Here is a 103,341-nt window from a genome sequence, read left to right as displayed (position 1 = left end):
GAACAAGAGGTTTTTCACGTGAATACATGTGAAAATGTTAAAGTTAATCAAATTGCATTTCTCAGTATTGACTCTTTTGAGGTACTTGTGGATGGTTAGGAGACATTTGGTCCACACCAAAAGGTCCTTGATATTTGGTCCTGTCCGAAACCATTTGGCGTGGACCAAATATGCTTATGGATGTTTTAGATGGGGCCAGATTTCAAGGACCTTTTGGTCCTTGTGGATTCATGAGAAGGGCTTCCCTTTTAGAGGACCTTCTGGTGTGCTGACCACTAAGAGATGACTGAAAAAAGCCAATATTATCAGTCTGTGTCTTTACTCCGATAGCGTTTAATTGAAAGTAGTGTATAACTTAAAACAGTGACTGTTCCTAAGAGTTTGGATTATTTTCCCTGCTGAAAAGTTTAATCTATGCTATAAATAATACATAATCCAATATAAAATTGAAGTGGTACCCAGCATTGCAAAATGTTACTACATTTTTAAGGTAATTTCAAAGACTGTAGAGTGGAAACAGGTGGGAAAAGTGATCACACCACAAAACTGAAGCAACAAAATTATTTTAGGTAGTTTTTCAATCAGATGTCGCTCTCTGGAGAAATGGATTAAAGGAAACAGGTAAAAGAGACAATAGCAAGGTGGAAATTTCTTTCATCAACATATGAGGTACTTGCTGATGAGGCTGATAAAAAGGGAAGACAGTGACGTAGATGGGAAGGCTTGTCTGAATGAGGACCAAAACCATCTCCAGTATGACCCTTCGTGAAGAAATAGGAAATACATTTCAGGTGTTTTAACTTTCATCAAACTTGATTAATAAACGTTAATCATCAAACTTTATTAAAAAAATAACTAAGAAGAATGGATCATCGGTTGTATCTAATCCCTTTTTCTCCTCTTCACCCTGACGTGATCTACTTAGAGGACACGTCCACCTTCAAGTAGCCATATACCTTCAGTGCTTTGCGGAGAAGGGTGGGCAACCCTGGACAGCAATGAAAACAAATGTGTACTGAGCATCTCCTGTGCGCTAGGCCCTGGGCTCGACATCCTGATAGGGCAGTGAAGGAGAGACAAGGACTGTGAAATTTGTCTTCCAGTTACAGACAGTAAACAAATTTAGAATGTAATTTCAGGTGCTGAGAAGGGCTTTAAAGAAGTATCAAGGGGGGGCTTCCCTGGTGGCGCAGTGGTTGAGAATCTGCCTGCCAATGCAGGGGACACGGGTTCGAGCCCTGGTCTGGGAGAATCCCACATGCCACGGAGCAACTGGGCCCGTGAGCCACAATTGCTGAGCCTGCGCGTCTGGAGCCTGTGCTCCGCAGCAAGAGAGGCCGCGATGGTGAGAGGCCCGCGCACTGCGATGAAGAGTGGCCCCCGCTTGCCACAATTAGAGAAAGCCCTCACACAGAAACGAAGAGTCAACACAGTCATAAATAAATAAATAAATAAATAAATAAATAAAAGAACGTGAATTTCTTAAAAAAAAAAAAACCTCAAAAATGTTTAAAAAAAAAAAAAAAGAAGTCTCAAGGAAGGTGTATAGATTAATAATAAAATCCCTGTAAAGTGCTTAGCTTAGTGCCTAGCACATAAACCTGCGATAAAGGGGAGCCAGTGATTGTTACTAAGGTCAGGGCCTGGAAATTGCACAGGGAGAGAGCTTGGTGGTCCTGTGTAAGAAAAAGCTTTGTTCGATTAGGAGATTTCCTCAGTGTAGCCTAGACTGTGGAACGTAGTCAAGTAGAGAAAAGAGCAAGGAGATCAAATAACCTCAAAGTCGTTTTGAAAAAAAAATAACAGCTTTGTTCCTGAAATCTCCCTGAGTTGACTTTGGTGACATCATGATTCTGTAGCAAAGGATTTCACCTGTGGCTTTCCCAAATCACCTGGATGAGCAGTTTTGAGGTAGCTTTTCCGTTCAGTTTGGTTTTAGAACCAGAGTTCCATGCCTGGCTCGGCTGGGGGTTTGTACTGGAGCATGGGAGAGGCCTGGGCAGGCTCACCCCAGCGGAGGAGGCATGTGGTCCCAGCTCCCCGGTTTGGGGGGAGAACTGTTATTACCATCACCTCCAGTTTATATTGTCTCTTCCTATTTACCCTTTAAAGGTGAAAGAAAAATAAGATATTCAGCCAAAATCCAGAAATTAAACAGCATTAGTAAACAACAAAATCCTAATGAGACAACCATCAATAATCAGAAAAAAGTTTTTAGCCGCATTAAGAACACTAATTTTGGGCATACATATGGGAAGAAATGAAGCTTGACCTCAAACCATATATAAACATCAATTCCAAATGGATGGATTCCAGTGGATTCCAGTGGTCCTAAATAAGAAAAGTAAAATAATAAGGCTTCTGCAGAAAACACAGTCTTCTTGGCCTTGGCAAAGATTTATTAGGACATGAAAAGCACTAGCCATGAAGATAAAAATCTGATAAATTGTATCATTACAATTAAGAACTCTATCAAGTCAAGCTATGAAGTGGAGGAAATTTTTAATACTTCCAACAAAGGCTTCGGAATATATTTAAAAATGTTAAGAAGGAGAAAAGAAAATGATGTTAAGAAAGAGGTGATATATTCAGAAATGAGCTAGAGATTTGAATGGGCTCTTCACAAATACCCAGATGGTAAATGGGCATTTTGATAGCCAAATTTGTTCAGTATCCATCATCGGAGAAATACAAATTAAAACCAGTGACATAGATGCCCACCAGGATGACTAAAATAAAAAAAGACTGACAGCTAATACTGTAGTACCCTATGACAGAGTCCCACCCCAAGGCACGCGCTTAACAGAAATGCATGCCGTAGTACAAGTATTTTAATACTCGCTTCATTCATAATAGCCTCAAACTAGAAACCATCCAGATGTCCCTCAACATAGAATGGACAAATCATGGCCTATTCACATGATGGAATACTCGGCAATGAAATGGAGGAACTACTACTACACAAAACTACACAGATGATTCTCACGAACAGTACTGAGCCAAAGTAACGAAACAAAATAGAATTCCCTTTATGTGAGTTTTGAGAACTGGAAACTGGTAGGAGAGGTCAGCATCCTTAGCTGTGAGGTGATGCTGCAGACAGGGAAAGGGCATTGGAAATGGTCTGCAATCTTCAGCTGAGCAGTGCTGACCGGAGTCATTGAGAAAATTCATGGAGCTGTACGTGAAAAATGCGTGCACTTTTCTGTTGTTGTTTTCAGTAAAACTGAACAGCAAGTGTAAAAAGCAAGACAAAGCTGATACAGCTGGGCCGCAGAGGCATAGTGAGTATGTGGTCCCTGGCGAAGCTCATGGGAAAGCTGGTCCTGCTCCTGTGTGCATGGCCCTCACAGCTGTTAGATTACATTCCCACCAGAGGCCTGGAGTGACCTGAACGCCCCACCGTGGAACAGGTGCCCCCTCCTTGGGTTGCCGGCTCCTGCAGCCTCCCAGCAGGGACCTCAGCCCGCCAGCGGGCCTTCGGGAAGTTGCTCTGTCGGGTGGTGAGGAAGTGAGCCTGATGCCAAATTCGTCATTGCTGCTGAGTTGAGAGGAAGAAAGCCAGACCACACCTTGCTAGGCAAGTGGTGCCAGTCATCTTGCAGTTGCCTGGTGCTAGCATGGAGGACCGTCCCCTTTGCAAGAACCGGTGCTGGCATCCTTGGCGTGGGTGAGGTCTGGGGTGCTGGAGTCTTCTCAAACTGGCCCCAGTAACAAGAGCCAGTTGTTAGGTTTTCAGGACTTTTGTGAACTGGCTGTTAAACTACTCTTAAGAGTTGAATTACGTAAACTTAAAATTAATTATATAGAAAACAAAAGCAATTACTTCCTAATTACTACAGTTTATTATTCATGCTTTTGCTGGTTACTGATGTATATAGTGTCTGTAGGGTGGAAATACTACGTAATGGGATTCTATGCATCTCTTCCCAACTCTGTTCAATGGTGTCACATAGATACCTTAGAAATTACATAGGTGTCACATAGATGGCTTGAAATTAGCTATGGTGGGAGTATTTACACCACAGAAATTGGCAAATGCTACATATAAGGGCCCCACCCACCGCAAAGAATCTGTGAAAGCAGGAGTCTTGTCTGTACGAGAAAAAGCCCGTCTGATGGCACTGAAGTTGCCCTTTGTGTCTTTCTCATTTCACACTTGACCTGGTGATTAGGGGACTTTAACACGTAAGCCCTCTGAGGCGATTCAGGCTGAATGCGTCCCTCCCCACGACTCCGTTTGGTGGAGGCCTTCACTCTTACTGCCGTGGCTGCTTCCTGCCGCCCCCCGCCCTGGCCCCATCCTGGGGAGAAGACGCTGCTCACCGCAGTGCCCAGGACGTGCTGGACCAGAGTCAGAGGCCCAGAGTCCGTCACCGCGTCAGCCTCGCCCACAGCAGCTTTGCTCCCCCATCTCGCCTGGCCCTGCTGCAGGCCCTCCGCTGCTGAAAACCAAGGAAGGCCCCCTTCTCGCCTCTGGCGACGCCCTGCCTCGAGAGCTTGCAGGTAGATCCGGAGCAGGTGTGCTTCAGGAGGGTCAAACAAGAAACAACCACGAGGACAACTCGAAGCCAGAGGCAACTGACGCATCTGCCCGCCCCTTGAAATTGGGCCAGCCCTCGGCGTGCCACAAGAGCCTGCACAGCAGAGCAGTTAGTATTGAGTGCCCGGGCCTCTGTGGCAGGACACTTCAAAGAGAAGGCCTTGCTCTTTCTCACATGTATTTTTGTGTCAAACAGAGGTGTCATTGTTTTCAGCAAATACCTTGGGATTCGAGTGAATAAATACCATTCTGTTTTCGTAACTTTTTCTCTCCACTTTTCAGAAGTTATGTATAAAGGCATTTTGCCTACTTCCTTGAGCGCTCTATTTCAGCTACTATTTATTTGGTGTGATAGAAAGGTCTTAATTTAGATCTCCCTGCTGCCAGTTCCAAGAAACCTGTCACCAGCTCCAAGCTTCGTGTCCTGAAGTGCCACCCCGTTCTAGCGGGGTGAGCCAACAGCCTCCCAAAAAAGAAAGCAATTGAACAGATAAGACATTATGCTTCCTGACGCTCTCTGCTGTCCCAGTGCCAGCGGGACTCAGGCTTTTATTGGGGCCTCATTGGAGGTCACATTGGTTTTGCTTCCAGTTTCAAAACTACCACAACCTTTAAATTGGCCAGACCTTTGACAGCTGAGGCCTAGCACTTGCTACACCCCTTCCCTGTGAGGGACGTGGCCATCAAACATGTTTCCTGGGCCCGTATGAGACGACTGAGCCTATGTCTCCTTGTCCCCACTGTGGACCTCTCCTGGGGGACAGGGGCCTTGTCGCCCCTTCCCGTCTCCCAGGGAGCCTCCGTCCATCCCTGCTGTGCTCTCTGGGGGTGAGTCACGTGGCCCTGACATTTCAGTGGGCTGTCCATTCATTCATGCATCAAATCTCTATCTAGCTCGTGCAGGCACTGTTCTAGGTGCTGGAGATGCGACAGGGAACGGAAGCGATGAGAGGCCCAGCCTCAGGCCCTCGACGTTCCAGTAGGGGAGGCCGGCGCCAACTGTGATGGTAGGTAGGTATTTGGTATGTCTCTGGTAATCTGGAGAAAAATGCGGCCAGAAAGCAGCGTGTATGGGAGGGGAGGGTCACGATTCTAGACAATGGCCAGGGGTAACATCAGCCCTGAAGGAGACGGCGAGGAGCTCGGAGGAAAGAGAAGGGAGGGCGTCCAGGCAGACAGACAGCAGGAACAGAGCCTGCCGGGAGGGACCCGCTGGCGTCTGAGGAGAGCAGGAAGCCAGTGTGGCCCCTTGCTCTGGCGGACTGTGCAGAGGTGGGAGGCTCCCAGGGCAGGGACAGGGCACCGGGGCAGGGGTTGGGTCTTGGGCCGTAGACCAGCCGACGTGGCTGTGTGTCAGCATCTGGCGGGCAGAGCGGCCTGCAGGTGACCCCTTGTTCGGTTCTGCGTGTGGACGTAGAGTCACAGAGGACCGCCTCCAGGCCAGGCAGGGGGCGTTTCTGATACCATTTCAACTGCATTCTATCAGCCTCCTGACTGAACCTTTGCTTCCAACCTGGGCGCCCCGGCCCCATTCCCATCCCCCTCCAGTCACTGGAAATTCTGGGCCCAGTCAGGCCCCAAGGAGCTGCCTTCAGCGGATCTGCCTTAGAGGGCTCTGGGGACACCGGTGGGTCCACGTATCCAGGCCTGACCCCTTCATTCACTGCCACCCTCCACCGCCCGGTCGTCAGCCTCGTCCCCGCTTCACTTCCCACACCGGGGCCTAACATAGCCCCTGGCCCGCGGCAGCCGGCCCCGTTCCAGTGCTCGCACCGCGGGCTGGCACTGGAACCTCCCCTCTCTTCCTGCCACACTGCCTGCATCCCTTCAGTGGTGTGACTGGCAAATTATTTCACCTCTCGGAGCTTCAGTTTCCACATGCGTATAATGAGGATTAATGAGTGTACTTGTACAGAGTTAGCTGCTCAATAAACACTTAGAAAAACACCCCAGTTCAGGGTCAGAGCCACCACTGCAAACTGGCCTTGGCGGCCTCCGAATCTGGTACCTCCAGCCCCCATCCAACCTTCCTCACCTCCCCCAGACACAGCCTCTGCCCCTCACTGTCGCCCAACATGCTTTTCATGAATGACTGTTTCTCAGGTGTAGTAGAATGTTCTGGCTACTGCATGGAGTGATTACACACATCGCAGCACTTAATTTCTCCCAAGTACCCTGCAGAGCAGAGCTAACTCTTACCCCCATTTTACAGGTGAGGAAACAAACCCCAAAGGTTACCTAACTTCCCCAAGGTCACGTAGCTGGAAAATGTCCGAGTCAGGATTTGCCCCTGCTGGGCTGACTTGGATCTCTAGCTATTTATCTGCTGGACACTTCTTCCCCTGCAGCCAAAAGAGCTCAGGTTCCCAGGCCGCAACAGAAACTTCTGCCACCACGTATTCTGAAAGCCCTCAATATTTTACCACTAAGAATGTAGGTTTTCCATAGATGCCCTTGATAGATTGAGCAAGTTCTTTTATATTCCTAATTGGCTGAGAGTTTTTTTTAAGTCAGAAATTAATGTTGGATTTGCCAAATGCCTCTTCTGTGTCCATTTGGATGGTCATACAGTTTTCCTTTTTCAGTCTGTTAATATGGTAAATTATACGGATTGACTTTAAAATATTCAGGCAGTCTTACTTTCCTGGGATAAATCCCATTTAACCATCCTTTTTCGTATTGTTGAATTTGATTTTCTAATTTGTTTTAGAATTTTTGCGTCTATGTGCATGAGGAATATTAGTCTATATTATCTTTTCTGGTAATGTCTTTCCTCTGGTTTTGATAACAGGGTTATTTTTGGCCTCATACGATGAGTTTAGAAGTATTCCTCCTTTCTGATTTTCTAAAAGTTTGTGTAGAATTGGTACTGTGTCTTTCATAAATGTTTGGTAGAATTTGTCATTAAACCCATCTGGACCTGGATTGTTGTGTTTTCATTTTGATTAAGTTCAGAATACTTTTTAATTTTGATTTTGATTTTCTCTTTGACCCATTGGGTTGTTTTAAAAATATGTTATTTAGTTTCCAAATATTTGGGGTTTTTCATATATCTTTTTGTTATTTCTAATTTATTAATTTTGTTATTTCCATGAGTCAGAGAGCATACTTCGTATGATTTGAATCCTTTTAAAATTATTGAGTTGGTTTATGGCCCACGATATAGGGCCAGAACTTGGCAAACATTCCATGTGCACTTAAAAAGAATGTGTATTCTGCTGTTGGTAGGTCAAGTGTTCTATAAATGTCAATCAAGCAGTGAAATTAGTTGATAGTGTTGTTCAAGCCTTCTATATACTTTCTGATTTTCTGTCAATTTGTTCTCCCAATTAGAGTGTGAAACTTCTGACTGTAATTGCGGATTTCTCTCTTCTTGGAGTTCTAACAGATTTTACTTTGTGTGTTTTGAAGCTGTGTTATTAGGTACGTAAATATTTAGTATATGTCCTCTTGATGAATTGACTCCTTATCATTATGAAATGGCCGTTTTTTTATTTCCAGTAATATTCTTTGGTCTCATATCTACTTTGTCTTATATTAACATAGTTACTCCAGTTTTCTTTTGGTTAGTGTTGGAACAGTATATCTTTTCCGATTCCTTTACTTTTAACCGAATTGTCTTTATATTTAAACTAGGTATTTTGTAAGCAGCATATGGTTAGGTATTACATTTTTAGCCAACCTGACAATTTATGCCTTTTAATTAGGGTGTCTGGACATTTACATTTGATGTAACTGTTGGTATTGTTGGGTTTAAATCCACCATCTTGCTATTTGTTTCCTATTTGTAGTATCTTTTCATTCCCACTTTCCTCTTTTTGCCATATTTTTGAATAATTGTGTATTAAATATTTTGGTTTATTATCTATTTGATTTTAGTTGTTGATTTATGATTTATAATATGCATTTTTAACTTCCTTCAAATATGGATAATACCGTGCCAGTTTTCTTATGAGTACCTTACTACAGTATTCTTCCATTTCCCCCTCCTGGCCTTTGTGTTATTGTTGCTGTACATTTTAAACCCTATAAATTATAAACTCTAATTATAATACATTGCAATTGTTTTTGTTATAAACAGTCAACTGCCTCTTTTCTAACAACTTTATTAAGATATAATTCACATACTATACAATTCACCCATTTAAACTATATAATTACATCGTTTTCAGTATACGCAGAGTTGTGCAACAATCGCCACAATCAATTTTAGAATATCTTCATCACCCCAGAGTGAAACTTTATATCTTTTAACAGTCGCTCCCATTTCCTCCATCCTCCTAAATTCTAGGTGACTGCTAATTTACTTTCGTCCCTATAGATTTGTCTATTCTGGACATTTGATATAAATGGAATCATAGAATATACGGCCTTTTGTGATTGCCTTCTTTCACTTAGCATAATGTTTTCAGAGTTCATCTGTTTTATAGCATGTATCAGTACTTTGTTTCTTTTTAATTGCTGAATACTATTCCATTGTGTGAATACACCACATTTTATTTATCCGTTCTTCAGTTGATGGACATTTTGTCTGCTTCCACTTTTTGACTTTTATGAATAATGCTGGAATGAACATTCATGTTCAAGTCTTTATATGGACATATGTTTTTATTTCTCTTGGGTATGTACCGAGCAGTGGAAATGCTGGGTCACATGGGAACTCTACATGTAACTTTTTGAGAAACCGCCAGACTGTTTTCCAGAGTGGCTGGCTGCACCATTCTACATCCCCACCAGCAATGTATGAGTGTTCCAACTTCGCCACATTCTCATTGGCACTTGCTATTTCTCACTTTTTGATTATAGCCATCCTAGTGGGTTTGAAATGCCATCTCATGTAGTTTTGATTTGTACTTTTTTAATAGCTAAGGCTATGCATCTCAATGACTTCTTCCCCCCTCCCAGCTTTATACTGCAAAGTGATTACCATAATAAGGTTAGTCAGCACATCCATCACCTTACATAGTTACATGTGTGTGTTGGGAGGGGGTAAGAACTTCGAAGTTTTGGCAACGATCTCTTAAGGAGATTTTTTAAATAGGGGGAAAACTCTCTTTTATATTTACGTATGTAGTATTTCTAGTATTCTTTCTTCCTTTATGTAGATACAGATTTCATTCTGGTATTACTTCTGCCCGGAGGACTTCCTTTAACATTTTTTGTGAATCAGGTCCTCTAGTGATGAATTCATTCAGCTTTTAAATATCCGAAAAACTCTTTATTTCACCTTTTTGTGAAATATATCTTTGGTGAATATACAAGCCTGTGTTGATAGCTTTTTGTTTTCAGTTCTCTAAATATATTTGCTTCATTGTCTTTGGGGTCACTTTGTTCCCAGTGTGACGTCTCATGTCATTCTTATCTTTGCTTCCCCATATGTAACGTACCTTTTTTCTCTGGCTGCTTTTTAAGATTTTCTCTTTATCAATGGTGTTAAGCATTTTGATTATGATGTGCCTTTGATTTAGTTTTCTTCATGATTCTTATGTTTATGGTTCATTGAATTTCTTGGATTTGTGGGTTTATGATTTTCATCAAATTTAGAAAATTCTCAGCCATTATTATTTTTAAAATTTAGAAATATTTATTTATTTTGGCTGCGCTGGGTCTTTGTTGCAGCATGCAGACTTCTTAGTTGTGGCATGCATGCAGGATCTAGTTCCCCAACCAGGGATCAAACCCGGGCCCACTGCATTGGCAGTGTGGAGTCTTATCCCCTGGACCACAACGGAAGTCCCTCTCAGCCATTATTTAGTCAAATCTTTTTCTTGTTCTTCTCCCTTTTTTTCCTGTGGTGTCCAATTACAGGAATATTAGGCTACTTGAAGTTATCTTACAGCTCAATGATATTATGTTCATTTTTTTCAGTCTTTTTTTTTCTCTCTGTTTCATTTTGGGTAGTATTCGTATGTCTTTAAGCTTACTAATATTTTTTTTACTACAGTGTTTGATCTGTTTGTAATCCCACCAAAAGTATTTTTCATCTCAGACATTGTAATTTTCAAGTCTAGAAGTTCACTTTAGGTCTTTTCAGTATTTCTGTGTCTCTACTTAACATGCTTAGCGTTTCCTCTACCTTCTTGAATATGGTTATAATAACTATTTTTTTTTTTGGTTAAATGATTAACTATTTTAATCACTTGAAAAAAAGCTATTTTACATTTGGTAGTGTATAGGTTATAATAACTTTTAATGTCCTTGTCTAATTCTTATCATCTATACTCTTTTTTGGTCTGTTTCTATTGATTAATTTTCTCATCATTATGGGTCATGTTTCCCTGCTTCTTTGCATGTCTGGTAATTTTTTATTGAATGCTTGACAGTATAGCTTTTATCTTATTGTATGGCAGATATTTTTCTATACCTGTAAATATTCTTGAGCTTTGTTCTGCAGTGTAGTTAGGTTACTTGGAAGTAGTTTGATAGTTTGTCATTTGCTTTAAACTTTGTTAGTTCAGACTAGAGTAGATTTTAGCTGGGGCTATTTTTTTCTTTACTACTGTAGCAGTACCTTCTGAGTATTCTATCTGATGCCCTGTAAATTACAAACCTTTGTATTCTGGCTGTTTGGGACAATTCCTGGTCCTGAGTGAAGCATAGGGGTTATTCCCTCCAGTCCTTTTGAGTGATTCTTTCTCCACTCTGTTAGTTTCTTTATTTGCATGTGTTGATCAGTACTCAGCTGAAGACTCAAGGGGGACCCTCTGCAAATCTCTGGGACTCTCTGTATGATTTCCTTTTCTCTGGGTACTCTGCCTTCTCAACTCTGGCTGCCTTGGCCTCTTGCGACTCTCAGCTCCATTTCCTCAATTCAGGGAGCCCACGGGCCTCCATTGGGGTTTCCACTCCCTATGCTGTAGTCTGGAAACTCTGTCCATACAGTAAGTTGGGGACATTATATGGCTCACCTCATTTTTTCCCCTTTCTGGAGGATTAGTCTTGTGCTGCCTGATGCCCAGTGTCTGCGTATCATTGTTGTTTTTTTTTTTTTTCTGGTGTTTCAGTGTTTTGAGCAGGAGAGCACCTCTTATCCTTGTTATTCCTGGAAGCAGTAGTCTTAGAAGGCATATTTTAAAATTGTGGTAAAATGTACATAACATAAACTTTACCATTTTAACTGTTTTTTTTTTTTTTTTGGCTGCATTGGGTCTTTGTTGCTGCAGGCGGCTTTCTCTACTTGCGGCAAGCGGGGGCTACTCTGTTGCGGTGCACTGGCTTCTCATTGCAGTGGCTTCGCTTGTTGCAGAGCACGGGCTCTAGGTGCACGGGCTTCAGTAGTTGCGGCACATGGGCTCAGTAGTTGTGGCACGTGGGCTGTAGAGTGTGTGGGCTTCAGTAGTTGTGGCTCGCAGGCTCTAGAGCACAGGCTCCGTAGTTGTGGTGCACGGGCTTAGTTGATCCGCGGCATGTGGGATCTTCCCTGACCAGGGATCAAACCCATGTCCCCTGTGTTGGCAGGTGGATTCTTAACCACTGCGCCACCAGGGAAGTCCCTTTACTATTTTTAAGTGTACAGTTCAGTGGCATTGAGTACGGTTGACCCGTGAATAACTGATATCATCATCCCCCTCAGCTGAAAATCCATGTGTGATTTTACAGTTGCCCTCTGTATGTGAGGGTCCACATCCATGGATTCAGCCAATCGTGGATTGTGTAGTGCTATAGTATTTATTGAAAAAAATCCACATCTAACTGGACCCATGCAGTTCAAACCCATTTTGTTCAAGGGTCAACTGTACATTCATATTTTTGTACAACCATCACCACCATCCATTTCTAGAACTTTTGGTCTTCTCAAACTGAAACTGTGTCCCCATTAAACACTAACTCCCTTGGATTATGTACTTGATACTGTGGATACTCCACTGTTGAGAGTCTGTAGTTCATTGTCTTCCCTTAAATGTGTAGTTTTATGCTGAAAGGCAGTTAATTTGCTGATAGAGCTTAACCTTCCCAGTCTTGTTAGTAGGCTTTGTGAGGGACAGATGGCCCTTGCCCTGGGGCTGGAGGAGTCTCAACTAAATGGCCGGGTTGTTAGGCTAGGTGTCTCCGCTCTGGCTGGTCGGAACTCCAGCACTGTGTGATTTCCCAAAGCTCCCCTCATCGCGCGGCCCCCCAGGAGCTGTTCTCTGCCAGGCCTGTGGGGTCTTGTCCCGCACACACACAGCTTAGCATTTGGCTGAGGTACAAGGGAACTTCGATGGCAGTTTCTGAAGCCCCTTCTCTGTGCAGGTTTTCTCCTCTCTTGTACCCTGCCCTGCGGGTTCCAGCCACCTCAGCGGCCTGAACTCCAGTCTCTCTTACTTGTCCCCAGTGGAGAGCCCAGCTGCTGTCGGGCCCCTTCCCTGTGCCCCGGGTTGGAAAGTGTCCCCAGGCAGAAAGCCATGGTGAGTCTGCACTCACCTCAGGTTTCACTTTCCTCCAGGGTCATCATGGTCCTACGATGGTTTTTATCCAAAGTCCAAAAGCAATTGCTTCCTATTTGTCCAGCTTTATATTCTTTTATTGTGAGGGAATAGGTCCTATACCTGTTTTTCAGTTCTGACGGGACCTGAAAGTCCTGGAGGGCATTTAAAAAACAAGATGTCTAACTCACCATTTGAAGTCGTTTGCATTTCTGTAATACAGACTCCTACTTCCCAACCCTCCCACTTCTTCATGACATATATCGCAATTACATATCTGTGTAGGGCAAGGTTTTGTGGAAGGAACAGATTGAAGAAGAGTTTCATGACTCAGTTGAGGTGTCAGAGCAGCAGAAACCCGGAGCAAGAGCCGCTCTGAGGACAGAAATCCCCGTGGAACTTGCCAGTATATTGAGGGGAAATTTGGATTTTGACGAGGCCGGGCAAAAAAAGGAATGGATTCAACTTAACCTTGCCTGACTCAGAAATCCAAGAAATCCTGCTGACACCTTAGTTACCTTTATATTCCCCATAGCACCTAACAGGGGTTTCCGCTTAGAAAACGGAAAGAAGTTATAGAAACACAATAAATAAATGAATGAGTTTATGATCTCACTTCAAAGGCAAAAGAGAATTGTTTCCTATATATTTCTGTAATTTTTTTTCTCGAGTGGTCAAAGGATTTTAGACTTAAGTTCCGATAGCAAACTCTCTTATATCCTAACGCTTTTCCCCTGTGCCACACTTTAAAAGAGGTTGGCTTTTTCTGTCTCAAGAAGCTTCTGCGTGGGCTTCCCTGGTGGCACAGTGGTTAAGAATCCGCCTGCCAATGCAGGGAACACGAGTTCGATCCCTGGTCCGGGAAGATCCCGCATGCCACGGAGCAACTAAGCCCGTGCACCGCAACTACTGAGCCTGCGCTCTACAGCCCACGAGCCACAACTGCTGAGCCCTCACACCACAACTACTGAAGCCCATGCGCCAGAGCCCATGCTCTGCAACAAGAGAAGCCACCGCAATGACAAGCCCACACACCGCAACCAAGAGTAGCCCCTGCTCGCCACAGCTAGAGAAAGCCCGCGTGCAGCAACGAAGACCCAACGCAGCCAAAAATAAATAAATAAATTTATTTAAAAAAAAAAAAAAAAGCTTCTGCATGTCAGGGCAGCCTGACCGCCGCAGAGGCAGGTCATTAGGCGTCTGGAGCGGCGCCCCTGACAGGGCCTGTGCTCCCTTGACACGGCAGCTGGCGGACAAGGGCCTCGGGGGACAGGGAGGAGAAGAAAGGAAAATGATCGTGCAGAATGGACTCTACAGCTTGTCTCCACATGCCTGCTGCTCTGACCAAAGCCCTGAGGCTCTGCCAGCCTGGGGACCAAGCCTGTGAATGTGGAGCCCAAAGAGCCCTAATATGGCCTTCCCGTCTCGGGGAGGCGGGGGCCTGGGGCGCTGGCTTTGGGGCTCTGTGGCGGCCCTGGTTTCCTGTCTTCTTGCTGACCCTCCCACTGCTGTCTCAGCCTCCCGTGCTGGCCCGGCAGGCCGGGAGCTGTTCTGTGGGCAGCGGTAGGGCCTGCGGAGCCGCCCTAAGTTGTCAGTCTGAGGAGGCAGAGCCGCTTTCTGCTGGGAAGGGAGTGGGGGGAGGGGCGGGAGGAACCTGCAGACCCCTGTCGCCACCGAGAGAAAATATAAAGAGTGGCCTGGATGTGTGTGCGCTACCAAATGTAAAATAGAGAGCTAGCGGGAAGCAGCTGCACAGCACAGGGAGAGCAGCTCAGTGCTCTGTGACCACCTAGAGGGGTGGGATAGGGACGGTGGGAGGGAGACACAAGAGGGAGGAGATATGGGGATATATGTATATGTATAGCTGATTCACTTTCTTATACAGCAGAAACTAACACACCATTGTAAAGCAATTATACTCCAATAAAGATGTTAAAAAAAAAGGGGGGGGGGACAGTACAAGGGGTGAGATGAGCCCGGAGCTCAGACAAAGGAGATGCGAATACTGGAAACTCCTTCCACAAGTCTTGCCAGTTGTCACCACATCAATCCTAAAAATAGTCTCTTTAATCCTGAGGAAGCAACTAGAGGAGAAATTGGCTGGTTGGTTTTTAACCCTTCCGTGTCTGTTACGTGGGCTGGCTGTCAAAGCCCCTGACCAGGGGGTGTCCTTGTGGAGGAGGAAGCAAGAGGTGGCCAGGCCGACACTGAACGGCTTTCGGCCGGTGCCCCCCAAAATGAATAAGCCCCACTAACATCCAAACACTGGGGCTAAGTAATACAGGCGGCTCCCTCCTCCTCTTTTACTGCTGTGCTTCCTCACAGCCTGAAGATCACTAGGGTTTAGTGGAAAGAGTCAGAATCTTGGAGTGGAGCAGATGGGCATTTAATGCCTGGCTAGTGGCTTCTATTTAGTGGGCCTCGCTCTGGGCTGTGAGTACATTACACAGCTGAGCCCAGGACCATGCAAGGTGGAGGAAGTGTCTGAAATAGAACCCTTTCCTGTCACAGACTTGTTCACAGAGTATCCTTCAGGGTGGGTCCAGCTGCTCTCGTCACTCAGCTGGAGTTTGCAGGGCCCAGGGGAGCCTGCGGGCTCAGCTCATCCACAGGTTGAGACCTTAGTCTTCACCCAGTGCTTCTCCACTGTGTTCTACTCATTAGAATCCCTGGAAGCCTTGAAGCATCTCAGGACCAGGGTTCCCAGACCAACTAAATCTGACTCTTTAGGGGTCATAGCCACGTGATAGACTGATTTGTGTCCCCCTAAGTTCTGAAGCCATAACCCCCCATGTGACTGTATTTGGGAGCAGAGCCTTTAAGGAGGTAAATAAGGTTAAAAGAGACCATCAGGTCAGAACCCTAATCCAGTAGGATGGTGTCCTTTTACCAAAAGGAAGAGACACCAGAGATGCACGTGCCCAAAGAAAGGATCCTGTGAGGGCACAGTGAGAAGGCTGTTTGCAAGCCAAAGAGAGAGGCCTCAGGAGTAACCAACCCACAGCGGCCTTGATCCAGGATCTGGGACTTCCAGCTCCCAGCACTGTGAGTGAGACAATAAACTTCTTGTTTAACTCAGCCCATTGGTGATATTTCGCTATGGCAGCCCTTGCAGATGAACACAATCCAGCATCAGCATTTTTCCTTTTTCATAATAAATTTGGCTCTTCTAGGTTTTTTGCATTGCCGAATACAGTTTAGAAGCAGACTGTCTAAAGCCTGCTGGGGGTTTTGGGATTGCATTGAATCTATGGATCAATTTTGAAAGACTAAACACTTGAACAATATGGATTCTTCCAATTTCTAAACACGATATATCTCTCCATTAATTTATATCGTTTTTAATTTTTCTCATCAATTTTTCTCTCTATATCATTTAAAATTTTTCTCATTGATGAGACACCAGTTTTCAGTCTGGTGTTTCATATCTTTCATTAAATGTATCCCTAAGTATTCTATGTACTTTGATACTACTGGAAATGCTATTTTTAAACTTTATTTTCTAAAAAAGTTTTTGCTGGCACACATATAATTTTTGTATATTGACTTTGTATCCTGCAACTTTGATAAATGTTATTAATTCTAGTAGTATTTTTTATTCCTTAGAATCTTCTATGTAGACAACCATGTCTGCAAATAGAGACAATTTTACTTTTTCCCTTCTAATCTTATGCCTTTTACTTTTTTCTTAATACACTGGCTAGGACCTCTGGTACAAGACGTTCTCACCTCGTTCCCAGTTTTAGGGGAAGAGAATTTAGTCTTTCACCATTAGTATGATGTTAGCTCTAGGTTTTCCATTAGATGCCCTTTATCCAGTTAAGGAAGTTTCCTTCATATTCCTAGTTTGTTGAGAGGGTTTTGTTGGGTTTTTTTAATCATTAATAGATGTTGAATTTTGTCAGTTTTTTTTTAGTGATCATATGATTTTTCTTTTTTATTCTGTTAATGTGGTAAATCACATTGATTTTCAAGTGTTGAATCTCCAAGAAACCCTATTTGTTCAAGATGTATAGCTGGATTATATTTGATAAAATTCTGTTGAAGACTTTTGCATCTGTGTTCATGAGGGAGTTCAGTCTGTAAATTTCTTTGTTGGAATGTCTTTGTCAGGATGTGGTATTAGGGTTTTGTTGACCTCGTAAAATGAATTGTAGTGTTCCCTTTTCTGAAAGAGTTTGCATAATGTTAGTATTATTCTTTGTTAAATGTTTGATAATTTGGATTTTTCTCTGTGGAAAAGTTTTATATAGTGATTATATTTTAAAAATGCAGGGCCATTCCCATTTTCCATTTCTTTTTGAATCAGTTATGGTAATTTGTGTCTTTCAAGGAATTTTTTGTTAATCTGAATTGTCAAACTTGTTGGGATAAAGTTGTTTAAATATTTCCTTACTATCGTTTTAATATGTAAAGGACCAGTAGATATTTCTTCATTCTTACTATTGGTTATTTGTATTTTCTTTTTTTTTTTTTCATTAGTTTTGCCAGTTTATCAATTTTACTCATCTTTTCAGAGAACCAACTTTTGGCTTTGTTAAATTTTTCTCTTGTTTATAGCTCTTCTTTTTCTAGCTTCTTAGATCATTTGTTTTAAACTTATTGTCTTATTATATGCATTTAAATGGTAAATTTCCCTCTAAATCATGCTCTAGCTGCATCTTACAAATTTTGATGTGTTGTGTTTTCCTTTTTATTCAGTTCAAAATATGTTCTAAATTCCCTTATGATATCTTCTTTGATCCATGGGTTATTTAGAAGTATATTTAGTGTCCAATATTTAAAGGTTTTCTAAATATCTTATTGTGATATTCAATTATATTGAACTACTGTGATCTAATATAATTCAATTGTGATCTGAGAGCATACTTTGAATCCTTTTAAATGTATTGAGATTTGTTTTATGGCCCAGCTTTTGAACCATGTTGGTAAATATACTAAGTGACCTGAGTCTGTGCTGCCAGAGGGAGATTTGAAACATCATCAAAGATGAATCCAGGGGCAAAATTGGGGTGTGAGTGGTGTCCAAGGAGTTCAGGGACGTGGAAGCATGGACCGTGCAGCTGAGAGTGGGAGGCGGCTGGGCAGGGGGCGGGCCCTGGGAGCTTCATCCTGTGGGGCAGGGTAGGTGTTTTGGAGATACGTGAGGATGTTTATGGTTGTTAACAGCGATTGGGAGTCAGGTGGGGAAGACCAGGGATGTGGGATATTGTGCAATGAGTTGGGTAATCCCATAGAGTGAGGCTTGGCCCATTGCCCAGCAACTTTCCAAAGTCCCACCAAGCTCAGTCTACACATCAGTGCTGCTGTCTGATAATGCAAGTCACATATCACATTTTAAATTTTCTAGTAGCTACATTAAAAAAGTAAAAAGAAACAATTAAAATTAATTTTGGCAAGTATATCCAAAATAATATATATATCAGTATATCCCAGTATATCCAAAATAATATTTCAACCAATATAAACATTATATATGTTACTATTGAGATATATTATGTCATTTTTTTAAAAATTCTAAATCTAGCTTACAACATTCAGAGTAGCCACACTTCAACTGCTCAACAGTCACATGTGGCTAGTGGCTTATGAACTGGACAGTACAGGTTGAGACACTAAAACTTCATTTTATGTATATAAATATCGAGTACCTTTTGAATTTTAATGTCCTTGAATTTTCCAGGAACATGTTACCATGCAAATAGAGGTTTGAGGGTTTTTGGTTTTTTGGGGTTTTTTTGGCCGTACCTTGCAACTTGCATGATCTCAGTTCCCTGACCAGGGATTGGACTGGGTCCACAGCAGTGAAAGCCTGGAATCCTAACCACTAGGCCACCAGGGAGCTCCCAAGGTTTGAGGTTTGACTCTACTTTTTTCTCTGAACGTTACCAAGAGTTGTTCACCATTTTGGAAAGTGGTATCATCCATCAGCACAACACACCTGAATCAGCTACATTTGTAGCTGTCGCATTCATGGTGATCCTGTGCATATAGGCACTGAGTATTTCAATATTCTGTCTTGATGTCTTCTAGTTTATCTATGTCTAAGCATCTACTTGTTGAAATATATAATTTTATAACATTACTTTTTTTCTATTAAATTAATTAATTAATTTGGCTGCATTGGGTCTTCGTTGCTGTGCACAGACTTTCTCTAGTTGTGGCGAGCGGGGGCTACTCTTCGTTGCAGTGAGTGGGCTTCTCATTGTGGTGGCTTCTCTTGTTGCGGAGCACGGGCTCTAGGTGCGCGGGCTTCAGTAGTTGTGGCACGCGGGCTCATTAGTTGTGGCTCGCGGGCTCCAGAGCACAGGCTCAGTAGTTGTGGCGCACGGGCTTAGTTGCTCCACGGCATGTGGGATCTTCCTGGGCCAGGGATCGAACCTGTGTCCCCCACATTGGCAGGTGGATTCTTAACCACTGCGCCACCAGGGAAGTCCCTATACCACATTACTTTTATTTCTTCTCTGTATTATAGTTGAACATTATATTGATTTTTAAAAATTATGTGCGTAGGTGGCTTATACTATGTGTTCATTTCTTATCAGGTTACTATAGGAGATATTTAAATATATTCAACTAATATTAAACTATTGCAAATCATGTAGATATTGGTTATAAGTAAAAATATAAAAAGTACTAGTTATTAAAAGGAATATGCTTTCCCCTGTGCTGGAGGCGGGGAGAGGCCCTGGAGGCCGTGCAGCAGAGGAAGGGCCCTGGTTTAGGTTTCAAGGCCCTCTCTGTCTGGAAGCAGCATAGAAACCAGAGCTGCTCTCGAATGTTGGGACAGATAATTTGCTTTATTCACTTTTTTATGTGAAAGCCACACCAAAAGTTCCATGATTGTAGAAAACTCGGTGATGCCTTCAGATTGTTTTCCAAGGTAAAGGCCTTCCCAGAAAATATCTCCTACCATGTAAAATAACTTTTTAAATGCCATTTTTTCTTACTAAGCCAAATATTTACTTTAAAATATCAGGACCACCTTTCATCCTCTCATCTTGGAATCAATTTCCTGGTCTTAATCTGATTACATCCACCAGCATCTTATGAGTTTCCTTCTCTGAGAATTTCCCTCTTAAAGTTGGGTGGAGCAGTTAATGGTTCATCTGAAGATCCAGAGTAGCATACTATGAAATCACTCAGTCTCGTTATGCCGCAGAAGAAAATAAATTTTATGCTTTTACATTTTTCTCAATGGCAATAAAAAGAAAAGAACATGACTCCTTAGTATAGACGTAGTAACTAATAGGAGAAAACGAAAATTTATTTTTAGGATATTACAAATCTAAATTCAGAATTTCTCAGACCCTGTAACTCTATTTTCTAGTCTGTCTTACCCTAAAGTGAGAGGCCAGTGAAAACAGGGATCATCTGCTTGACCACAGGGCCCGTCCCCAGCATAATGCCTGCCCCGCGGTGAGTGGCCAAGAGATATTTGCTGGTTAGGTTGCTCCGTTTGTCCCTGCCTCTTCGTTGCACACTTTGAGGGGATGACAATGGCCACGTTTACCCAGCACGTGTTAGGGGCCGGCTCTTGTGCCAGCTGTTTGAATCCTTCAAGGCGGAAGGTATTTCATAGATGAGGGAAGATCTGATTTATCTGTCTACGTGCTCCAGAGGCAGGCCTGGGGACTATATGCAGTCACTAACTAAATATGGTTGAGCTAATTTAGGTTTTAAGCTCATCTGTTCTTCAAAACAATGGCCAATTCAGCAGTACTAACCACAGGTTGGTGATCTCATCAGCTCTTCTCCAGGCCCTTATTCAACAAACTTTTGTTGAGCACCTGCCCCATGCAGGGCCCGGGAGACTTATTGAAGTCTCTCATGCTGTGTGATGTGAGCTGGGCCCAGGGGTGGGGTTGCAAAACCTTGTCCCCCCAAATTACTGCTCCATATCCGAGGGCGAAGTTTTAGAACTGCCAGAAATCAAAGTCTTCAATGAGCGAATCCCCAGCACAGGCTGTGGTCCTCTGGCTTTGAATGAGAATCAACAGCTGCCAGCCTGGGCTCTCTCCTCAGTGCTTAATCAGTCCAACTGTGGCCTGTAGGCTTTTAAAAGCCCTGCCCTGGATACTTCCAACATGCAACCAAGGTTGAGGACCAGGGTACCTGCAGATGTTGGCCACTTGGACAACTGAATCAATCACATGCATATCAGGCCTGGAAGGGCTTTCTTGAGAAGTGGCCTGGTCACCTCCCTCCCCATAGTCAGGGGCGTATTTGGGACTAGCAGCGACTGGGAGTGCCAGCTCCAGCACTCACCGCTAGGTGACCTTGGGCAAGTTACACTGGCCTCTCAATGCCTCAGTTTCCTCATCTGTAAGATGGGGACATAAGAATACTCTCTTTACGGGCTTGTTGTGAGAATTAGCAGTTGATACACATAAGGCATCTAGAACACTGCCTGGTGCATGGTAAGCACTAGATAAGTGTTAGCTGTTGTTACTAGCTACATGTCAGACATGAGAGACTCTGCTTCTCCTACCTTTAGAGACTCAAGCAAAACAAAGAAGGAAACAGCAGCCTTCCTTACTCCTCTCTTCTCGCCTGAGAGGCTTTATCTGGACACAGATATTACTGCCCAGGGTGGGTGGGACCCATGGTCATGGACTTAGGTGTGCTGGCCAACGCCTAGGTGAGGACCATCCTTGAGTCCTGAGGATGCTCTGAGTTACACAATCTCTTCTTCCCAGGTCTCACGCCTTTTTCTAGCTCTCTGTTTTTTAAGCACTCTCTAAGCCTTTACTCCGTTTTGTTGGCTTGTTTGTTTCAGGTTTATATAAATCCCAGGATGAACTGTATACGTTGACAAAGGTTTAACGTCACATGTAATATGAAAATTATCATAGCATACTTTACCTTTAAAAAATATTTTTGTAGATATTTTTTATTTTTCCCTTAATCTGAACCATAAATGTATTTGTATATGTGTGTGTACATACATCCAGATATATGCCAACTTACAGTCCCATCAGCAATGCATTAGAACCCATACATTTTTTTTTTTTTTTGCCACACCACGTGGCTTGCAGGATCTCAGTTCCCCAACCAGAGATTCAACCCAGGCCACGGCAGTGAAAGCCCCAAATCCTAACCACTAGGCTACCAGGGAACTTCCAAAATTTTTTTAAATTGTTTTTTTTAATTCTTTCTTTTTTGAAGTATAGTTGATTTACAATATTGTGTTAGTTTCAAGTATACAGCATAGTGAGTGGTACAGTTTTTTTTTTCTTTTCTGGTTACACCACGGAGCTTGTGGGATCTTAGTTCCCCAACCAGGGATCAAGCCCAGGCCCTGGTAGTGAAAGCACTAAGTCCTAACTGCTGGACTGCCAGGGAATTCCCATGATTCAGTATTTTTGCAGATTATTTTCCATTATAGGTTATTACAATATAATGGGTATAATTCCCTGTGCCCTATGGTATATCCTTGTAGCTTATCTATTTTACATATAGTAGTTTGTATCTGTTAATACCGTACCCCTAATTTGTCCCTCCCTCTTCTCTCTCCCATTTGGTAAACACAAGGCTATTTTCTGTATCTGTGAGTCTGTTTCTGTTTTGTACATACATTCATTTGTATTATTTTTTAGATTCCACATATAAGTGATATGTAGTATTTGTCTTTCTCTGTCTTATTTGACTAAGCATAATATTCTCTAGGCCCATCTATGTTGCTGCAAATGGCAGTATTTCATTCTTTTTTTATGGCTGAGTAATATTCCATTGTGTGTGTGTGTGTGTGTGTGTGTGTGTGTGTGTGTGTGTGTGTGTGTATTACACATCTTCTTAATCCAGTCATCTGTTGATGGGCATTTGGCTATTGTAAATAGTGCTCCTATGAACACTGGGGTGCATGTATCTTTTTGAATTAATGGTTTCATTTTTTCCAGATACATATCCAGGAGTGGGATTGCTGGGTCATATGGTCAAATAGAGCTGGGTCATTGCTCTATTTTTAGTTTTTTAAGGAACCTCCATAGTGGCTGTACCCATTTACATTCCCAGCAACAGTGCACAAGGAGCCTCTTTGCACCACACCCTCTCCAGCATTTGTTATTTGTATACCTTATGATGATGGCCATTCTGATAGGTATGAGGTGATACCTCATTGTGCTTTTCATTTGCATTTCTCTAATAATTAGCAATGTTAAGCACCAGTTATGTGCCTGTTAACCACCTGTATGTCTTCTTTGGGAAAATGTCAATCCAGGTCTTCTGCCCATTCTTTAAATATTAATTAATTAATTAATTTTTGGCTGCATTGGGTCTTCGTTGCTGCGCGCGGGCTTTCTCTAGTTGCTGCCGGGGGGGCTACTCTTCGTTGTGGTATGCAGGCTTCTCACTGCGGTGGCTTCTCTTGTTGCGGAGCACAGGCTCTAGGCGTGCGGGCTTCCGTAGTTGTGGCACACGGGCTCAGTAGTTGTGGCTCGCAGGCTCTAGAACGCAGGCTCAGTAGTTGTGGCGCACGGGCTTAGTTGCTCCGTGGCACGTGGGATCTTCCCGGACCAGGGCTCGAACCTGTGTCCCCTGCATTGGCAGGCGGATTCTTAACCACTGTGCCACCAGGGAAGTCCCTGCCCTTTTTTTTTTTTTATTTTTTTACATATACATGTATCTATTCATTTTTCAAATTCTTTTCCCATTTAGGTTATTACAGAGTACTGAGCGGTGCTCCCTGTGCTATACAGTAGATCCTTGTTGGTGCTGCCCATTTTTTGATTGGAGTGTTTAGTTTTGATATTGGATTGTATGAGCTGTTTGTATATTTTGGATATTAATTCCTCGTCAGTAGCACCGTTTGCAAATATTTTCTCCCATTCCGTAGGCTGTCTTTTTGTTTTCTTGATCGTTTCCTTTGCTGTGCAAAAGCTTTTAAGTTTAATTAGGTCCCATTTGTTTATTTTTGCTTTTATTTCTTTTGCCTTGGGAGACTGATCCAAGAAAATGTTACTACAATTTATGTCAAAGAGTGTTTCACCTATGTTCTCTTCTAGGGATTTTATGGTTTCATGTCTTACATTTAGATCTTTAAACCATTTTGAATTTATTTTTGTATATGGTGTGAGGGAATGTTCTAATCTCACTGTTTTACATGTAACTCTGCAGTTTTCCAAGCACCCTTGTTTAAGAGACTGTCTTTTCTCCATCATATATTCTTGCCTCCTTTATCATAGATTAATTGACCATAGGTGAATGGGTTTATTTCTGGGCTCTCTATTCTGTTCCATTGATCCATGTGTCTGTTTTTGTGTCAATACCATGCTGTTTTGATTACTATATAGTCTGAAGTCTGGGAGGATTATACCTCCAGCTTTGTTCTTTTTCCTCAGGATTGCTTTTGTAATTTGGGGTCTTTTGTGGTTCCATATAAATTTTAGGATTATTTGTTCTAGTTCTGTGAAAAATGTCCTGGGTATTTTGATAGGGATTGCATGAAATCTATAGATTGCTTTGGGCAGTATGGCCATTTTAATATTAATTCTTCCAATCCAAGAGCCTGGGATATCTTTCCATTTCTTTGAATCATCTTCAGTTTTCTTCATTAGTATTTTATAGTTTTCAGAGTATAGGTGTTTCACCTCCTTGGTTAAGTTTATTCCTAGGTATTTTTTAAATGTGATTTTAAATGGGATTTTTGTTTTGTTTTTACTTTTTCTTTCTGATATTTCAATATTAGTGTATAGAAATGAAACAGATTTCTGTATATTAATCTTGTATCCTGCAAACTTGCTGAATTAATTTATTAGTACTAATAGTTTTGGGCTGGAAACTATAAGGTTCTCTATATAAAGTGTCATGTCATCTGCAAGTAGTGATAGTTTTACCTCTTCCCTTCCAATTTGGATACCTTTTCTTTTTCTTGTCTGATTGCTGTGGCTAGGACTTCCAATACTATCTTAAATAGAAGTGGTGAGAGTGGGCATCCTTGTCTTATTCCTGAATTTAGCAGGAAGTCTTTCAGCTTTTCACCATTGTGTATTATATTGGCTCAGTGGGTTTGTCATAAATGTTCTTTATTATGTTGAGACATGTTCCCTCTATACTCACTTTGGTGAGAGTTTTTATAATGAATGGGTATTGAATTTTGTCAAATGCTTTTTCCACATCTATTGAGAAGATCATGTGGCTTTTGTCTTTTGTTAATGTGGTGTGTCACACTGACTGACTTGTGTATTTTGAACCATCCTTGTGATCCTGGAATACATCCAACTTGATCATGGTGTATGATCCTTTTTATGTATTGTTGGATTCAGCTTGCTAATATTTTGTTGATTTTGCATCTATATTCATTAAACATATTGACCTGTAATTTTTTTTTTTTGGTAGTGTCTTTGTCTGGTTTTGGTATCAAGGTAATGGTGGCCTTGTAGAATGAATATGGGAGTATTCCCTCCTCTTCAATTTTTAAAAATAGTTTGAGAAGTATACAGTCTTATTTATATGTTTGGTAGAATTCCCCCGTGAAGCCATCCAGTCCTGGATTTTTGTTTGCCGGGAGTTTTTAAATTACAGATTCTATTTCACTTCTAGTTATCGATCTGTTCAAATTGTCTGTTTCTTCTTGACTCAGTCTTGCCAGGCTGTATGTTTCTAGAAATGTGTCCATTTCTTCTAGGTTGTCAAATTAGTTGGCATATAACTGTTCATAGTATTCTCTGAGGATATTTTTGTATCTCTGTGGTATCGGCTGTTATTTTCTCCCCTTTCATTTCTTTTTTTTAATTTTTTTATCGAAGTATAATTGATTTAAAATGTTATGCCAATTGCTGTACAGCAAAGTGACTCAGTTATACACATATATTCTTTTTTAAAATATTCTTTTCCATTATGGTTTATCACAGGATATTGAATATAGTTCCCTGTGCTATACAGTAGGACCTTGTTGTTTATCCATCCTATATATAATAGTTTACATCTGCTGATCCCAAACTCCCAGTCCTTCCTTCCCTGACCCCCTCCCCCTTGGCAACCACAAGTCTGTTCTCTATGTCTGTGAGTCTGTTTCTGTTTTGTAGATAGGTTCATTTGTGCCATATAAGTGATACGATATGGTATTTGTCTTTCTCTTTCTGACTTGCTTCACTTAGTATGATAATCTCTAGTTGCATCCATGTTCCTGCAAATGGCATTATTTTGTTCTTTTTTTACGGTTGAGTAGTATTCCATTGTATATATGTACCACATCTTCTTTATCCATTCATCTGTCAATGGACATTTAGGTTGTTTCCATGTTTTGGCTATTGTGAATATTGTTGCTATGAACATAGGGGTGCATGTATCTTTTTGAATTATAGTTTTGTCTGGGTATATATCCAGGAGTGGGATTGCTGGATCATATGGTAGCTCTATTTTTAGTTTTCTGAGGAACCTCCACACTGTTTTCCATAGTGGCTGCACCAACTTACATCCTCACCAACAGGGTAGGAGGGTTCCCTTTTCTCCACACCCTCTCCAGCATTTGTTTGTAGACTTTTTAATAATGGCCATTCTGACTGGTGTGAGTTGGTATCTCATTGTAGTTTGATTTTCATTTCTCTAATAATTAGTGATGTTGAGCATCTTTTCATGTACCTACTGGCCATCTGTATGTCTTCTTTGGAGAAATGTCTATTAAGGTCTTCTGTCCATTTTTCGATTAGGTTGTTTGGTTTTTTGTTGTTGAGTTGTATAAGCTGTTTGTATATTTGGGAGATTAAGCCCTTGTCTGCAGCATCATTTGCAAATATTGTCTCCCATTCTGTAGGTTGTCTTTTCATTTTTCTTATGGTTTCCTTTGCTGTGCAAAAGCTTGTAAATTTGTTTATTTTTATTTCTATTGCCTTGGGAGATTGACCTAAGAAAACATTGGCATGATTTATGTCAGAGAATGTTGTGCCTATGCTCTCTTCTAGGAGTTTTATGGTGTCACGTCTTATGTTTAAGTCTTTAAGCCATTTTGAGTTTATTTTTGTGCATGGTATGAGGGTGTGTTCTAATTTCATTGATTTACATGCAGGTGTCCAACTTTCCCCGCACCACTTGCTGAAGAGACTTCTTCCCATTTTATATTCTTGCCTCCTTTGTCTAAGATTAATTGACCATATGCATATGGGTTAATTTCTGGGCTCTCTGTTGTGTTCCATTGATCCATATGTCTGTTTTTTTTTTTTTTAACCAGTACCACACTGTTTTGACTACTGTAGCTTTGCAGTATTGTCTGAAGTCTGGGAGAGTTATGCCTCCTGCTTTTTTTCCCTCAGGATTGCTTTGGCAATTCTGGGTCTTTGATGGTTCTATATAAATTTTTGGATTATTTGTTCTAGTTCTGTGAAAAATATCCTGAGTATTTTCATAGGGATAGTATTTAATCTGTAGATTGCTTTGGGTAGTATTGCCATTTTAACAAGAAAGCAAGCAAGAGAAAAGATGTGGTTTTATTTATAATTTAGGTAAAAATAAAAAGCACATAGTTAATAAACACTATTTTATTTAATTTTTTTAATTTAAAATTTGAAAAAGACAGCATATCTCATTTTATCAAGCAATTTGTTTAAACCTAGAAGTTAAAGAATATGTTGGAAGGTCTTTAAAGATTGTTCAGGTTAAGTTTGGCAGGAAGACAGTACTTATCTTTTGTCTAATTAATTAATCTATAAATTAATTGACTGATGTGTAATAGTTATTAGCAAAGAGTAACACCACAGAAAATTTGATTATCATGGAGCAGAACCATGTTTTAAGTTTTACTTAGTGTTCCTTGCTTGTTTCAATGTGATTCATTGGGAATAGGTTCTTTATTTCCCTGAGTTATAAATACTTTGTATTCTTAGTTTCTATTGTGAGGAAAGCACAGAAATGTGTAACATAGAGCTTGAATGGGAAAAGAATTATAGGTCATGTGACTGGAATTACAGTTTTTTTTAAAAAAAGAGTCCCACATTTCTGATTTCATACATTTCTGAATCAAAGAAAGAACTTACATAATTTTATTCCCACAGAAATCATGCTTTTTACCCCTATCATTAGGTGTTCCAGAACAGTGGCTGATATAGTATTGCTTAATAAATGTTTGCATACATGAAGAAATTAATGAGGCTGACCTTTTTTTCATGAGTTCATTGGCCACGTGATTTTTTCTTTCTTTCTTTTAATAAATTTATTTTGGCTGCATTGGATCTTCGTTGCTGCACGTGATCTTTCTCTAGTTGCAGCAAGTGGCGGCTACTCTCTGTTGCGGTGCGTGGGCTTCTCATTGCGTTGGCTTCTCTTGTTGTGGAGCACGGGCTCTAGCTGTGCGGGCTTCAGTAGTTGTGGCACACGGGCTCAGTAGTTGTGGCTTGTGGGCTCTAGAGCGCAGGCTCAGTAGTTGTGGTGCACAGGCTTAGTTGCTCTGCGGCATGTGGGATTTTCCCAGACCAGGGATTGAACCCATGTCCTCTGCATTGGCAGGCGGATTCTTAACCACTGTGTCACCAGGGAAGTCCCTGATTTTTTCTTTCTTTTCTGAATTGTCTATTCATATTTTGACCTATTTTTCTTCTGACGTGTTCTTCTTACTGACCTGTGTGAGTGCTCTTATATGTACACTTCATGTCATTATGTGATATTTTTCCTAATTGGTCTCTTTTCTCTTTTAACTTATAGAAAAATGTAATGTATTGAAGGTTTTTACTTTTTCCATCAATATTTTTCTTCATGGTTTTTGTCAGTGTCATGTTTTAAAAGTTTCACCATCCAAGTTACATATTATCTATATCTTCTTGTATTATGATGTCATTATTTATTTTCATATCTTTATACCTTTGGTATTTACTTCCTTTGGAGGTGCTTATTGGTAATATAATTTTTTTTAATTAATTAATTAATCTTTGGCTGTGTTGGGTCTTTGTTGCTACGTGCAGGATTCCTCTAGTTGCAGCGAGCAGGGGCTACTCTTTGTTGCAGTGTGAGGGCTTCTCATTGCCGTGGCTTCTCTTGTTGCAGAGCACGGGCTCTACAGCGCAGGCTCAGTCGTTTTGGCGCATGGGCTTAGTTGCTCCGCAGCATGTGGGATCTTCCTGGACCAGGGCTCGAACCCGTGTCCCCTGCATTGGCAGGTGGATTCTTAACCACTGCACCACCAGGGAAGTCCCTGGTAATATAATTTTTTAACACAATTTATAATATTATCAATTCTCCTGCCATGGGTTTGAAATGCCAATTTTACTTAGAAAATTGCTTGTTTCATATACTGAATTCTTACATATACACATGGGTCCAATTATGGATTTTATATTTATTTAATTGACCTGTCTCTTTTGGCACTACTACCACACTTTTAATTTTCATATAATACTATCTCACATCTGGTTTGTATTACTTTTTTTTTTTCAAAATGTTATTGAATATCGTAACATATTTATTCTTCCATATGAACCTTAGATCTAAAGAAAATATTACATTAAGCTGTGCGTGGAACAAAGTTAAATGTTAAAATTTAAAAATTTATCTGAGAACTGATATCTTTACACTTGAGTCTATATATAATAACATGGCATTTTCCTCAACTTTAAAAAGTATTTCTAAATGTTTTATAGATTTAAGTCTTGCACATGTTTTATTAACAAGTTTAATTAAAATTATTCATTGTATTTTATAGTTTTATTTCTATTGTGAATGGAAACATTGATAAAATTAAATCTTCTATTGTTTAGAAAGCTGTTTTTACAGATCTATATATGTAACGGGCTATTTTATTGAAGTGCCTTTATAGTTATAATAGTTTTTTTATTCAGTTGATTTTCTTGGGTTTCAAGGTTTTCAATCATATTATCTGCTAATAATGATAATTTTATGTCTCCTTTTGCAGTGTTTATACCTAATATAGGGAACAGAAACGCACTCAGCTTAGTTTCAGTGGAAAACTTGTTAGGATGCATCTAGACAAGAAGACAAAAGCTGTTTGGGATCCAAGGGAAGTCTAGGGATTTTTATTTTCCTAACCTACTCTCACAGTCCCCATGATCTCTGCAAGCTGTGCAAACAGATCTGTATCCTTTTCCCTTAGCATGAACCCATGGAAGGGGTCCTGGATTGGATTATCACTATGTCAGATGGAACTACCCTCCTGGGTTATCATAGTTGAAGTACCTGATCTAATCAGTTAAATCCAGATTAGAAGGGTTTGTTTCTTTTTTTTTTTAATTTTTAAATTTAATTTTTTTATACAGCAGGTTCTTATTAGTTATCCACTTTATACATATTAGTGTGTATATGTCAATCCCAATCTCCCAATTCATCACACCACCACCACCAGCCCCCCTGCCGCTTTCCCCCCTTGGTGTCCATACGCTTTCCCCCCTTGGTGTCCATACGTTTATTCTCTACATCTGTGTCTCAATATCTGTCCTGCAAACTGGTTCATCTGTACCATTTTTCTAGGTTCCACATATATGTGTTAATATACGATATTTGTTTTTCTCTTTCTGACTGACTTCACTCTGTATGACAGTCTCTAGATTCATCCACGTCTCTACAAATGACCCAATTTCGTTCCTTTTTATGGCTGAGTAATATTCCATTGTATATATGTACCACATCTTCTTTATCCATTCGTCTATTGATGGTCATTTAGGTTGCTTCCATGACCTGGCTATTGTAAATAGTGCTGCAGTGAACATTGTTTCGTTATAAGCACAAATAACCATCACTATGAGGCTTCATAATGCATCTAGTAAATCCCTCTCTTTTCTGATCTTACTGCACTGGCCAAACAGCAAATTTGAATACTTACTAGGAGAGCAGATACCCTCTTGCTCTCAAAATTAACAAGATATCTCTAACACTTTATTATATAGCTTATTTCCTACTAATTTTTATAAATCCATTTTCTTATATATTTTAAATTCTGTATTTCTCTAGTTTAATAAGAGTTTTTGAAAATCAAGAATAGATGCCATGACCAATTGCTTCTTTGAATATGTAAATATAGATGCAAAAAATCCTGAACAAAATTCTAGCGAAGCAAAACCAGCAACATATAAAAAGAAAGAATTATACAGTTGTTTCTCAGTATCTGTAGGACATTGGTTCCAGGACAATGCCCACACCCCACCAGCCCCGTGGATACCCAAATCCACAGATGCTCAAATCCCTTATATAAAATGGCAAATTGACCTGCAGTTGGTTGAATGCATGGGATGTAGAACACGTGGATACAGAGGGCCAAGTGTACACATTGCCAGTTTATCCCAGGAATGCAGTGTTAATATCTGAAAATCAATTAATGTAATATACCATATTAACAGGATAAACGTCAAAACAACCACATGATTACCTCAATAGATACAGAAAAAGCAATTGACAAAATATAACACTCTTTCCTGGTAAAGACACTCAGCAAACTGGGGATAGCAGGAGACTTCCTCAGCCTGATAAGAGCATTTATGAAAAACCCACGTCTAACATCATACTTAACGGTTAAGGACTGAAAGGTTTCCTCCACGATCAGGAACAAGACAAGGATGTCTGCCCTTGGCACTTCTACTCAAAACCAGAGGATCTAACCTGGGCACTTGGGTAAAAAAAGAAACGAGACATCCAGATTGGAAAGGGAAACGTAAAACTATCTATATTTGTAGATAACATGATCTTGTATGTAGAAAATCCTGAGAAATCTACCAAAACAAAAAACCCTCAAAACCACCAAAACCTTTTAGAGGTAATAAATGTCAGCAAGACTGCTAGATACAAAACAATACGTAAAAATCAACTGTATTTCTATACACTAGCAATGAAGAACCTGAAATTAGGTTAAGAAAACAATTCCATTTACAACAGCATCAAAAAGAATAAGATACTTATATATTTAACAAAACAAGTATTAGAATTGTACACTGAAAACAATAAAACATTGCTGAAAGAAGCTAAACAGGGTCTAAATAAATCAAAAGACTTCTCATGTTCATGAACTGGAAGACATAATATTGTAAAGACGATAATACTACCAAAATTGATCCACAGATTCTTTGTAATCCCTATCAAAATACAAGCTACCTTTTTTGGCAGAAATTGACAAGCTGGTCCTAAAATTCATATGGAAATGCAAAGGACCTAGAGTAGCCAAAAGAATTTTGAAAGTAAAGATAAAATTATAGGACTCAAACTTGACAATTTCAAAACTTACTATAAAGCTACAGTAGAACAGTCAGCTCTACCCACCACCAGAGCCTCCCATCAAGCCTCTTAGATAGCCTCAACCACCAGAGGGCAGACAGCAGAAGAAAAACTACAATCCTGCAGCCTGTGGAACAAAAACCGCATTCACAGAAAGATAGACAAGATGAAAAGGCAGAGGGCTATATACCAGATGAAGGAACAAGAAAAAACCCCAGAAAAACACCTAAATGAAGTGGAGATAGGCACCTTCCAGAAAAAGAATTCAGAATAATGATAGTGAAGATGATCCAGGACCTCGGAATAAGAATGGAGGCAAGGATCGAGAAGATGCAAGAAATGATTAACAAAGACCTAGAAGAATTAAAGAACAAACAAACAGAGTTGACCAATACAATAACTGAAATGAAAACTACACTAGAAGGAATCAATAGCAGAATAACTGAGGCAGAAGAACGGATAAGTGACCTGGAAGACAATGGTGGAATTCACTGCTGTGGAACAGACTAAAGAAAAAAGAATGAAAAGAAATGAAGACAGCCTAAGAGACATCTGGGACAACATTAAATGCAACAACATTTACATTATAGGGGTCCCAGAAGGAGAAGAGAGAGAAAGGACCAGAGAAAATATTTGAAGAGATTATAGTCGAAAACTTCCCTAACATGGGAAAGGAAATAGCCACCCAAGTCCAGGAATCACAGCGAGTCCCATACAGGATAAACCCAAGGAGAAACACGCCGAGACACATAGTACTCAAATTGGCAAAAATTAAAGACAAAGACAAATTATTGAAAGCAGCAAGGGAAAAATGACAACATACAAGGGAACTCCCAGAAGGTTAACAGCTGATTTCTCAGCAGAAACTCTACAAGCCAGAAGGGAATGGCATGATATACTTAAAGTGATGAAAGGGAAGAACCTACAACCAAGATTACTGTACCTGGCAAGGATGTCATTTAGATTTGATGGAGAAATCAAAAGCTTTACAGACAAGCAAAAGCTAAGAGAATTCAGCACCACCAAACCAGCTCTACTACAAATGCTAAAGGAACTTCTCTAAGTGGGAAACACAAGAGAAGAAAAGGACCTACAAAAACAAACCCAAAACAATTAAGAAAATGGTCATAGGAACATACACACTGATAATTACCTTAAACGTGAATGGATTAAATGCTCCAGCCAAAAGACACAGGCTTGCTGAATGGATACAAAAACAAGACCCACATATATGCTGTCTACAAGAGACTCACTTTAGACCTAGGGACACATACAGACAAAGTGAGGGGATGGAAAAAGATATTCCATGCAAATGGAAATCAAAAGAAAGCTGGAGTAGCTATACTCATATCAGATAAAATAGACTTTAAAATAAAGAATGTTACAAGAGACAAGGAAGGACACTACATAATGATCAAGGGATCAATCCAAGAAGAAGATATAACAATTATAAATATATACGCACCCAACACAGGAGCACTTCAATACATAAGGCAACTGCTAACAGCTATAAAAGAGGAAATTGACAGTAACACAATAATAGTGGGGGACTTTAACACCTCACTTACACCAATGGACAGATCATCCAAACAGAAAATTAATAAGGAAACACAAGCTTTAAATGACACAATCGACCAGATAGATTTAACTGATATTTATAGGACATTCCATCCAAAAACAGCAGATTACACTTTCTTCTCAAGTGTGCATGGAACATTCTCCAGGATAGATCACGTCTTGGGTCACAAATCAAGCCTCATTAAATTTAAGGAAATTGAAATCATATCAAGCATCTTTTCTGACCACAATGCTATGAGATTAGAAATCAATTACAGGGAAAAAAACGTAAAAAACACAAACACATGGAGGCTAAACAATACGTTACTAAATAACCAAGAGATCACTGAAGAAATCAAAGAGGAAATCAAAAAATACCTAGAGACAAATGACAATGAAAACACGATGATCCAAAACCTATGGGATGCAGCAAAAGCAGTTCTAAGAGGGAAGTTTATAGCTATACAAGCCTACCTAAAGAAACAAGAAAAATCTCAAGTAAACAATCTAACTTTACACCTAAAGCAACTAGAGAAAGAAGAACAAACAAAACCCAAAGTTAGCAGAAGGAAAGAAATCATAAAGATCAGAGCAGAAACAAATGAAACAGAAACAAAGAAAACAATAGCAAAGATCAATAAAACTAAAAGCTGGTTCTTTGAGAAGATAAAATTGATAAGCCATTAGCCAGACTCATCAAGAAAAAGAGGGAGAGGACTCAAATCAATAAAATTAGAAATGAAAAAGGAGAAGTTACAACAGACACCGCAGAAATACAAAGCATCCTAAGAGACTACTACTAGCAACTCTATGCCAATAAAATGGAAAACCTGGAAGAAATGGACCAATTCTTAGAAAGGTATAATCTTCCAAGAATGAACCAGGAAGAAGCAGAAAATATGAACAGACCAATCACAAGTAATGAAATTGAAGCTGTGATTAAAAATCTTCCAACAAACAAAAGTCCAGGAGCAGATGGCTTCACAGGTGAATTATATCAAACATTTAGAGAAGAGCTAACACCCATCCTTCTCAAACTCTTCCAAAAAATTGCAGAGGAAGGAACACTCCCAAACTCATTCTACGAGGCCACCATCACCCTGATAACAAAACCAGACAAAGATACTACAAAAAAAGAAAATTACAGACCAATATCACTGATGAATATAGATGCAAATATCCTCAACAAAATACTAGCAAACAGAATCCAACAGCACATTAAAAGGATCATACACCATGATCAAGTGGGATTTATCCCAGGGATGCAAGGATTCTTCAATATACGCAAATCAATCAATGTGATACACCATATTAACAAATTGAAGAATAAAAACCATATGATCATCTCAATAGATGCAGAAAAAGCTTTTGACAAAATTCAACACCATTTATGATAAAAACTCTCCAGAAAGTGGGCATAGAGGGAACCTACCTCAACATAATAAAGGCCATATATGACAAACCCACAGCAAACATCATTCTCAACGGTGAAAAATTGAAAGCATTTCCTCTAAGATCAGAAACGAGACAAGGATGTCCACTCTCACCACTATTATTCAACATAGTTTTGGAAGTCCTAGCCACGGCAATCAGAGAAGAAAAAGAAATAAAAGGAATACAAATTGGAAAAGAAGAAGTAAAGCTGTCACTGTTTGCAGATGACATGATACTATACACAGAGAATCCTAAAGATGCCACCAGAAAACTACTAGAGCTAATTATAATGAATTTGGTCAAGTTGCAGGATACAAAATTAATGCACAGAAATCTCTTGCATTCCTATACACTAATGATGAAAAATCTGAAAGAGAAATTAAGGAAACACTCCCATTTACCACTGCAACAAAAAGAATAAAATACCTAGGAATAAACCTACCTAGGGAGACAAAAGACCTGTATGCAGAAAACTATAAGACACTGATGAAAGAAATTAAAGATGATACCAACAGATGGAGAGATACACCATGTTCTTGGATTGGAAGAATCAATATTGTGAAAATGACTATACTACCCAAAGCAATCTACAGATTCAATGCAATCCCTATCAAATTACCAATGGCATTTTTTACGGAACTAGAACAAATCATCTTAAAATTTGTATGGAGACACAAAAGACCCCGAATAGTCAAAGCAGTCTTGAGGGAAAAAAACGGAGCTGGAGGAATCAGACTCCCTGACTTCAGACTATACTACAAAGCTACAGTAATCAAGACAATATGGTACTGGCACAAAAACAGAAACATAGATCAATGGAACAAGATAGAAAGCCCAGGGATAAACCCATACACCTACGGTCAACTAATCTATGACAAAGGAGGCAAAGATATACAATGCAGAAAAGACAGTCTCTTCAATAAGTGGTGCTGGGAAAACTGGACAGCTACATGTAAAAGAATGAAATTAGAATACTCCCTAACACCATACACAAAAATAAACTCATAATGGATTAGAGACCTAAATGTAAGACCAGACACTATAAAACTCTTTAGGGAAAAACACTCTTTGACATAAATCACAGCACAATCTTTTTTGACCCACCTCCTAGAGTAATGGAAATAAAAACAAAAATAAACACATGGGACCTAATGAAACTTCAAAGCTTTTGCACAGCAAAGGAAACCATAAACAAGATGAAAAGACAACCCTCAGAATGGGAGAAAATATTTGCAAATGAATCAACGGACAAAGGATTAATCTTCAAAATATATAAACAGCTCATTCAGATCAATATTAAAGAAACAAACAACCCAATCCAAAAATGGGCAGAAGACCTAAACAGACATTTCTCCAAAGAAGACATATAGACGGCCACAAAGCACATGAAAAGATGCTCAACATCACTAATTATTAGAGAAATGCAAATCAAAACTACAATGAGGTATCACCTCACACCAGTTAGAATGGGCATCATCAGAAAATCTACAAACAACAAATGCTGGAGAGGGTGTGGAGAAAAGGGAACCCTCTTGCACTGTTGGTGGGAATGTAATTGATACAGCCACTATGGAGAACAATATGGAGGTTCCTTAAAAAACTAAAAATAGAATTACCATATGACCCAGCAATCCCACTACTGGGCAAATACCCAGAGAAAACCATAATTCAAAAAGACACATGCACCCCAATGTTCATCGCAGCACTATTTACAATAGCCAGGTCATGGAAGCAACCTAAATGCCCATCGACAGACGAATGGATAAAGAAGATGTGGTACATATATACAATGGAATATTACTCAGCCATAAAAAGGAACGAAATTGGGTCATTTGTTGAGACGTGGTTGGACCTAGAGACTGTCATACAGAGTGAAGTCAGTCAGAAAGAGAAAAACAAATACCGTATATTAACGCATGTACGTGGAACCTAGAAAAATGGTACAGATGAACCGGGTTGCAGGGCAGAAGTTGAGACACAGACGTAGAGAACAAACGTATGGACACCAAGGGGGGAAAGCTGCGGTGGGGTGGGGATGGTGGTGTGCTGAATTGGGCGATTGGGATTGACATGTATACAGTGATGTGTATAAAACTGATGACTGATTAAAAAAAAAACAACTCATTACCTTTTCTTAACAAAACTAGCAAAAAAAAAAAAAAGTACAGTAATCTAAAGTGAGGTACTGACATAAGAATAGACTTGAGAGTCCAGAAACCCACACATCTATGGTCAATTTTTTTTTTTTTTTTAAAGGAAAGAGGTGGCTGTGTTGGGTCTTCACTGCTGTGCGCGGGGCTTTCTCTAGTTGCGGCGAGCGGGGGCTACTCTTCGTTGCAGTGCGTGGGCTTCTCATTGCAGTGGCTTCTCTTGTAGCGGAGTACAGGCTGTAGGTGCGTGGGCTTCAGCAGTTGTGGCACATGGGCTCAGTAGTTGTGGTGCATGGGCTTAGCTGCTTTGCAGCATGTAGGATCTTCCTGGACCAGGGATCGAACCTGGGTCCCCTGCACTGACAGGTGGATTCATAACCACTGCGCCACCAGGGAAGTCCCTATGGTCAATTAATTTTTGACAAGGGCGCCAAGACAATTCAGTGGGGAAAAAAATAGATTTTTTGACAAATGGTGCTGGGACAACTGGATATCTACACATAACAGAATGAAGTTAGATTCCCTATTTCACACCATATAAAAAACTAACTCAAAATTGATTATAGACATAAATCTAATAGCTATAACTCTTTAAAAAAAAACCATAGGAGCAAATATTCATGACCTTTGGATTAGGCAGTGGTTCCTTAGATAGGACACCAAATGCTCAAGCAACAGGGATTTCCCTAGCTGTCCAGTGGTTAAGACTCCATGCTCCCAATGCAGGGGGCACAGGTTCGATCCCTGGTCTGGGAACTAAGATCCCGCATGCTGCATGGTGTGGCCAAAAACAAACTAACAAACAAAGCTCAAGCGACAGAAGAAAAAAATAGATAAACTGGTCTACATCAAAACTTAAAACTTTTTATACTGCAAATTATACCATCAAGATGGTGAAAAGACAACTCACACAGAATGGGGGAAAATACTTGCAAATCATATACCTGAAAAGAGACTTATATGCCAAATATACAAAGAACTCTCACAGCTCAATAGTAAAAAGACAAATAATCAAATTAATAATTGGCAAAAGATCAGCATAGATATTTCTCCAAAGATGATATATCAATACAAATGGCCAATAAACACATGAAAAGATGCTCAATACCATTAGTAATTAGGAAAATTAGAATCAAAATCACAAGATACCACTTCACACCCACTAGGATGACTATAATAAAAAAGGTGGACAATTACAGGCGGTGACCACGATGTGGAGAAGTTGGAACCTTGTGCATTACTGGTGGGAATGTAAAATGGTGCAGATGCTTTAGAAAACATTTTGCAGTTCCCCTAAAGGTTAACCACAGAGCCATCATATCCTGTAATTCTATTCCTAGATGTATATCTAAGAGAAATAAAAACATATGTCCATACAAAACCTTGTACATGAATGTTCACAGCAGAATTTTTTCTTAATAGCGAAAAAGTGAAAACAGTTCAAATGTCTGTTAACTAATGAATGAATAAACCCAATGTGGTATGTCTATACAATGGAATATTATTTTGCAATAAACAGTAATAAGGTACTAGGGAGATCAACCAAGATGGTACAGTAGAAAGACCCTGAGCTCACCTCCTCTCATGGGCACACCAAAATTACAACTATTTACAGAACAGTCATTGACGAAAAAGACCTGAACCTACCAGAGAAGATCTTCTATAGCTAAAGATATTAAGAAGGAACCACAACAAGATGGGTGGGAGGGGCAGAGTTGCAATACAGTCAGGTCCCATACCCTGGGGGTGGGTGACCCACAAACGTGAGAATAATTACAATTGCAGAGGTCCTCCTAAGGGAGTGAGGGGTCTGAGCCCCACAGTGGGCTCCGCAGCTCCTATGCTGGGAAAATGAGCCCCCAGAACGTTTGACTTTGAAGGCCAGCAGGGCTTAGTTTCAGGAGTCCCAGAGGGCTGGGGGAAATGGAGACTCCTCTCTTAAAGGGCACACACAAAAGCTCACACTCCAGACCAGGGCAGAAGCAGTATTCTGAAAGGAGCCTGGGTCAGACCCACCTGCTGATCTCAGAGAACCTCCCAAAGAGGCGGGAGGCAACTGGAGCTCACCCTGTGGACACCGACACACGCAGCAGCAGTTTGCGGAGCTCTTTCTGCCACACGGATACTGCTGCTGCCAAGCATCATTTCGGAATCCTCCCTCTAGTTTCAGGACCCAGCCCTGCCCCCACCCAATAGCCTTAAGGCACCAGTACTGGGATGCCTCAGGCCAAGCAACTGGGTGGGGACATAGCCCCACCCACCAGCAGACAGGCTGCCTTAAGTTCCCCTGACCCCACAGCCACCCCTGGACATATAGCCCTGCTCACCAGGGGGTGCAGAACCTGGCCCCATAAACCAGTGTGCAGGCACTAGACTTGGGACCCCCCAGGACACAGCTCCACCTACCAAGGCACCAGCCCCAGAATCTCTGGCCTCTCTGCCAGCGATCCTGCTCTAGCCTTGGGATGAGCCTTACCCACCAGCAGGTGGACAACAGCCCAGGACAAACACAGCCCCACAGACTGCAGACCCAGCCTGCCCACCAGCAGGCTGGCACCAGCCCTGGGGCTGGCTGGGCCCTGGACCCACCACTGGCAGGCTAACACGAGCTTCAGGACACACCAGATCCTGCAGCCAGCTGATTTATTACACTGCCCTGCCAACCAGTGGCCAGCAGCCTCTGCACAAGACAGGGCCTGCAGCCAACCAGACCGGGGGCCAAGCAAGCCTACCAGATGACCCACAGTCATCAATCTGCCACAACAGGCCCCACACAGCCCACAGAGGGGGCACCCCTAGAGCATACAGCTCAGGTGACCAGAGGGGAGTGCCCTGCTGGGACGCACAGGACATAGCCTACAAAAGGCCACTTCTACAAGGCTGGGAAACATAACCAACTCACCAGATACATAAAAATAAAAACAGCAAGTTAGGCAAAATTAGGAGACAGAGGAACATATTCCAAGCAAAGAAGCAAGATAAAATCCCAGAAGCACTAAGTGAAGCGGAGACAGGTAATCTACCCAAGAAAGAGGTCAGGGTAATGATCAGAAAGATGAGTAAAGAACTTTGGAGAAGAATGGATACACAAGGTGAGAAGTTAGAAGTTTTTAACAGAGTTGGAAAATACAAAGAACAAACAAACAGAGATGAACAATAATGGAAATCAATAATATAGTAGAAGGCATCAACAGTAGGTTAAATTATAGAGGAACAGATCAGTGAACTGGAACACAAAGTAGTGCAAATCAATGCTGCTGAACAGAAAAACAATAAAAGAATGAAAAGAAATGAGGACAGTTTAAGAGACCGTTGGGACAACATCAACATACTACTACTTGCATTATAGGGTTCCCAGAAGAAGAGACAGAGAAAGGGACTGAGTACATATTTAAAGACATAATAGCTGAAAACTTCCCTAATCTGGAAAAGGAAATAGTCATCCAATCAAGGAAGTGCAGAGCATCCCCAAAAAGATTAATCCAAAGAGGAACACACTGTAACATATTGTAATTAAAATGGCAAAAATGAAAGACAGAGAATATTAAAAGCAGCAAGGGAAAAGCAACAAGTTACATAGAAGGGAGCTCCCATAAGGCTATCAATCAGCAGACTTTTCAAAGGAAACAACCTACAACCAAGAATACTCTACCCAGCAAGACTTTCATTCAGATTTGATGGAGATATCAAAAGTTTTACAGACAAGCAAAAGCTAAAAGAGTTCACCACCACCAAACCAGCTTTACAAAAATGTTAGAGCGACTTCTCTAAGCAAAAAAGAAAAGGTCACAACTAGAAATGTGAACATTACAAAAGGAAAAATCTCATTGGTAAAGGCAAATATGCAGTAAAGGTAGTAAATCATCCATGCACAAAGCTAGTAGGGAAGGTTAAAAGACAAATGTAATAAAATCATCTAAATCCACAATAGGTAGTTAAGGGATACACAAAATAATTATATGTAAAATATGATGTCAAAAACAGTAATTGTGAGGGGAGGAGAGTACAAATGCAGGGTTGTTAAAATGCATTGCAATTCAGAGATCAGCAAATTAAAACACATACATACATAGATTGCTATATATAAACATCATGGTAACCACAAACCAAAAATAATAGATATGCACACAAAAAAGAGAAAAGAATCCAAACATAACACTAGAGATAGTCATCAAATCACGAGAAGAAAACAAAAGAAGAAGGAACAGAAAAGGCTTACAAAACAACTCCAAGACAATTTAAAAAAACTGCAATAAGAACATACATATCAATAATTACTTTAAATGTAAATGGACTAAATTCTCCAATCAAAAGACATATAGTGGCTGAATGGATACAAAAATAAGACCCATATATATGCTGCCTACAAGAGACTCATTTCAGATCTAAAGACACACACAGACTGAAAGTAAGGGGATGGAAAAAGGTATTCCATGCAAATGGAAATCAAAAGAAAGTTGGGGTAGCAATACTTTTTTTTTAGTACATTCATTCATTCATTCATTCATTTATTTATTTATTTATTTATGGCTTCTCTTGTCATGGAGCACAGGCTCTAGGCACACGGGCTCAGTAGTTGTGGCTCGTGGGCTCTAGAACACAGGCTCAGTAATTGTGGCGCATGGACTTAGTTGCTTTGTGGCATGTGGGATCTTCCTGGACCGGGGATCAAACCCATGTCCCCTGCATTGGCAGGCGGATTCTTAACCACTGTGCCACCAGGGAAGTCCCAATACTTATATCAGTCAAAACAGACTGATAGAGACAAAGAAGGACATTACATAAGGATCAAGGGATCAATCCAAGAAGAAGATATAACTATTGTTAACAATTGTTTATTAACAATTGTTAATAAATACACACAAACACACACCCACCCACCCAACATAGGCCACAGCAGTGGTCAGAAAAGAAAAAGCAATAAAAGGAATCCAAATTGGAAAGGAAGAAATAAAACTGTCACTGTTTGCTGGTAACATGATATTATACCCAGAAAATCCTAAAGATGCCTCCGAAAAACTACTAGAGCTCATCAATGAATTCAGTAAAGTTGCAGGATATAAAATTAACATAAAGAAATCTGTTGCATTTCTATACACTAACAACAAACTATCTGAAAGAGAAATTAAAGAAACAATCCCATTTACAATCACATTAAAAAGAATAAAATACCTAGGAAAGAGCCTACCTAAGGAAGTAAAAGACCTGTACTCAGAAAACTATAAGACATTGATGAAAGAAACTGAAGATGAAACAGATAAAAAGATATACGATGCTCATTGATTCGAAGAATTAATATTGTTAAAATGATCATTCTACCCCAGGCAATCTACAGATTCAGTGTAATCTCTATCAAAATACCAATGGCATGTTTCGCAGAACTAGAACAAATAAATTTAAAAATTTTATGGAAACACAAAAGATCCTGAACAACCAAAACAATCTTGAGAAAGAACAGAAGAATCATGCTTCCTGACTTAAGACTATACTACAAAGCTACAGTATTCAAAAACAGTATGGTACTGACACAAAAACAGACACATAGCTCAATGGAATGGAATAGAAAGCCCAGAAATAAACCTACCCACTTATGGTCAATTAATCTACAACAAAAGAGGCAAGAATATACAATGGAGAAAAGACAATCTCTTCAATAAGTGGTGCTGGGAAAACTGGACAGCTACATGTGAAAGAATAAAATGAGGACATTTTCTAATACTACATACAAAAATAAACTCAAAATGGATTAAAGACCTAAATGTAAGATCTGAAACCATAAAACTCCTAGAAGACATAGGCAAACACTCTTTGACATAAGTCATAGCAATATTTTTTTGGATCTGTCCCCTAAGGCAAAGAAAAAAAAGCAAAAATAAACAAATGGGGCCTAATTAAACTTAAAAGCTTTTGCACAGCCAAGGAAACCAATAAAATGAAAATACAATGTACTGAATGGGAGAATATATTTGCAAATGATATGACTAATAAGGGGATAATATCCAACACACATAAATGGCTCACACAACTCAACATGAAAAAAACAAACAACCTGATTTAAAAAATGGACATAAGACCCGAATAGACATTTTTTCCAAATAAGACATACAGACAACCAACAGGCACATGAAAAGATGCTCAATGTCATTAATCATAAGAGAAATGCAAATCAAAACTACAATGAGATATTACCTCACACCTGTCAGAATGGTTGTTATCAAAAAGACAATAAATAACAAGTATTGGTGAGGGTGTGGAGAAAACAACAAGGTATCACCTCACATCTATCAGAATGGCTATCATCAAGAAGTCTACAAATAACAAAAGTTGTAGAGGATGTGAAGAAAAGGGAACCCTCGTACACTGTTGATGGGAATGTAAATTGGTGCAGCCACTATGGAAAACAGAATGGAGGTTCCTCAAAAAATTAAAAATAGAACTGCCATACAATCCAGCAATTTCCCTCCTGGGTGTTTATCCGAAGTAAACAAAAACACTAATTCAAAAAGATATATATGCCCCTATATTCATTGCCGCATTTACAAAAGCCAAGATATGGACGCAAATAAGTACCCATCTATACATGAATGGATAAAGAAGATGTGGTGTGTGTATATACATACACACACACACACACACACACACACACACATATATACGAACAATGGAATATTATTCAGCCATAAAAAAGAATGAATTGTTACCATCTGCAACAACATGGATGGACTTAGAGGGTATTATGCTTAGTGAAATAAGTCAGAGAAACACAAATACTGTATGTTAATCACTTATATATACAATCTAAAAAGTAAAACTAGTGAATATAACACAAAAGAAAAAAGACTCACAGATATAGAGAACAAACTAGTAGTTACCAGTGGGGACAGGGAAATGGGGAGCGGCAAAAGAGGGGCAGGGGATTAAGAGGTACAAACTACTATGCATAAAATAAATAAGCTAGAATATAAAGCTTGACATATTATATGGCACAGGGAACATAGCCAATATTTTATAATACCTATAAATGGAGTATAACCTTTAAAAATTGTGAATCAATGTGTTGTCTGTATACCTTAAACCTACATAATATTGTAAATCAACTATACCTCAATAAAATCAGCCAACTTATAAAATTAAAATGACTAATGAAAAAATAATATCTACTTTACAAGCTTCTGATAATGACAACATGAAATAAGCTATGTAAAGTTTATAGCATAAGACACCTGGCACATAATAAGTACTCAATAAAGTTATTATACTTATTGTGGTAGAACATTTTTCTAACTTCCATGTAGTCTATTCAAATATAAATAAAAGCTGCCATGGAATATATTTATATCCATATTCTAGAATGGATTTAGGTCTGCACGCCCAGGAATGCAGGCAGTTCATTTCCATTTGATAGTCCAAACAAAAACATCTGGCTCTTGTATCTGAAAAAAACTGCATGAATTTTTTTTTAAGTTAAGAGTGTTCTATTTGTAGATCACAAACGCTTATCTCCAGCTTTTTACTCTATAAAGAAAATGCATGTCTGAACTAACCATTTGGAATCCTCTCATAAAAGATGGTCATTACCCACTAATTAAAAATACATCTAAACTATTAGGTATAAAATAAGCTACAAGGATATATTGTACAACACAGGGAATATAGCAAATATTTTATAATAATTATAAATGGAGTATAACCTTTTAAAATTGTGAATCACTATATTATACACCTGTAACTTATATAATATGGTACATCAACTATACTTCAATAAAAATTTTTTTAAAATTAACAACCTACTGAGTGACAACTTAAGACTCTACAGTTTTTTTAATTCAAGTACTTTATGTATTCCTATGTATATATTCAAACACTATATAAATAAAATGCAGTAATATACATATATACATATAGTACTGCATTTAATTCTCATGATGTTCTTATGAATAAGTATTATCATTGGTCCCATTTTACAAATGAGAAAACTGTGGCTTATGGAATTCAGTTATCTTGCTTAGAGTTACACAAGAAATAAGTATCTCAGTGCCCTAGTTCTTAGTACAATGCCCCACATATAAAACTATTTAATAAATAATTGTGGAATTAATGACTGTTAGAATAAATTAATTTAAAAAATACGTCTAAAAATGTAAAAAAAAAAAAAAAACTTACGAGGGAGGGGGAGGGAAAGAAAGGCCAAGACAGAAGGAGCACGAGGCGGCTGAGGGGCTGGTCCAGGCATGGCCGTTGGGAGGAGACTAAGAGGCGGTGGCTGCACTTGACAGCCAGCATGCCAAGATGTCAGCAGAGGCAGAAGTAGATGTGACAGAGAGAGAGACAGAGAGCCAAAGAGGGCAAGAGACTGGACTCTAAGAGACCCCTGTACTGACAGCTCCATGCAGTTCAGAACCAGAACGACTATGGCTGAACCCGGGCTCATGGTGACATGGCAAAGCACTGATGCTAACCTCTTATTCACAATGTCCCAACAGGTATCAATGTTAGAATACCAGAAAGAACCAAAACCAAAGCCCTGCTCTAGACTTTGTGGAAAGACTGTCTTGCTGTGGAAAAAACTGTAAAACCCCACGTTGTCATGTGGTAGTGCATTTGTATGTGGTGCACAGACAGGCAGAAAGTGTGCACCTGTCCTTTGGCTGGTTGTGGGAACTAAGTAATTCATTTCTAGGTTTGTTGAGGATTTGTCAGTAGCTGCCTCAAATGCAATGAGTGTATGGATGGCTCACCTTAAAAAGGAATTCCCCATTTCAGGAATGTCAGTTTAATGATTCCTTACTTTGTAGCCTTTTTGCTCCTTAAGGGTAGTTTTTTGGTGAAGCTCAGTGTCATTCACTGGGAAACAGCTTGATTGATTCTTACTTTGTGAATTGCCATTTTAAACCAGGGAAAAACTACAGTTATCTTCAAATGAGTTAGAACTAAGCTGGGATGGATATACTGAGATCGGACTGACTCAAACTTCAAACGTCTCATCATTTCCCTTCCCAACTGCTTCTCTTTAGTTTTCTTGGACAACTTTGGAAAGTAACTATGGGACTGAATAAATCTTAAAATATGCTACCCCCGCCCCAAATAAAGCAGTTATGAGGTAGTGACAAACGTTGCAATGCAAATGAACCTTAAATACATTATGCTAAGTGAAAGAAGCCAGTCACAAAAGACCACACAATGTATGATTCCATTCACATGAAATACCCAGAATACACAAACCTGTGGAGACAGAAAGTAAATTAGTGGTTGCTTGGGGCTGAAGAGGAAGGGACTGACTGCTAATGGCTTCAGGCTTTCTTTTTAGAGTGAAGGAAATAATCTAAACTTAGATTTTGGTGATGGTTCCACATCTCTGTGAGTATACTAAAACTACTGAATTGCATACTTTACATGGGTAAATTTTATGGTCCATGAATTATATTTCAATAAAGATGTTAACAAATAGACATCTTTTGGGTATGATATAATCTATATGACTCTGTGCTTTTCTATACATTTGAAATTTCCAAAATAAAAGGTTAAAATAATATATACCTTATGGCATCCATCAAGATGATCCTCAATAAAGCTGGTACTTGACCTTTGACCTTTTTTCACCTTCATCCTTTCTCCCATTCTGATGCCTGGAATGCAGATGTGATGGCTGGAGCTAGCTGCTACTATCTTAGAGCGTGAAGACAAGGGTCACACCCTAGAAAAGGCATCACAGTGAGCTGGAAGTAGCCTGGATCTCTAAGAACATCTTGGCTCTGAGCTGCTATGCCAGCTCTGGACTACCTACCTGTGGACATTTATACGAGTCCTGTTTAAGCCACTCTTCACTTTGGGTCTCCCTTACTCACAGCTAAACCTAATCCTAACTGATAACGTCATTATTTTTATATTAGGGCTATGCTGGTTTCATAAAATAAATTAGAAGGCTTTTCATCCTTCTCTATATCCTGCAAAAGGTTAAATAACAGAGGAACTATCTAATCTTTAAAGCTTTGATAGAAACCTGCCGTAAAGCCATCTGGGGCCTGGCACCTTTTCAGTGATACTTCTTTGGCAGTTTTTTCAATTTCTTCCATAGGCTACCATTTTATTCTGGTACCCCATCTTTTCTGGAGTCACTCTGCATTTTATCGACATTTGCAAATTAGCAGGAAATGCACATACTGTAATATTATAATTCTTATCAGGTTCCTTTTAATATGAAATTGTTCCTAGTGTTACATATTTTTCTCCCTTCACTTCATTTTGTTCTATTAAAGATCAGCCAGTTGAATTAGGCTTTTCAAAGTATAAACTTGTGGACTTATTTATAAATTTCCAGTGTTTTAAATTTCATATCAATATCAATTGGTTCCTGCTTTTATCATGATTATTTCCTATTTATTTTGCTTATCTAGAGTTTTAATGTGAATGCCTAACTCATTAGTTTTCATTCTCTCTGGTATAATAAAAACATTTAAGGCTATGAATTTTCCTCTGACTGCAGCACTGGCCATAGTACAAAGCTCTTGCTAAATAGTATAGTCATTTTCATTAAATCTAAAAGGGTCCATAAATGAAGTTTTAGTTTCCTCTTTGAAGAATGTTATAAAATTTACATGTGGTTATACTGAATTTGATTTTCCTTTTAGTATCAATTTCTAATTTTATTGCATTATGGTAGAGTATGTGGCTTGGGCAATTTCTACGTGTTAACATTTTACTGAGTTTTTTTCTTTGTGGCAAGAACGTATCATTGATTTTTGCAAATTTTCCATGGATTGAAAAGTATGTAATTTTCTGTAAAATATAAAGGAACATGGTGGTGAACATTTTAGGAAGTAAATACTCAATTCTTAAACTTGTCTGCTCTTTCACTGTACTGGGTTTTGAATTTGAGTTTTCTTAATATATACTGATGTTGAAGCTATTTTAAAACAAAAATGAGTATTTAAGAATTTTATTTTTCTGCTCTTTTCTACCACTTTTCCACAGCTAAGTCTGAGCACACCCCTTTCTTGGTGTATCCAGCAGCAGTAGGTCTGGGTTGCTGGCCCAGCCTCCCCCAGGTGGCTGCTCATCTGAAGACAGAAAAGCTCCTCCCACTTCTGTCACATAAGACCCAGAGGCTGTGGTCTTAAAACTCTAATCCTTGATCGAGATGGGAGACAGTGATCACATCCCCTGTCGTGGGGCCCTTGCTGAACAAACCTCATCTCTCAGAAATCCTTTTCTCTGGAGCTGCTTCTTCGTGGACCTTCACGGAGCCTCCTGCCACTACTGGACTTTGTCAAGGGAACCAAACAGAGGCCTCTTTTGGAGAAAGGACAGTTGATCCAGATGACAAGCAACCAAACATTCTAGTGTTCTCTCAGCCCTTGGTCTTCAATAAGCAGATGCTCCCCCAAATCTGATGAGTCTTGAAGAAGCAGGCACAAATTATGTCTTTGTGTCTTTCCATCAACCGCAATCCCCTCATCTTTAAATGGGGATAAGAGTTCCCTCCTCATAGTGTTGCTACACAATTAATTAATACATGCATGGCAGTCAGCACAGGGTCTGATCCAGAATAACAGTGAATGCTCACAGAGCTCCTGCTCTCGTTAGATGCACAGACATGGCTGGTATCTATCAACACTCCAGCAACTGCAAACCATCTGCGTGGAGCCCCCTGAGTGGGAGCGGCCCAGCCCTCAGGGAGGGCGGCCTCACTTGAGAAAGCAGTTCCTGCAGGTTTCAAGGATGTGTGGGAACCAGCACCAGACAACAGTAGCACCCTACTCGCCAGCCTGTGGCATCTCTCCTCCAGAACACAGGATGAAAGGGCTGCGTCACAGCTGTCATCACAGAATTTATCTTGGCATTGACACTTCTCCCAGGAAAACCTAACCAAATCTTTTAGATCTCTAGAACAGTTAGTGACAGTGAAAACCAGCCTGTTTCCCTTCCACTCTGGTCAGGGAGGTTTTACTGGGTAGGGCTGGGTCAGCTGGGTCCTGGGGTGGCTGGATGAGACCAGCAACAGCTCCGGGGAGTGCCGGTCTACACCCGCCCTGGTGTTTGACCAGCTGGGCCCGGGCAAGGTCCTGGACCCCTAAGAATCTTGATGCAGAGGGTGGGCATGAAGATGAAGGAGTATTTCTTCATCCTACATGCGTGTGGACCTCGGGCTGTACGAGAGGCACGGGTGGGACCGGACCCTACGTCACAAGCTCCAGGGCAGTAAAGGGCAGGGCTGCTGCAGCCCAGACACCCGGCAATCCCGTGCTCTGAAGAGGACCCATTCCTTTCCCTCTCCGGTGACCGCGACACAGGCGGGAGGCCAGCTGTTCTGCTCACACGTTCCTTGTGCTCGGCATGGTCTGGGTGGGGAGCAGGCCTGTTCCCGGCCAGCCGCGGGAAGGGGCCCAGGTCCTCCCTGTCACATGACCACACCCCGCTGCAAAGGAGTTGGAAGTCAGTCCCCAGTGAAGTGGGCATGGTTCCACGGAAATGCAACTCTATTTCCGAACCCGGAAGGGAATCGGGGGGGGGGGGGCTGTGGGAGCACTGGGGATCTGCCACAGCCCAAAGCGCCGCCAGCAGGCGGGGGTAGTCTTACCCCGAAGGTTGTAAAGGTAATTCAGACTCAGGCTCGGGAATTATGGGCCTCAACGAAGAAGGCAGAAATGACACCAGGGACCCTCCTCCCCCCAGCTACCGGAGCAGGTGGGCTTGGGACATGAGCTCTGGGTGAAGTCAGGCACGATATTTTGGCTTCTTTTTTGAACGCTTTATTTCTGACCGACCTCTCCACCTTTCCTGTGGAACTCACGATGTGGCTGAGAACCAGAGCGAGGCCCCATTTCCGCTGGAGCTCCAAGAGCCAGAGGTGCTCCTGCCTAACCCGGCATTTCCCAAAAAAACGTACTGTTTTAGGTTCACGGCCTCTTTCCTTCACCTCCCCTTGCCCCTGCTGTAACGGGAGAACCTGACAACGGACACCCCCAGCTCCAGCCAGGGCAGTAGTGGGACTGCTGCTGCCCAAGACACCCAAACGTCCGAGTTTTCCTTAATAACTGATGGTGGAGGTGCCCGTCCAAGAAGGGCAAGGAAATGGCCCTCGCCCGGGCCCCTCGAGGTTGAACAAAATGGTAAAGGCGGCCGGGCTGCTGGCAGCTCTTCAGGTGATAGTTATTCCCTCAGGAGAGGAAGGCCAGGCAGCGTGCACAGTGCGCGGCTTACTTCTGAGGTTAATTGTGGGCCCAGAGAAACAACAGCAGGATGTGAAGGAAGAGATGTGTTGCAACAGACCCACCCTACACTGCAAGTCCCCACAGGAGGCGAAGGAGAAAATGGCTTCAGGCCAAACTACCTCCCCCCACCCCACCAACGCAGGTCCCTCAGGTGGGATGGAGGTGGGCCAAGTTCATCAGGTCCAGGTCCCGCCCAGCACAGAGGGGTCTTCACTGCTGGCCTGGGCCCAGGTCCCCTGCCACTCAGAACCCAGGCAACGACGACGGGCGTGGACACGTGTTTTTATCCCCGACAGAACCTCACACTTAAACGGACTCTGGAAAGACGGCAGCAGGCAACTTCCCACCAGGTCCTGAGACTCAGAAATACTCCAGCACCAGCCGTGGTCACCAGATCCCCTCACTCCCGGGAGGGCAAAGCACACTTTCCCCAGGTCCCCAGAAGTTCTGAAGTTATCACGACAAATGTTATAAAAGAGAACAGAGTGGGAAACACTCTGCGCATCTGCAGTGGGCACCACGGTGCCCTCCTTGGCGGGCGTCCGCCAACGTCATGAGCAACCAGCACGCCTGTCGCCACCCTGCGGGGTCGGGGAGCTGTCGGGAGCCCTGGCCACAACCGTCAGCCAGACAGGCGGTTTCCTTTGTCCCTGACCTCACTTTCCAGCAAAGTTCAGACTCTGTTACAACTGTGCTCTGAACCTAAAAAGGAGCAGGTTAGTCAGGAGTCACAGGAAATTTACTGTCTGGGATACAATCTTGCCAACGCCATGAAGAAATCCTGACGAATTTCAAAGGGAAGCTCTGACTAGAGGGGCCTCGAGGGAATGAGGAAGAAGGATCAGACTCATTTCTGATACAGAACCATCAAGAAAGCAAGTTCGGTGCCGCCAGCTTCGGCTCCCGTAGGTCGGCACGGCTGCATTTCCACCTGTTCCTGGCTACACCCTGCAGAGCTTCAGCGGGAAGTTCTCTGTGATGAGGTGCTCAGGGTGAAGCAGCACAACGATGTTAACCTCGAACTCTGGGAAGAGAAAGGACAGGCTTTATGCCCACCGGCCCTGAGCAGCGGGAACCAAACACCAACCCCGCCATGGGCACAGCGAGCTCTCGACAGAGAGGGAGCACCGGGGGCTGTGTGGGTTTGCACGTACATCACCCCAAGCGTCCGGGAGAGTCAGTGTAGACGGCTACACTGGCGGGACTGCCTAAGTAAGCTGGTCTTCTCACCTTGGAACATGCTGTAAGGCCTCAGCTTCCCCAAACACTCTCCTTGTCCTTCGTCTTTACTACAGAGAATCTTCTAGAATCCTGTCAATTCATGTGTACTCTTTGGCTTTATTTTTACATTTCCTACAGTTCTTAATGGAAGAGTGGACTCCAAACTGGCCCGCCGCTGTCTGGGGACACGTCTCCCAGCCCAGGCAAGAAACAATGTTCAGAAACAGCAAGCAGTCTAACTGTAGTTCCTTTGGATACTGGTTGATTTCCCTACAACACCTGTTCAAACATTCCTCTTTTACCTTTCAGCAAACAGGAGTCTTCTCCCCAGCTCTCCAGCCACTAAGGGTTAGCTTACTGACAGAAAGAGGGGCGCGTGAGGAGGGAGCCCCCGAAGAGAGTCCAGCCCGGGTCCTTCCCCAGCATGAAGAGCGAGGCGGGCAGCACCGCAGCGCGGGGCTCAGCTGGGGAAGGGGCTGGGGTCAGCTCGTCCAGGACCCCGCCTGCGGCCCAAGGACAACGTCCCCGTGTGTGGCTGTCACCATCGCCCAGAATCAGCCGGGGCAGGAGCTGTGCACCAGCAGCATGCACCCTGTCCCTTCCCTCTTTCCTCGACGACGGTCCCGCACCGGAACAGCCCCTGGCCCTGCCCTGCACCGTCCCTCCCCAGGTCCTCTAACCACCTCGCTGTCCTCCCTGGGGGGGGGCACCGTGAGCTGGGCCGGAGGATGCCGCGGGCCTGGCCGTGCACACGAAGCCCCCTGCGGTCAAGGTGAAGGGGCACACCCAGATGGGCGCCTAACGCGGGACGCGGGGCTCACCCCGCCCGCACCCGAGACCCGGAGCCCGACCTCGCCAGCCACGCGACGGCAACCCCAGGGCTACGAGAGGCTGCGGCGCTCAATGACCGTGGGCCACCTCCTCCCTGTGGGACCCCCCCAGCTGACGGGGCGGCCACTGTGCAAGCCCCCGAACAAACGAAACAGGAGCCACGAGGACAAAAGCATCAGTGATGTCCTGGCTGATGGACTGAGGGTGTTATTTCTATGGAAGAATCACAGGCACCTCATTATTAAATCTTACGTGGACACTTAGTAAGTCTGACAAATATAACACACAGAAAGTAGAGGTGCCTAATGCATAGCATAGCAGAAAAAAATAATTTTTGGACCTTCTTTGAAGTTTAGGTAGGAAAACCAAGTTGAGAAATCAACAGACAAGCTCCTCCTCAACCTCAAATCAAAGTACAGCCGACCTTTGAACGCCGACCCTGCACACAGTTGACAATCCGCATAGAGTTTATAGGCTGCCCCTTAGTCAGCAGTTCCCCCACAGCTGTGGTTCTGCATCTGCGGATTCAGCCAGCCACGGCTCATGTAGCACTGCCGTGTATGCCCCCGAAAGAACACCCGTTTCAGAACACGGTGGGCAGCGTGGCAGGGAGCACCTGGTGCCAGGGAGCACTCCCGGTGGGACGCGCGGGGCTGGCACGAGGCTGCGGCCGGGAGGATCCGGGTGGCTGCAGGCACTGACTCTGCACTCGAGGCCCTGGTGCCTCTGGATTGTGTACAGTGGGCATATACTACCTATTCAATAACCATACACGGTTTCTGAGGGAAAACGTGGTACCTTGTTAGCTCGGGTCAAGTTTGACCCTATGTCATCTTTCAGCCGACCGTGCTGTGCTTTTCCGTATTCAGTGAACAGCTGGGTCTGTCGCCCTCTTTTCTATTGACAAGGGCGTCCTGACCCCATTATGTTCTCGCTACAACACAACGTTTCAGATAAAGCACTCGAGGGCTCCACTGGTATTAGACTGTGCTTCTAGCCGACCGGGCCGGCGCTGCTCCGGGGCTCACGCTCACACGAGGGCACAGAAAGGTCCGAGCAGCACCCCGCGATGCCACGTGTGACCACCTTTCCCTCTCATAAAACAAACAGCATACACTCAACTTCGGTGATGAAACTCTACTTACTTCAATTTTTTTTTGGCTGTACCATGCAGCTCATGGAATCTTAGTTCCCAGACCAGGGACTGAACCTGGGCCATGGCAGTGAAAGTGCCAAGTCCTAACCACTGGACCGGCAGGGAATTCCCTCTACTTTCTTCAATTTTAAATTACATTATTTGTAATTATTTAAAGTAAAATCACAGTCTAATTTAAAAAAAAAAAAAAAAAAGATTGTCTCTGGACTAGTAATGATGTATGTTAGAAGATTTAGGGGGAATATGACATTAAGAAAACACATTGGCCTTTGGGACTATGTTCCCATTTCTCAATGAAACGGGTATAAAAACAATCATTTACCAAAAGCTCCTTATTCTATCTATTCACCAGTGAGCCTGCGCATGACACAGAGCCCGGGGACACTTCTGAGGTCTTTCGGTCAGTCTGCAGAAGGTCGTGTCAGCCAGGGCAGAGGCCCGAGGGTCCATCCTGCTGTGTCTCTGTGGTGGGGAGTAAGCTCTCCACTGAACTTCGTAAGCATGAGCATTTTATTAGGATGAATGCACCATCAAAATACTTTATCAGAATACTTAAAACCATGGAAAGGTGCATAATATAAAGTGAAGGGAGGAAAAGCAGGATAGAAAACTGCATCTGTCACGTGATTCAGATCTTGTGGTCAAAATATCTACCCACGCATTCATGGAAAACGACCGACACACCCTCAGCTGCTGGAGCTAAAGCCCGCGGGAAGACTACCGTTCACACTGGTCTGTCTCAGGTCTTGCGTCTCCGTCAGATGCCAGCCCAGCAGGGAGCCGACCTGACCTCCTCATGCGCCTGGCCGGCTGGTCCCTGGCTTAGTGTCCTTCACAGAGCTCGTGGTCACCTACCCGGCCCACGCTGTCTCCCTGGGGGTGGCAACACAAGTTCCTCGGAGCCGGGACTGCTCACCAGGGACCCTCAGCGCCACACAGCTGCTCTGCCTGCGTTTTTGTTGAGTGACTGAAGGACTGGGTGCTCTGGGCTGCATCTGACCCCAGCGGGCCAGCAGGCCCGTCCCCTCTGGTGGCTGCACCCCTCCCGGGGGCACCCCAAGGGCAGCACACGTACCCACTTTGAAGTTGGTGGTCTCCAGTGTCGGGCAGGTGAAGAGCCGGGGGAAGACCATGTATATGGGGACAGAGAGGCCCCGACAAACGTCCCCGTCGGCGATCTGAATGTTCTGAATCTCTGTGGCATCGCGGGCGTACCCTTCTGCACAGCCTGGAACAGGGAGAAACCGTCACGCGGTCAGAACACAGCAAACGTCCAGACAGGCTGAGCCACAGGCCCTGCGTGAGTCTAGGAGAACCTGCATCAGCCCACTCACCTGCTCTCCCCCCGTCTCTGCAGGATCCTGGAGTCCTCCCTCCCTCCACATCCCACGCTCCTCAAACGTACATTTCTTGGAGTCGAGAGGCGAGCTCGTGGCTAAGGGCTGGCGGCAGCGGGGGTGGGGAGGATGGAGGGGGAAGAACGGGAGACGGGGACGGGGTGGGGGCCTTACCGCAGGTCTCCACGCGCACCAGCTGCAGCTCGATGCTTTTGATGGCGGCCTCCGAGCTCTCCACCACCAGCTCTCCCGTTAGCGGCTGTGTGATAACACAGTTGGTCGAGTTGAGATGTCCTCTGATGAGAAATTTGGGGAGCAAGGCTCTCTAAAACAAGACATAAGCAGACACATCAGGAGTGGGAGGCGCCAGGAGAAGTCACTCAAGTCACTTTGGTATAAATAAAAACTGAAAACAGGGTCAGGTAACTTTTATAAAATCCACTGGGACCCTGGTTTACAAAATGGGAAAAAAGGTACAACAGTACTTACATTTTCTGTCAACTTGAGTAACAGACTGAATTATTCAACAGCTATCTACAGACGTAAGGCACCTGACGTTGCTGGCACAGAATGACCAGCTCTCTCACGGAAGCATCCTGATTGCCTAGGTCAGGTCTGGGACGCTCCTGCTCACCAAGGACACGACATAAAAATGTCTAAAGAAGTTGCTGACAGTGTTTAAGGATAACCAGTCACCAAAAGGAAAAAAAGAGGTTTTAAAAAGATAATCAATTTTCAAATGTTCCCAATTATGCAATTTTGAAAAACCAAGACATTAACTTTATTTCAAGGAAATTTAAAGAGAACAATTTTCTTCAATGCTTGACTAAAAAACCTATGGACCTTTTCTCTTCGGACAGAGGAAAATGGTCATGGGTGAGTGACGATGCCACGGGAAAAACAGAACTGAAGAGTTAGAGACATCTGTCCTAGCAGTCTTTCCTATGGCTGTGTCCCAGTTACTGCAGATAATTCAGAGTTTAGAACACCACTGTCCAACAGAAACATAATGGAAGCCACAAATGTGAAGCAACTGTGTAATTTAAAATTTTCGAGTAGCCACATTAAAAAAGTAAAAGGAGGGCTTCCCTGGTGGCACAGTGGTTGAGAGTCTGCCTGCCAATGCAGGGGACACGGGTTCGAGCCCTGGTCTGGGAAGATCCCACGTGCCGCGGAGCAACTAGGCCCGTGAGCCACAATTTCTGAGCCTGCGTGTCTGGAGCCTGTGCTCCACAACAAGAGAGGCCACGATGGTGAGAGGCCCGCGCACCGCGATGAAGAGTGGCCCCCGCTTGCCGCCAACGAGAGAAAGCCCTCGCACAGAAACAAAGACCCAATGCAGCCATAAATAAAAAAAAATAAAAAAAAAAAAAAGTAAAAGGAAACAGGTAAAATTAATCAATATGTCCAAAATATTATCAATTGCACACATAATCAGTAGTTTACAGTTATGAGTGATGTTTTACATTCTCTTTTTCATACCGATTTTTTGAAACCCAGTCAGTACCTCCCCCTGAAGCTCATCTCGATCCGACCAGCCCCACCTCAAGGGTCAGTGGTCATGCGTGGCTGGTGCCCTGTACTGGAGGTCAAGAGCAAGGGTGCTCTGTACCTGGTGGCTCCCAAAGGCAAAGAACTCTAAAAAAGTCTTGATTCAAGACAGAATTCTAAAAAACACTAAAAGAGGCTATTTGTTTAGAAAAAGGAAAAGCAGTAGCAGTTCCCAGTAAAATTCTCTTAGGCAACTGCAAGTTTCCAATCAAGGTTCAAATTCCTGAGAAGAAAATGTGACTGGCCTACTGGGGTCACTGCTCCAGAAACCAGAGAAGGGAGAGATGTTCAATGGACTTTCTGAAAGGCTCCCCATGACACAGCCCCGCCTCAGCTGTGCCTCCCGCGAGATGAAGCCAATAACCCTCCCAAATTGGCCTTTGACCCGACCCCAGTCAGGAGGGTCCAGGGAGCAGAATGGAGGGTTAGGGTAGGGAGGAAAAGCCACGTCCACAAAAGACAAGTGACCAGGGGCCCAGCTGAGAAACCAGGGGCTGCGGCCCCCGTGACAGGCAGTGGCGGCCCTGGGGCTCAGGGGAGGGGTCTCTGACCACAGTGCAGTAAAACTGGGAGAAGACAGTAAAAAATTATAAACATATACCCTCTCTTTTAAAAACCATCCTTCTGCTAAGTAGTTACTGAATTTAAAAAGAAATTAAAGTTGAAAATACAGACTATTTCAGGTAGAGACAAAAATTTCCTCTTGCTGATGACTTGATAGCCAAGTAAAGAACAGGTGGGCGACTGTCTGTCAGTGGGATCCAGTTACTAAGAAAGCCTCCCTGGCACTGGCGTGTAAGGAACACGTTACCTCTTTGACATTCTGTAAGGTTTCAGGTGTGACAGTGAAGTCCACGGGACTCGGAGTCAGTTTCCCCTTCTGAGGCTACAAGAGGAGGAGAAACCAAAATCAGTAGAGAGTCCACAGGTCAGACTTGCCTCTCCCCATTTAAGGAAACACAAGGTAGCATCGTGAACCAGGAAGACCTTGGCGCTAAGAGGCAGGATGCTTGGATTCTAAACACAGTTCTGCCAAGAAACAAGGAAGGCTGTGTGCTGTCCAAGGTCCTCATCCCTGTGACTCAGTTTCCTCACCTGTAAGATGAGGGGACAGGTCTTAGTCTCTAAGGTCCCTTTCAGGTCCAGAATTTAAAAACAGAGCAGTGTTGTTGGGAGACATTTATTTTGAACCTCTTTCTGAGAATAAAAGCCACTGAATCGGCACCATGACCCTGTGCAGTGCTGTTACTGGCCCTGGTCCCACTTCACAGATGACAGTGAGGCACAGAGGGCTCAAATGGTGGCTCAAGTACGGGGCAGAGCTGAGAGCCAAACCCAGGCAGCCCGGCTCCAAGGCCGGTGCTGTTAGCCACTCAGCTGTACAACTGTCTACCAGGAAGAATCACACCTATAACATAAGTAATTATATGTTAACATAATTAATTGCACGTTGCCGTAATTAGTTAACAAGGATCATCTCCGCATTACAGAAGTGCAGAATCCATCAATACAGCCAAGCTTCACGGGGCCTGCCCAGTGTCTTTTACTCATGGGCTGGGGCCAAAAGGCCACTGACGCCCAGATGGCAGCGGAGCTGTGGAGGAGAAAGGGCACCGACCAATTTGCCAAGTTCACTCACTCACCAGAAGCTTCTTCTAGGAAATATTCTTCTTGAATATATCCTTTTTACTAATAGGTTCATGAACATATTCTTTAGGGAATAATATATTCTTCCTCACAGTATATAAAGGAATATTTAACTTCATGTACTACAGGTCACAGCATGGTTTGGCTTCTAGTGAAATCAGTCACGAAGACTCTTGAAGGCCGAGTGCGGGTGAACGCCCAGGAGCAGGGAGGAAGCCCGAGCTGGCCTATAAGCGGGCTCTGCGGTCACCAATGGGCGGGGGCCAGGCTCTGCGGTCACCAATGGGCGGGGGCCAGGCTCTGCGGTCACCAATGGGTGGGGGCCAGGCTCTGCGGTCACCAATGGGCGGGGGCCAGGCTCTGCGGTCACCAATGGGCGGGGGCCAGGCTCTGCGGTCACCAATGGGCGGGGGCCAGGCTCTGCGGTCACCAATGGGCGGGGGCCAGGGTCTGCGGTCATCAATGGGCCGGGGGCCAGGGTCTGCGGTCATCAATGGGCGGGGGCCAGGGTCTGCGGTCATCAATGGGCGGGGGCCAGGCTCTGCGGTCATCAATGGGCGGGGGCCAGGGTCTGCGGTCATCAATGGGCGGGGGCCAGGGTCTGCGGTCATCATTGGGCGGGGGCCAGGCTCTGCGGTCATCAATGGGCGGGGGCCAGGCTCTGCGGTCATCAATGGGCCGGGGGCCAGGCTCTGCGGTCATCAATGGGCGGGGGCCAGGGTCTGCGGTCATCAATGGGCGGGGGCCAGGGTCTGCGGTCATCAATGGGCGGGGGCCAGGCTCTGCGGTCATCAATGGGCGGGGGCCAGGGTCTGCGGTCATCAATGGGCGGGGGCCAGGGTCTGCGGTCATCAATGGGCGGGGGCCAGGGTCTGCGGTCATCAATGGGCGGGGGCCAGGGTCTGCGGTCATCAATGGGCCGGGGGCCAGGGTCTGCGGTCATCAATGGGCCGGGGGCCAGGGTCTGCGGGCCCAGCTCTGGGCGGGGGCCAGGGTCTGCGGGCCCAGCTCTGGGCGGGGGGCTGGATTTGGGCTCATTCTTCTTCACAAAGTTGGAGGCGCTTTTTATTTAGCACATAAAATGGTATGTGACTTTTTTAGGGGATTATCTACATGAGAAAAAGTTTTTTTGCTTCACTTTGAAAACCCTTGATGGAAAAAAGGAAAATATCCATCTAAATCAAGTTAACTTCCAAAAAGGATAAATATTTTCATCATATTTTACATAAAATACTGAATCGCTGAAAGAAATACTTAACACTATGATTATTAAAAATTTATAAACAGGGAAACTACAAATATTGGAAATCCTAAAAAGTCACAAAAACGATGCAAGTGCATCAGTGATTTTGCCGATCTTATGCACAAGAAACCTGTCTTACATTTTCACTTAATCATCACTAAAAGATACCCATGGACATTTCATAATAGTGTAAAAGGCCCTGCCCCAAAGGACCTGGAGAGGCTGAGACACAGAGGAATCCAGGGCCGTGGGCATGACTACTCACCACCACGTGTCACCTGCAGCACTGGCACGTGAGAGGGATCTTTAAGGACACTTCGTCACTGCAAAGTACTAGCAGAAGGTGTCGGGAGAGGCTCCCCAGCCCGGCCCGAGCATCCCTGCACGTTCTTGCTGCACAGGCCGAGAATGCAAGGCCCTGGCCTTCTTTCCCTGGGCTGGGCCATTTCTCCCAGCTGTTCGCTGAAGCTGCCTTGAGGGACGAGGTGATGTCTCCCTCCAGGACAGAGAGCAGGCTTGCTCACTGCCTGCTGTAACAAAGGCGGACTCCCCAGCTCGGGACTCCGCAGCTGCGGTGCAAAACCCCTCAGGTGCAGCACCCCTTTGGGCCCGTGGCATCACCCCACAGGGCTCTGGCCCAGGGGATGACACACATGCTGACACCGGCCACGCCAGGAGAAATACAGTCCCCCGTCTCTAGCCCAGGAGCCCCGAGCCTCTCCCCAGCGCGCACGAAACACTACCAGGCTAACGGCTGCTTGTAAGTGGGGTCCAGTCCCAGACCCCACAGAAGATTCCTGCTACTGAACCCAGAGCCCCCGAGCGCAGCTTACAGCAGCGTGAACGATGAATTCACAGGTCTTGGTCAAGTCCTTGGCCAGCAGGGACCGCCTCATGTCACAGCGCAGGGTATACTGGAGGGAAAGGCAGAGGAGGATACATCCTTTTAGATGGTTTGCTTTCATCTTGGAATTACTTACGAAGAGGCAAGTCAGTCAACATATTTTAGGGAAACTTTGTCCAATTAATGTGTTATATGAAATTAATGTACATAATAGGGGGAGTTAATGCTCAGAACAAAAACACTGCTATTAAAAAAACACTTTAAGGTTATTCCTCAGCCCATTCCCACGGCCATCCTGTAGCTGGACCCCCTGCAACACAGGTGCAGAGTCTCAACTGGAACACAGGAAAGACCAGAGAGGCAGAGCAGGAAGAGCAGGCCTGCAGGAGCAGAAGCTCGCTCACTTGCGGTCGCCGGCCTTACTGGGTGAGCCCAGACAAGTAACACAACCTCTCTGAGCTTCCGCTTCCTGCTCGCTAACACTACCTTAGTGAGGCCCCAACGAGGTAGCGTGTGATACGCCAAGGCCCGGCACACAGCAGCTCTGGGTAAAACGGCGCTGTTTTGTAGTAAGAATGAGAAAACACAGGCAGCAGGACTGCAAAGCCCTGGACGGCATCTAGACTTCACAGGCCCACCTGGGAGACGTGGGTCAGCCCCCAGGTCGCTCTCACTCGCTGGGTTCTCTGCGTGGGCAGCACCGCGCTGGGCGCCGGGGCAAGGGCAGAGCTGCGTGCCACGTGGGGAAGAGAAGCGGTGCTAGTGACAGGGCTCAGAGTCCTGAGCTCGGGCCTCCAGGGCATCTCAAAATGAGCTCTTCCTCACAGGAGGAAAAAAGAGGGGAAAGTCTTTGCAAAATTGTCATTTTAGAAAACTCAAATGAATGCAAACATAAAGAGAAGCGTATAAGGAAGCCCCAGAGTCCGCTAGCCAGCTTCCCCAATGGCCAGTCCTGTTCCTCCCCTCGGCCCTCCCCCATCTGCCAGCACAGACGTATCCTGCGAGCAAGAGAACGTGGACAGCAAAGGGACGGAGCATCACGCTTGCTTTGAACTTGGCCGTATTCAGCTCCTCTGCTGTCCCCGTGCCGCCCTTCTAACTAGCCACTGCCGGTGCACCTGCTGCGATGGGCCCCGAGCCGAAAGCTCGGCTGCACCCGAGACTGTTCCTTCACAGCCCTGTCCGCGAGAGACTGTGCGGTAACAAACTTCTACAGCACGATCACCATCTTAATGTTAATCTTAAACAAAAAGTCACAGAACGTATGTCTGATAAAGTGAGCTGTTGTTTTAATCATCCGAGAAAAACATTAAAATAATTTGTAGAACTGGAACTATATGCACAGTTGAGTCAAGAAGCTACAACTATTATGACCAATCTGTCCACGTTAAACAAGAAGCTGCTATGTATTCAAGGTACTCCTGGGAGATTAAAACATTAAAGAAAAAAAGAATCATCCTTTGTCTGCAAGGGCCTTCATATATATATACAGAGATATAGATATAGATCTTCTCTATCGAGATTTCAATCTGGTCTCCCCAACCAGGCAAGCTCAGTGAGGGCTGTACCGTATATGTATATGCTATGTTTGTGTGTATAATGTACAATATATACATGCACGTATGCACGTCCATTGTCCTTCTCCTGTACAGCCCACACGCTGCCTAGAACGGGCAGCACTTTATTCGGGCTTTGTCTGGTCTCCCCGATCGTTTTCCCAATGGGAACGTCCCTTCCTCATTTTCAGTCTCAGGGCTTTGGGCGGGGCTGATTTCCCCCCATCCCACGGGGGTGCGGAAGAGGCCAGAAAGGCAGGGCTGCTGCTGGGCCACGGGCAACAGTCCCTTCTGCTGGGGCTGCCAGGCCAGGAGAGTGTAAGCCTGCGGCCGCCGGCCAACAGCCAGCTTCGCCCCCGAGAACACCGAGCTGGGGGCCGACCGGTGTCCGCCCTGGCCTAGACGGTCCCCTGGAATTGAGAGTTCCATGATCCAATACCCCTTTTATGGCTAAGCCAGTTTGAGCTGGATTTCTATAACTTGCAGGTGAGAGAGTGTGAGTAACGGGCACCAACTTTTGGTCACTGAAGGTTTTTAAGTGTGAAAGCAATAATTAGTAATATAAGGCAGCTGGTGGTAAGTGGGGGGAAGGGGAGAAAGACGGAGAAAAGAGGAAAAACACTGAGGTTATGTTTTAGGACTTGTGTTAAGTTCTTAAATTTCTTTTCTTTTTTTTTGGCCACACAGCACAGCTTGTGGGATCTTAGTTCCCGGACCAGGGATGGAACCCGTGGGCCCTGCAGTGGAGGCGTGGAGTCCTGACCACTGGACCGCCAGGGAAGTCCCACGTTAAGTTCTTTCACATGTACTTTCTCAATTAATTCTGACAATACAAATCAAATGTAAGAACTGCTGACAAAATATAAGGACAGTCACCATTAATTCATTTATTTAATCATTCAGAAAATAGTTACTTGGCATGTTCTATGCGCCAGGCACTACGCTAAGTACTTCACACCGAGGCCTCATCAACCCCCCAGGAAGAGGGGTCATGAAGGCTGCCTGGGGTCACAGAGGTGGGACCTGAATTTATACCTGCCTGCCTGCTGCTGAAACCCATGCTCTGAATCTTTACGCAATACTGTAACTCCAGCCCAGATCTGTCTGCTGCAAAGCCCTGGATCTTTTCGCTCTATCATGATCCTTCCCAGTTATTAAGGAGTGATCTACATGGTGTGAGCTACAGGCGGTCAGAGGGGGTCAGGAGGGTCAGACTTGAGCAGGGCTCCAAGAGGAGGTGCAAGATTCGATCTTTTTTTTTTTTTTTTTTATGGACGCACAGCATGCAGGATCTTAGTCCCCCCCGACCAGGGATCGAACCCGTGCCCCCTGCAGTGGAAGCGCGGAGTCCTAACCACTGGGCTGCAAGGGAACTCTCAAGATTTGATTTTTTCGACTGTCAGTAAACACAGGACAGGAACGAGGAAAGAAAACGCGTGTCAACAGATTTAAAGCAGACTCCTGGAAAGGATATTTCCACTGTGAATAAGGAGGACGAGCATCTCCGTCATTTAATTCTGAATACACAATTTCAGCAGACATGTTGGTACTGCTGTGTTTTGTGTTTTAGAGTATAAAACCTTGCTAGTATGGCCACAAGAGCAAAACCACCACAATAAAACTTCCCCGTGATTTAAACAACCTTTAAAGGAAAAAGTGGCTGCACAGAGGACGACCAGAAAGGCTGACAGCCTCCTGCGCGCTCTATCTACTCATAAGGGTGAGAGATGGAGGCAACGTGGCTGCGAAGAAGGATCAGAGCAAACAGGATCAAGCCCTGTAAGAAGTTACAAGGAAACCAGCCCCTGCAAGTTGGCAATTTAATACTGGCTACATTTTAAATCCTTTATTCTGTCTTATGACTTTTCCTGTTTTTACATTATGTTACTACAACACAATTCAGAGGATAAATGTAAAATGTCTTTGCACCCGTATAATTTGAGAAAGATGTTATTAGGGCTCAACAACAACACGTTCTATCCCAAGTCACGCACCCGGGACTCTTCACGGGAAGCTCGATAAGCGATGGCACTGAGAAGGCGACGCCCCGTGTGGCACCTCTCTGCAGGGCACCTGCTCCACTGTCCAACAAGGAGGCTAGAAAAAGCCCCATCTAGAGACTGAGTGAATGAGTGAACTGATGAATGAAAAAGAGATCAAGATGCTATAATCCTAGTTTCTCTCAAGAAGTATATTTCTCGAAAGAAGCAATGACAATTTGAATAAGAGCTGAGAATTTGATGATATTGGGGAATTTTTATTCATTCTGATAGGTGTGAAAATAGTTAACTGGGATCATGTAGAAGAATGTCCCTATTTTTTGGTGATAGATATTGAAGTATTTTGAAATGAAGTGTCAAGATTCTGTAACTAACTTTGAAATGATTCAGAAAAAAAATACAGATGAAACAAGGTGGCAAAATTCTAATAAATGTTGAATCTAGTGGTAAGTGTAAGGTGACAAGCTCTTATAAATCTGAGGTTGAGAAGACATCTCTACGTTTTCAGAAATTTATGAGATATTTGAGGAGGTGCAGAATTCCAAGTTGTAGCATTCTGAGGTTAACCCTCAAAGTGGTAAAATCTGATGACCAAAATAAAGGGGGTCGGGGTGATTATTTACCTTACTAAAGAATTAACCACATGTTAACTCTTCTTCTGCATTTTAACTAGTTTCCAACTTACACACAGCTCCACAGGAACCCAAGTTTTGTATGTATATCTGTCTGGTTTCTCGGCAATATTTGGAAAAGCGTGAGATTTCCAATTTTATTTTAAACAAATTAATCTTTTAACAAGAATGATAAACACAGGAAAAGAAAGTGACAAGTAAGAAGTATGACCACAGAAAATCTGATGTTATTCTATTCAGTTTCTAATGAATATATGCTTCTTTTACTAAATAAGCAGCATCAAAGAACTACTGTATGGGTAAAGCAGATTGATGCTGATTCTGGCAAGAGAATAAAAATAATTTGGAAAATGCAACGTTTGAGATATTTTCAGTCTTGCTAAAAAGTAAAAAGGCAAGACTTTCTTCCATGGTGAAAGTATTCCCAACCTAGAAAGCTGGTCAGAGGATGTGGGTCTCCACAGCAGCGATCTGTATGTCTACGCGAGGGGTCTCCTCTGAACCTAGACACTTTACTGTTACTTCTTATGAGCTGCCCAAAGCCTTCAGTATATTTATTGCCTGAAACAGGTGCACCGATAACAAAGGACTAGAAAAGTTTTTCTTTACAGAAAGGTATTTATTGCGATAGAGTACATCATACTACATGAGTTTCTTCTTGACCGATCTCTTAGGCCATACATAAAACTCACATACAAACCTTTGGTTAAACTCTCACAAGTGTTTGGAGGATTTTTATTTTAAAAGTGCTATATTTTAAGCAGGGGAATGGTCTCTACCAAGACCAAATTATCAGCTAAAAATTAATAAATCAAAAAATTTCCTAACTGCCAGCCCTCTTGCACATACGTAAGACAAAATACTTTTGTCTCATCCAGCAGGGGAACCGCTGCAAGGCTGATATCACAAAAGTACCTTTCTTTCTGCTGAATAAAGGAAAGGCTCTCTTTCTCTCGCTCTGAGTCATGACTCCAAACTGCGCCTGAGACAACAATAGGGACTGTGAAAGAGCCCTGAACCAGCGGAGGTAGACGGGAAGTCATAAATCCACTTCCCCCTCATTTACAAGGTTTGTTCAATAAAGAATACAAGCCTATGTCAGAGCGGGAGCCTTTGGGTATGAAACAAAGAGATATTTATACGTATAAAATAGACAAGTTAGTGCGGGTGCCAGAGAGAAGTGAGAGCATGTCTACTACCAACAATAAAAGCACCCCTTACAGTGTCAGTGTGGCCTGAACAGAGCCCCAAAGAAACAATGGAATTTTGGAAAGAAGCTACAGCTTGGGTCCTCCTAGATCCCCATCAAAGATAATGGTCATACATAAAATATGTTCTTCAGGGCAAAGTGAGAAATCAATACAGAATATACATGGGAGGGCTCAGCAATAAATACAGTATTAAATTCTTGGGTCCAACTATGAACTTTCAGTGAAAGAAAGACCAAGCTGTTTTGCAGAAGAAAAGTTGTGAAGTCAGCTACACAGGATGAGGAAACTCTCACCTGAATGTTGACAAACACGCCGTGGTAAGTCTCATACAGAACTCTGTTACCCTTCACGTGCAGAGGAAATTCAAAAGGAATTTCTGTTTTGCCACTGGGAAATTTTCCTGGTTTCACCATTTCGATGGTACTGTTGATAATCTGGATGGGCTGTAAAGAAAACCCAAGTCAGTCCATCAACAAGCACTTCTGGATGCACCTTCTTTCACGTTACTGTGTCTATTAAATAATCTCCTGAGACACCACACCCCAGCCCTCGGCCGCTACCATCCTGGTGCCCTGTCAGCGGTGAGTCGGCCCAAGATCTCTGGTTCATTTGCAGGATTGGATGCTTAGGTGTTTGGTGCACAGTAGGAAGTGAACTGATATACTTCCCTCCCTTATCGCGAAATACATCAGTTGACTGTCCTAACGACCCTTCCGGCGGGCACCTCCACCTTCAGAGTGAAGCAGACGTGCACGGCACTTGGCAAGGTGCAGGGCCCTCGTGCAGCCCTGGGCACCCGTGCAGGCCTCCTCGGCTGGGCCCTGGGAGGGAAACAGTACTCACACTCGGAACCTGCCTAAAAGGCAGGTGTTGCACCTTACTTAGTTAAGGTACTCTAAGCCATTGATTTACAATCACTTTGAGAAAATCCACAGCTTCTGAAGTGAGTCTCTAAGTGTTGATGGAAGAAAATTAGAAAACTGTGGAAAAACCTGGGAAGGCCCTGAATCTGAATACTCTTAATGAACCTTTCTTTCCTCTCAACTCTTTCCCCCTCAAAACTTAAAGAGTTAATAACATGTCCTTCAGGAAAAGGAAACTATAAGTACAGAAAAAAGTGTTCACTTTCTAGAACACAGAACTTTAGGTGACAGAAAAGAATGGCTCTACCTGCATCTTACCTGAATGCCATACCCAACAGCAGCTGGATTAAAATAACAGTTTTGTTTTAGGAAGGTAAGTGCCAGAAGGCCCAGGCACAACTTCTCAGAGAGCTCTGGTCTCTTTAATGGCTGAAATTAGTCCCCCCTAAAGTTCCCCTAATCCTATCTAATGGGAATAAAAACAAGCATACTTTCAGTAACAGAATATATTCAAAATCAAAACATCTGAATGTTTTTTTCAGTTTGATTAGTAAATAGTAAAAGTATGACTACCACCATTCCTTGCAAAATAGCGACAAATAACGAGCCAGACAGCAAGTGAAAAGCACCACAGACATTTGAAAAACGAACTAAAAACGTGCAACGCAAGCATTCTTACCTTAACAGAATTATAGAATGCTTCGAACACACCCACACTCTTGGCGCTGAGTTGGAGGTTCACGGTTCCTTCCACTGTCAAGGAGACTCCCTGGTGCTGGACCGAATCCTTCCCAGATACGACCACCACCCCGGAGAGCATTTCCTGGGGGAGGGGAGACAGCCACCCAACACGTTAGCACGGCTCTTTCATCCACCTGGTTTACTAGCAAAGTCAGCCTCCGTAACCATCAATTTGTTCAAAGATGCAGACACTCATTGAGTGCTTATCACAGACCAGATGCCTAGATGGCTGGATGCCAGGATGGGGAAGGGCCAGCCCTGGGGGGTCCTGGGGGTGCGGGGGCGAGGAATCTCATCCCATCACCACCTTCCAGACACACCTTCGTTCCCGCTGGAGAATCCAAACAAATGTCTGATTTCAAAAGGGCAAAGAGAAGGGCCTGGGGGAATGGCAGATTCACAGACCATTACACAGGAGCGTGTATGATGATCTCCTCAGAAGGAATATGACACAATAAGACCCTTTTCTTTAGGTTCTTTCTCAATTTTGCTGACTAAGATGATAACACACTGTCAAACGCATGAGTAACTGAGCACGGCTGCTGGCCGGGTGTCCTCTGCCCAGAGAGCCTCGTGGGGGGCCTGGAGGTTGTGGACATACCACCCGATGGCCACACGGCCCTTCACTAAGCCCCCCAGCCCCTCTGTGTCCTGCTTCCCGCTGGGGGACAGTCGAGCCCAGATTTCCCTGGTTCATGAATCATTTAAGAAAGACTTCACAACAGAGCATCCATTCACTTCTCTGGAGATGATCACTGAGTCATAGAATATGGACATTAACTACACTCCTTCCTGTCACCGTGGACTTGATGGTCTCAAGTTGCGACTGGGGTTTGCGTGGAGCAGGAAGTTGAGGAGATTAACTAGCACCCACCAAAGGAAATCCACAATAAATACAAAACAACGTGTTTCTGAAATGACCTCGAGAAATGGTTTGTGACTGTTCTCAAATGGTAATGTGATGTTAGAACTGTTGACAAAAAGACGAAAAAAAGAAAAACAACAAAAATTAAAAATGGCCCCAGAGATCAAAGCATTAAAAAAAATCTGTCCACCTGGCATTTAAATCTGTTTACCTTTTATTTTCTCTAGTCATCTGGTGAAAAAACTTTCACCAAGTACTCATATTATGTGAAATTTTGGGAGCGGGGACTATTCTATGTCCCTTAAATATGCTAAGTATTTGGCTTTGTTTCCCATTCCCCATCCCCAAACCCTGAAGTCTAAATTAAACAAACACTCTCAGCTCCCTTTTAAGCAGAATTCAAGGGGTAGAACTCATTTTGTTCTTAACATAAGAAGCTCGTAAGAGAATTTAAATGAAAACCTTTCTGAAATACTAATTTTACTTTTAAATTTAATTAAAATTAATTCTATTAATTTTTGTACAACCTAAATGAAATTTGAAAATTTAAATTTTAAGAATTTAAATCCACTAGTATACCTTAAGAAATATGCTTTACTAGTATGTCCCAGAATTAAAAATCAGAGAAAACAATTTCATGAACTTTATCAATTAAACAACACAATAGTACTTGGTTCTGCTTCTATTTAATCGTAACGTATTCAGTTAATCTCATGGGAACAGGATCTGAGCTGACCACTGAATACCATATTATAACCACGACATCAATAGAACTGTTTCCTTCCTTAATCCCTATGGCATAAGAAGGAAAAAGCATTGAAGTACCCTGGAAATTAGCAGAGTAAATATTTTATGATTCTTTTGTCATTCCTTGATTTCAATTAAATATAGTAGAGAGAATAAAAAATTAATATAATATTTGCAGATAAATTAGGCATTCTAACAATACACAGGTCCATTCAATTCCTATCAACATAAGAAAGGTAAAGAATTAGTCCAAGTACAGCCCATGGAGCCAAGAATTTTAAAACAGATATTTCAACAAAGAGTTTAGACCCATGGTTAAGAAGACGACTGACACTTCTTTTTGTTTTTTTAAATTGAGGTATAATGGACATACAACACTGTATTTGTTTTAGGTGTACCAGACAATTCTTGGTTAATCCTGGTGAGAGAGGAGAGGATAACTTGTATAACTGAAATTAAGGAGAACCCAAGACCTCACCAAGAACTTCCCGCTCAGACTTCCACCTAGAAGGCTCAACAGGGAGAAAAGAAGATCAGGGCCGTGGAGAGCGAGGGTACCTCGCTGGTACCGTGACGGGGTAAGTGGGGGTCCCTCACTGAGGGCCATGATTTCAAAGAGGAGCCCCTCCTGGACGTAAGGATGACAATGACCCCCGGAAACAATGTACAGTGTGTGCTGATTTTCGGGGGGAGAAGAGCCATGGCTTTTGTCACATCAGCAAGGAGGCCCTTGCCCTGAGAAAGGTTAAGGAACACAGAGAGACGCAGGCCCCGCACTCGTGTGCGTGCAGCCGACACGAGGAGACAGATGCCCGCCCGTGTGGCCCTCAGAGGGGACCCGCAGACGCCACGCTCCCACCAGCATCGGCAGAAGCCGGGCCCTGGGGGGGGGGGGGGGGTGCGTCCCGCGCGGCGCCCGCGGCCAGCCCGCAGCAGGGGGGCTCCAGGCTCTGCTGGAGGAGCCGAGGCCAGAGGAAGGCCTGGAACCCGGCACCAGAGCCAAACCAGAAGCGGCGGCGCCCAAAGGCTCCGGCTCTGCCCGGTTGACGGGCCGCCGGCTTTCTCCGCAGAAGCCACCGCCGAGGCTTCCCGAGGGGGCTGAGAGGCTGCGGCTTGTAACTTTGTATTCTCTAAACGGAAGAGGCCGCTAGCGAACTCCACAGCTCTTTTCTTCTTTGTTCTCGGGAATCCAATGCCAAACCCACAATTAGGGCTCTGGGCTGCAGGACGGCGGCGTCGAGCCAGCAACGCCCCCGCCCGGCCTCCTGGAAATCACCCAGAAGAACAAGACACAAAACCACAAACGCCATTCTCGGTGAAGCAAGGAGACGGCTAAGTGCCGTGAAATAGGTGAAGACGAGCAGGGGCCGCGCAGTCAAAAGCCGCTTCTGGAAGGTGACGGGCACCTGGGAGGGAGCCTCCCGACACCCCACGCGGCAAGCAGGAGCCGTGACCCGCCCCCCAGCTGCTTCTCACCTACGGGGGGCGGGGGTAAAGGTTAGAGAGACTCACACGTCAAACCTCAGCCCGCCCAGTCCAGGAATAAATCATCTCCTGCAAGAAGGAGGCATTGAGAGAACCAGCAGAGGTGCTTGGACACACAAAGCGCAGACCACGTGGCTCTTCTACGTACAGGAACTCCACAGGGTAAATGCCAGTCACTTCCACGGCCCCACCTGTGCGACCTCATCTCTTAAGCCCTCCCCTCACATTAAAAGGATCATACACCATGATCAAGTGGGGTTTATTCCAGGAATGCAAGGATTCTAAACCCTCCCCCTCAGCCTCTCCTCTCTACCCTCCTGGCCCCTCATCCAGCCTCGGGACACATGCACACACTCCCCCCCCTCAACCTGGATGCTCTTCTTCCAGAACCCACGTGGCTCGTGACAAAGACCCTCTCCTTGACCAAACTCTACTCAGCCTCTCTTGAGCTCTTTTTCAACTAGGCCTCGGCTTCTGATTTCCGTGTTCCTCTCTGCATTGTCCGATTGTAGCAAGAATTCTGCTAGGTCAGTTTAACCATCCTCCATATCCATCACCCTCAACACCTGACCAGGTTCCTCATTCTCCACCTCTTCTGGCCCCGGGGGGCGGCTGATGGACCTGGCCTGCCTTCAGCAAGAACCCTGTGAGCTGGTTTATTCCTTTACCCTCCTGATGTTTCTTCTCAGTGATTTTCCATCCAGCGACCCCCCCACCACTCTGCTCCCTGGCGATAATTCCCACTTGCCTACACTACACTTAGAGTCGAGCCTCTTTTCCCCTCTGCAAGACCCCACTGCAGTGGTCCCTACATCTATCGCAACAGTTCCCCCCTGAATAAAGTCTGCTTTACCATCTTCAACAAGGGCCATGGATAATTTTTCTCTCACACTCGCTCCCTCCTCTCCATCAAGTTGGTGCTCAAATGACAGCATCTTCATGAGGACTCCCCTGACCACTCCTATTAAAACTGCACTACCCCCTTTCCAACACTCACTTATCCTCCCTCCCTAACTTTGCTCTGCAGCACTTGTCGCCTTCTAAAATACTCCGTAAGTGCTTATCTATTTTACTTATCATCTGTACTCCTGGAATGTAAACTCCACAAGGGTAGAGTGACAGCAAGAGCAGGCACTCGATGTTTACTGAACGAATAAATGACCACCCACCAGAAAAAAACAGCACCGTCAAGCAGATGGAAACTGTGAACATGCATTTCACCGTGAATTTTTTAATGTAATGATGCAATTGCTTCTATGAGGGATGAACACAAGACAGAGCTACGAAGAGTTCAGGGATAAGATGGTGAGAAAAAGATAAAAAAATATAAGAAAAGCTCAGAAAAGAAGTGGAAGGAAAAAATAAAACAAAACCATCACAGAAAAGGAGGTGAAACTGAAAGGGGCTCAAAATTTTCTCAGAAATGAGAAAATTCAAACAAATCTTGTGAAAATTTAAGAAAGAATTAAAAAGAATCACCAGAGAAAAAGAGAAATACAAGAGACCATGAGGAACATCCAACATATGCACAATGAAGTTCCCAAATAAGAAAACTGAAATAATGGAACACAACATATTTACTGATGTAATTTTTAAATACTGAAAAAGCAAATGGATTAGGAACGGTTAAGAAAAAGACAGACTCTAGTAAAACTATTCTATTTAAAAAAAGAAAGAATCCTTTAGGAGTCAGGCAAAAGAAAAGTCACTTACAAGAGGGGGAAAAGCAGACTTCTTCACAGCAAAATACAATTCAAAATGAAAGTACAGCAATACTCATTACAATGCTCAAGGAAACAAAGTGTGATGATACTAGGGTTTTATACTTACCTAAACAGTTGCTCACATATAAAAGAAGTAGTAAATGTGCAAAAACAAACAAACAAAACCCCAAGGAGCACTGCATAAAAAGCCTTCTTGAGGAACTGATTAGATAGCGAACTATAACTCTTCAAGAGAAACCCTGCATCAAAAGAACCAACTGTGAGGACTGGATCCATTCAACTGAAAGAATAAGACGAAGAGGTACGTGATGATCATGGTGAGAGAGCAGAATGCAAAATACACGTCCTGACACTGCAGAAACTACTTAAATAACACCAGGTGGGCAACTAAGGGGCTAGAAAGTGGGAGGCAGTACAATGTACACGGTTTCCTTGTCCTTGACAGCTGGGGTTTAAAAACGTTACCATTGAAACCATGCTCTCCAATACGGTAGCCACTAGCCATATGTGGCTATTTAAACTTAAATTTATATTAATTAATATTAAGGAAAATTTAAAGTTCAGGTCCTCAGTTGCCCTAGCTACATTTCAACTGCTTGCAAGCCACATTATGGCTAGTGGCTATCACAACGGACAGGGCAGATAAACAGCACATTCACATCTTCACAGAGAGTTCTACTGCACGGTGCTGATTTAAAGTTAATAAATCAAATAATGTTGTACAAATAAAGTTAACAAGTTGAACACCAATAAAGGTAATATTTGTAAATAACTAAGATCAGTTGGTAGAAGAGAAGGGAGAAGAAGAGGAACTATACTAATTTCATCATTGTTCATAGTAGAGAATTAATAAATAACATCTAAAACAGAGAAGATTTTGGGTACAATAAAAAGCTGTAAGGATAAGAATTATAATAAAACTTCAAATTATTAGAAGATCATACAAACAACATAAAGCAAATAAGACTGTAGAGAGGCAGATGTTCTAAAAGCTACTTAAAAAACAATACCCCAAGGACTTCCCTGGTGGCACAGTGGTTAAGACTCTGTGCTCCCAATGCAGAGGGCCCGGGTTCGATCCCTGGTCAGGGAACTAGATCCCACACGCATGCCGCAACTAAGGAGCTGGCGAGCTGCAACTAACGAGCCTGCCTGCCGCAATTAAGACACAGTGCAGCCAAATAAATAAATAAAATAAATATTTTTTTAAAATGTTAAAAAAAAACCCAATCCCTCAAATGATAACATAGCACCAGTGGCAGAATTAATGCCAAACGTGTCATATTAATAAACAGGCTAAATTAATACCTATTAAAAAACAGACGTTCAGATTTTATCTCACAGCAAAACCCAATTTTATGTTGTACGACAAAGAAGCACCTAAAAACGGCAGAGGTGAGGGTGGATTTGGAAAGGTTGAGGAAGAAAGGATAAGCAAAGGTATATGAAGCAAATGGAAGAAATAAATCGCGGGCTGTAATCTTAATATCAGACAAGGCTGAGTTCTGAGAAAGAAGGATTAAACCAGACAAAGAAGGGCACTGTATGATTTTAAAGGGTACAGCCCACAGGAGAGACATGCGGCATCACTATCTGTGGATCAAATAACACAGCATCAACACTCAGAGCAAAAACCACAGGGGATACAAGGAGAAAATTGAGTAAAACACATTCATTGTGGGAAATGTTAATTTACCCCCCTTAGCCAGGATGGAAAAGAGGACAAAAAGAAGAAAAGATATAAGCACCTTAGTTACACATCAATAAAGTATAACTAATTGAACTCAATATACAACATGCTGACCTCCACACCCTGAATGGAGTAAGTCCAACAGGTCTTTCTTTAGGAAAAAAAATAGCAAAGCAAATTATTAATCTAATCGAGAAATAAAAAATATCAAAGATATAGCAGTAATTAAAATAAGAATAAAAGAATACATTATTCAATTGCATATAAGTAAATTTGAAAAGTTGGTAAAGTGAATTACTTTTCTAGGAAAATATAATTTACCCAAACTAACTCCAAAAGAGACAGGAAAGCTAAGCAAATAAATCACCATAGAAAAATCAGAGAAAGTTACACATAAGCCCCCCCAAAGCACCAGGCCCAGAGACTTTCACAGATCATTTCCAAATGTGTAAAGTACAGAAAATTCCAATGTTAAACTACTCCAAAACACAGAAAAGTAAAGAATTTCTTTTAAAAAATAAAGCAAATATATCAGTGACACCACAGTAAGACAATATCTATACACACAACACACCCATACAAAAAGAAAACTAGATTTTTCTCACTTATAAATACCAGTGCAAAAGCCCTATATAAGATATTAGCAATACAATCCAGTAGCAACTTAAAGGAATATTACACCATAAGTATGTGGGATTTAGTCCAGGAATGTATGGCTAGCTCAACTGTTGAGGAAAACTATTAATACAACTCACTATTAATAGCTCTCTAGAGAAAAATCGTATAGTCATCTCCATATATGCTAAAAAGTCACTTGCTAAAATTAATATCCATTCTTGATAAAATTCTTATTAGTAAAATAAGAATAGAAGGATATTTCCTTACCCAGAAGCCAGCACCAAACTTAATGGGAAATGAAATACATTGCATTTAAGTCAGGAATAAAACAAGGATGACCACTATCATCACTATTAACGTACTATATGTACTAGTTAATGCGATGAAACCAGAGAAAGAAATATGAACTGAAATGGAAGCAAAATTATCATTATTTGTAGATGACATGATTGCATGTCGGAAAGAACCCAAGAGAATTTACTGGAAACTATCAACATGAAGAGAATTTCAGGAAGGAAGATAGCTAGGTACAAAATTAATATACAGAAATCAATAAGGCAACATGTACACAACAACAATCAATGAGAAGATACACTGGAAGAAAATACTTTCTTTTTAAAACCAACAAAAAGTTAAAACATTATAAATCAATTTAACAGGAAATGTCTAAAACCCTTAGAAGATAAAAACTTAAAACATAGTTGAAGGGCACAAAAGAAACAAATGGAAAGCCACACCATGTTTTTACACCCTTTATGTGTCTACTTTCAGTCTATAAAGGTAACATAATCCAAAGAAAACAACATCAGAATTGTTTTTTCTTTTTTAGAGGTGGGCTGGGGTGAGACAGACTAGACAAGCTGATTTTAAAACTCATCTGGAATAATAAATAAATTTTGAAATGAGGAGAAATGAGGGGGACTAGCCCTATGAGATATTATAACACCTCAATAACTTACAAAGTGTGGTGCAGGGCATGTACAGGCTGAAAGATCAATGGAACGAGGGAAACTCCAGAAATAAACCCAGATATATGGGAATTTAATAGATGATAAAGGAAGCATTTTAAATCCAGATGGAAAAGTTGGAATATTCACTAAATAATACTGGAAAACCAGCCAGAGATCTGGGGGGAAAAACTGTCCAGAAAACTGGCAAAAAAAAAAATTAAGTTGGATCCATACTGCAAACCTTTGCAGGTAAAAAGTTCTAAATGCATCAAAGACTTAAATGTAAAAATTGAATAACCAAAATTTTAGAACCACAGAGAATGAGTTTTATCATATCAAAGTGGGGAAGGCCTTTCTAAGAATGACTCAAAACTCTGAATAATAAATGACTACAAATACAACCAAAAATAGTTACATAAAAGTGATTATAAGCAACATCACTTATATAAATGATAAACTAGAAAAATAATGCAACTTAATATAACAGGTAAAAGGCTAATTTCTCTAATATTTTAAGAACTCCTAAAAAATAAACAAAACAAAAACCACCTAACAACCTAATAGCAAAATTGAATGATATGAAAACAGGTCACAGAAAAGGAAAAGCAAATTGCTCCTAAGCCCGTGAAAAAATGCTCAATATCAATGATAACATGAGAAATGATAATTAAAACTATCCTAAGTACCATTTTCCACCTATCAGATTAGCAAAGATCAAAATATATGATCATATTATGGTAGGGGAGGGGGCAACAGGCACTCTCATACATTGCTGAGGGGAGCTGAGAATACCACAATCTTGTACGGGCCATTTGGCAAAACCGAAAACATTTTACAAACACCTGGGCCCAGCAATACCACTTTTAGGAATTTTCCTCAAAGACATTTGCACGTTGAAATGATTATGAACAGTAGTTACTCATTGCAACAGTGTTTGTAATAACAAAAGAATGTAAACAACCTAAATTCCAACAATAAGAAAATGGTGTTTTTTCCCTTTAATATCTTGGAGATATTCATATTAGTACATATATGCATATATGTTCTTTTTTTTTTTTTAAAGGCTGCATGTTGCACCATTGTGAAAAATGGGGAGAAAAAGAACATTTATATATATTTACTTGTATATGCATAAAATATCTTTGGCAGAAATGACAAGAAATCGAGAGCTTTTAGTTGCCCCATAGGAGAGGACCTTGATGGACAAAGGAGGGCAGATGCATCCATTCTGGAACTCATGAGTTTTAAACTATCTGCACTGATGTTAACTGGTAACATAATATATCAATTTAAAACTAAGATCAATCCCAGACTGGGTGACCTCTAAGTGTAAAAATGTACAAAGTTCTAGCCCCTTAAATGTTGATGACCCAAGGGCACAGTGGTCTTCCTCAGGAAAAGATCTAAAGATTGTACGCTAGAAAGTCCCATTCTCCGGATTACCTCTTACTTTGGACTTGAACAAAACTGCTAGCGAAGTAAAAGTCCCTGAGTTAATGCCTCAGCCGCTCTCTCTCTAATATTTTCCTTTCTGATGGTCCCAAGCAGCATGAGGAGCCTCGACAGCCATTGTTGTCCCCAGGAGTCCTCTGAGTCTCTGAACAAGTCCTTCCTTCCTAACATTTCAGCGATACTCTTAGAACCGCCTGGGATTCTTATACCACGTTGGTCTAGAGATCCTGTACCCCAAGAGTGAGTTGCCCTTTCATTTACAGACAGTGAATCAAATGTGTTAAGCAGTTCACTAACAAAAAAAATCACAAGGTAAATCACTGAGCTAGGTGGGAAAACACAAGTGGACTTTTGCTTGTTGAAAGACTCTAGTCCTTCTTAGGGGCACTGAGAGACCCATTTTGGTTGGAAAAGGGAAATCAGACCCATTGGGGAGATTTCAACTTCTTAGGTGTCCCCATCTCCATTTTTCTGTAGAACAACTGTTTTCCATCTTGTTTTAAAACAGAATAAACAATCACCAGATATTTCTCCACATATTAAGTAATGGGCCAATATTGTGTGGTGTTTACTAAGGTTCTAGAAAGGAGACTTTTGAAGAGATGCATCATCTCCAATCTATCATTAAAACCAAGACAATGCTGTTGAGCAATCCCATTCCTAGATTTTACTCAAATGAAATCGAAGATTATGTTCACACAAAAATCTATACGCAAATATTTCTTGTAACTTCACTCATCACCCAAGTGTCCTTCAACGGGTGAATGGAGGAACAGTGGTACATCCATGAAAGAAGACAACTCAGCAATAAAAAGGAACAAACTACTGACACACACAGCAACTTGAATGAGTCTCAAAGGCATTATGCTAAGTGGTAAGGCCAGATTCAAAAGGCTGCGTGTCGTATGACCGTATTTATGTCACGTATGTGACCTTCTGCAAAAGGCCAACTATAGGGATTAAAACCAGATCAGTGCTTGCCTGAGGCTGGGGCGGGTGTGGGGGAAGAGGCTGAGTACAGAGGACACGAGGGAATTTGGGGGAGTGCCAGAACTGTTCCATACCTTGACTGTGATGGCGGCTAAGGTCTCAGAGAAACTTGCAATGAAAAGAGCAATCTATCGTATGTGATATACCTCAATTAAGAAACTCACAAAGATAATCAAGTATAGAAAGGAACACAGTTATCCTACCTTGTTGACAACAAGGTCATATTCTTTAAGTAAAAATCAAGCAGTTCATTAGCGATGGAACTGTAACAAAATACTGAGATACTAATTTGTGTGGCTTACATACACTTACTGCCAAAACAGTAGAAATAATATAATCATTCAGTCAACATATATTTTTGGCATGTGTACCATGCATCAGATACTGTTCCAGGCACCAGGGACAAGGCAGTGAACAAAAGAGGTAAAGCCCTTGTTCTCAGTGGGCTTACATTTCAGTACTGCATTCTAATGGCGTACTAATATGATAAAACAAAGCAGGTTTCTTCTATGTCAGTACAGTACAAGTATAGGTCTGAATACTCAGTAAAATAGGCTGACAAAAATCACAGCTATTGTCTGATGGAGCCACCTCTGAAATTTCTAGTCCTGAAATTTTCTTGAGAGTCTGGAAAAGAAACCTGAGCCCTTGAATAAAAGTTTAGATGAAAGGGGCAAAATGAGATTGCCAATACTAGTCAGAAAAGTAAAAATTAATAAGAGTAAGTAAATATGAGGTCTTTAGCGCAGGAATATTAAAATCGAATCTTGGCGTGCTGTGTGGTTTCAGGTGTTAGATACTACATATTAGCAAAATTATGAGTTAACACAGATGACTAGATTTCAGATTTCAATAACATTAAAACTCACAGAAACTTTATAGTGTTGATACTCGTTTGGCACTATTGGCCTAAGTGAATGCAAAGACTCCAGACTATAAACCCAAGAGTTTAGGGGAGCTCTGACCGCAAAGGCGTCTGGGAGATGGCCTGATTACAGGCCAAAGTAATGACCGTGGAATACAGGCAGATGGCCAGAGAAAATGCTCTGAGTAGCCAGCCCAACACTTACATAACGAACCACCACCACCAAACTGAATACCAGTCAGAGGGAACTCAAGCATGAGTGAGACCGACAGTGCATCATCCAAATCCAAGGCACAGGCAAACTCCAGGAACAGAGGGCGAGAGGTGAGCCCTGAAGCAAACTAGGCCACGCCAAGGGCTGCTGAAAGCAGGAGCTCACAGAAGAGCTCAGCGCAGTCACGTGCCGCCCAGCACAGGTGCAGCCTCCCTGCTTCAGGCTGGCCCGGCAGCTCCCAGGGCCACCGCCCAGGGCCACCGTTCCATCCCGCAGCAGAGGCTGGGAGTGTGGAGCGTTAGTCCTGGGAAATGCATACAGAGCAGTGAAGGGGGGACACAGAATATTACTTCTCATCTGATACTCCCTCCTATTACTTGAATGTTCTCAGCAAGTTAAAAGAAAACTTTTTTTAATGTACAAAATATAAACTCTTTTGAAATATCCAAAACAAATTGACACTATTATATCTTTTTTTTAATTTTTAAAAAGTTTTTTTCCTGATTATTATTGAAGAGGGGAATTTCTGCCCATCTACCCCTTACTTTTCTCACTGATGGGACTTGTGCTCCTTTCCCAAAGACTATGATCTGCATTTTAGAGTAATGGTCTTAAACGATCTCTTCTGATGAAACAAAGGAAGGGCCAGTTTTTGGTTGACGTCATGCCTAGTGTGTGACAGTACAACTGTAAGCCTAAGTAAGAATATCATCATGGTGGGACAGGGTAGTGAGGATTAATGGAACCCAGTCGTCATTAGAAAGCATAAGTGCCAATGTCATACAACACAAGAACCTGCCAACAGCTGGGAGGACAGCTGGTGTAACCCTCCCAGTTCCTCAGGGGCAAGCTCTTTCTGGGCATCAGAAATCCAAGGTCAGAATAGATTAATTAGGTACAGGTTCCCATCAAGAGTTAAAGGCCACCTACAATCTCATACTACCCTTCCCAGGATGAGTTTAAACACCAGGGAGAACAGTGAAGGACAGACTCCATCAGCTTCTGCTGGGTCTACTGGCCCAAGAACCCCAGGTGAGCAGGTTTCAAGGAGGAAACTGGCAGAAGCCTAACCAAGGATGGTCAGTCCATGGGTAACCTTGGTACTCATGGATGGTGGGTCTATGATCTGTATGGAGTTAGAAGGCTACCTTTTTTTGACTTAAATCCTCCAATAAATAAAAGCAAAATGTTTTAAGCCTGGTTGCATGCACTGTTATATCAAAAAGTTAACAGAGCCTGTAAGTTTTGGCATAAAATCAAATAAAATGGGATGATATGAAAAACTTCAACCTTGTTGGCTCTGGCTAGTCATTACATCCTACAACTAGTAGTTAGTTTCAGTTAGTTTCAGATGTGTGCAGATGCCTCAGCAGCCACTTTGGGATTTGAGGAAGAGTCAGGGAGGGCAGAGTGGGGGGATTAGTTCAAATGAAAAAGTTCTGCTTTTATCTGCTTATAAAATGAACTATTTTAATGGATATTATATTTATTAAGATTAATATTTCAGAATGCTAATTGATAAGATTTCATTTAATAAAAGAGTCTCATTGCTTAGAATTGCGGCGGGGAGGAGTGGAATCTTTATTCTAAACAATGTTGTTCATTTTCTTGAGCTGTTTATGAGGAAACATTCACTGTAGTTTGTGAAATGAAGGATAAGATATAGTTTCCATCACCTTTAGAAAGGCTCTATTTCTCTGAGCCTGAATTTTCTCCTGCCTACGAGTGAGAGAGTAGACTGTCTCTTCAAAACAGACAATAAAAGACAAAGGAAATCCTTGTAAAAATTTTTTACTGAAATATAGTTAATTTACAGTATCATGTTAGTTTCAGGTGTACAGCAAAGTGATTCAGTTACACATATATATAAATATTCTTTTTTTACATTCTCTTCCATTATAGGTTATTACAAGACACTGAGTATGGTTCCCTGTGCTACACAATAGGTCCTTGTTGGTTATCTATTTTACATATAGTAGTGTGTATATTTTAATCCCAAACTCCTAATTTATCCCTCCACCCCTCCCCTTTGGTAACCGTAAGTTTGTTTTCTATGTCTATGAGTCTATTTCTGTTTTGTAAATAAGTTCATTTGTATCATTTGTTTAGATTCCACATATAAGCAATATCATATGATATTTGTCTTTGTCTGGCTTACTTCACTTAGTATGATAATCTCTAGGTCCATCCATGTTGCTGCAAATGGCATTACTTCATTCTTTTTCATGGCTGAGTCATATTCCATTGTGTGTGTGTATCTCACATCTTCTTTATCCATTCACCTGTTGATGGACACTTAGATTGCTTCCATGTCCTGGCAATTGTAAATAATGCTACAATGAACATGGGGAGCATGTGTCTTTTTGAATTATGTTTTTCTCTGGATATATGCTCAGGATTGGGATTGCAGGATCATATGGTAGCTCTGTTTTCAGTTTTTTAAGGAACCTCTATACTGTTCTCCGTAGTGGCTATACCAGTTTACATTCCCACCAACAGTGTAGGACGGTTCCTTTTTCTCCACACTCCCTCCAGCATGTGTAGACTTTTTGATGATGGCCATTCTGACTGGTGTGAGGTGGTACCTCATCGTAGTTTTGATGTGCATTTCTCTAATAACTAGTGATGTTGAGCACCTTTTCATGTGCCTTTTGGCCACCTGGTCTTATTTGGAGAAATGTCTTTTTAGATCTCCTGCCCATTTTTTGATTGGGTTGTTTGTTTTTCTGATATTGAGCTGTATGAGCTGCTTGTATACTTTGGAGATTAATCTCTTGTCAGTTGCATCATTTGCAAATATTTTCTCCCATTCTGTAGCTTATCTTTTTGTTTATGGTTTCTTTTGCTGTGCAAAAGCTTTTAAGTTTAATTAGGTCCCATTTATTTATTTTTGTTTTTATTTCCTTTACTCTAGAAGATGGATCCAAAAAGATACTGTTGCAATTTATGTCTGAGAGTGTTCTGCCTATGTTTTCCTCTAGGAATTTTATAGTAGCCAGTCTTACATTTAGGTCTTTAATCCATTTTGAGTTTATTTTTGTATATGGTGTTAGAGAATGTTCTAATTTCATTCTCTGTGTAGCTTTCCAGTTTTCCCAACACCTCTTATTGAAAAGACTGTGCTTTCTCTATTGTATGTTCTTGCCTTCTTTGTCATAGATTAATTTTTTAAAAAATATATTTATTTTATTTACTTTTGGTGGTGTTGGGTCTTCGTTGCTGCATGCAGGCTTTCTCTAGTTGCAGCGAGCGGGGGTTACTCTTCATTGCGGTGCGCGGGCTTCTCATTGCAGTGGCTTCTCTTGTTGCGGAGCATGTGCTCTAGGCACGCGGGCTTCAGTAGTTGTGGCACATGGGCTCAGTAGCTGTGGCTCGTGGGCTCCAGAGCACAGGCTCAGTAGTTGTGGCACATGGGCTTAGCTACTCTGTGGCATGTGGGATCTTCCTGGACCAGGGCTCAAACCCGTGTCCCCTGCATTGGCAGGTGGATTCTTAACCATTGCGCAACCAGGGAAGCCCTGTCATAGATTAATTGACCATAGGTGCGTGGGTTTATTTCTGGGCTTCCTATCCTGTTCCATTGATCTATATTTCTGTTTTTGTGCCAGTACCATACTGTTTTGATTACTGTAGCTTTGTAGCATAGTCGAAGGCAGGGAGCCTGATTCCTCCAGCTCTTGTTTTTCTTTCTCAAGATTGCTTTGGCTACTCAGGGTCTTTTGCGTTTCCATACAAACTTTAAAATTTTTTGTTCTATTTCTGTGAAAAATGCCATTGGTAATTTGACAGAAATTGCACTGAATCTGTAGATTGCCTTGGGTAGTATGGTCACTTTGACAATATTGATTCTTCCAATCCAAGAACATGGTATATCTTTCTACCTGTTCCTTTTATCTTCAGTTTCTTTCTTCAGCGTCTTATAGTTTTTGGAGTACAGGTCTTTTGCTTCCTTAGGTAGTTTATTCCTAGGTATTTTATCGTTTTTGATGGAATGGTAAATGGGATTGTTTCCTTAATTTCTCTTTCTGCATTTTCATTGTTAATGTATAAAAATACAACAGATTTCTGTGTGTTAATTTTGCATCCTGCAACTTTACTGAATTCATTGATGAACTCAAGTAGTTTTCTGGTAGTGTCTTTATGATTTTCTGTGTATAGTATCATGTCATCTGCAAACAGTGACAGTTTTACTTCTTCTTTTCCAATTTGGATTCCTTTTGTTTCTTTTCCTTCTGATTGCTGTGGCTAGGACTTCCAAAACTATCTTGAATAAAAGTGGACAGAGTGGACATCCTTGTCCTGTTCCTGATCTTAGAGGAAATGTTTTCAGCTTTTCACCAGTGAGTATGATGTTAGCTGTGCTTTATCATATACGGCCTTTATTATGTTGAGGTAGGCTCCTTCTATGCCCGCTTTCTGGAGAGTTTTTGAATCTTACCAAAAGCTTTTTCTGCATCTATTGAGATGATCATGTGGTTTTCACTCTTCAATTTGTTAATGTGGCGTATCAGTGATTGATTTGTGGATACTGAAAAATCCTTGCATCCCTGGGATAAATCCCAACTGATCATGGTGTCTGATCCTTTTAATGTATTGTTGGATTCAGTTTGCTAGTATTTTGTTGAGGATTTTGCGTCTATGTTCATCAGTGATAGTGGCCTGTAATTTTCTTTTTTGCGTGGTATCTTTATCTGGTTTTGGTATCAAGGTGATAGTGGACTCATAGATTGAAAGTGTTCCTTCCTCTGCAATTTTTGGGAAGAGTTTGAGAAGGATGGGTTTTAGCTCTTCTCTAAATGTTTGCTAGAATTCTCCTGTGAAGCCATCTGGTCCTGGACTTTTGTTTTTTGGGAGTTTTTAAATCACAGGTTCAATTTCAGTACTTGTAATTGGTCTGTTCATATTTTCTATTTCTTCCTGGTTCAGTCTTGGGAAACTGTACCTTTCTAAGAAATGGATAAAGCAATCTTTTAAAGAGCTTCTCACCGTATAAATGTGCCCAGAAAGTCCTGTGTGCAAGTAGAGGACAATACTTGAAAGTGATAGGCATTCTTCACTTCACAAAAGTATTTTACAAAAATTATACCTTTACCTGACTGTGCCTATATGGAAAAGTCTCTGAAAAGAGCCAGGACCCCAAGGCCAGAGAGCAACAGTGTACAGCTCGCTGGGTCTACCACCCCACGCAGGAGTTCAGACAGGCCTAAAGCAAGTCACTGCGTGAACTGACCTCTCCCTAAACCCTCCATCCAAACAGGCCAAAGTTTATTTCTGAGCTTTGGAACGTTGCGCTTTTCTTGTTGGCATAATACCATCAGTTGTTGATTTGCTAATAATGCTCTTCTGCAACAGTCTGGGCTTCATGTGCTCACTGGGAGGGGAAGCAGGTCAGCCCACTTGGCCGATGGCTAACGAGTAAGTCTGTTCTCCCAAAAGAAGTCGAAGTCTAGAACCCTAACTGGGGGAGGGGGTGGTGTCACAGATTTGTCTGGTAAATGAAGTGCATTTACAGATAACAACTGCCGATTAAAATCTTTGCATGAAATGAAGACATATTCAGAGCGAGGGGGTTAAAAATTCCCAAAGTGGAGCTGAGATGAAAAAGGAAAGCAAATAGAAAACTGGCTTCAACTTACAACTTTTCTGGAACCTGCCTGTGCTAAGAGGGCAGATGACAATCCAAGAGGCCTGGAGAGCACACGGGGGCAGAGGTGCAGGGAGAGTGGCGGGAGTGAGAGGGGGCCAAGGATGGATGTCAGGGAGGATATCAGAGAGTCTGGTTGGCTGAGCCCGGAGGATGGTGGGGAGGGAGAGGGCGCCGGTTTTAGAGTCGCAGGGCCAGGGAGGGGGAGGTAAGCAGGAGAGTAGCAATTAAGCTCCTGGCAAGTTGAGAGTGGGGACCCTCTCTAAGGAGGGTCACCTAGACTGGACATCTGTAGAAGAGAGCAGCTGGGCTCTGCCAACTCAGGCTGGGGCAGCAGTGGGGAGGGGGTCAGAGAGGGGGAATGACGGGAGGAGACGGGTGCTGCAGACTCTCCAGCCTGCGAGCAGCACAGCTAGCCGTTCAGCGCTGGGGGACAATCACTGCAGGGGTGGGTGGCGTCAAAGACTGCAGGCTTCGGCCCACGGAGAGGGCACTGCGGGCTGCACAGGCTGAACCCAGGACCACACAAGGCCAGAGGTCTGGACTGTGGTCTCGGCATCAAGAGGAAGGCAGAGGAAAACCCAACCACCCTGCCAGAGTCAGAGCAGCCTGCAGGAGGAGGTGAGTGTCAAGGGTGTCCCTGACATGCTGAGACTTGTCCCGAGTCTAGACATGGACATGCCCACAGGGGCCAGGCAGGCGTCACTAATGCTCAGGCCAGGACAGAATCTGCTGCAACAAACACCAAACGGAGAACTAACGAACACTCTGACTGCATCCCAGGGTTCAAACGGCATTGGACGACTCTGAAAATACTTCTCATGCATTATATAAGGGTTGGGCTATGACTGAGGGGACAAGCCTTTTCAGGAGTATTAGATAATTAGTGAGAAAAAACACCCACTTAAGGTTCAGATGACTGCGTTCCTTAATGGGTTCATACCTCCCACAAAGTTACCTTGAGATTCCTCCTAGCTCAAAGTTCTAACCTAAGAATTTGCACCAGCATTCAACTATAACTGACCGTTCATGTATCAAGAATCCAGCAGAACAAAGTAGAACAGTTAGGCTGCTTTTTTTCATACCATTCTAACTTTGCAATTTTTCTTCATAATAATGAACTGGCATATAAAGGATTTTTCCTCTTTAAACTTTTCTTTTTTTAAACAAGAAATTACATGAAAGCCAAACAAGACAAAACGCAAACCTAGAAGTTCTTGTGGTAACAGTAATCAGCCCACCGTGCATAAATCCTTTATCACTGTAACCTGGCTATGCTGGACAGTAAATCTCCCGTTTATACTTTTCATGACCATAATATATAACAGTGTCACTTTCGTGAGTACATGTGCCAGGATTTCAGAATGTAAAACATTCTGAATTTATAAAAACAAATGAACTATATTTACATTGCAAAAAGATTTACCGTAGGGTTCTTTTAGCCAATAAGCTCTAGTACGTTGAAAATATAATGTAATTTAGAATGCATTTGAGTCAAACTTTTGGTTCAAGAACACATCTACTGCACCAAGCAAAGAAGTACATAACAAAGCCCAAGCCACACCCAGCTTGCAGTGCCCAAAATGCTGTAATCTCTATATGCTCTCCTGGGTCCCTGGCCTCCATTCTCCAAGTTCACCATGGGAAGACATCCAGCAATCTGTACAGCATCTGATAAGCCCTTACTATTTGTAAGGTGCATCATTTGTAAGGTGCATGAACAACATGATTAACATCAAGGCAGACAGAGCAATTCTAAGTGCAAACTGAGATCGTGGAAAAGCGTAAGGATACCACCACCTACCATTTGACCCCTACTTCAGGTCAAACCTATAGTAAATGTCTTGAAACTTTCTCTCGTTTAATTCTCACAACAAAGCCTCTGAGCAGGTATCAGCCCCATCCTCCGGATGAGAATTAAGACCTGGAGAAGGCACACAGAGTTCCAGGCTTGGGAATAAAAAGACGTGATTCCAAACATTCACTCTTACATCAATGCCTTTGACATGTCACTGAATTCTCTGAGCCTCAGTCTTCTCACGCATAAAATGGGAGAGAAATGCCATCTCTTCAGTATTTGTGAGGATTAAAGCAGTCTGTGTGTTGGAAAGGGCTGTACTGGTACCATGTTATCATAAAACAGTATCAGTTAAGTGTTCTCTTCCTCAAAATTTCCAGGAATTTTCCCTGGAAATACTAAAGCAGGGAATTTTTTTTCACATTCCTGATTGCCCTGTATCATATATGGGACTTTGGAAACACAAATTAACTTTCTGGATTCAATGAGTCGTCTCAGGGAGAAGGTGGCATTGCTCAAGCTCTGAGGAAGGTCTCCTGTCTCTGAGCTGTGCAAATTGTGACAAAGACTCTGGGGAATCAAATTTTGGACAATTTTCTATTTCTGAGTTAGAAGATAACCATATATACAGGAATTCTGAAGTCCCTGTTCCCACATTTATTTGAACCATTCTCTTATGAATGACCATCCTAGGGACTTCCCTGGTGGCGCAGTGGTTAAGAATCTGCCCGCCAAAGCACGGGACACGGGTTCGAGCCCTGGTCCAGAAAGATCCCACATGTCATGGAGCAACTAAGCCCGTGTGCCACAACTGCTGAGCCTGTGCTCTAGAGCCCATGAGCCACAACTACTGAGCCTGTGTGCCACAACTACTGAGCCCGTGTGCCACAACTACTGAAGCATGCGCGCCTAAAGCCCATGCCCCGCAACGAGAAGCCACCGCAATGAGACGCCCGTGCACCGCAATGAAGAGTAGCCACCACTCACCGCAACTAGGGAAAGCCCATGTGCAGCAATGAAGACCCAACACAGCCAAAAATAAATAAATAAACTTATTTAAAGAAAAAGAATGACCGCCCTAAAGCAAATACAAGTAACGGGGGGGGCGGTCATGTGTAGCTGTGGGGATACATCAAAATAAGAATCTTACCAGCATCTGTCTAGAATTTATGTCTAGAATATTATTTATAATTACAAAGCAAAATCTGTACTATACCTATAAGACAATAGTTTTCCTTTTCTGATCAATGCATTCATAAAACCATTAGTCATAAATTTTGCTTAAAGTCTATATTTCAAGTCTTCAACTATCATTTAATAAAGTTTCTGAGCACCTACCAAGTGGCAGGTACTGAAAGGTCTAGGAATACAAATATAAACAAATTATTTTAGTTACGCCAACTCAGAGAACAAATTAATTACAACACAAGTTAATTAGTGCGATGATTGCGGTATATATAAAGTATGCTGGTAACCCATTATAGGTCACTACTAAATTACAGAAAACAATCCCGTGTTAGTCTTTCTTTTCTCTGACCACTGGAATTTCCTGGCATTCTTTTTCATCACAACCTCACTTTCTGGTTAAAGTTACTTTTCTCATAAGGACTTTTCTAAAATTTAAATATTAAATTTGGGAATTACTATAAGCCTCTAGTGAGAGTTTTTATAACAGAAATTAGAACACACACTTCTAAGCAACTCGTATGTCAAAGAAAAAGATCATAATGGAAACTAGAAGAAATTTAAGTTGACAATCATAAAAATACTACGAATCAAATCTCGAGGGACAGGGCAGTGGAGCTTTTTTTTTGGGTCTTCCCACATCCCCACAGAATGTGAGGCTGCTAAACCATGAAGCCACGGCACCATCTTTTGGAACAGCACCTTCTGCCAGCATCTAGGCAGTGATTTGACTTCTTCCAATCTCTCCCTCTCTCCTGGTCCCCTGCTCCTTTCCTGTAGGACCTGGGTGGGATTTCAAGGGCGTCTGCTTTATAATAATTCACCAATCTATTAAAAACAAAAACTTATGGGATGCAACTAAAGTTGTACTTAGAGAAAAATGTCTGCATTTTAAAAAGATGGCTACCATTTAGTAAGCTAAACAGCCAATTTATGAAGCTAAAAAATGAAAACAGGGACTTCCCTGGTGGTCCAGTGGTTAGGACTCTGTGTTTCCACTGCAAGGGGCATGCGTTCAATCCCTGGTCAGGGAACTAAGACCCTGCATGCTGTGAGGCTTGGCCAAAACAAAAAAACAAACAAAAAAACTGAAAACAAACAAACAAAAAACACAGGAGAAGAGCACAATAAACCTAAGGCAAAGAAAATAAATATTCTGGGAAGAGAATATAGCAAAGTCACTTAAAAAAAAAAAATCAAAAAAAGAAAATTACAGACCAATATCGCTGATGAATATAGATGCAAAAATTCTCAACAAAATACTAGCAAACAGAATCCAACAACACATTAAAAGGATCATACACCACGATCAAGTGGGATTTATCCCAGGGATGCAAGGATTCTTCAATATATGCAAATCAATGTAATACACCATATTAACAAATTGAAGAATAAAAACCATATGATCATCTCAATAGATGCAGAAAAAGCTTTTGACCAAATTCAACACCCATTTATGATAAAAACTCTCCAGAAAGTGGGCATAGAGGGAACCTACCTCAACATAATAAAGGCCATATACGACAAACCCACAGCAAACATCACTGTCAACAGTGAAAAAGTGAAAGCATTTCCTCTAAGATCAGGAACGAGACAAGGATGTCCACTCTCACCAGTATTATTCAACATAGTTTTGGAAGTTCTAGCCACGGCAATCAGAGAAGAAAAAGAAATAAAACGAATACAAATTGGAAAAGAAGAAGTAAAACTGTCACCGTTTGCAGATGACATGATACTATACATAGAGAATCCTAAAACTGCCACCAGAAAACTACTAGAGCTGATCAATGAATTTGGTCAAGTTGCAGGATACAAAATTAATGCACAGAAATCTCTTGCATTCCTATACACTAATGATGAAAAATCTGAAAGAGAAATTAAGGAAACACTCCCATTTACCACTGCAACAAAAAGAATAAAATACCTAGGAATAAACCTACCTAGGGAAACAAAAGACCTGTATGCAGAAAACTATAAGACACTGATGAAAGAAATTAAAGATGATACCAACAGATGGAGAGATATACCATGTTCTTGGATTGGAACAATCAATATTGTGAAAATGACTATACTACCAAAAGCAATCTACAGATTCAATGCAATCCCTATCAAATTACCAATGGCATTTTTTACAGAACTAGAACGAATCCTCTTAAAATTTGTATGGAGACACAAAAGACCCCAAATAGCCAAAGCAGTCTTGAGGGAAAAAAACGGAGCTGGAGGAATCAGACTCCCTGACTTCAGACTATACTACAAAGCTACAGTACAGTACAGTAATATGGGAAAGGAAATAGTCAATCAAGTCCAGGAAGCACAGAGAGTACCATACAGGATAAACCCAAAGAGAAACACGCCGAGGCACAAATTAATCAAACTAGTAAAAATTAAATACAAAGAAAAATATTAAAAGCAGCCAGGGAAAAGCAACAAATAACATACAAGGGAATCCCCATAAGGTTAACAGCTGATTTTTCAGCAGAAACTCTGCAAGCAAGATAGGAGTGGCAAGACATATTTAAAGTGATGAAAGGGAAAAACCTACAACCAAGATTACTCTACCCAGCAAGGATCTCATTCAGATTCGATGGAGAAATTAAAACCTTTACAGATAACCAAAAGTTAAGAGAATTCAGCACCACCAAACTAGCTTTACAACAAATGCTAAGGGAACTTCTCTAGGCAGGAAACACAAGAGAAGGAAAAGACCTACAAAAACAAACCCAAAACAATTAAGAAAATGGTAATAGAAACATACATATCGATAATTACCTTAAATGTAAATGGAGTAAATGCTCCAACCAAAAGACATAGACTGGCTGAATGGATACAAAAACAAGACCTGTACATATGCTGTCTACAAGAGACCCACTTCAGACCCAGGGTCACATACAGACTGAAAGTGAGGGGATGGAAAAAGATATTCCATGCAAATGGAAATCAAAAGAAAGCTGGAGTAGCAATTCTCACATCAGACAAAATAGACTTTAAAATAAAGACTATTATAAGAGACAAAGAAGGATACTACATTATGATCAAGGGATCAATCCAAGAAGAAGATATAACAATTGTAGATACTTATGCACCCAACATAGGAGCACCTCAATACATAAGGCAAATACTAACAGCCATAAAAGGGGAAATCGACAGTAACACAATCATAGTAGGGGACTTTAACACCCCATTTTCACCAATGTACAGATCATCCAAAATGAAAATAAATAAGGAAACACAAGCTTTAAATGATACATTAAACAAGATGGACTTAATTGATATTTATAGGACATTCCATCCAAAAGCAACAGAATACACTTTCAAGTGTTCATGGAACATTCTCCAAGGTAGATCATATCCTGGGTCACAAATCAAGCCTTGGTAAATTTAAGAAAATTGAAATCGTATCAAGTATCTTTTCCGACCACAACGCTGAGACAAGATATCAATTACAGGAAAAAATCTGTAAAAAATACAAACACATGGGGCTTCCCTGGTGGCGCAGTGGTTGAGAATCCGCCTGCCAATGCAGGGGACACGGGTTTGAGCCCTGGTCTGGGAAGATCCCACGTGCCACGGAGCGGCTAGGCCCGTGAGCCACAACTACTGAGCCTGCGCATCTGGAGCCTGTGCTCCGCAACAAGAGAGGCCACGATAGTGAGAGGCCCGCGCACCGCGATGAAGAGTGGCCCCCGCTCGCCACAACTAGAGAAAGCCCTCGCACAGAAACGAAGACCCAACACAGCTAAAAATAAATAAGTAAATAAATAAATTTATTAAAAAAAAAATACAAACACATGGAAGCTAAACAATATGCTACTAAATAACCAAGAGATCACTGAAGAAATCAAAGAGGAAATCAAAAAATATCTAGGAACAAATGACAATGAAAACACGACGACCCAAAACCTGTGGGACGCAGCAAAAGCAGTTCTAAGAGGGAAGTTTATAGCAATACAATCCTACCTCAAGAAACGAGAAAAATCTCAAATAAACAACCTAACCTTACACCTAAAGCAATGAGAGAAAGAAGAATAAAAAAACCCCAAAGTTAGCAGAAGGAAAAAAATCATACAGATCAGAAATAAATGAAAAAGAAATGAAGGAAACAATAACAAAGATCAATAAAACTAAAAGCTGGTTCTTTGAGAAGATAAACAAAATTGATAAACCATTAGCCAGACTCACCAAGAAAAAAAGGGAGAAGACTCAAATCAACAGACTTAGAAATGAAAAAGGAGAAGTTACAACTGACACTGCAGAAATACAAAGGATCATGAAAGGTTACTACAAGCAACTATATACCAATAAAATGGACAACCTGGAAGAAATGGACAAATTCTTAGAAAAGCAGAACCTTCCGAGACTGAACCAGGAAGAAATAGAAAATATAAACGGACTAATCACAAGCGATGAAATTGAAACTGTGATGAAAAATCTTCCAACAAACAAAAGCCCAGGCCCAGATGGCTTCACAGGCGAATTCTATCAAACATTTAGAGAAGAGCTAACACCTATCCTTCTCAAACTCTTCCAAAATACAGCAGAGGGAGAAACACTCCCAAACTCATTCTATGAGGGACCATCACCCTGATACCAAAACCAGGCAAAGATGTCACAAAAACAGAAAACTACAGGCCAATATCTCTGATGAACATAGATGCAGAAATCCTCAACAAAATACTAGCAAACAGAATCCAATAGCACATTAAAAGGATCATACAAAAAAAAAAAAAAAGCCATGAAGAACCTAGTGGCAAGACGGGAATAAAGACACAGACCTACTAGAGAATGGACTTGAGGATATGGGGAGGGGGAGGGGTCAGATGTGACAGGGTGAGAGAGTGTCATGGACATATATACACTACCAAATGTAAAATAAATAGCTAGTGGGAAGCAGCCGCATAGCACAGGGAGATCAGCTCGGTGCTTTGTGACCACCTAGAGGGGTGGGATGGGGAGGGTGGGAGGGAGGGAGATGCAAGAGGGAAGAGATATGGGAACATATGTATATGTATAACTGATTCACTTTGTTATAAAGCAGAAACTAACACACCATTGTAAAGCAATTATACTTCAATAAAGATGTTAAAAAAAAAAAAGGATCGTACACTACAATCAAGTGGGGTTTATCCTAGGAATGCAAGGATTCTTCAATATATGCAAATCAGTGTGATACACCATAGTAGCAAGTTGAAGCATAAAAACCATAGGATAATCTCAATAGATGCAGAAAGGTTTTTGACAAAATTCAACACCCATTTACGATAAAAACTCTCCAGAAACTAGGCATAGAGGGAGCCCATCTCAACATAATAAAAGCCATATATGACAAACCCACAGCCAACATCATTCTCAACGGTGAAAAACGGAAACCATTCCCTCTAAGATCAGGAACAAGGCAAGGCTGCCCACTCTCCCCACTATTATTCAACACAGTTTTGGAAGTTTTAGCCACAGCAATCAGAGAAGAAAAAGAAATAAAAGGAATCCAAATCAGAAAAGAAGTAAAACTGTCACTGTTTGCAGATGACATGATACTATACATAGAGAATCCTAAAGATGCTACCAGAAAACTACTAGAGCTAATCAATGAATCTGGTAGAGTAGCAGGATACAAAATTAATGCACAGAAATCTCTTGCATTCCTATATATGCAAGAGATTTTTCATTCTTCATTCCTGATGAAAAATCTGAAAGAGAAATTAAGGAAACACTCCCATTTACCACTGCAACAAAAAGAATAAAATACCTAGGAATAAACCTACCTAAGGAGACAAAAGACCTGTATGCAGAGAACTATTGATGAACTATGACAATGATGAAAGAAATTAAAGATGACACAACCAGATGGAGAGATATACCATGTTCTTGGATTGGAAGAATCAATATTGTGAAAATGACTATACTACCAAAAGCAATCTACAGATTCAATGCAATCCCTATCAAATTACCAATGACATTTTTCACAGAACCAGAAGAAAAAATTTCACAATTTGTATGGAAACACAAAAGACCCCGAATAGCCAAAACAATCTTGAGAGAGAAAAACGGAGCTGGAGGAATCAGGCTCCTGTACTTCAGACTATACCACAAAGCTACAGTAATCAAGACAGTATGGTACTGGCACAAAACCATGAATATAGATCAACAGGATAGAAAGCCCAGAGATAAACCCACGCACAGATGGTCACCTTATCTTTGATAAAGGAGGCAAGAGTATACAATGGAGAAAAGACAGCCTCTTCAATAAGTGGTGCTGGGAAAACTGGACAGCTACATGTAAAAGAATGAAATTAGAACACTTCCTAACACCATACACAAAAATAAACTCAAAATGGATTGAAGACCTAAATGTAAGGCCAGACACTATAAAACTCTTAGAGGAAAACATACGCAGAACACTCTATGACATAAATCACAGCAAGATCCTTTTTGACCCACCTCCTAGAGAAATGGAAATAAAAACAAACAAGTGGGACCTAATGAAACTTAAAAGCTTTTGCATAGCAAAGGAAACTATAAAAAAGACGAAAAGACAACCCTCAGAATGGGAGAAAATATTTGCAAATGAAGCAACAGACAAAGGATTAAGCTCCAAAATATACAAGCAGCTCATGCAGCTCAATATCTAAAAAACAAACAACCCAATACAAAAATGGGCAGAAGACCTAAATAGACATTTCTCCAAAGAAGATATACAGATTGCCAACAAACACATGAAAGGATGCTCAACATCACTAATCATTAGAGAAATGCAAATCAAAACTACAATGAGGTTATCACCTCACACCAGTTAGAATGGCCATCATCAAAAAATCTACAAACAATAAATGCTGGAGAGGGTGTGGAGAAAAGGGAACCCTCTCGCACTGTTGGTGGGAATGTAAATTGATACAGCCACTATGGAGAACAGTATGGAGATTTCTTAAAAAACTAAAAATAGAACTACCATACAACCCAGCAATCCCACTACTGGGCATATACCCTGAGAAAACCATAATTCAAAAAGAGTCACGTAGGACTTCCCTGGTGGCACAGTGGTTAAGAATCTGCCTGCTAATGTAGGGGACACGGGTTCGAGCCCTGGTCCGGGAAGATCCCACATGCCGCGGAGCAACTAAGCCCGTGCACCACAACTACTAAGCCTGCTCTCTAGAGCCCGTGTGCCACAACGACTGAGCCCACGTGCCACAACTACTGAAGCCTGCACGCCTAGAGCCCATGCTCCGCAAAAAGAGAAGCCACCATAATGAGAAGCCTGCACGCCACAACGAAGAGTAGCCCCCGCTCGCTGCAACTAGAGGAAGCTCGCGTGCAGCAATGAAGACCCAATGCAGCCAAAAATAAATAAATAAATATATATATATTTTTTTAAAAAAGTCATGTACCATAGTGTTCACTGCAGCTCTATATACAATAGCCAGGACATGGAAGCAACCTAACCGTCCATCGACAGATGAATGGACAAAGAAGATGTGGCACATACATACAATAGAATATTTCTCAGCCATAAATAGAAATGAAATTGAGTTATTTGTAGTGAGGTGGATGGACCTAGAGACTGTCATACAGAGTGAAGTAAGTCAGGAAGAGAAAAATAAATACCGTATGCTAACACATATATATGGAATCTAAAAAAAAATGGTTCTGAAGATCCTAGGGGCAGGACAGGAATAGAGACACAGACATAGAGAATTGACTTGAGGATACGGCGAGGGGCAAGGGTAAGTTGGGACAAAGTGAGAGAGTGGCATGGACATATATACACTACCAAATGTAAAACAGATAGCTAGTGGGAAGCAGCCGCATGGCACAGGGAGATCAGCTCTGTGCTTTGTGACCACCTAGAGGGGTGGGATAAGGAGGGTGGGAGGGAGGGAGATGCAAGAGGGAGGAGATATGGGGACATATGTATATGTATAGCTGATTCACTTTGTTATAAAGCAGAAACTAACACAACACTGTAAAGCAATTATACTCCAATAAAGATGTAAAAAAAAAAAAAAAAACATTAAAAACAAATCACTGTCAAATGAGATGAGCATGAGCCGCAGTGAAAGGCGGGGAAACAGAGTGAAAGAAGCCATTCTCTGGACTCAGACTGCGCCACAAACGTCTACCAGCTCCTGCTCACTTTGCTCGCACTGTCTGTTCCTTCCGATGGAAACAAACAGTGCCAGGTGGGGAGGGAGGCCCCGGCCCCGCACACAGCTTTCAAAAGTAGGCTGGAGCCTCACTTCCTCAATGAAGCTCCAGAAGGGCCCTCCCCCACCCCCAAACGACTACACCTTACTCTGAGCTCCCTCACACACCAGAGATGCACCCACTCGAGCACAAGTACGTTAGCACCTCTTGTTTTCTCTTTACCTACTTCTCTCCAGACCTGTAAGGAGATTCACAGACACTGGTTGAATAAATCTGTTTTGATTACATAACAGTCTGAAAAGAATGAGTTGATGAAGATGTGGTGATATGGAAAGGTATCCAAGGTAAGGATATACCGTTCAGCAAAAAGAACAAGTTTTGTGTATGTCTGCGTGCGTGTCAGCATACACGTGCAACTATTACTCACAGGAAATGTCTGGAATAGTACATAAACTGTCAGCAGATACGTCCAGGGACAGAAAAAGGGGTCAGAAAGAGGAAGAACTTGACTTTTCACTTTCCAGCCTTCTGTAAAATGTTACGTTTATATTTTTAAAAATTATTCAACTGTGATTTTTTTAAAAAAACACCACCACTTTGAATGAGCGTCTTTTTCTAGGAAAAAACCCAAATGACAATTTTAAACCCAAGAATAACTTAGGTTCTCTGGTGTCCACAGAATCAAAACCATTTTCAAATGCTCCCACAACAACTAAGATACTGAAAAGCACAGGAACAGACTTGGCTGCACATGTTCCGAGGAGTCTCGTCACAGCAGCTTTTTAACTGAAATATTACAATGCTATTCACAGCACTCCTAGGAAACTAATAACTACTATTCCTACGTAAAAAGCTCCTCCATTTTGCACAAAAATGGGCGCTCTTAGGAAGGAGGTGTAATAAGAGTGTTGGCTGGACACGCTTTGCAATCTGATGACCTGCATTGGAATCCAGGCTGTCATTAGCTGGGTGATCTGGGGCAAATTCCTTAACTTGTCTAGGCCTCAGTTTCCTCGTTAGTAAAATGGGAGTGATGCTGCCAGGCTCACAAAACCCTACACCAGTGTTTCCCGAGTCCCTCAGGTGGAACATAAGACTGTCGTTACATGGACAAACATGTTTCACTTGAATGACAAGCACTTAAAACCTGAGAACACAGGTGGCAGCCACCTCGAGCAAACCAGGACAATTACAGGTGCTGCGCTCTGGCAGGCCCATGGATGAGTCCGGGCTATAGCAACCGAATCTTTACCAATGCTGTTGAGATGTACTGAGAAAACTGAAAACTTGTATTTATTAGTCCCACCTGCCGCCAGCTAAGAGTGGAAAGGGTGAGAAAGACAGGACCCCCCTTGTACAACCATGGTGCAAGCTGGGCTCGAGACACGCGCTGTCTGCGGGCACTGAGACCTCGGAGGGTTCTTCTCCCTGGGGCTCCGGGAGCAGCTGACAGAGCTGGTTGCCTCCTCTACCCATCCTTAACCACAGATGACGGAGTCCACCCAACACATGAGTCACGGCACGCGTTTCCAGGTGTATATTTTTGTCCGGTGATTAGATTTATTCATTTAATAACTTTTTTTGGCTTTAGAAAATATACAGTTGACCCTTGGACAACATGCGTTTACACTGTGTGGGCCCACAGTGGATTTTTTTCTATAAATATATTGGAAAAAGTTTTTGAGATTTGTGACGATTTGAAAAAACTCACAAGAAAAACCATATAGCCTAGAAACATGGCAAAAATTAAGAAAAAGTTAGGTATGTCACAAATGCATAAAATATATGCAGATACTAGTCTATCTTTACAAAGGCATAGGTGAGTGAGTGATATTTAATATAAAATTAATGTGTAAGTTTTCTTACCGTTTCACAACTTTGCTTTCAAGCAATTACATTTCCATACAGTATGCCTCTGTGTAATTGAAGAAACTGTGTATCAGCCTATCATAACAGGTAAGTTTTTTTTTAATGTAACAATGTTTCCAATACTGTATTGTGAATATGACTGTAATACTGTATGTGATAACAATTTTTTAATGATGCATTCATCGGTGTATAGGCTAGGCTACCACAAAGCAAACATGCTGCCGCTTATTCATTATCAGGGCATGAATTGTTATACCTGTAAATAAATGTGAATTTATTTTTCACATTATCTCTTGATTTTTGATGTCTAGTGTTAGTAATACATATAGCATCTACAGTGTTTTGTATCATATAAGACAATATTGATATAGGTACTGACAGACGAGTCACCTTGTAAAGAGACAAACTATGGTATAAATAAATAAATACAGTAAATACATAAATACAGTACAATACTCTGTAAATGTATTTTTTCTTCCTTACAATTTTCTAAGTAACATTTCCTTTTCCCTAGCTTACTTTATTGTAAGCATACAGTATATAATACATATAACACACAAAATATGTGTTAACAGTGTATGTTATTGGTAAGGCTTCTGGTCAACAGTAGTCTATTGGTAGTCAAGTTTGGGGGGAGTCAAAAGTGGAACATAGATTTTCGACTGCACATGGGGTTGGCACCTCTAATCCTTGCTTTGTTCAAGGGTCAACTGTACACAGCAACCCTCTATTTAGGAGAAGTTACACAGGGTTTTCTTTCACAATAGCCATATGAGGTCTCCTTTTAAAATGCATTTAGTGTAAAATACATTAAGTGTAAAAGTGAAGACTGGGAAATACTGTCATAAGCCAACAGGTGAAGATTCTGTTCCTAATCCTGGCATGAAGGGATGTGCACCGGATGGGCAGAGCTAATACCCCCTTCCACCCTGCCACCCACAAGGAGTGGTCCTGGCTGCGTGAAGACTTCCAGCTGGGTCAAATGGATGATTCCATCTCTTCAACTGTTTCCAATGTACTTTTCATCACTGGTACCATATCTTAAACCACAGAAAACATTCCAGCATCTCAGCTGCTATAACATCTTTGAATGGAATCTGCTAACTTCTGAATGAAAATAATAAGTATTAAAGTTAAGTGTACATATCGCCCGTCACTGCCTCCCTCAATTCTTATTTTGATATTTTCCAAGCTACAAAAAAGTTATGAGAATACAAAGTAGAGGAAAAATTGGAACTGTCACACACCGCTAGTGGAGTGTGAAGTTGTGCAGGTGCTTTGGAAAACAGTTTGGTAGGTCTTCAAAAAACTAAACATAAAGTTACCATATCACCCAGCAAATCCACTCCTAGGTATATATCCTAGAGAAACGCAAACATATGTTGACACAAAAACTTGTACTAGAATGTTCATAGTAGCATTATTCATAATAGTCAAAAAGTGAAAACAACCCAAATGTCCATCAACAGATGAATGGATACATAAAATGTGACATATCCATACAACAGAATACTATTTAGCCATTAAAACAAATGAGGAACTGATACATGCTGCAACATGCATGAACATTGAACACATTATGCTAAGTGAAAGAAGCCAATCACAAAAGGCCACACACTGTATGATCCCATATACATGAAAGGTCCTAATTAGGCAAATCCACTGAGACAGAAAGTAGATCCGTGATTGCCAGGGGCTAAGAGGGAGAGGGAATGAGGAATGACTACTCATGGGTACAGGGTTTCTTTTGGGGGTGATAAAAATGTTCTAAAATTACATGGTGGTGATGGTTGCACAACCCTGAATATATTAAAACCACTGAATTGTACACTTGAAAAGGGTGAATTTTATGGTATTAGATCTCAATAAAGAATACAAAGTAGACCCATATAACTTTCAACTAGAGTCACCAATTATTAATATTTTGGCACATTTGCTTTCTTTCTCCTCACATGTGCACACACACACAATATGGCTGGACCACTTAAAATTTAGTTATTGTGACACTTCACTCCTAAGCACTTCAGCATGTGGAGTATTCTCCCACATAACCAAAATATGAATATCATACTGGGAAAACTAACACCAAAACAAAACTCATATTTAACATACAGCCCATATTCAAATTTATCAAAAATTAGGTACTGTATTTGGTTTTCAAATTCATCTCTTGAATCTAAAAAAATTCTTTTTAATGACACTGACATATTTGAAGAATCCAGGCCAATTACTGTACAGAATGTTTCTCAATATGAATATGCCTGTTTCCTTATGAACTGAGGGAAGCTAAGCATTTTTGGCAGGAAAGCTACATAGGTGAGTTGTATCCTCCTCAGTTTTTCATGCCAGAACCCTCTATTATTATGCCAGAACATGTCAATTTCATTAGTGGTGACAGTGATGGAAAGGTGGTATTCATTGTTGGTCTTGGTTAGGATGGTGACTATCAGATTCCTCCACTACAAAGGTAACTTTTCCCCTCTGTAATTAATAATCTGAAGATGACCAATTGAATCTGTGTAAGTATTAGGTTTCCGCAAATATCTTGCACCCGAAAGGCTTTAGCGTCCCTTTTGAGACCTCCCTGCATTCACGTGACCAACCACTACTCTCAATTTTATTCCACAGAGTGTGAGCTGGCTGTGATTTCAACCCTGGTTGCACATCAGAATCACTGGTGTCTCTGGGTGTGAGACCCCAATTAGCGTATTTTTAAATTCCCGAGTGATGGATTCTGATGTATAGCAAGCGTTGAGATTCCCTGAGTTAGAACCTTGCATCCTCATTTGGCAAATAAGGAAACTGACGCCCTAAGAGGTTAAGTAGCCAGTGGCACAAAACTTGTTAATGGCATAGTTAAGATTATTTTGGACTTGCATTTTAATATGCTGTTCCTTCTGTACGTTATTAAAACAACAAAACCAGAGAAATGAATAACTTTTGTATGGTGTTAAAGCTGAGCACGGCCTAAAGTGCGTATTTCTGCTTCCAAGGTTAATTCTGCCTTTCTGGCCTTAGACCTTTGCACTGAACTTAGAAGTGAGGAACGGGTCGTTTGGTCATCAAGCTCCTCCGCCCTCAGTGCACATGGCGACAACTCAAGCCCGGGGGGCCCAACGCCGAGCTGGATGTTCAAGGGGCCCGACGGTTAGCGCTGCAGCCCTGGGGGAGCCTCTCGGCCCTGCATGCCTCCCCAACCGTGGCGGCGACGCCGGCGGGGGCCGCTCTCAGAGCAGCCAGCCGCTAAAGCGAGACGCACCTGGCAGGGATGCACCTGGTTGGTCCGCACCTGACCGGGACTTACCTGGAGGTGCGCCCTGCCCCGCCCAGGAAAACCCAGAAGTATGCGGGACCTGGGAGACAACAGAACCTGCAGGCACACCCACCCCTACTTACCCCGGCGTGATAAACCTTGTTCGCTCTTTTAACCTTAATGTCCAGGGCAGTCCCCATCTCGAATACTCCGTTTCGGGAACCACTTCCTGCCGCGCGTGACCCAAGGGAAAGGAGGGCACCCCGCCCCTCCGTCCGGGGTCCCGCCCTTTTCTTCTCTCCACCAGCAGTTGCGACACGTGACACCGCGCCTGACGCCTGTTCGACTCCCCCGCCTTCCTCCTTCCGGTGCAGGGGCGGGCCTTAGCGCTTGCCGAAGACTGTCAGTCTTCGCCCGGCCGGCCAGGAAGGGCGGGACAGGATTAACCCCACCCCTTCCGTAAAGATAGTCGTTAACACCGGAAATACCCTTCTGCTCGCCCATTTACTAGAGGGAGGGGGAAACTCGGCTCTCCCAGCGTGCCCCGCGGCAGGGGGCGGTGTCAGGGGCGCGTTGCGGGCGCAGCCTGTACCTAGAGGCTGAGGCTCCCGTCAGGCTGTGCGGTGCAAAGAGGCGTTGCGCTGTTGAGTTGGCTTTAAGGCGGTGATAACTGGGGGCTGCCTTCCCTTCCAATCCCTTCCTCTCGTCGTCTCTCGTCCTCCCTCGCTTTCTTTCGGGGGCTCTGAAGACGGAGGCCTTGTGTCCGTCTTCGGCTAGGCAGTTCTTGCACGTTCCGCGGCCCCGCGCTCCCTGCCTGCAAAGCGTGGATTGGCGGGCGGCTCGGCCGCCCCGCCCCCGCCGCCGGGCCGGGGGCCAAGGTCTCGGGGAGCGCGGGTGACCTCGCCCAGCCTCGCAGGGCCGCGGGGGCTTGTGGGTACTCCCCCGGCGCGCGCCCTGGAATGGGGTGTTGAATATTCATATTCGTGCGCAGAATGTGGGGAGGCGCGGCTCGCAGGCCCTGGGTCCCGGCAGTGCATGGAAATGAAAACCTCAAAGCAGAAACGGTCCTGCCTAGTGTTCCTTTTATTCCCAGCAAGAGCTGACTAGACACAAGGAGTACATTGCTTTGTGGGAGGATTGCCTCCAGACAGGGCAGCAGTACGGTGCTAGGCAACATGCTACGTTGATTGAAATAAAATCCCTTGTCAATGTTTTAAACAAGAACTTTTCTAATAAGCAGAGAGGTAAATTGTCATTGTTTTGGTACCTGACTTAATACAGTGCTTTTTGTTTATTTAAAATTCTTTGATTCTGATATTTGATTTTTTAAGTGCGTTACTTTTAGGATTACATGAGAATTTTTCCGTAAAACGGTATCCTGAATTAGTATCACGAGTGCCTCTCTTGGGAATGTAAGGTACTTTACAGGACAACAGTGATGGGGCTATAGCTACAATTGCTTTTGAAGGTTGATACATTGGTGTTTCCCAATATTCAGTTTTCAGCTCCTCTGTGCCCTCAGGGCTTCGTCTCGGTCTTGGATACCTTCCTGACAACTCAAACTCAGCAATTCTAAAACAATTCATTAGGGACTTAATAATCCCTGTCTAGTCTATTTGCAATTCAAGACGTGGATCCCTCTCCACCAGACTCACCCATCATTTCCAAATGGTAAAATGTCAATCTCAGTAGACAAAGCAGGGAAACAGGAAAAGAAACACCTTACAAGGAACCACATTCCAGACTTGTTTGCTTCAGCAAACCTGCTTTATACTTATTTTGTAACAGAACATTTCTTGTTCGTTGAGGACAAGTGTGCTGTATTTCACTCATCTATGTAGGTTGCACACAATCTTTCTGGAATGCTGGTGCACTGCAAAGAGCTTTAGTTCCGGCAGTTATAAGTGTAAACAGTTTGTTGGACCCTCTCCGTGTGACGGCTTCCAAACATAAGAACAGTCCATTTTTCTCCAATCGCTGCTCTTTTGAATCTTTTCTATCCCTTCACCACACCTTAGGTGATACTGTTCTGGTCAATTCAGTTACTAAAACTCAGACCCTGTCAGAGTGTTGATCTCATGGCTTGAGTGGGGTCCTAGATTCTTAGGGTGCTAAGGTACAAGTCATGGTTCTGGCTCTCAGACACTTCCTCAACATCCTCTTGAAGGCCTGGCTTCTTCTGTGTTGAGGCAAGTTTCTCTTAACTGGCCACTGCTAGAGTTCTCTCTTAGTTGATCCCTGCTTCTCTGGATAACTGGCTCTTGTTTGAAACTCCTTTCATGGGGTACATATGGGAAGACCTGATGGGCCTTGTCCTCTCCATATGTTTTCATGGAAGATCTACCTTCAGCTTGATCTTTTCCATCACCCCACTGACAGCACCCAGCAGTATACCACGTCTTCTGGGTGAGGGTCCAGCAAGAAAGCTGGAGACGAATTATCTTCCACAGAGTCCACCTGACTCTTGAGAAACACGCACCCTTGCCACACAAAAGGGCCAGACTGGAGGCTGCCCGCGGCCTCTGCTCTCCACTCTGCCATCTCTCTTCCATCTTCTTGCTCCCTCCTGAAACA

The 103,341-nt window shown here is 42.4% G+C and overlaps 1 protein-coding gene and 1 long non-coding RNA gene across 2 annotated transcripts; one reads left to right on the top strand and one right to left on the bottom strand.

Annotated features, from left to right (window-relative positions):
* Window positions 1-51,164: 51,164 nt before the first annotated feature.
* On the bottom strand, window positions 51,165-101,630 carry VPS26C (VPS26 endosomal protein sorting factor C). The gene is made up of 8 exons (XM_082394592.1): window positions 100,911-101,630; window positions 67,215-67,358; window positions 65,966-66,115; window positions 60,263-60,343; window positions 57,351-57,425; window positions 55,163-55,313; window positions 54,727-54,879; window positions 51,165-51,467 (listed from the first exon to the last, which is right to left on the bottom strand). Exons 1-8 carry the CDS (start codon window positions 100,965-100,967, stop codon window positions 51,385-51,387), a joined length of 894 nt encoding a protein of 297 aa, XP_082250718.1. The 5' UTR covers window positions 100,968-101,630; the 3' UTR covers window positions 51,165-51,384.
* On the top strand, window positions 57,432-60,256 carry LOC309629984. The gene is made up of 3 exons (XR_014245355.1): window positions 57,432-58,423; window positions 58,845-58,875; window positions 59,180-60,256. It is a non-coding gene; the product is annotated as an uncharacterized lncRNA (long non-coding RNA).
* Window positions 101,631-103,341: the final 1,711 nt, after the last annotated feature.

This window comes from Balaenoptera borealis, assembly GCF_965194805.1.
Source record: "Balaenoptera borealis genome assembly, chromosome: 5".
Lineage (NCBI taxonomy): Eukaryota > Metazoa > Chordata > Mammalia > Artiodactyla > Balaenopteridae > Balaenoptera > Balaenoptera borealis.
The sequence above is the reverse complement of the archived record's forward strand: the minus strand, read 5'-3'. Positions and strand labels throughout refer to the sequence as shown.

Coding starts and splice junctions, on each gene's coding strand:
- VPS26C (XM_082394592.1), bottom strand. CDS start 100,967: ATGGGGACTGCCCTGGACATTAAGGTTAAAAGAGCGAACAAGGTTTAT. Junction 55,314..57,350: donor CCTTACAGAATGTCAAAGAG/GTAACGTGTTCC, acceptor GTCTTGTTTTAG/AGAGCCTTGCTCCCCAAATT. Junction 54,880..55,162: donor GGTGCGCGTGGAGACCTGCG/GTAAGGCCCCCA, acceptor TCCCTGTTCCAG/GCTGTGCAGAAGGGTACGCC.